The 144,179-nt window shown below is 38.7% G+C and overlaps 3 protein-coding genes across 16 annotated transcripts; 1 reads left to right on the top strand and 2 right to left on the bottom strand.

The window, feature by feature from the left end:
- Positions 1-6,483: 6,483 nt before the first annotated feature.
- Positions 6,484-88,376, bottom strand: CDC42SE2 (CDC42 small effector 2). 13 transcript variants are annotated; one of them, XR_014951043.1, is made up of 9 exons: positions 88,230-88,376; positions 87,399-87,455; positions 73,642-73,722; positions 39,892-40,215; positions 18,383-18,460; positions 13,531-13,632; positions 12,930-13,049; positions 8,932-9,049; positions 6,484-8,526 (listed from the first exon to the last, which is right to left on the bottom strand). XR_014951043.1 is itself a non-coding variant. In XM_085566052.1 (9 exons), exons 5-8 carry the CDS (start codon positions 39,943-39,945, stop codon positions 8,951-8,953), a joined length of 333 nt encoding a protein of 110 aa, XP_085422178.1. In that variant the 5' UTR covers positions 39,946-40,215; positions 47,795-47,875; positions 73,642-73,722; positions 87,399-87,455; positions 88,230-88,376; the 3' UTR covers positions 6,484-8,526; positions 8,932-8,950. The 13 variants fall into 13 exon arrangements, 12 of the variants coding, with proteins under 12 accessions (XP_085422178.1, XP_085422179.1, XP_085422175.1 ...); XM_085566052.1 differs by lacking the exon at positions 12,930-13,049 and adding an exon at positions 47,795-47,875; XM_085566053.1 differs by lacking the exon at positions 12,930-13,049 and adding an exon at positions 58,173-58,219.
- A 32,566-nt stretch (positions 88,377-120,942) lies between these two features.
- Positions 120,943-128,973, bottom strand: LYRM7 (LYR motif containing 7). 2 transcript variants are annotated; one of them, XM_085566048.1, is made up of 5 exons: positions 128,937-128,973; positions 127,010-127,082; positions 126,335-126,402; positions 123,855-123,936; positions 120,943-121,483 (listed from the first exon to the last, which is right to left on the bottom strand). In XM_085566048.1, exons 1-5 carry the CDS (start codon positions 128,952-128,954, stop codon positions 121,407-121,409), a joined length of 318 nt encoding a protein of 105 aa, XP_085422174.1. In that variant the 5' UTR covers positions 128,955-128,973; the 3' UTR covers positions 120,943-121,406. The 2 variants fall into 2 exon arrangements, with proteins under 2 accessions (XP_085422174.1, XP_021386068.1); XM_021530393.4 differs by having other exon boundaries at positions 126,335-126,405.
- Positions 128,974-133,378: 4,405 nt separating this feature from the next.
- On the top strand, positions 133,379-137,241 carry HINT1 (histidine triad nucleotide binding protein 1). Its single transcript, XM_021530392.4, has 3 exons — positions 133,379-133,528; positions 136,040-136,144; positions 136,904-137,241. Exons 1-3 carry the CDS (start codon positions 133,418-133,420, stop codon positions 137,066-137,068), a joined length of 381 nt encoding a protein of 126 aa, XP_021386067.2. The 5' UTR covers positions 133,379-133,417; the 3' UTR covers positions 137,069-137,241.
- Positions 137,242-144,179: the final 6,938 nt, after the last annotated feature.

The following is a 144,179-nucleotide window of genomic DNA, read 5'->3' on the forward strand; positions in this document are numbered from 1 at the left end:
CTAGGTCTGGCATCACTCCAAAGATTTTTCCCATTTTCCTCTATCTAGGCAGTTTTACCTGACCAAAGAAGGTGGAACCTGGAAGTACAATCGCTGCTGTATTTTCCTTTTTTCACTCTCAAAAACTGCTGCCAAGGTTGTATTTGTGGGCTTTTATTTTGAGATCTGTGCTCAGCCTCAAAGCAGCTGGACAGCTTCACTGTGGATCTGACTTTTTTGAGAACAGCTGATTCTGCCCACACACATCTTTTAGTATACTTTCACCTCCAGGCAGGCTGAGATTTTTCTGTTGCTTCCCATAACACATGAATGCAATCAAAACCACTCGCTGATTAAGGAATCTCAAACAATCAAAATCAATATTGAAGCATTTAGCTCTGAGGAGTGCATGGTGTTGTGTTCACAAAAGCATTTCTCAATTAATCACACTCTCTGTAAGGAGAAGAAGGTGGTATGTTTTTCACACCTCTGTTCTCAAAGATAAGAGCTGAAGATGGTATTACATCAGTGACAATGTTGTGTCTTTGGGGCTGACTAAGAGGATGTCTTAGTGTTGTTAACAACTTCTCTGATGATCATATGCAGGCATAGAGTCAGAAATACTTGTCAAAACCATGCAAAGTTGCACAGAGAGCTCTGACTCTTGCAAAGAGCTGGTGTTATACTGTGACACTGTGTTTGAGCAAAATGCCAGATGAACAGCCCCTGTAGACAGAGCTCTCAGTTGCAGCAGTCATGACTGTGACAGCCACCCTTCTGCTCTTCTTCCCTCTCTCGCTGGATGTATTGCTTATAGAAACCACAAGTTTCCAGTATAGGAAAAAGAAGTATCCCATCTACCTGTGTAAGTTCCTGAAACTTACTCCCCATGTTTTGGTGTTTCTTTCATTGTGTCAAGATGTCAGCAACAGAACTGTCTCTGCAGAAGCTTGTCAGAGGACAGATCTTGTTCCTGTGCCCCAACAAATGAGTAATTGAGATAGATGTCACTAAAAGCTGTATCTGAAGCTGTATTAGAAGTGGAAGGGTTTTTTTTCACCAGATGATTCTAAGTGTTCTTAATGACATAGATGAACAAAGTAAATTTAAATTGCAGTGACCTCTGGTAAGAAAAGTTGTCCTATTCTGGCTTAGTTCCTCCAGTCCTTGTTCAAATAAATCTTTTTATTACAACAAATGAGGCTTTTTGACAAGAATGCTGTGACCCTTTTTACTTTTCTCAAGAGGATCTATTTTTTCTTATGTCATGGTAATTGCTTGAAGCAGCAAAGAACTCTCTTTTACCCTGCTGCTTCTGTAGGGGTATTATCTTTCTGACTACAGAACACAGGCAAGGGAGAAGGCAATTAGTTTATGGGAAAAATTGGCTGGTTTAATATAATTATTACTAAAAAAATAGATGAGCTTTTCTTTTTCAAAGGGTCTATTATTCCCTGTGTGCTTGTGCACCTCACTAGGAAGCTCTGAAGTAACAAGTAACCTTACAATAAGTATTACTGATGAAGTGAGGGTAAGGCATGGGATGACAGTAATTTGATGCTACATTACAAAAGCAGTGCTGTTACCCTTTAGAAGGTTTTAACCCCCAAACAAATTTCAAACCATTGCTGATGCTACTAGTTTAGGAGCATTGTAGATATTTAGGGGCAGTGTTCCTATGTTTGCTGTTTCAGGTCTCACTTAAATTTATTAACTGGCTGCATATTCCTGACAATCCATTGAGATATGACTACGATGCCATTTATGGTGTGAGAATTAAGACATTATTACAATGGTGCAAAACAGAAGCAGCAGCACACAAAGTCTTTGGAAACAGTTCTCAGGAGCCCCAAAACCTTAAGCAGTACACAGTGAAGGAATAAAAATCAGATGTTGTGGTGTACCTGAAATTTGGGCAAAACATTGTTTAGAGGAAAAAGTAAAGCACTGAAATCCTGAACCATGGAAAAGTATTCTTAGTTCTGTAAAATCCTCTTAAACCCTTTGCAGCCCTCTGATTTTGGATTCTCTTGGTCTGATTAGAAAACGCCATTCTCATTTGCAGGTTCATTTATGGTCAGAGGACTGGACTGTAGATTTCTCACCGGGAAATAGTTCTGTGTGCTGTGAAACAGTTTTTACCCTGAGACAACAGGGAATCTAAAGCAGTTGCCCATCCAGAAAGGCCAGCGCCCACTTTCTAATTACCTAAATATTTATTACAACTTTTAAACATATTGCAATGTGAACATCAATATTGCAAATAATGGGGCAGAAAAGGTTATGGGCCCTGTGGCCCATGGTTTGTTGGAAAGGGCTGTGGAAAATTCTTACTTACAGAGCTTAAATTTAGAAGGCATGTCTGTTCCCTGGAGAACTTTTCACCATGGGTGTGGATAGCTTTCCTCAGTGACAAAGCTATTCAAATGAGCAGCTGCACATACTTGATCACAGTTTTCCAAGCAGTGACAGCTCTGATTATTGTATTGATAATAGCCAGCTCCAGTGGCCCTTCCATGAGCTGACTGCTATATGGGGGCAGGGAGCAGGAGGACCTGACTTTCTCCACAGCGTTAACTACGTGCCCTTTCTTAGAAAATGTGATTTGAAAAGAATTTTCTTAGTGCAATAATGTGCAAATTTGGAAAGACAGCAGTGTAGCCCAGGAATGTGATGTAAATGCCTCACTTAGTGTGTGGGGAGGCTGGAGGAGTCTGGGCTGCCTCAGCTGCCCCTTGAACAGGGCACATGTTGACTGACCCTGTAGGCCCACTGAGCTGGGGGCACAGTGCTTGCATCAGACTCTACCTGCTGCAAGCACTGACAAAAATATCTGCAAGTCCCTTGTGCCAAATGGCTTTGGCACTTTGGCCTGGGATACCATGTCCATCTTATCAGTGCTGCGCTGGCCTCCACATTGCTGTGGGATGGACTTGAAGAGCTGCTCCAAAAAGGAGGACTCTCAAACAAGAGACAAGAAGTGCCTTGTGTTCTCAGAAATTGCTAGGACCTCTTAGAGACAAAATATATCTCCTTACAGCACGTACATTGCAGACAGTATGGGCTATGCATCTATATAGATTAGAAAGTTTTAATTTTGCTCTACAAGACTATGCAAGTGTGCTGTAAGAGGCTGGAAATCCTACTTAAAATTGTTTTAGTAAGCAGTCATGTTCATATAACTTCACAGTTCAAGGTTTTATAAAGCTGTTGTTTTAGCCACAGGACTTCCTTCTGTCACCTATTTCCAGTGCTCTGGTTGTGATTCAGAGAATAAGCAAAAAGTCCTTAAATAATGGGATGGCAATTCAATTCCCTTCCATGGACTGGGCTGGGTGCATTTTGGCAGTCTCTGAGGAAAACAGCATCTGTGCAATTGCAGTTAGATGTAAGCAGATAGAAGTGGGTGGTTCTAATAAATAAAACTAAATAGTGGGTCTTGAATCTACAGCAGTAGGTCCAAGTATCATCTTGATTTTGTCCAGCTCCAGTACATGAATCTGGAAACAGACTTCTAAGTAAGTTTTTAGAGATGTGAAGCTACATGGTCATCTATTCACCATCCTATGTATGTTCACAGTAAGAAAAATAGTTTACATTTAATATGTAAAAAAAAAAAAGTTGTCAAAAAGAGTCTCATTTCCCAGCTCTGTTCCCCACACAGCCCTGTTGCCCTGGGCTGCTCTACTGCCCGTTCTGACAGATCCTGATTATGCCAGCTGGAAACTAATCATGCATTGCAACTTCCAGAAAGAGAACTGTCTTGGAACCTACTACCTAAAACAGTGAAAAATGAATAAACCTTGCTGCACTGGGCTCTGGTTTTTGTGGCTGTTGCCAATAGCTTCTTCTTGAAAAGGATGCCATAGGGAATACATACAGTACTTGGTCATCTATCAAAGTTTAGCCTTCTCCCATACTTCTTTCTTTTCACTCACTCATTTACATCTGCCCTCCCTGCTGTCCTCCATCCCTCCAAACCCAATACTGCTTACTGAAATGTGATTTTTTATTCCTTATTTCAACCCTTGGAAATGTTTCTCTCCATTATAAATGTGAAATAAAATGTCTGTGCAATGCATTACTCTACTGCTTAATGCATATATCACATATGAGATTATTTTTAACATACCAGAAGGTGGAATTTTGACAAGTGAAAAAATCTGTGGAGTGTGAGAATGTCCACTAGCATCAACCACTTTGAAACAGTACTCTTTTCCAAGGTGTATGGTTCTTTGAAAGCTTTATTGATAGTGTAAAGATGATGTCCCAAGGAAAACTGCTTCAGAATAGCCATTTCCCTAGAGATACCACATTTCAAGAAAGTGGAAGACTTCAAAATCAATTTCAAGCAGTACTCATTTTCCTCGAGGCAATGTTTTAAGAATTGGCCTTGCACAACAGCAGCCAACCACACACATTGGATGAGGAATCACGATGAGTGACAGCAGCTGCAAAAACTAAACCCAGGCTCCTCTGTAGTGCATTAGAATTTCTCACACCACTGTTCCATCAGCTGGAATCAACCTGGAACTTCCCCATCAGGAAAAGCACAAATTTGATATATGTTTATTTTGCCTGGCAGATTATTTCAAATTAATTAGGACCTACAAAGACTGATGAGAGATTTAAAAAACTGAAAACCAACAATCCCCTTCCTGAACTGAAAGCATAGTGTAGGTGAAACAAAGCATATCCCTGGGAAACAGGGATATGCTGAGGACTCAGACATGCAGGGCACTGGTAGAAGACTAGTATTTCTAGAATGCTGACATCAATATATAAAGCTTTCTTACTGCTTAGTGATGTTCACTTCACTTGAAAGAAGTGATAAACCAAACATAACACCCTACCGTTATTTTCTGTTGATAGGCTCTGTTACTATCATGTACATAAAAACACTATCAAATTTCTTGAGAAACATCCCCAACGAACCATGAACATATCTATAGCAATGAATGTTATAAACTCACACAAATCCTTAAATAGCTACAAATGAATGCAGCTATTGCATGACAACTTAGTTATTCATAAATGGACCATTCTGCATCATATTGAAGGAAGTAAGTTTGTTATTCAGCAATTTATTGCCAACTCAACCAGCACTTCAAGTTTTCCAGGCTTAATAGAAAACTTGCTTGAAATCTGAACTTACAATTTCTCTTGTCTTGTGTGAAGGTAGAAAGTGATTTCTTGTGCAGTGCTGATGGATGGAATTATCACAGAAAGCAGCACTGAATCATACTGCATGAGGATGGCTGACACTTGGTGATGATGTGGTTGTTCTTTTGGCAGCATGTTCAACGTGCTCGGTGCCCCCAAACCAAACAGAATACTCGGACAAAGTTGGAGAGCACAGTACATGGAAAAAGAGCTCAGAAAATGTGGAATTAAATCTTTCCAGTAGATGTATTCACCGCTGCAAAGCCTAAATGTTCTCATTTGGGTAGGTTTTCCTTTTGGTTTTGTTTGGGTTTTTTTGTTTGTGGATTTGTTTGGGCTGTTTGTGTTTGCTTTATTTTTTGGTTTGTTTCTTGTTGGTTTGCTGTTGTTTTTTGTGTTTGTTGTTTTGTGTGGTTTTTTTAATTTTTTAATTCACAAAAAGCTTGATGTTTTTGGAAAAACAGGTTAAATTATCAATGTTCCCTGTAACAGACTATCTCTGATCCCATGACACTTACTCCCATGTTCCCATGTTTACTCTGATTAAGCATTAGGAAACTGATCCAGGTTGAAACTAATCAAGGTAGTCATACAACCTTTCCTAGAGTTCAGTGTATGAGTTAACTGCCGAATCAGTGTCAGAGCTAGCATGGACTGTAAGGGTAAGCAAATGGAACCAGTCCAAATCAGTTTCACAGGTAAGCTTTTGAAGTAATTCTACTAATTACTAGCAGAATCTTTATTGTCAGCCACTGAACATGCACTTACAGTGGAACATCTGGTCTTCAAGATACACCTTTGTAAACAGTTTTAAGTGTCTATAACCTCAGCATTTGAAAAAAAAGAACCCTTTAGTTGATTGGTATCACATGGATTTATACATCTTTATTTCATTTAGAACTTATTTCCCTCTAGCTGCCTTTTCCCCCCTCAACTGGCAATTTAATGGACTTGGCATGAGCTAAAGAATTCATTATCAGTCTTCAGAATAATTTGGCATGAAATTTAAAGTAGTAAGTTAGTGCTTAAGGAATAAACTTTGGGAGTGTCAAATATAAAAATTGATTGAGCCAAATGTGCCTTGCAGGTACTTTTAATGCAGATGAGCATATTATGGTCACAAGTCTTTTACTGACCACCATAGTAATCTGCAGCATAATCAGGAAAGTTAACACACATATGACTTGCAGTCAAAAGGAAACTTTCCAAAGTATTTTTGAGATATTCTCCCTTCCTTGCAGAAGCCCTTGGCATACATGTTAAATCAATGCAACAATAATACTGATAAAACTACAGGTTAATCCATTTGGCAACAAAAGGGTCAAGTGCGACAAAAAAAACTCAAGCCTGCAATTTATTTATTCAGACTAATAGGTTACTCTTTCCACCACAAATCTGTCTGTAAGATTCAAGTGTTTTTCTAATGCAAATATAATTTATGGAAAGGAAAAAGGATAGGCCACCAGCTGAAAGAAAACATTTATTGATTCAAAGTCAATACTTTCCTTTTAATATCTACAAGCCAACACTGAACTGACTTTATTCAAGAATGAACACAATGTACAAAAAAAGTATGTCTGTTATAAAAATATGTCAATTTCTTTCCTGGCTATTGAGCTGAAAACATTTTGGCAAGTGCAAGATAGGTTTGGCAAGCAAATTTAAGCTGCTATTACCAATAACAAAGATCAAATAATTTTGTAATAGTTTTGTAGTAAATTTAAGAGTCATTGTTAAAGTGGCATTGGAAATGCTAACCCCTAAAAAATATATGTATCACTGCACTGCCATGTACTTATGCATCCACACAATTTAACATCTCATCAGGAATCAGTATCTTTATCAGTGAACACTACCCAACCTAATTTGAACTATTCAACCAGATAAGTGACATCTACCATTGAAATACAACCTAGGGAAGGCAAACTACCTCCATAGCTGTGTATTTTATGTGTTGTTTACAAACAGAGAGAGAAGATCAGGTAACCAGACAGCTGTCAACAAGACAGCTGCTGCAATGTGAAATCAGGGAAAGGACAGAAACAGAATAGAGAACATTAGTCCACATGCATATTTGCATATAGAAATGGACTTGATTAAAATCAGTTATGCCTTATTTGTTAAGATGGTTTGGGTCTTTTTCCCTCATAAAAATGTAATGTAACCAGGACTCAAATAATTGACTTCTCTAAAATCACCACCAAGAAGCAAGAAAAGGGACCATTTATAGAGATAATCTGAAAACAGTGCAATATTAAAATGCAGTTTCACATCATGTGAAAGAAACATGCTTTGGAACCTGAGCAAAAGGCATTTTACTGACTTAGTAAAAAGTCACCCTGTATGTTGTTTTCATTGGCACCTGTTCTGCCAGATTAGTATGTTGCTCTTAGCAACTTCCATGGCCCTAAATATTTAGTACACAGAAACTGCCAACTACATAGAAAGGTCTACTGAACTTTTCAGCCAATATTGCAGGCAGTGTGACATGCTGCTACTGGAAATAACTATACAGGTTGAAATTAAGGAAAATTGTAGACAGAAAAAGAAGCAGCCAAAGATGTTGCTCTTCTGTGTAAATAGACTAAAGCGATTCCACAACACTTAGATACGGTACTACACTGGTTTACAGTCTCAAGGTCAGCTCTTTCAAAATAAATATACTGAACATTTACAACAAATGCCTCATGAATGCAAGCTCTCTCTTTATTATTTCAAGACCAATTGGATAAAAACTAAAATAAAGACATGACTCTGAAGCAGCTAAGTTACAAGTCCTTTTTCAGAAACAGGCATGACTTGGTGCCACAGCAAAATTTTTCACATCTGCAGTAAGCAATTTTTTTTTTCTTTTAGCACCAAGCATCCCACCATAAAAAGCAACCTCACAAAGCATGCGGTCATCTACTCTGTTGATTTTGTATGAAATAATTATTTGTGCTTACAGGTCTCAGACCTTTCAAAAATTCAATGAACATTAGGTAATTGAAGACACTAGTGGAAACTCATTAATTTCTAAATTATTTGAGTGGAGAAAAGATTAGAAGACTAAAAAGCAACAGAATGTTGTGCATTAGTATTTCTGAGGAATGAGGAAAGCTAAGATCGGTACTTTAATTTGTCTTAGAACAACTAAAAAGTGACAACCAATCCCGAAAAGCTCTATGTCCATGATACTGGTAGAGGCCAATGTGTGCATGCCACTGAAAGGCACAGTTGGACCAATCTGGTAAGTGGCATCATCAGAGCAGAACAGCAACTTTTCACAGGACTAATCACGAAGGGTGAACAATGAGCCATCACTTCTCTTGTCATGAGCACAGAAAGCAGTCACCAAGGCAAAAGAGAGGACACAGGAAAGAAGATACAGGAACTCACATAAACCTAAAAGACAGAAAACATGCATTAAGCCAAGTTTTGAGCATTCTGATCATTTTCCAACAGCAATCCTGCTATACATTGACTTAACACCATACATCTTATGGAAGCACTGCAAAAGTCACATCACAAACTTCTTATGAGATTTGTTTTACAACTAACTTCACCTGCAAAGATCAGCCTACAAGATCACCCTTGGTTAATCACATGCTTAAGGTTAGGCTGATAAAGTCCGAACAATCTGCAGTCCATTCTGTGAAAAAGTAACATTCTTATTCTTCTTACTCAGAAATGGATTTAAAAATTGGTCATCATAAAGACCCAAGTTTTTACAGGGAGATAATTATGAAGCAGTATGATTGTTTTTCATACTGCTCTAACAGTGCCTAAGAAGTAGAATTAAATACTTACAGGAAAGTTATCCCCAAGGTTATCCTGCCTTTGTATCTACGAGCTGCATTTGAACATTTGCAGATATGCCACCTCCATAGCCTCCCTTGGATTGCATCTGATTCTGAATTGAGCTGACCTGGGGATAGAAGGGAAAAGAAGAACAACAATGAGCTGTAGCATCTTCTTGCTTTTAATTTTATTTTTTCTCTAGGTTTAGCTTCCAAGAGTTCCTTTGTTACCAGTAAAGCTATATTAATTTTGCACAAGAACACGTGCATCCAAGACTTGCTGAAATTTTAACTTCAGCACATAGATCAGCAGAAAAGATCAAAGAAATGGTGCTGAGGCAAAAGTTTTTCCTCTCTCCCAAAGAAAACTGGCTGATTCGTGGTTTCACTGACCCACTTGATTAATCAAATAATTAAAAAAAAAATCAAATATTTTACTGGCATTGACTCCATCTGACAAACTAAAATTTATCTTGTTATGTGGAAAATATTCTCTGGCAAGTATAATGAACCACAAGTTAATCACTAAATTAACATCATGTTAAGAGTATAATATCCAACTTGCAAATATCTGTATGGCTAATTTGGATCGCTAAAACAGGGCTAAACTAAGATTTTCTAATTCAAAAAGAACCTTTTGGTTTGTTGAACCTTTTTGATTTATCTACTTACATGCCAACATTCAATGCTTCCCTTAATTTATACTGTTCCTTTAAATGGAGGGCATTTATTTTTTAAAACACAGTCAATCTGAACTTTCCTGAACATAGGTGATTTGAAGGTATTTTTAGCCTGATGTATATAAATACATAGAGACACACTCTTTGTGCCCCCTGTTTCACGCCTCATGTTTCAAGACATGCACATCCTGCTATGACTTTACCTCAATCACCAAACAGAAAAGGAAACCCATTGTTCTTTCCTGCTTGTGTTGCATGACTCAAAATAATGATGTCCAAGTGCCTGCAGGAAGACAACTTGAATCTTAAAGCTTTGGCCCTTTTTTCTCTGCATCCCAGAGCATACATAACAACTACACAAAGAGTGGAAAATAACATTCATTCAAGGCTATGCCTGCAGGGCACCACTTGCAATTATTTAATCTATGCTCCTCCTCTACAGAGACCTAAAAACATCACTGGAACATCACTGTGCTGTATTAAAACAGCACAGGAGGAACATTTCCAAGTAGCTTGCACAACATTCCCTGTTTACAAAGACAAAATAAATATATTTTCTTTTCTACAGCAAGCAAAACACATGCACATGTACAGAGTGCATCAGTAAACGCATTCTTCCATGCAGTTTTCCAAGCCTATATGACAGAAGAGCCTGTTTTTTTGATCTGTATCTTCAACATTATATACATTATATCTTCAATATTGCAATGCTATGCAAAGGATTGTGGTTTTATGTATTTAAGCAGCACAATGTAAAACCATTTAACACTTCAGCCTTTTGCTGAAATAAGTGATAAAGCTGCAGCAAAGCAATATTACCATCTTATTTTTCTTGAGGGAAAAGTGTTCAGAGCGTATTTTCAAGTGCATCTGACATCAAAAACTATGAATGCAGTAAAAGAATGTGCTGAAGTGCATGGGGATATATTTAAGAACTTTCACATTTTACCAAGCCACTCATCTTTTTCACAAAGCATCTTTTGCTGCCATGGAAAAAAACAAAGTCTGAATTCAGTTTTTTTCCTCAGAAAAAAATTAATCTACACATAAATGTATTCACAAGAGTGAATATCGGATGCCAGTAATTTTATCTAAATGAACTCTGACTCCAGCAGAAGAAAGACCTACAAAAATCTCCAGGCCACATCACATTTCAACCTAAAAACTTGCTTACAAGACTTGAAAATTTTGGAGAACAGCAAATCAACACAAATTGCAAGGCTGAACTATAGGTTTTTGAGACTATTTCTAAAAGTTAGACTAACTTCTCCAGTTCATGAGTCACACATGAGTTACTGGATAAGGAAATATCAGTCTTAAATGCAGAGACTGCTGCCCTTAAAACAGAGAATGCAACAACTAGTCTGCATAAACAGTTCAGTAGCTATTTTGTATATGAAAACTTTTGTAGGAGACATACAACACTAAAATTGCTAAACAAAAAATGTCTAACATTTGTAGGCTTTTAAGGCAGCATTTTTTCTGAAGCATCCTTCTTTTAAGGCTGAGCAACAAGAACAAGCTCTGTGAAATGCAATTTTTGATTTTTTTCTTTCCCAAAGATGCCATTTCGCAAAGATTGCCTTTCTCTGATGATATGCAACAGCAATGTTCTTCTCTCTTACATCTAATTTAGATGGGACTTAAGAATTTTAAAGATTTTGGAAAGGAAAGAGAATTGTACCCATTAAGGATCATGCAAATTGTTGTGTTGCTTATGTATCTCATTAAATTTCTTTCTTTCCTTTTTATACCCTCCCTTTCAGAATTAGGAAACAGCACAGACAGACCTTGAGAAAAAAAGCAGTGGGCAACTACATGAAATCAAAGACTGAACTGAAGAATATGAAGCATCAGAAGAAAGAGATTTCACCATGGACTGTGAAAGCAAAACAGGGAGAAAAGGGATGGGGATTGAACAGAAACAATGCACAGAGGTCTCCTGCTGTTTAAGTACACCTCTAACAAAGGAGCAAGGCACTCTACAGAAAAAGTAAACAAAAAAGCAAAATATTTCAAAAATATTCTGAATAGTCAGAAAACTATTCAGTCAGAATTGTAAAGATGTATAATGAAGTAATGCTGATGAAAGAAGGCACAGGACAGAAAAGAAAGTCAATAAAGAACCAAATATAAATGGAAAAAACTTAAGTAAATTGCAGATTTTCACCTAAGTTATTTAAAAAGATAAAGCACAAAGAGGTTCCTGAAGGAATATAATGTCCATACTATAAAGAAAATTATGGAGTAGAAGAACATGTGAAGGTTAGCACTGTAATCTTGGAATTTACACTGCAAAGAAAGAATGTGGAGACCACCACCAGAAGAGGCAGAAAATAAGCAGCGTGAAAAAACAGAGATTTGAGCTTCTGAAGCAGGGGGATTGGGAATGATTATTTTTCACAGACAGATACTTTCTAGGATCAGAAAAATCTCACTGGTCATTGATGCAGCACATTATCCAAATTTAAAAGAAGGGGAAAAAAAAGAGAGAGAAAGAGCTACTTAGAAGCATTCCATTTATGTAGAGAGACAATAATGATTACCTGCTATCTGGAGATAAATTGGGTATTATGCAAGAAAAAGATGAGAGCAAACAGGCAGAAATGGGAAAAACTAAAGCTTCAGGCCACCTGTACAAATCTCAAAAAGGCAGCTGAGCTGTGAGAATAAGGAAGGTTCCCTCAGGAGAAACAACAATTACTGAAAAAGCAAATCTATGCTTTAAAAAAGTAATCAAACAACCCGGTCACATTATTATCAGTGTATTATTTCAATTTATAATGGCTTTAAATATTAATGTAATATATCACATTAAATAAAGAATCAGCTTTAACTAAATTTTATTAAGTGGAATCTGTGTTTGGTCATTTAACTTGCTTACAAAGGTTTTACTAAAAATAATTTACAGCCCACTGTGCTGTTTCCAAAAAAAAGTATTGCATTTTTTCATGATGAATTTTCTAGCTTTGCCCTTCCTCATTACGTGATGAGTTACGAAAATTTTTTTCTGAGGTCAATAACACCAACTTAATCTAGTCGAAACTACAAATTACCTTCCTAGCCTACATTTAAGCTTTTTTAGCTCTGCTTTCTATTTTGATACCTCTGACAGAGATTTTTCTTCTCTGTCACCAAGTCTTTGTCATCTCCAAATGTGTTTTCTGTTAAAGACTATTAGTAAATTCAAGAAGTATTTTTCATCTACATACAACTATTTTCTATATTTTATATTATTTACCTTAGAAACAGATTGACATTTCACAGAAATCTGAAGCTCTAAAAGATACACCTATTTCTGTAAGTTCATTTTCATCATTTATCTTACCTTCTGTTTTTTCACTTTCAGAGAGCTAAAAATATTTCTTGCGTCCGTCTTCTACAGGAAGCTACAAAATCTTACCTGTGACACTACTTGCTGTGGAAATAATTCACACTGCAAAGAGGGCTACAGAATATAGAAAAAGCTCAGCAAAAACATCCAAACATAAATTCATGTGCACCATAAACTGCGGTAAGCTAGAGTTCTAAATGAACTATATTCAAAACAGCTTGAGGCATTCAAAATAAAAAATCTAGCCAACTATAAGACACTTAGATTTTTCTATATAATACCTGAGTATACTTTCAAGCATACATCTCTTTTGGTTCATACATATAAAGAGAGTGAGTTTTTAGTTGAAAAAGTATTCTATATCATTTATACAGCATCTAAAATGCATTATCAATAAATATAGGAATTTTAACAATTATAATCTGTATTCTTGAATGCAAGTGTTTAGGACTTAGAATTAAAATGCTATCAGGTCATTCTTCAGTTTCATACAGATTCTTTCTTACAGCTGAAAGACTCGTTGCTTCAGCTACAACATACAAATACAGTGTTCTTGTATTCTAATATGAAATGATGTTCATCAACTCATGCTTACTGAATTCATTCCACTGAATACGTCTCCAGATCCTACATGAGCTGTGTGAACGAAGTTTGTCGGCTCCCCAATCATGCTTCGATCAATCCGCCGTCGTCTTTTCTGAAAGGAAGGCACAGAAAACATCAGAGTCACTGAAAAGGCAAAAACAGTATGTGTCATAAAGGTAGAAGTTAACCATCTATAGGAAGGATATTGCATACACTGTGAGGTATTTTAATAGAGTCAAAAAACAGAGACCAAAACACTAGTATTACTTCCCTTTTACTTGGATGATGTGTACCAGACAAGCATGGATACCACTCCCAGCATTTAGGCCAGCAAAACATTTGTAAATAACCTTAATAAATTCCACATTTATTAGCCAGTATTTGCAATGTTTCATGCAGTAATTTCTGCCTATAGTTGTATTTAAATCACAGTGGGACAGATTTGAGTCATTCAAAACAAGAATTAAGGCTCAAAGCTTGTTAGAATAATCTATGTAGCCATTAACTTTGAGAATTTCTTATTTGCATGCCCTTATGTCACTGTAATATACTTGATGGCAATGTCCAGAACAGTGCTTTAAGTTTGATCAGGGTTAGTCACAGACATATCTTTATGAATTCTGAACCCATACACTCAAGATTGCTTTCAGTCTGCATGATTCCCGACTGTGAGCTGAAGGGGTGCAGTGCAGTAGTAAGGCAAAATGCCAGCTCAGGGACTGTCCTGGTTCCTATACCATGGGACAGAAGGCAAGAATTACTTAACCTCTGCTTCCCAGTTTTCAGAGTCACAGCTTAATTTTTTAGTAATCTAATAACATGCAAATAAAAAAAAAAATTAGAGGCAGCAAAGAATTTCCCTAATTAAAGCTGCTTTGGTTGCCTGCCTCCAGCTAAGCATTACATCTAAAGGACAACAACAAGAAAACCCTATCCTCATTTCTTAGACCAGAGCCAGGAGCTTAAACAGAACAAATCATGCAGTGTGTAGTCACCATAGGACCATACTCTGAAAAATGTCTGCATTTGGAAAAAACCCCACAGTTCCAGTATCTCAGTTTAAGGTATGTTGTACAAAGTAGAGTTTAACAGTTAAAACTTACTTGAGATCATGTGAAACCTTCCCATTACCTTAAAGTTCACTCAGTCTTGTTTTTAATGATCTCTAACTGGCTATGTGATTTTAAGACCACACAGACTCAAGGCACAAAACCTCGAGTGGGCTAACTACTATTTCAATAGCTATAGATGAAATCTTTATGAATCAGAGCCCATAGCTATGAGAATACATCATAGGGTTTAGCCAGCAAGTACAAAACACCTTTAGTCCTGTCCTGCTCCTTTTTCCTATTAAAAAAAGGAGATTTCAGTAGATTTTAGTACCTTCTTGCGTGCTATGAATAGCTGGGATGAGGAACAACACATAAAATTCTGTGGGAACAGCTATATACAACGATCTGATCTTAGCTAAAATTAGTAGTGAAATCTCTAATTCCAAAGAATTTTGCAAAATCAATCAATTGATAAAATAAAATATTCCAGCTGTTAAAAATTTGTATTTACACCATCCTGTACCATAATATGCTGTAATGTTGACACAGAAAAATGATCTACACAGCTGTATGAAAATACACTGCTTTAATTAAAATACTTAAAATTATTTAATTCCTGCAGCAGTTGCCCCTCCCTCTTTAAAAAAAACAGCAACCAAATGTATGCATCTACACAATACACCCATAATTTCTTGATTTTAATAGTTTTGATGCAGAGAAGATATAGACAAACTCAAAGACTTTAGATTTTTCTTATCTTGTTTATGAGTTTTTAAGATAATTTAACTTTTTTCTGTTGTTCAAAGTCACTTATTTTAACTCTTTAACTTGTTAAGACCATGCCAGTAACAAAGTGCTGGATCTTGTAAATGATTCTCCACCAATCATCAGCTAGTCAAACAGTAACCACTAGTCAAACTGAACTGCCATCAAACCATGTCTCTTATCTTAAGTGAGTTCCTTATCAGTGGCCATCAGCCTGCTACCCCCTGACATGTGCCCATTGATGTGAGCTCCATGAAGCTTTGGAACAGTATTTAAATGCAGTGCCACAAAATAATTCACTGTGAAAGCAAATAAAAAATTGTTTTACTTTTCTTTTTTTTTTTTTTTTTTCCTGCAGGAGTAGCAGTCTTCATTTACATTACTGTTTCCGCTTGGATCCCGAGAATGCTTTTGAAACAACTTTACCAGTTCTCACTTATCATGATTCACTTGCAATTTCAGACTAATCTTGGAGTGCAAAAATTACACTTTTTTTTTTTAATGAAGCTGAACTGGAAGACTAAATTATACTCTCCCATTGCTAACAGATATTGAGGCCAATGAACCAGGTGAGCCAGGCTAGGGTAGATCACAAGACATCTAATACACATCATGACTCCCCAACAGCAACTGTTCTACTATCCTACACAGCTGATCCTACTAGAATGTGCTGTTCCTGTAGACACGGTCACAGCCAGAAGCAAAATGACCAATGAGAATGTCTAGGGAGACATGGGGAGCACTGTAAAAAATCACCTCTTTATGAAGAGTGTAACACAGGAAAAAGCAATAGGGGAACATGCCTGGAAAGGTTGCAAAGCTTTTACAGAGGACACCATAACTATTAGCTTTGCCAGGATTTAATTTTGAAATTGTATTTTTTGAGGCCTAGCAAGAATACATGCATAACAATGTTTTATACACAGTAAGAATTAAGATATGAGATTGCTTTTTTCAGCATACTGAATTTGAAAGAAGCTGATAAGCATCACATTCATCTCCTACTTAGGAAGAAATTAAATGTAGTAAATGCTCATTTCCCTCTCTACCATCTTTGGCTTTCCATGCTCTATCCTTGTGCAGCTCACAAGCCTTCTTTCATGACTTATTTGTTGCTGTGAAGAACTGATTTTGTGTTCTGGGAGTTAAAAGTGCAGTGGCTGGAAAGTGGCCCCTCTCTTCTCCAGGGCCACAGAAGCTGTGGCTGATCAGCTGAGATAATCACCATGACTTTCAGGAGGGGAACACAGATAAAATACTTCATGTTAAAAAGAAATAAAAAATGCTGACAGGGTTCAGCAAAATTTAATCCCACTAGGCTTCACTCATACCTCAAACTGCTTGACATCATACCATGAATAATTACCCTTAGAATATATTTACACACCACTAATCTAGTAATAAGTAGTAATGAAATGTGACTAAAGGTCATTTATAAAACAAATTAATGTTTATGACACTAGTGCAAAGAACTTCAACATACACACCCCTGAGCATTTGTACTATCTAAAGCTTTGTTTTCAAGATGCTTCTGACTAAAGAAATAAATGTCCCAACCATGCCAACTTAACTACAATGAGTCCTATGTCCTCTATTTGCATTCCCTGTGGATTTTTTTTCCTAGCAGGAGGGAAACAGAAAAAGGTCCACATTATGATTAGCTAACTTGACTGTTACCTTTCTTGACAGTATAGGTCAAGTTACTAAAATACTCAGTATCAGTAGACAAAGAAAGTTTAAAATCTGTATTAAAGTATTTGTTCCCTCTGCCTTGTGCCAAAGCACTTCTCCTTTTACTGGGAAGGCAAGGGAGCACAATGATGAGATGAGAGGAAGAGCCCTGTAAAAGGATCCTGGAAGTGGAACATGAAGTGCCATCATTTAATGGCTTTACTCATTTTGTTCCTTTGACAAAAAGCTGAGGAAGAATTAGACTGTGAAGTATGAAAAACTGATCTTGAAACTGAAGCAGAAGAGATGCAGGCTTGTGTGTTAAATGTCTTGAGAGGAATGGAAATAGTGTGAAGACCCACCTAAAAAGCCTTGTTCTGAATGTGTACTAGATGCAATAAAACAGGATCACATTTCAGTTGCCATAGAAATGAAGTAAAAATTGATATTTTCTATTCTTAACCTGTGAGTGACGCTTTGCACCCACACGTTAGCATTTCCTTCGAAATACCAAATTAGAAATCAGAAAGTCTCCAACAGTTGCATCACATAAAATATTTGAACCCTGCAAGTTTCTCGAAACTTTAAAGAATTTTAAACTTTTGCCCAAAAAGTTAAATTAATTATACTGTGTATTCAACCTGCCCTTCAGCAAAGCCACAAACATTTCACTGAAATGATGTTTTTCATAATTCAAAAGACTACTTGTTCCAAGAAATTCAAAACTGTAATTTGTTTATTTAAACATACTGATGGGTCCAGAAGTATGTAAAATTTCCTTTCTACTGCCCTGTATTTTTGGTTTTCAGGGAAGTTATCTTTTTTCACTATCTCTAGATTTTGTCCAGAGGTCAGGCTGCACTGCTTTAGCTCAAGCCCTTTCATAAGTGATGACAACACTTCTGAATTAGGCAAGCTCTCTGCCTGTATGAAAAAGACAAGTTTGGGAATTTTTTCTCCTTTCTGCAGTAATGCACCCCTCTCTGCTCTTCATGAGAGATCCTCTAAAAAAAAAAAAAAGTTAAGACATGGAGAGTTAACACCAAGGTCTCAAACATATGAAAAAGTATTAAGTGATATCTTTGAGATCTTGGGGGGCTGACAATTGCTTTCCTGCTAGAAGCTGAAGATGCAAATGAAGTCAATCTTTGTATTAAGTTTCATACAAAGATATTCTCAAGTCAAGTGCCAGCCTACATTTGCTGGGTATCAAAAGCAAAGGAATCTGTTAAGCTCCAGAAGAGCAAGTTCTGCTAATTCTACACCAGATATTTTGAGACGGCTGTGACAAACATATCAGAAATCCAAGTCTAAATGAAATGTAAGTGACAACAGCATTGAAAAGGACAACACAAAAGACTGTGTGTATTTTACCTGCAGCAGGCAGTCCTCAAATGAAAGGGGTAGTTGTAGGTGCAGATGAGGAATGCGCACTAAAGTACATGGTGGAAACTGAAGAAATTCAGGAGGAATTATATATTATTGCCATATTGTGAATACAGAATCTTCAAAAACAATGCTTCTTTATTAAAATTCACACATATGGCACCTTTCTCCTATTGCTTACCCATTTAATTTATCCCTTTAGTAAACAAGAAAAAGTGCCAACTCTTTTTTTCCACACAGAAATGTTTTTTATCCAGGACATCCAGTATGATGTCCTGGCTATTTATACCTTAAGGTCTCAGTAAAATAAACTATAAGAAACCAGGCAACAGAATACCCAGTGTCCCCAATGTCTACATGAGTAACAAATCAGTGGCGGGGACACAGGGCTGCATCTTTGCACCACACATTCAGAACAACAAAATTTGGTATTTAAGTCACAAGTATTAATCCTTGTTTTAATAATTCTTCTCTAAAACTAACACAGACACAGTTACGTTTGTATTGAGGAGATCTTTTAAAATATTTTAAATGAATTAATTAAACTTGTTAATATCATCAAGCTATCACAAGGGAAGGATAACTTTCCTACTGCCAACTTTCTAGCATTTACCCAAATGTTATGAGTGTAATTTTTAATAACTGTTTCATATATATAGTTCTTACTTATTTCATATGCAATAAAAATACATTGCACATACCATATTTATGGATTATGTAAGTTATATTAATATATCATGCATCTAGAGACATTTTTTCTGTCATTCCATATTTATCTTTGTCCCAAAAGTACAGGGAACAGTACAATACATTAGAAAGGAAATAACATGCTGATCTGATCTATCTAGTCTGATTTTGTGCAATGTGTTTCCAACCAGATCCAAATCTATATGAAGTATGCCATATGCAAAATGCCAAGTGATGCACCTTCCTTTTTTTGATCAAGATTGTCTAGTCTTTCATTTTAATTATCTGTAGAAGAGGAACTTTTGTTCAAATTTGTTACAATTTTTCCTATTCTTCAAGACATAATTATTTTTAATGACATATAATTTTGGCTTGATACATAATGAGGAAAAAAAAAAAACACCTCTGAACCATGCTTTGGCATCTCAACTGATAGAGTAAAAACATCAGCTTCCAAGATTAATTTTCCAGTCTTGTATTAATTTCTTCTCTAATTTCAGAGTATTAAAAAATAAAATTAAAAGGAGTGGGGATTGTGTATATCCAGGTATTAATACCACTCTACATTTGAGTGGGTTATGGCAGGAACATATGTGACTTCAGTGGGACCCATTCACCTGCTAGGCTTGCCTTCATGGAGTCAGAAATGCTTACTGTTGGCTAGCAGGCTCAGCAACCTTGCCAAGCCAAAAGAGAGTTTTTCCCTTTTCTTAAATGAATACTGTCATAAAACAGGTTTATGTCTCTTGGCAAATGCTATCTAAAGAATATTCAATGCCTCTCCAAAGCCTTATTTGAGATTTAATAAATTTACTTGCTAGCTCCTTACACAGAAACTCTCCCTGGTGAGCAGAGAACTGAATGATCCATGTGCATGCTAAAGAGTTGCTTTGCAGAATGGGATTCTGTGGTCAGAGAATAATCACTTAACATGTATTGCCTCCAAAAAGTTTTCTTTTTTAAAATCAAAAATATGACTGGGCATTCATAAACACTAGAAAGTTACACAGCTTTTAATACTTGTCTCCACAACATGAGGGTGAATTTTAACTGCTAGCTCAGTCACTGCAGTGGCAATTCACTCTCTCATACTTCTTTCCAAGCTTGACTTTTAAGTAACAGTACTATGGTAGTTAGAACATAATGAAATATAATAACTTTTAACATCATCTCACCCTTTGTAACATTAGGGATCAAGTCCTAATATATCTTTCCATTCTAAACCAATCCAAATCACAAACCCTCCTAAAGCAAAATAAATCCCAATAACGCCACCACAACTGCTATTTTTATGATAGACAGGGCAAATGCAAAGAAGGAATATGCTCCTGGTTTTCCTCTGTATCTACCTGCTATATTTGTTTTCACTATATATTGTTTTCACACTATATGGGTACACTATCAAGACAGTGATAATACAGATACAATATGGATTTAAAAAAAATTAAATAAGAGCTATCAAACTATAGGGTCTCATATCTATTGTGTTGGATGTTTCAGAAACAACTCTCAAACGGCAAGCCTTTTTTGGAGAACTTCTGCTACCACTTAGTCTAGTGACAATTTCATGATTACCCAATGTAAAAAGCAAACTCTTAATCTGCAAATTCACTTTGGGTTCTTTTTACCAATCAAGATAAGTGTCCCTGAGGACACTTCAATGATACAACTGTTGAAACGGAGCCATTTGCTAGCTTTCTATTCAAAAACACAACTGAAACTTCAAAAGCAGTTGCAGACCAAAGATTTAAAAAAATCCCAAGACAGAAATCTAAGGGAAAGATTTAATCAAAGTCAAGATAGTCAACCATTTCAAGTTGGAGGATTTGGATGATTAGGAGAAACTGAAACCCTTCCCTTTATTTTCCTTCTTTGACCTTTCATGCATTTTGTATCTGCTCTGAAAAAAATACCAGCAGCAAGATTCTTTGTGCTGTAGCACCCATCTGATCCTCCAGACATTAAGACACAGGAAGGGCTTGGCACTTCCTCAGAATAGGAAGTATCAGGTCACCCTGTAGAGGTAGTTTTCTGTCCTCCCACACACATGCTGTTCTGCTTCCAAAATAGTCTCATACACAGAATGTCTGAATGTGTCTCAAGACAAGATGTTGTCTGAGTAATGTGTCTCAGTTCCCAGTAGTGACCCACCAAAATTGCCTACAAGGGTTGTAGCATCTTGCATCAAACTCTACATAAGGAGCTGTAGGGGCAAAGGTATCCCTTGCATTTCTTTTTGTGCATTGCTTGTTTAAGACGTATTTCTCCACACTTTCCACCCTAATTAGGTAGATTCGTGTTAAAACCAACAAAAAAGCATGTATACTTGTGAAGATGGAAAGCTAACACACATCTCTACCAACAAGACCATTAGGTAGCAATCAAACCCTGTGAAACCAATGGCTGGGTGTTCATGTTCATCATTAAGTCAGTGTGATATTTTTGAAGAAGAAAGGTTGCACGTTCCCTAAACATTTCCCTGAATATTGTGGTAGTCTCATTTTTCAGCTGTTTTAAATCTGAGGTTACACTGCAGTCCATCATTTATACAGTCTCCAAGTGCTATATAAAAGTTGATGAAAGAGACATCATACAGAGTAATATTAAAATTCCAGTCAGCACTAGCATATGTTTAACATTTCAGTGTTTAATTCAATTTTTTGAACCATAAAGTGACAATGACCATTGGAAGTGTAGCCCACATACTCCATCAGTGAGCCAGAGTAGATCTATGAGTTTCAAATGCCTCACGTCAAAACATCTCCCACACAGAAGAAACACAGAGATGCACAACTAAGGTAATGTGCAAGATAAATTGAAATGCTAGACACTGCCTCCAAACCACTGAATTTCATGACAGATTTATTCTAAAACAGTAAAATCTGATATCTAAGCCCAGCATAACAGTGTTCTAACCACTGCTGTGATCTCTGTCAACAGTGCTCTATCAAAGGTGCTGCCCTCACTAAAACACATTTTTCTCAGTCTCCTACTTGGGCAGTTTTCAGCAGAACGTTTAAAGACTCCTGACTGATTAAGGATCTGGTTTCATCAGAACAGAAGCAGGAGGAAACTGGCACAGGCTTTCAAGCCACTCTTAAGCAACAGAGTTAAGTAGCAGGTCTCCAGCACACTCAGCTTTCATTAAGTTTCCAAAAGCTCATGATTTCTCATGATTCCTCTAGCTAAAGTAGTTAGGAAATTGAGATCAGTGATTGAAAAGAGCTAAGTTTTTTTAATAATGTGAGCATTATTAAAAACACCTAGCATCTAACAAACCAATTATCAAGTGTACACTGGATTTAGCTTTTACAGCAAAATCACCTGGCATGTATTGACTGATTCAAGTGGAAAAAAAAAAATTATGAAATCTGATTGTCTAAGCACCTCAGCAAAACAACTAACAGTTCAATTCATGTATATAAAAAAATCAAAATTAAAGGAAAAATAAAATAATCTAAAATGTCAGCAAAGATGGCATCATCAAATCTTCCAGATTTATTTTAAGTTTCAACTTTTCATCAAATTAATTTATTTCATAACTTTATACATCAAACAGGATTGCATATTACCTCAAACAACTCCTTTTTTTTTTTTTTAGCAAATTCACCACCTTCTTGCATTTTTTGAAGTATAAGCTTTTTGGTTTGTTTACACAACATTCCATTATATTATGATGATGTTAGTCATCATATGATAAAACTGGCAATTGTAGCCTATGTTTTCTAAATAAACAGGAAAAAATTGCCAGATGAGGTCAAATGACTCTGAAAGACAATTGGTCTTTTAAGCAATGTGTTTAGCTCACACATCACAGGGAAATTGCTCCATTGCAGATTCTTAAACCACCTTTAAGTTACACAGTAAATCCAAATCTATTCTTTGAGCATTAGCTAGAAAAGCACTGTCCTTTTCAAACAACACATTAGTAAAAATTTAAGATGCAAATTTTAACATTTGCAACTTTCAACTTGGATGACATTTTATCCACAAATTTACTCATCCTTCTAATAATTTTATTTTTATTACTTTGTGTGGTTTAATGTCTCTTTAACATAATTTTTTAAAAAGGTATTAAAGAATTCCAGCAATCTAAAAGAATCACACTGATTTTCTACTACAGTAACAACACTGCTTTAATGTCTTTTAGACTGTCAAGTCTGAGTGAAGATGAATAGGTAACCAATTAAAGGACAGAGCATGATGAAAGCCACAAATCATAGACTCAGAGAACATTCTGGATTGGAAGAGACCTTAAAGACCATCCTCTGCCCCCAAGTTCCAACCCCCTCTCCTGACACCATCCACCAGAACACACTGCTCCAAGTCAGGGATGTGGCTGCAGTAACTTCCCTGTGCAACTTGTTGCAGCGCATCACTATCCTCACAGTAAGTAATTTCTTCCTGATATCTGATCTAATTCTACCTTCTTTTATTTAAAAGCCATTCTCCCTTGTCCTACCACTAGCTGCCCTTGCAAAACATCCCTTTCCAGCCTTTGTAGGCATCACTTGTCTGTGATACCAGCTTTAGTTTCTCAGCAAAAATCAGAACATATTAACTCTGCCCTTACAGCTGAATAACTTCCAATAGTTTAGCCATTGCTTGGATCAAGTGCTCATTATCAGCCTGCACAGATGAAAATAAAGTTAATCACTGAAACTTCAGTCAATCCAGATCTACAACATGGACAAGGGACAAAAACTCTCCTGTACAAGACATGGAAGAGAGACTGAAATACTGGATTTGTTCATCTATAGGAAAAGAGACATCTCCTTGTGGTCTTAATGGTCTTCCATTACCTATACAGCAGGGAAGAGAAGACAGACAGCCTTGAAGATGCACAGTGGCAGTTTGAGAAGCCACAGCCCAAAGTTACAACATAGAAAACACCAATTAAACATATAAATAAATGAATAGTTATGTAGGTGGTCAAACACTTGACCAAAAACCCAGTGAATATGCATGTCCATCCTTTGAGATCCCCACAACATAACTGGTCCTGATCCTGCAAAAGTCAAATCTAGCTGGTTCTGCTTTGAGCAGCTGCATTGCACCACATGGCATCCAGAGGTGTCTTGTCATCTAGACTACTTTACAAGCCTCTAGCTTCAGATGGTGATGAAGAGCAGACTGCAACTGACTTTCCTGTATATTCTCCCCTGTAATGCAAAATGCTAACAACATAAAAGAGAGGTTAAACAAATTATTAAAGGACTCAGCACAGCACAAACTTTCTGGAAACTTCTAATAGCTTCTTATAAAAATCAAATCCCAAGGTCTTGGTGAGAGCATGCCATAACCTGTATCATGTTGAGCTTTCTTTCCATTTGCTTATTGACATTTCCCAACAAAAACACAGGAAATAACTGAAAGGTCATCTGGCATGATGAGAACTGTAGTTTTCTAAAGGATGCAGCCAGGACTACAACATGTAGCCCCTCCTGCTCAGTCAAATGTATGTCTCCCCCCCACAGATACAACACAAACAAAAGTCTTGGGTGTGCTAAGCATTGAAACTGTTTTAAGAAATTATCTTCCATGCTGTAATAAGACTTCCTAGACTTAGCTGACTCATTTAAAGAGGTTTGTAATGTCCTGTGTGTCCAAGTGTCTGAACACATTTGCATCTCAATGGAAGCACACATGTTGCGTATAGTACATTACATGCAAGTCTTCTCTACTCCTCTGCACACTCTACATAATCTTCTGCAATGCAGTAATATGCATATACAAAATTCCACTGCAGAAAACCAAAAGAACAAAAAATAAACTGAAATATGACCTCCAAACAGGTAACAGCCACTGTGAGACATAGGATCCTCACACTCATCATTACAAAACCAATCCCTCAGTAAGCCTAACACTTTCTCTGGACCAGCTAAAGCATCCACTGCACTGAAGGTAATACCCCTAAAGGCACTGCCATATGTTCTCACACGCCTGCACACTGTGATTCACCTTTAACTATAGCAATAAATCAGTGGTACTTTCAGAAAATCTCTTTATGCAACTCACTGCAATTGCCTTACTGGGAAACAATGGATTTTCATATGTTATGGCACAATTTAATTTTTAGCAGTAGGATTAATGAGTGGAAGATCTAGAACTTTTGCTCTAGGTAAAGACAGACCCACAATATTTAGTATCAAAATTCTCAGGAATCAACAAACACAGAGATAGTCATTTCATGAGTTTTTAATCACCTCCCTGAGTATTATCTTAGAAACTTGGCATTAGTTTTCCCACATAGCAGCAACTTCTTCTGGTATATATATGTGTATATGCAAAAAAATACCTGAATATTTTCCTGGTTTTCTAATGACATACTGTACTAATTCTCTAATTCTCAGTGAAGTTTTATAAAAATGTGCTTGCTCTAAATGTAGATACTTTTTTTTTTTTTTTTGGTATAAATCCCTTTTTAAGGGAAGCAATCCCATTACAGCTTTCTGTGTCTCACTCTGACACACACAAGGACTGACCTTTCTGGAGATCCCCCCATTGGCATTTCCTTGCTAAGTTATTTGTTACCTGAGTGACCTCAGCATTGTCTCGGGGCTGTCCCTCCCCTCCTATTCTAAAGACAAACTGATCAGTTACATCCTCAGCATGAGTGCTACCACATGGCCTTGGATACCCTCATCTGTAGTAGGGCAGAATATCTAAGCATAGAATCACAAATTTCCTTCAGCAGCAATCCCATTTCTTGCTCTTGTGAGGACTTTTGCAAAGGTCCCAAATTTGACAGTCAGTTTGTTCATCCAGCTCATTTTAGGCAAATAATTTTGTAAAAAAATGCATCCCAAAATACATTATAACAGTCTGTCTTTGCTTGTCCTTGAGGCATCAAAGCAAAAAGGAGTTAGAACCTACACAAGGGAAGCACGAACAGCCTTCCATGTTCTTCCCATACTATGGGAAACAGTCACGCATTTGAAAGGTGATCTCACCAGTTGATGTAGAAATGGTGACATTATACAGAAAATTATTAAAATAAAATTCAGCAAGCAGCCAAGACAATTTAGCAAGGGATGGCCTAATAGGTATTTTAGAGATGCTTACACATCAAACCCACACACAGTATGGCTAGAAGCATCTATGTAAGAGTAGTCTACCACAAAGTCTTAAGGAATGTTCAAATCAGCAACTGTGCTTAGACTTAGATTAGCTTTCTGCTCAGCTTTTTACATATTCACAATAGTAACTAACACAAACGCCTATACTCGACATGTGGCAAATATCCCCAAATGACAAAAGGGAAACTGTTCAGGAACTAATTACCAAGTTCCAACAGAAGCAAGGGAGCAAAGGAGGAGCAACACGGTGTGCCACTGAAAATCTGTAAGCTCAAAAGACAGACAATAAAGACAAAAGGACATTGTGTAGGAAAACAAGTCAAGCACTGTAAGCCTACATATTTTATTACAACAAGGAACATAAAAAGGAAGCCCTTTCAAGAAGTGTCCTGCTTTCCTTGGCAAAACAAAGGAATTTGTCCAGTGTCCCATAAAAAGAAAAACACCAGTTCCAAACATATACAGACCCTTTTGTGTAGTCTTGCTGAGACATGCCACAATTCCACAGGTCTTGAGTATAAACAATCACTACTACTATTTCAATTTCATCAAGTAAGGAAGAACCCTGTATTTCTAACTTACTTGTCCCATTCAGTGTTGCTGAAAAGTTGTATTCAGGAGCAGTAGCAGAAAGAGCTTCTTACTCTTAATTCAGCTGCACTGCAGAAATTTTGTAAAGTCAGGTACATCCACTAGTCATAATTTACTGCTACACTCACAAGCAGTATCAACAACATCACACCATCATTTCTAGAGGTATTGTTGTCTGTTCATACTATTCCGAAGAACCTTCCTACTTACTAGTCCATTTCTGTGGCAGCCTATCCTTCCTTATCTTGCAGGTTTTCTGCACCAAGTCATCCATGGATAAATCTATTCCTGCAAAAGCACATTTTCTATTATTGTCTATGTCTCCTACTTGCATAATTTTTGATAGCATTACGTACAATTCTTTCAGCCTAATACTGGCAATTCTGAAGTTGAATTCACTGTAGAAATCCAGGAAATTTACAGTGTGATTTTCTGAGCGTGTCAAGTCTGGTGACCTTACCAGAGTAAAACCAAATATTGGAGCTTCTTATGACAGGAAAGCATGGTTTTTTGACAGCTGAACAGGAAGCTTTGGTATTGCAACACTGAACATGGAGATATTTAAGATTCTTCCAGGTTCATGCATTATTGGCAACTTCAGGGACACTGCTTCAGAGTTCCACAAATGTAGTCAGCTTCTACCAAAACCAAGATACACTCAACATCAGTTTTTGGCTATAAATGTGCAGTGACTGGCAGTCAAAGTCAGAATGAAGAGTAAAAAGAACAATGAATATACAGAGTAAAATCAGGTCTTCTGAAGAGCAGCTGGCTGAGAATTTTAAACAGGCTGCATAACAGTACATTATTTATAGCAAATATTTTTCATTTTTTTTTCATTTTACTCTTCAGCAAATGGAACAATGTGATATTTAAAAAGACAGAACATAACTCCATCTTCCTAACAACTAGAACTATGAATACAGAAATGAATAGTAATTTTTGGTAGGAAGATAGATATTGTTCCTATGTTAAAGAAAAATGCCAATGACCAAGATAAAATATTACCACCACTCTGTTTCATAACCTGAATAGGTACAGGATAGGTAACAGGATAGGTACCCTTTACTAACACCCAGGTTTTCAGTGGACTATGGTACCTATGCTAATTAAAAAAAGTTTTGAACCCACTGGTTTGGCAGCATGACAGCTGCCAAATCTTGACCATTTTCTATTATTTTAAGAGTTCCCTATGCCATACTGTCATCAGGCTACACCACCCAGAAGCACGCTTCCATGATCAAGGCACAGAATTTGCAAGAATTGAATTTTCTTTCTGGATTTCCTGCATGGTTTCTATGCCTAAACCTTGCTTCACTATCTCAACAGGTTTCCATTTCCTGTCAATGTCCTTGAACAGAGGCCTTAGAGTAGCCACCTACAACTGCTGTAATGTACAGACATGGACATATGCTTCTTAATTGTGTTAGTTTTAGACTAAAAAGAGATGTATACTACATCAAAATAATTTAGGACAAGAAGTGACTGGTTTTCTCTGTAATATCATTACAGACAATTTCTTAAGTTTTGAAGTTCATTTTAGCACATACTAATAGTGCAAATACATTTTCAGTACCATTTATTAATCCAGTATTTGTCAAAACGCAAGCAAAAAAATTCTCCACTAAAACCACCACAAAGATGTTTACTTTCCAGCTGCAAAGCTAAAAAAAATTAGGGTTCAGCATTATAATGATATTCAACACAACCCCTAAGGGACTACTACATAAAAGTATTGAGAAATTCAAACCTTTCTGCCCTTCTCAAATGTTTCCCAGCAAGGTTTACTTTCAGACCACACTTCTGTGTTAAAAAATTGTATAGTTACAGTTCATTTTCCTTTTAAGAAATGAAACCACATTAACTTGCTTGTGGCTGTTTATCTGGGGTAACAGTCAAAGCACAGTCCACATATCCTACTATATTCTTGTCTTAGGCATTACAAAAATAAGTGGCCACTACGTTTGGTCATAAAAAATACTTTGTTAGTAATACTCACCCCTGCAATGCCTGCAGAGCCAACATTGCTAAGAACCTAAGCTGAATTCATTCCCTTCTTGGGCATGACCAAATTATTTACTAAATTCCAGGGAGCTGAAGCTGGGGGATTGTTCACAGTAAGCTTACTGTACCAGTGTGAGAAAAAGATTCAGCTTGACTCTCTGAACACAGTGGGAGCTTGTAGAGATGGCAACTTCAAATTCAAAAGTGATTCCTTGTCAGAGTCAACCACTTCATGTACATTTTATTGATCAAAAACAACTCTATGGTAAAACAGGTTTGACAGCCTGACCAGTCTCAGAGCATCACTCAAAGGGAAAATTTTGCTGGTCATTTAGACAAAAGTTACAAACACACCAATACCAAATAAAATCTCACTCCCTTTATCATTTTTCTTTCCTTTTCACTGGAAAATAATGTGACCTGACTAATTCTAGAACACTCAATTATGTAAAGCGTCATGTAATGTAAGGTATTGCAGGGTACATGGTCATTTCTCCTATCATAATGATAGAGCAGAGTGGTGTAAGCTCTTCTGTTTTCTCTTACTAAACAAAGTGAACATTATTCACACAGGTGTCTAGTTTAGAGGCAGTGAAAACCAGACAAAGATATTGTAAAACATGTTACTAGTATACAAGAAGAATAATTTCACTGACTCAGGGGATGAGATGTTACAGCATTTGTTTTGCAGCAGTTATGTCAGGTGACTACTGGTCCCTTCAGAAACCCTTCTTGTTTTATAATCTCAGTAGGTACAAAAAAGCAGTTTACAATGAACATCTAATAAGTTAAAACAAACAAACAAATCCGAACCAAAATCTTGTAATCCAGTATTAGCATAATCCATTTTAAAATCTAGCTAGAATAAATTTTTGCCCTAGCATCCAAGATGAGCTGCCTTCAAAGAAAACCATGATGCCATAGAAAAGACATGCCCCATAGAAACTACTAATAAGCATCCAAGAGTATCTTGGCAGTCAGCAGGATCCCAGGGAAGCACCAGGGAAAATACTCTGGCAGTCACGTTTTTCTGCAGCAGATTATCCCAAAAAACACAAAAAGGAACCCAAAGCAAACAAAAAAAAAACCCGCCAACTAAGCAACAACAACAAGAAAACCCCAACAACAGAAAGAAAGGAAAAAAACCCACCATCACCAACAAAACCCCAGCCAAACCCCCCCCCAAAACCAATAAAAAACCCCAACCAACCAACACTGACCAAAAACCAAAAATCAACTAAACAGCAAAATCCCACCCATAAAACAACAAATATTTTCACAAATCAGAAAAAAACATCTTTGCTATGTAGAAGAACCTGAAATTTACAGACTGCAGAAATTCCCACAGTGTTCAGCTCTTTAACCACCAAGTCAGCTAACATACATCTATCTTCATGCCTCAATCAATTTTTTGTCAGGTTTTAATCTAGGTGTGAATGTATGAAAAGTTGTGAACTTCCTTTTCATTGTGTTCTCTATGCAGGAGCATTAATCATCTTTAATAATGGAAAGGCTGGCATTTTGTTCCTGAATTTAAAAGAGGAGCTGAATCTCACTGATGAGAAGCATGGCACATATTTTGTTTCTTTAGGGGCGGGACCATGCAAAGAGGCTTCAACTATATAATTTCTAGGTTTCCATCAGTTTAATCCATGCTTTCATCATGACCACGTCTTTTAAAGGTTTTAAAATAGTTTTAAAAAGCAATAATTAGGTAACTCACACACAAATCTTATTTCTTTATTCCCTGAACTACACACATTGAAGCTTTCTTCCTTCCTCCCCCAAATCTTCCTTTCTTTGCATTATGAAACTCCAAAGTAATTTCATTTTCAAAGTTTAGTTCTAATGTTAAAAAGAGAAGACATTCACTTGATATTCGTCCATGGAGAGTAAAAGGCCTGTAATCTCTTTTGCCTGCTACCCTGTGGATCAGCGTGCCTGTTCTTGTATTGGCATTTTTCCACTCTTCTCAAGTTCAGTAATGCCAAGCTGCTGCCACAAATGCAAGCAATCCGGTATGTTGCATACGTGCACGTGCATGTATGTGCATGTGTGTTTACATATCCCAGCAGATTTCTTTGGAATTGTGCCTGGCAGGATTTATTCTCCCATTTTAAAAGTAATGCTTTATTTGGCCACCATCTGAGAGCCTAAGAATTAAATGGGGCTTTAGTAACTGCAGTACAACAAGTTGTATTTAAAGTAACGTGTTCCAAACAGAGTTAAACAGGACATGTCCTTTGTAGGTTTTACTCTCTCTTCTTTCAAGAAATATGCTTGAAGTGGATTTTAGCTTGTAAGCCACCTACATTTAGAATATACATCATAAGAGTAATTTTCTTCCATAAGGAATATACTCTGTTGATACAGAGCTCTAATTCCCAGATGAACATAGGCATGTGTGCTTTTTTTAGGCAATTTATTCCCTGAAAGCATCAGCTTTTCAGTTTGCAAAATTAAAAAAAGTACCTCAAAATACAAGTTTTATGCAAATATACATAATGAGAAAAAGATTAATAACTCATTTCATGCAACTGTTTTTCTTAAATTGATTTCCCCCCTCTAAAAGGGGAAAATATGCTTTAAGTTTTAGCTTTCATAGTTTTTAGATTTTGTGCTGTCCAGATGTGTAGCTCTGAGCTATGTATTAACAGAGTACGTAGACAAAACAATCCTTTTCCAGCTTGAGACCAAGGACAACTGTTAAAAGTTTCAGTTCCAAAAAGCACAAGAGTGGACTGAGGAGAAAAAAGAAGGATGGGACTTCATAACCTGCAGGTGTAATTGGACAACTAATTCCAACAAGCAAATGGACCAAAACTTACAAAAGTCTGAGACCTCATGACTAGTTGTCTTATTTGTGACCATTTTGGGTCCATCTTGGGTGTAGCTCTGGCTGGGCTCTTGTGCTGCCCGAGGTATCTCCATTAAGGCCTTTCAATAAATACAGACTTTATTCCTTTAGCTCTGTCTAGTCTCTGTTCCAGGTCAGCCTCCCAGGACATCAGTTCCACCTCCAAAATTCTATAATTATGGTATAATCTGCAAATAATATCTATTCATAAATCCTGTTGGGAGTATTTTCTTCCATTTTATACAAATTAGATTAATTTTCCACTATGTTATCCTGTACGTCCAAATTTTTCCATTCCTTCCTAATTTAAGGTCACAGGTTTTGAAGCAACTGATGGACCACCACACAGCTCTCCAAATAACTTGCCTGACATTTTCCAGCTGTAAAACAAGAATTGCAATGTTGAACCTTCAAATGAGTCAAGCCTGAACTGCAAGAAAACAGAACTCAGCACCAGTGACAGAACTGGAGGGTTTGGGCGAAGGTGAGACTTGAACCTACTTGGAGCTGTCTGAAGCCAGAATAAAAGAATGCTGAATTTCCAGAGCATTTACCTACACTCAGCGGTCATGACACACTGTCCATGGGAAATGTTTTTACTCTTTAAGTAAGTACAATATTTAAAAGGTCACAACTTCTTTTAACAAACTTGAAGTACAAGGATTTGTGTTACACCATTTCCCAGAGAGGTGGATGTAAACCAGAGGGAATGCAGACGCTGATAAGCAACAAGCAACAACTATTTCCTCCTGTGCACTGTGATGAGGTGAGCTCTGTATGTCTGGCCCAGAGATGGAAAACTCCAGGTGGCTGAACAGTAGAGCATGAAATGCCATCCTATGTCAGCAAAGAAAGGCTGGTCTGGGCAAACTTAAAAAGACAAATCACAGTTTGGGCTCAGTTAAATTTATCATTCTCTGGAGATATGGCAGCCACATACCAACTTGAAACCATCCTGAGCAGATGAGAATCACATAAATCACAACAGTCTGATTTGAGAACATCCCAGTACCAAAACTTATGAACTGTGAACTAGGTAGTCCTTTACCATACACTATCAAGCAGACCATCAGGGGTGGTTATGTTCACCCTGAAAAAGTTATACCACAAGCCAGAGAAAAGAAATTAAGACCCTGTCCATGCTAATGACAACATATTATAAACCCAGACTACTTTCTAAGCCTGAACGAGCTGAATATTCAATTGCAATAAGAGAGATAAAGTAGTTTAAACTATTTAAAAAATTTCATGTGAACCTCATCCCTTTTAATGTCAAGTCACTTTCAGAGCATGACATATTAAAAAAAATCACTCAGTGTTACACATTCATTTGAGAGAGTAAACACAAAGAGAGATGGTTATCTTTCCTTGGCTAAAGTTAACTACAGCTGTCTTGAGGATACACCCAAGTAACTAAAAAAACTCTCTAAAATTATTTGACAAACAAAAAATACCCAATGGGTTCAGAGAGTCATTACTTCCCTGAATCTGCATCTGAGTGCAGTTGACAGCTTCAGCTTTTCTGCCTTGCCTCCACTAATCTATTTTCCCCACTCTGCCTCCTGTGGCAGGATATTCACCCAGAATTACAGCAGTCAGCATTTTAGAGTGATCAGCTAAGCCACTCTGAAGAAAAAGGCAAGAAAATAATTACAAGCAATTATCTAGTAAAGTCTCTGACTTAATGGATACCTTATAAATTCACAATCTTTGAGAACAGTGAAGAATATCATTATTGAAATTAAATCAGAACTTTGGTATCATGCACATCTCCTGTGTAAGTAAGTATCATCACAAGAGCTGCAGAACCAGATGTTTGAGGAACAGTCTGAAAAAGGAAAACTTTCAGCATTGTGAAATGCTAATGTTGGGAATTGAAAATGCAAGCGCAGGCAAAGATCTCTAAAACAGCAATTTAAAAAGACATATTTTTTCAAATTCCATATTGGTCTTAAGAATTATCACCAACAGAATATCTGAGATCCATTCCAGAAAAGTTACAATAAAAATACAGTAAGATATCAAGCAGAGGAAGCTCCTAATCTCAATGCTCCCTTTCAAATCAAAAGCAGCCAAAGCCAAAAGGCTGAACATGTAGCTCCAGGGCAACGACTGACTTCTCTGTGTACTAACACAAAGCATACTTTCAAATACTGTCAGTGAAAGTGCACATCTCTCAGGCTATGTCCAGATTACCGCTGCCTCTAGCTGTTGGCAAGTAGAAATGCCCCTAAATCTTCGTGCTTCTCCATCTCCCCTGCTCTGACATGAAACGCAGAATGGGATAAAAGAGCTGAACTGACAAACATTAGAACTAAGGCACACCAGAAACACCAGGGTTTCACAGCTTCAAGTTCCATTAGAAAAATTATTTAAAATTGCACTGGAAATGCTTCAGCATAGTCTACAAAGGTGCTTGCAAAACTATCAACCTTTGCTCTGAAGCATCAATAGTGGGGCTTGTGGAAGCTCCTTTTGTCAGTGACTCATACCAGGGTTTTGCCCTTGAAAAGGTCTTCTCGCTTTGGAGTTTTAAGAGAAATAAGAAACAAGAAATTCAAGCGCTCTGGCACTGGTGGCTGATCAACAAATAGCACAATCTACTTCCTGCCCATGTTTAAGTGGAAAGCCTGAGCTCCGTGGAGCCTGCAGATATTAAAAGCATATTACAGCCTTCTCCAAGTATGTTGATAATGGCAACACACATTATCATCAACAGAAAGCTGGCATAATTCTTGTTTCCAAACTCCTTCAAAGAGTTATTTTCCATGTCATCAACTAGTATCATATTAAGTAAATAGCATCAGGAATGAAAGGCTAAAAATTTCACAGCCATAATAAAAGAACATAAAATATTAAGTTAATTTTCATTCAGGTATTTATACATAATCACAAAACACTTCCTTTGTTTTCTCTGTAAACAGTTTAATACTTGAACATCTCCAAAAATATTTTAAGATGTGTGGTGGCTAATTTAAAGGTAAAAGAAACATCCAGAGCAGCTCTATCAGGTGAAAGTCATACAAGCAGTTCAGGTTTGATAAATAAAAGCCAAGCATTTTGCTGCTTTTTTTGATTCTCCCCCTGTGATAAGGTGTTCCCTCAAGCTACTTCTAACAATAGCTCTAAATAGGAAAAATAAATAATTTCAAGCCTCTAAACTGGAAGCTCAAAACATAACTCAGAAGGATAACTCTGAAATCTAAGGGCTCTCTAAGGTCGTCATCTTTTACATGAGTCTGTCCTAGGATTACTGAATGCAGTAGAATGATTGAATTTACTGAAAAAAAGAGCTTGAGTTCAGGTATTTTAAACTGGAAGCTGCACTTGCACAGAGCAGTAGTACTGAACACAGAGCCTGAACCAGTACTTCAAGTAGCAAGGTGGTATGTGTGCCTGCTGGGGGGTTGATTCATTCTGCAGTTATAAAGCACATAAAGGTGCCTTATGAATGTTTAATGAATGAATGTTTAATTCTCCTTTTTAAGAGTTGCATAAATTACAGTGTTAAGATGTATCCTCAGCTGTATCTATGACTCCTCCAGAAAGGAAGCTAGGGCTGACAACATCCATCTGTGGATAATTTCCTTAGTAACCTGTTAAGATAACTTATGTCTTCTGAACTATCCAGCATTCAGTTACACAGCAGAATGTGCAGGGTTTTTTCCTGCTTCTCTTTTAAGACTGGCCTCCCCACTCTAAATACCTACCTGTCAATCTTCTTTCATACATCAAAAGAGGCACTAAACAAACTTCACTTTCCAAACCACCTTAAACAGTTATGGCATAGCATGCAACAAAACTCTAACAACTCCTTGACAAAACACAGAGTGGAAATAATCTAAACAAGAGACAAGCAACAAAACATCAACAAATTAACTAGGGAAGGAAGCCTGGAGCCAGAAGTAAGAGAGCATAGTTTATTTTTTTGTAGAGCAATAATTTTACTGCAAGGTCAAAGCAAACTGAAAAGCTCAGCTGTACTGAGCTTTGGCCCAAGTCAGGTGGGAGTGCACCAGATCATAACCAAAGGCTTCTCAGACCAAAAATTAACTTTGCAAGTTAAAAATGGACAGACCAGGAAGAAAGCAGGATAGGAAAATAACAGATTCCTGGTGTAGGCAACAAGCTTAGCCTAAGAAAGAAAGTGTGGACACATCCTCTAAAAACCTGCAAGATTTCTAAGCTTCTGTTATCAAGCAATGCATCTGGTAGTGGGAATTTGGCAGAGTTTAGTGAAACATAGCAGTGGATGAGATGATAGCACAGAGGAAGCATGTGAAAAATTACTGATCTTGGACTAGGAAATAAAATCAGCTTACAGAACCTAGAAAGGATATCAGTGGGAAGTGTAAGAAAACGTACAATCACAGAAAGTGCTACTTTTCCCAAAACAAAGGTCAGATCATAAGAAACTGAATTCAGGCTACCTAAACCATCCAGAAAATAGGGACATAGTTATTAATAGATTAATATCTCATCCTTGGTATCACGAAAACAGATTATGAAAGCAACTATTTGTCTGAAGTCTTCATTGTGGTAATATATAGTATGAATAAAAAAAACCCCAAAAAACTTAGATGGTGATACAAGAACACTCTCCCTTGGCTTTTGTTTGGATTCTACTGTGCTAAGAACCTCAGGCTATTAAGAAGCCACCACAAGGAACATGCTTTCTTCAGCTGCATCCCTAATTAGTTCTGTTACTTTGAATAATACCTGCTTTCTTCATTTTATCACTCTATTACAGAGAATTTTAGAGATCCAGCTTCCAACATGTGCCTTTGGTGATGGTGGGTACTGCCGTTTTGGATATACCAAGTGAAATATTTAACAACCAAAGTAATGTTTAGGGGAGAGAGAGTAGAACACTGCTTTCCAAGACAGGTGTTTTATTTCACAGTAGCACAGTGCATCCTGTTAGCACTGACAAAAGACTAAAAGCTGTACCAAGATACAATTCACTAAAAGATGATGGTAATACTTGAACACTATCTTTGATTTAAGGACCCACAAAGAACACTAGTAAATAACTGCAACACTGTTGCTGTTCTGCTCTGGGGTATGCTGTGAAATTCACAAAGTAATGTGTTCTTAGTGTCCTTCCATAAAAATGACTGAAAGGACTCATGCATGTACAGTTCTCATGTTAAGTGCACTATGGCTGAAAAGAATACAGATGCTGTATTTGACCATTTCAAATGCAGTGTGCTAGAATTTTGCCAGCAGAAAGCGAGGACAATTATGGCATCCTGGATTTCAAGACAGAAGGTAACACCTTAGCTCAATGAATGCTAAAAATACCACATAAATCTGCAACTATTAAGATTTTTTTTTTTTATTTCCCCCTCTAGCAAGGAGGGTTAACATTTATGTCATTACCCATGACATTAAAGGTGCCTCAGATATCAGCATCTGCCAAAGATATTTAGAAAAAAAAAATTTCAGAACACGTCCCCTGGCAGAATAACGGGACCTAGGAGACACAGGGGAGAATAGAAGCAGGTTACTACTGCTTGCAGTGACAGGCAAGTTCCCTCCCAGGCTGCCTCACCTTCCCAAGTGCCCTTACACAACAGCCATGAGGCCCTGGAACAGGATGGACAGGCAACTGATCATGTGGATAAAATTTTCCTGCTGTGTTGATCCTCATTTCTCTGCTGAACAGTGACAAGGGAACACATGAAGAAGCGTCAGGGAAAGTTTGGGCTGGATATAGGAAAAGATTCTTTACCAGAGGGTGACTGGGTACTGGAACAGGCTCCCCAGGGAAGTGGTCACACCAGCACCAGCCTGACAGAGTTCAAGAAGCACTTGGACACGCTGCTGAGCACACAGAGTGAATTCTGGGGCTGTCCTGCACAGGGACAGGAGCTGGACTCCATGATTGTTTTGGGTCACTTCTGACTCACAATATTCCATAATAAATATAAGTTTAAAAATAGAAGGAACATTTTAAACATTGATCAGAACAACAAGCAAATTAACCTCCCACTTCCAAGGTCTATTTTGAGAGGCTGGTGGATGTTGGTGCTGCAACAAGACTATATTAGTCCTTCCACAGAAGAAGGCCACTCAACATGTATTGGCTGAACATGAAATGGCTGGGACACATAGGCGAGCCATGATGCAGGAGTTAAAATGAAAGAAGGCACATGAAAGGAATGAGACTGGGCAGATTAGGCATTTTTCCTTAGAAACTGAGCTCAACAGACAAGTTGAATGCACACCAGGGGTCAGACACATAACTTTTATCCAAGTTTGCATGTTTCACTCAGTGAATATGGGGAAATATGTAACAGTATTTTGAGACTAAAAACTAGCATGTTTTTCAGCAAGTCTCTTGAACATGCAAGCACACATCTGCAGAAACAGGGAAAACTGCTTGTTTATCACTTGTCTCATTTATCAGACTCATTTGCCTCAGAGTTACAGTACATGCTTTGCTATTTGTCAGAAATGGAAAACATTCCTGTACTTACTCAAAGTAAAAACATTCCTGTACTTACTTTAAGTGTCTGATTAAATACTCCACTTAGTGCAACGGAGCATGGCAGAACAAGTGCTGTACAATACGACACAGCAAAATGAGATGAGTAACTGCAGGGCAAGGACAACTAAGTTCCTTTCATCAAGCATGCCAAGAAGGGCACACATCTCTTTTTTTGAGACATATCCTGAAGGATTTTGGCACTTCACAACAAGCAAGTCTCCTACAAGACTTGAAAGGCACATTTCAGAAACTAGGTTAGTGCTCAACAAAATGCTATTACTATCTTAAACACAAGGAAGGTTTTGATTAGCAAGCCAATGCACAGTATCAGCAGAAACACAGTGGGTTGCCTCCCTTTCCTCCGCTTTCCATATACAATCTCCACCTGCTTCAAGAGATCATAGAACTCAAGATGTTGTAAGGACTGAGCCTTGGGATTCTCAAAAACTAGCAGAATATGCCATTTTGCTATCTGAAATACTTTGAACTGTCACATCGTATTCAAATATATGTTCAAAAACAGAGACAAATAACTTTGGCTCTATATAAGTACAGATTAGCATTCTAAAGGATTGCATGGTATTCAAGCAAGAGAGGAGGATCACAGCTTCCCATGCTGATATCTCAGAGTTCATTTCCCACAACTCTGCTTGACTGAGACTGAAATAAAGTTGCACTCATTAGTTCAAAATGTTAATGGTCATACTTTAATATTTGTATGCCATTGGTCTGGCTTTCAGGCTTTGTGCAATGACAATGCCTAACGTGAGGTGCTTTTATTCAATCCTTTAGTTTCCCTAAAGCAAAGTATTAGCAGCTGAGTATATGTAAGGTTTCTTTATTCACTCTGGGTTTCTCTTACTTACTGTAATACTACCAGCAGTAACTGTTTTTTTTTTAACATATTTATAAAGCTCTTGTATGACCACTGTCACTTCTATATAGAATACATAGATATATTTCTATTAGAAATGACAGTGCTTTTAGCTTGATCTGGATATCACATCATACAATGATCTTACTCACAGTCCTAACCACATTCCTGGTTAATTTGGCCTTCATACAGGAAGAATTTCTTCCAACAGCACTGGACTCGGAAACATACTCTAAAGGTACTTAAAAATATATGAAAACAAAGAATATTTCTGTATTTTCTGTTTTCCTAACATATGCTTTGAAATTTTCTTTTATCTAATAATTTGCTGTGTACTTTTTCACACAACAATCATTTTAAATTTTATTTTTAAGAAAGTATTTATAATATGAATGCATCCCTTCACTCTTCAAAGATTTAATATAAAAACTAACCTAAGAGTCAAAGATTAAATACTTTTTTAAATGAAGGTGTTGAAGGACTCGATTTGACTTTGGATTTTTTAATGTAATCATTTTCTTCTACTACCATTGTCTAACCACACCCAAAAGCAGGCCTTAAATCACACAGAAGTGAGGACATTTGCACATCTCCACTAAAAAGGTATTACTCTAGGAAGACAGTTTACATATTCACCACCCTTTTCCCTTTCCCTCCTTTTCAATTCCAACAAATATAGGCTCTTTCCAAAGACTTTGGATAGATTTGATGTCAAGGACAGGAAAGTGACAGTAGTTCAGAATGGACTTTTTTTGATCCCTACTAAGGCAGGTTATCAGTTAACTGCTTAATTCTCACCAGGCCAAACAGACTTACTTAAAAAATAAAATAAATGTAACATAAGAAAACTAAAAAATGTGAACAATTTAGTTAATTATATAAAAACAAGGCAGTACTGATACTTATACTTACAGGCTGAGGCTGTTCTGCAATGCAGCAGTTGAAACACAACCAAAACTCACTCATCGTTTACAGTCTGAAGTGGGAACACAGATGAAAAGCAGGACTCAACCTTTGTAAGTCTGTGTGCAGGTAGTAAGTTCTTTGAACAGGTTTAATTTTAATGGCTCCAATGTGAAAATCTTCTTTTCTGATGAGCTCTTCTCCAAAGACAAGTCAGTCCCAGGACAAAGAACTTGAAGGCAAAAAGTTATTGTAGAGTCTTCTTCCAGAAGGTTGATCCCAGCACCAGAGAAATATTACGTGTGCTTCTTTGGTCCCTAGCGTTACATGAACCTGAAAACAGAAGTACATTAATCAAAAAGAGAGAATACAAAGAATCTTAAGGTCCAAGCCAGCCACCCACACCACTGATTTCTTGGTAATACCCCGAATCACAGATTGAAAGACATCAGTAAACAAGTAATACACTTTTTTCTACAGTGACTCCCAGAAATGGCATATACCATAAATCCATTTACATTCCAGCTTTGGTTTGGTGAAGTGATACCAAGAACTGGCATTCAAACTTTTGGCAGTCATCTTGGTTTGTTTCTAACTTTCAAATGTCATTTCAGAAAGTGATAATTACCCATACACACCTTTATCTTCTTAGAGAATTGTGCCTGTTAACACATTATACTTCCCAAAGCACACATACTTCTCATCATACACTCACAATGTGAGATTTAAATGGTATTTAACCTCAACCCGGTTAGACAATTGTCAATCAATGGTATGGTCTCGTAAATGTTCAGGAAACACATACAGTTCTGTTTATAGAATACTTGCAAAATGGCTGGATCTGGTCAACACAATGTATTTTCTTTCCTTCCACCCCCTTCTATCCTATGCTACAGTTGACTTCAAAATAGGGTATTAGTTGTAGACCTTGAAATTATTTCCTTAAACCTCTATAACTCCTCAAGTGGAACAAATGAGGCTTCAGATTCCAACCATTCCTTTGCTCAAATTATGCTTGTTGGTAAACCTCCATTCTGGTTTGTTTCAGTAGGAGTGCAATAAAAATTCCTGTGAGACTTCAGTTATCTTGCCGCACATCATAAACTTTACTTGCAAAGTGAGATAATGAATATTCAGAAGTTTTTACAGGCATATTCCTTAATAATTCTTTATAAAACCGCATCTTCACTCACACAAACATTTGCACAACTATGCAATTTCTATTTCTATGCAATTCCTCGCAGTGTGAAGTTCTTTGGAGGCTCCATGCATGTAGCAGTACACACATTCTGTGGCAGAGCATCTCCACTTTGCTTTCACCTTCATTAGCTCTGTCCCTCATTTATTACATACGTGCCAAGTCACTGCACTACGTGGCCATGACTAGCCATGTACTTTCCACAAATGCTGTCTAAACATGCACAAAAAGAATACAGCAGAACCTTTTCTATCTCCAAAGCTTTTGGGAAGCTCTCACACTTCTTGGCTTTTAAGACACTATCTGAAGCTCTTTGAGAAAAAAAATCCATGCTGCAGGAACAACATCTAAATAGCAAAATCACATCTAAAGTACTCCTGTCTCCTAGCTTTGAAAAATCAACTGATACTGTCAAAATTAGGTTTATCAGCCTGTTTCTGACATTCCTTGCTTAAAGATCAGAACAGGAAGTGGGGTGTGGGGGGGGGGAATATGATTTGCTAGCTTACCCTATTGCTAATACCATATAAAACAAAGCAATTTTTTTAAACAGGAGACCTTGAGGGCAAGAAGGAAACCTAGAAAAGGAAACCGAAACCCTGGTCTGACAAATATACTTCTATAGAACCTTTTGCTTGTTAGGCACTTAAAAAAAGGTCTTGGAACAGTGCTAACATGACACATTTTAACTACTTAAAAGATGGTTTTCCTCCTTTAAAGATCACCATCTAAATCTCATGAATGAATCAAGAAATTGTAATAAAACTCAGGTTTCAACAATCAGTAGTGTGAAGCCCAAGAATGAAAATAGAAGTCTCTACAGAAGTTCTCACTCCACACTTAGGTGGCTTCACAGCCATTTTCATAGTTATTCTGGTGACTGAAAATTTCATTAACATTAAATAGCAAGAGTAACAAAGACCACCTTGACAGAAAAATACTCTGCTGTTCTCTACAGGCTCAGAATTTGCATGCCACAAAATTCTTCTCTAAATTTGATTTGTATGTTAACTCCTGCTAAGCATGTAACATTTGACAATTCTAGTCCCATGTTTGTACAGCTTATGTCTCCTTAAGAGCTGGTTGATTTACTTCTAAGATAGATATGAAGTTGTTCTGAAACACAGCAATGCTTCCTCAGTGCTAGCTGTTCAGATTATGAGGAACTGAGAAATCAAACACTCAAAGTTAGTATTTTGAAGTTTGATATATTCTAAGCTGCTAGAGCAAGGAATGGATATTGTACAGTCAGCTTTTCTTGCTCTGCAAGTACCCCAATACTCTGATTTGTGACTTCTAAAATTATGATACTTGTTGCTTCCTTACAATCTCTTTCTGACTAAGTCCAGAACTAACACACCAAATTCTTGTTCTTACAGAGGGTTAACTTGGATCCTCCTGTTACACCCAAGTACAGAAAACATACTCTGAAGGGCTGGGAGATTCCTTTTGTTGATCTGCCTCTGTGTTTGTTCACTGACAGCTGGCACACTCCTCCAGCTCACTGCAGCCCCTAGCACTGTGCAGAGCTGAAGCCCTGGGAGCAAACCTGAAGGGCTTGTGTGGGCACCTGTGAGCCTGGAAAGCTCTTCCTGGTCACAGAATACCCAAGGGCACAGAAGCCTTGCTCTACACAGCTGCTCTCTGCATGCAGGACTTGTGACCTTCAGGACAGTCAAAACTAACTCCCTGTCTTAGATCTAAAGGTTTCAAATGACAAATCCAAGCTAATGATTGTAAAGAATAATCTCTGATTACATGTTAATTCTTGAAAAGGCATTTTTAGTTCTATAGCCTGTAAAGTGCTGCATTCGCCTTTAATTTGGTAGTTCTGCAACCACTAACACTTCTTCAATCTTTTGACTTTTTATTAAAACACACAGCTAACATATCAGTATGTCTGGAGAAAACTGACATTAACTGCACCTCTTAAAAGGCAAACATGTCCTTAGCAATATTTTTTACAGCTCTGGAATTTCATACATCTTCCCAGTCCACTAAAAAAATTATTTTTACAGGAATCAAGTTCATATGAATATCAAGTATAAATCTGTTGCACCAATATGGAAAAAAAAAGCGATTAAGCTGAAAGCAAAAAGGTGCATTGGTGCTGTGATGTTAATGACAACACACTAAAACTTCTCTTACACTGTTAGTTGCTTGTTTAAAGAACAAGTTGAAGCAGGAAAATTCTACTGTTCTTTTCCAAATTATTGGTTATATAAAGAAAGAAAGAAAAATCATAGTGGCCTACAGCTTCTAGTCAGGTAATTATGTAATATTAGCACACTAGCAATCTCATGGGAAATTGCTCCTGCAAAACTTGCAGGTAGGAATTGCATCCCAAGCCTAGCTGCAATTAATGAGGTCTCAAAATACAAGCAGTATTTCCCTCCTTTTTCATAGGATTAAGATTTGAGTCACAGAACCATATAATGGTCTGGATTAAAATGGACTTTACAGATCATCTTGTTCCAGCCTCCCTTCCACAGGAACACCTTACACCAGCCCAGGTTTCTCAGGGCCCCATCCAACCTGGCCTTGAACACTGTCAGGGATGAGGCATTCACAACTTCTCTGGGCACCCTGTGCCAGTGTCTCATCACCCTAACATGGCATTGTTTGCAGTATTGCTGCATTTGTCTGTGCAGACCTGCCAGATGAAGAGCACAACAGAGGCTGAAGAACACACTTCACAGGAATAGCTCTGCCACCCTTTGAGCACCATAAACTGAGCAAAGAGCAAAACCAGAGTGGCAGAACACTGTAGAGCTCACATTAAAAAGACAAGACAACTATTCTGTCTGAACCAGAAATTTATCAGAGCAATGACTGGTGAAAGCCCAATCTGTTTTTCCCATGTAAACTTTCTGAACTCTGAATGCAACTTATTTTAGAGTGTATGATTCACATTACAAAAACACACAGGATTATCATGCTGAACAACTTTGTTGCATCTTAATGCTTTTATACCTTAGTTATGATACCAATTTCATAATGTTTATAGAAATTCTAAATATAAAGAAATCAAGATTTTAAAAATAATACATTGTTTAAAATTTAAAGTGAAACACCAATAAGGCAATTTTCTTCACCCTAAGGTTTATTCCACAGTGGCTGGTCTAAGGCAGAAACCAAAACTACTGCTTATTCTTAAATATCAGTCATAAAGTCAAGAAGTGCAAGCACTGCATTAATGATTTGTGGGCAAAGCGTATTTTATTACATTATCACCCATTTTTCTTACTAAAGTAGTATTAGGTTTTCAGTGAGAAAAGTACAGAGCAGGAAAGGAGGAAATGTGTTGTGATGCACTAAATAGCTTACTTAGTTGTTGTTTTGCAATGGGTGATTGGGAATTTGTAAAAATAAATAAATTAATTAACCTGAGTAGTTTTTATATTGCACTATGGAGTTATGTCACATTGGTCTATTCCACACACCTTTCCCCTCCTCCCTAAGTCTCAGGTGTGATGGGCTCTCCCTGACCTGCTCCCCCCTCTCCTCACCTGTGTCCCATTGGATGTGGCTTCCTGGTTCCGCCCCACCCCTTCCCAGAGGGGAACAGGAGATTCCTACAGAAAGGTAAACTAAGATATCTATTTTCCCTCTGAGCTTTTCACATTTATTGATATAGAACAGGTTAGACAGCATTTACCTAAACTGATACAAGCAGGAATATACAATATACTGTGGAGAGTCAGTTAGAATAAAACTATTTATTAAATATACAGCTTGAGAACAGTCTGGCCTTTTTAAAAAGGCATCCTTTTAAGGGTGAATTTTCTATATCCTTTGACTGTGTACCGTTCACTGTGGCTTTACACAGGAAATGTGGTAACAACGCTCTTTGACAATCACTTGAAACAAATACAACCACAGGAAGAAGAAAATAAAAATTATAGAAAAAAAAAAATCTGAATTTAACTAGGCTTGCTCCAAAGCCCAAAGTACTATTTAAGAAGAATGGGGGGGAAAAGGGTTAAAAAAAAAAAAAAAAAAAAAGCAAATCATGAACAAAAATCATGCCATGCCATGGTATGTCATATCACAACATGATGTGCCGTAAGAAGCACATGTAGGCACAAAGTCACGACCAAGACCCCTACTAGAATTTTAGTCTCAAGTACTTAAGAAAGAAACCTTCCAGTTAGTCTTCCTATAGGAGATTTATCCTATGATAAATACATTAATCCTATGGGTATTTTGATTTAGTTGGTTTTTTTGGCCTTAAAGGATTTGAAAAACTATAATTTCTTTCCATCCTGCAAGCTGAAAGTAGAAAATTGTCATCTCTGAGTGTATTTTTAAGACTTCTTTCACATTTTGCACCTTAAATTTCTATTGTAGCCACACTATTTCCTCTTGATGATGACTAAATAAAGTCATGTGGCAACTACAAATGAAGGGAGGACTAAGGTGTATTAATTTAAATACACTTACAGCTCAGCTGTAGCAACCAGAGGAGACTCTCCAGGTCTCAAAGGAAGTGAGAGGTGTTTATTCATTTGCTAGTCTAATTTTTTGAAATAAAACAATCTACAAGAAGCAAGAGGTTTTAAACAAAGACAACCTACAGAGAAAGTTCCCTCCATTCATGAATTTTATATCAAAAACTTTATCTCATCAGGGCACTGAACTTACAGAAGCACTCCTCCTCCATTTCCTACTAGAACAGACACTTCTGGGCACTTTGACACTGATTTTTAAGCAGCAATTATGCTCTGCACTTCCAAACCCTGAGATACTTGAGCTGCAAATAACTCTTGCCACATAAAAGACAACATTCACCATCAACATAGCCTGAATAAGGCTGAAATCCTTTTTTAACTTCCTCGTAATTTTCTCATATTGATTCTGCCTTAGTGCTTCCCAAGTCCCTTAGGGTTTAGTTTCAAGACATTTAACAATCTTCTTCAAAGTCTGAGTTAGACTTTCTTGTGCATTTTTAAAACCTGAATTTATATGTCCTGACTCTGTAAAAAGGTTATTTTATTCATGTCTTTGTAACAGTTTTTCACAAAATTACTAAAGTGGTAAGACTGTAGGGCTTTGCTTTGGTATTATCAGTCATTTGGAATCAGTTCTTATTTTTTCACCCCTATTAATACTGAAATTATTTTCATTAGTATATTTCCTTAAGCAACTTAGAAATAGGTTGTACTTCAAATGAAGCTCAACACAAACTAATAGCCATAAACAATTACTATTATAAGAGTTATCAGCTTCTGAGTTAAAGTATTGAAAGACTATTGAAAACAGGGGAATGGTATAGAGTTACTATTTACACTTTAGTTAAAGGAGATAGGTTGATTTTTTAACTGTTGTTGTAGCTAATAGTACAGAGTCTAGCTTTAGGAACAATCACATCTTTCTCTGAACACCTCCAGCTTTTGTGCTTTCAGTTTGTAGGAAGCCATCACAAGGTCCCCTGCAATAAATGTACCCACCCACCTGGAATAATACATGGGAGAGCAGCAAAAGATACAGAAAGGAAACCACAGAAGTGTCTAAGGAGAAATAATAGGTTTTCCTTATCAGGTTCCTGATAGCCTGAGAGGGAGCTGTAAAGAAGGGGATAGCAGGAAAGCACACAATTCTTTCAAGGAAAGAACAGCTTATGAAGGTGACAGTAAACACATTTGCAAGTGCCAGCTGTGACCTTAAAGCAGAAAGATTTTAAATATTTTTACTTCTTCTTTTTTTTTTTTCACTCCCATCTGCAACTGCTTGAATTTTACTCTGTAGCCCTTCACTTACATTTATTTATTTCAGTTGAGGGATCCAGCCCTTGAAAGGTACTTACTATTTTGGGCACAGAACCAACAAATGAGACAGTACCACCTAGTCATATTAAAATTCTTCTTGTCCAGCTCTTTTCAAAGCTTCTTCCTGTCTTTAATTAATAACTACATTTGATATATATGGATTCAGTGCATCTTTCTGAACCAGCCAATTCATAGCTCATACTATTCCCCACACTTATATGCCCACAGCAACCTACTTCTCTTGAAACCACAGCACTAATAGTTCTGCACTATGAAAACTTAGAAAGACTAATAGAAAACTAATAATCCAAATTTTTTTACTAAATAACAGGAAGGCAAACCACAGACTTAATAAATACATTCTGTGTCCTACCTAAGACATAGTCTAGGCATATTTTGCCCCACCTCCAAAAACAGCCAGCTAAGAACAAGTGAGAAGCCTTTGAGAATTCACTCCTATGGTTTAGAAAATATTATTTCATACCAACTTCCCATTTGCATTTAAAAAAATGGCTGTTAGACAAGGTTTTAAGTGGTCAATAACATTTTCTTCTTAAGTAGCAAGTTCTATAGAAGGAAAAACAATGCTTTTCTCAGCTAGCCTCCTTGTTCCTTCTTACAGGTAATACCAGGGAGGAAAAAAGTGAACAGGGGAAAGTAATGGTTCAAGGCAAACTGTCAATAAAGTACCATTTCTGTCAAGAATGGAAAGAAACCCCCAAGCAAACTAACCTTCCTGAAGAATGCCCAATTGTTATTATTATTATTGCCTTGATTTACAGTAATTGGCATTGGCATCCAGGGAGACCATAATTTTAAAAACACTGCAGCATTAGAGAGAATGGAACAGTCTATGCTCACAACATGCTACATGGCAGACCATACAAGATACTGAAGGGACCCTCACCTGTTCTTAGTATGACAGTAGATTAAAAGCATTACTCACAGCATTTAAAATGTTCTTTTTTCCACAGGAAGCTAACACATCAAAGCAATATTCAAGTTTAGTTTGGGACAGAGGAAGGAACTGTGAACAAGAGAAGAAAGGCCATTAAAAGTGCAAGAGTTCACAGAGGCAAACTCTCAATAGTAGAGTGTTTCACATCAAAAAATGTATCACTGTGGAACACCACTATTTCAGCTTTTAACCAGCCACTGTAAAACAGCAGTGCAACACAAGTGTAACATTATTTCTAAAGACCTTTTAATGCATTTCAGTAAATTGTTGCTGTACTTCTGTTGTCCCTGGTGTGCAGTGACAATTTACACACTGAGACAAGGGATCCCTATCTTTTTATTCTAGTTTGTGCAAAGCATGAGCTTTGGCCACTAAAGGCTGGCTCCCCAATCATCAAAATTTTACACCATTTATACATTTCAGCAAACACAGAAAGCACAGTTCATTTGCTGTAAGTTACACAGGTATCTTTAATTAGTATTACATCTTTTATTGGTTAAATGATTCTCATGCTAAGTAGCTCACATGCTCAGATTTTCTCCTGAATCGGTAAGTTTCTTTAGTTCATGGGCTGTGAGTCAGTGGTCCCTGTCTCCCTCTTCCAGGATTACTTTTTACCCAGTTGGAGCTGGTCTCAGCACAGTTGCTGTGTTTGCTTTATTAGTTTCTTCCTTATCATAGGAGTTGTGCCAAAAGTCCTCGTGGCACATAAACTGTGCTTTGTTTTTGTCCACTATCAGCAGTACATTCTTCTCCCCAGGCTTTGTCAACCTCCCTTTGGGTCTGAGATCACAGAAGAATGTCAAAGCCTAAATCTTAACAAGGCAATTCTACTTAAAAGTAATTTATCTAACACCTGGACATCACTTCTTCACCTCCCACTCAAGTGCAAAACAATTATGAGACCAAGAGCAGCAAGCAAAAGCAGTCTTACATTTTGTGGGGCTGGATAAGTCAATTTCACTGCTACCCCATGAAACTACCCAGGATTCACATGGAGCCATCTGAAAAGCCAGATGAATTATTCTGTTAAAGTCCTCCTCTGCATGTGACAATGCATGCTGCAAATGGCAAGAATGTGTCAGCAGGATGTCTCTGCTTTAACTTTCAGTTCCACAGCTTGCAAAAAACAAAACAGAAATAGGTTTTTGTTTGAAGCGCAACAGAACTGGGTATTTTTAACCTGCTATCATTTAAGGCCTTACCAGTCATTAATAATTGTTCTCTAGCCCTTTTATAATTTCTCTATTATTAGCTTGTTTAGATGACTTGAACTCTGTATATGCATGCATATGTAAGCACATGGGAGATGGCTTAAAGAAACCTAGAAGTGAAGACAAATCACATTTTCCAAGATACTTTGGGTCACTCCAGAGTAGAAGTGCAATGTAGGACTTCTGGAGTGGGTACTCACAGAAGTTGTAGGCAGAGGCCTGTGAGTTCATGCAGTCCATTTTTTCAAGTGTACCAATTCCCAAGAAGCAGTACATTCTCTTGTTACTGCTCAGTGTACTGTACGCTCAGAGCTCACTTAAATGACCGCTCTGCACTTAATACAGGCTTCAAAGCCTACCGCTGTTACTGTTCATTTGAAGAGCACTCACACAAGAACCACACATACATGAGTCTAAATTAGGCTTTGACTGGTCTGAAGTGGTATCAAATTTTCCTGACTAGACACTTGAGAACAGTATATTGAACACTTGGTTTATTTTACATGCAGTCCATCTTCAGACAGAAAATGGTGCAGAAATATCACCCAAGTTCGGCAGAAAAAGCAGGATGTAACTGGGGCATATAGCAGAGCCAGAAGGCAAAGACATTTTAGAACTTATGAGAGATGGAAAGTCCTAACTGGGCCTGTTTAGATTTCACTCTAAAGATAAGCATGGGGAACACTCACAAAGCAAGTTTCATAAAGAATGCTCTAGTCAGAAACCTGGATTCAAGTAATCCTTACCATAGCATTATGTGTGTTTGCAGACCAGACCATGTGAAGAAGAAGAAAATTGGTAAAATGTTTGGCTTTTTCCTATTCTCCATCAATAGCCAGAGATTAGCTAGTACATTAATGTGTAACACACAGCACAAAGTGATAAATAGACAGAAGATCAAGTTTCATCTTCTTCTAGCAGTGTAGAGCAGTAAATGCTTTTTTCTCCTGCCTCCAGACATTTCTTAAAGTCACTTTAGGGAAAGGAAAATCGAGACATACCCACAGCAACAAAGAAATCTGGTCCAAGTACCATAATTTAAGTATGCCATAATGCAAGTAAGAGTGTCCTAATTCTGTAACACTTTAACAAGTGGAAAGAGAACAATGAACTGGCATACAGCTTCTGAGAAGCACACAAGGAGAGCTCCTATGCTTCCCCAGCACAAAAAACCACTTTCAGTCACTTCTACACACAAGAAACCTGCTAATTACTGCGACTGCACGTGCATGCACATGTCCATGTAAAGCCACATACACCACCTAGAATTACTAATTGCAGCAATCATAAAGTATTTAATTCCTATGGCTAAGGCTCTCATGCTGTATCCAGCAAGTAGGAAAACCACCAACCAAAAAGCTAACAAGCCTCTACAAACATCAGATAGGCAGCCTGTACTAAGGAGAACAACTACAAATTGAAAAAAGTTCCTAGGGATACCTGGTTAAAAAAACCCAGGTATTAGATAATACATATATTAGAGTCGTAGTTAGTATGAAATAACATTTTTCATGTCAACAGTACTTTTTTTTTTTTTTCTGGAAGGATCACTTATTTTTCAAAAGAGATTGAAACATAGAAAAGGGAAAAAATTCAGAAACTCTGAGATTTTTTTTTATACACACAGCTGCTCTCAGTAAGGCATTACACATGCACAGCACTTTATCTCCTTACCAGCAATAACACCAGTACAGGGTTGTTTATCATAGAAAAAATACTGTAATTTCCAAAATATCTTACTTTGTGACTATCTTCAAATTTCAGATTCAGATTCAGATAAAGCACGTTAATAAAATGCACCTTAATTAAAAGGAATTACTGTTCTTTGCTTCTCCCTTTCCCAAATTGAAATTCAAAGCAAATGATCCTTAATATCGAGTTGAATTTGAGTATTTACTTTAGTCTTTAAAGTAAGTACTTGACCACAGAGAGCTCTTGCTGCTTACAGTGATAAAAATGCTTACCTCCACGGAGTATGATAAAAATGTAACTACCAACATTGAAAATGTTGAAAATCCTCACTGACTTTAATTTTGTGATAGGTAGATAGATGTTTACTAATTTTTTTTTGTTAGAGATCTTCCTGTTTGGCAAGTCAGTGATGGATGAACCCATTCTGAGTGGAGAGTGCTTTGATCCAGACATCATCAAGAAGGTCTGACTGAAGTCTGTCCTCCTTTGCAGAACTCTGCTAGGCCAGGTCTTCACAGGAACTAAGGAATCTGGGCTATGCCCTACCATGAGCTCACAGAACCAGCCTGAGCTGACTGTGATGGGTCATTCCCTCAGCCTTATCTTCTCCAAGCTGAACAAACCAAGTCACCTTAACCACTCTTCAGAAGCCTTGCCCTCGAGACCTACCACCATCTTGGTCACCCTCCCCCTCTAATAGCTTTAGATAAAAAGATATTTAGATATTTAAATTGTGTATCCCAAAACTGCCCCCAGCACTCAAGGTAAGGCTGTCCCAGTGCAGAGCAGAGTGGGACAATCTCCTCCCTTGCCTGGCTGGTGATGCCGTGCCTGATGCACCCCAGGACAGGACTGGCCCTCCTGGCTGCCAGGGCACTGCTGGCTCATGTTCATCTTCAACTTGCCAGAAAAACCAAGCCCCAAGATCTCTTTCTGGATGTCTGCTTTTCAGACTCTTGCTCCCCACTTTGTATATTCAAGCAGCATTACTTTAGATCAGACAGAAGCTGGCATTTTCTCATTTTACATTCCATATGGCTGGTGATTGCCCAGCTCTCTAGTCTATCCTGATCTCTCTGCAAGGCCTCTCTACTCTCAAGGGAGTCCACAGCTTCTCTTAATTTAGCATAATCGGTGAAGTTAATTCATGTAGGACAACTTATTTAATATCTACATTCAGAGGCCATTTTTGAAAACTCTAAAGAGCACTGTCCCTAAGATGGAACCCCACAAGTGCCAGATCACCAGTCTGAAGTCACTCCATTCACTGTGACCTTCTGTGCCCAACCCAGGAGCCAGCTGCTCACCCACCATATGATGTGTTTATCCAGCTGTGGGCTGCACATTTCCTCCAGAAGGGTCCTGAGAGAAACAGTATCAAAAGCTTTAGAGAAATCCAAAAAAGATTACATCAACTGGCTTTGCTTGGTCAACTACGTAGGTTACATTGTAAAAGAAAATTAAGTTTGGTAAACAGATTTTTCCCCTTATGAACTCATGCTGGCTGGGACCAATGACTGAGTTGTGACCAATGACTGAGTTGCCCTTATGATGTTTTTCAATAACCCCCATACCAAGTACTGAACAGAGACTGACAGGCCTGTAGTCCTTCCCACCTTTCTTGAAAATTTGATTACAATACTGCTTCATTTGTATTCAATTACTGCTTAATTTATTAACATTTAATTTCCATTCAATCACTGATTAATAGTAATTTGATCACCATGTAATGACTAATAAAAGCCTTTTAGTTAATGTTATAACCATGACTTCTTAGTTCACCTGCCACTTGGCATTTTATATTGGGCAATATGAGCAGCTTTACCAAATTAAGTTCAATAATAACTTATTAAAATTCAGAAAAGTAAAATAGGTAATGATGTCTAGCTTTAAGCCCAAAATACAATATGACATCTTTCCTACATATGTAGAAAAATAACTAAGTACATAGAGTCAGCTTGAAATAAAAACAAAGTGCATGAATTTTCAACACTTCAATGCAATTTCATTGAAGATACCAGAATTATTGACCTAGTTAAGAAACAAAGTGCTATACAAAAAAGGGAATTTTGAATTGTTCCAGAAACATTTTAACAAAGTACATCTTCTCACCAGAACAGTTACTGCTGTTCTGTAATCAGAACCCAAAGGAAACTAGATGGTCTCCTCAGAAATGAGCTTCCTATCTTGCCAAGGAACACTGACTTGTGCTCCCTGTGTACCCACAAAAAGGTCATTGTTGTTAAAAATGTCCATTTGGGAAATGTCCTGTGGGTAATATCTCAGTAGCAGAGTAGAACTCACCTGGAGTTCTTCAGCTGGTGAAAAACCACTGCAAACCTCAAACAGTTTGACTTCCACAGGAAACACCCACATACACAGTGGAGTATGGCTTACCTACATTGACAGGTATCCAGGGAAAGGAAAACCTAGAATAAATCTGTCAAGGCTACAAGCCATTTTCCCTACAAGCTTTAAATTAGCTTGTTCATACCAGTAAATCTTAAACAGATTCATTTCAGCTCCCAAAACCGAAAGCTGCTGACAAAGCCACATACAGCTTGCAGCACTTGTTCACTAAATATGGAAGAAATGTTATGTCTCTTCATTCTCAGCATCTCACTATATGGAAGTAAATAGGTAAAGTGAAAAGCATACTCTGACACCAAATAACCACAGGATGACACTACTTGAACTCTACGTTATAGTAACAACTCCAAATTGTACTGTCATATGGTAGACAGAAAATATAAGCAATATCCTCTTACATCATATTATATCCTCACAGATAGGATCTAATTTGATAGATGTAATTTCAGTCTAATAAATTGCAGTCTAATAAATTGCAGATTATCCCATGTCACAAACTCTCCTATCTTATCCAAGAGCCGAATGTATTTAAACATGCTTAAAACATGCTTCATAGCATAAAAGACTGCTCCTCTTTTACATTCTGAGTTTTACAGGTTTTTTAATAAAAATAAAAAAAATCAACCAAACCTCAATTTCTTAAACTGTCAAAACCACATTCCTGTTAAATAAATTGTGAAAAATATAATTTATCAACTGAAAGACCCTCTGTTCTCTGTGATGCGAAGTATTTCTGTAAGTTACATTAATAAGCATGAGAGGACTAAGACATTATACCTGGACACTTCTTCTTTTGTGTCTCAGAACACAGATAAACTTTCCAGATACATCTGGATTCAGCACATGGTCTTATGCCTACCCTCAAAATAACTTTGTTGGTTGTGTCTATTTCACCATTAGCTTGAACGTTTTCTGTGAAACAGAAGCATTGGTTTGCTTAAGATCTGGGCTGTGTGACAACAGGGGACAATAAGCAGATCAGCAGGTACACTGGCAAGATCTGGAGCAGGTTCTTGGCCAAGGGTGCAGCCACTGGGCATCCAGCTGGCTCCAGACTTCATCCCAGGAGGAAAGCCCTGGGTCAGGGACCTCACACAGCCCTCCAACCCCCATGTACAGCCCCGTGGATATTATCTACCTCTGCAAGCACCCTCAGTGCAGGTAGCTGATGTTTTTAAAAGCTGAAGGCGAAAACAGATGGGTATGCAGATTATTAAGGTTTTATTTTTCTTCCCACAAACAAACATCTGATTCACCTGAATTACCTTTACGCATTCATTCTGACTGCAGAAGTACTTCAGCCAGTTGGCTCTGATGCAGTCATGTATCTGCTGTTAATTCTCTTCCTTAAAAACGAATTTTTTTTTAACTCTTAAGCATATTTTTGCACCCTATTATTTTCTTCCCAATACATTCCAGATTAAGCTCACATCACACAATATAAATTGTATTCACTGGAAGCAAACATGACATTTGCAAAGCTGAGCCATACCAGATACTTTAATACAACCTCTTTTAAAGAGGATTTAAATAACACATATTTTCTAATCAATTAATCCAGGGACTGTGAAGGTAAACTGTTAACATTATTGTTGGTAGAAGATGTTTTCTGCATGTTAAAACTTAACTCACAACAAAGTTACCTGCTTCTCAATTAAATTCAATTAGAAAAATTCTACTTCATATATCCTGCTACCCAGTGTTCAGAAACAGATCTTCTGAATGCAGAGTCAAACACAGTGCTTGTGCTACCTGGAGTCCTAATCAGATCCCAATTTCATTAAATAAAAAATAACAAGGTGGCCAGCTCTTCTTATCATGTTCATGTTCCATGTTCTTGCACTGATCATAGAGTTCTATTCTGAATAAGTAAGCAGCTATTACAACAACAAAAGATGTTCCCAAAAAATCTTAACCACACAAAAGAGCCCATAAAGAACCACATCACAATCCTCTCTTCCCCCAAATAAGGGTACTTAATTATTTAGGTCAAGGCCAGACAGCATTTGCTGCTGAATTCCTTTTAGCTTTCAGTTACTCATGTTTCCACACAAAAACTTCTGCCTTTGAATGTCTGTTCTGAACATAATTCACAGAATAGAGACAAATTTATTAACCAAGAAATCAGAAAACATTCTGGAAAGGAGGCAAAAAGAAGGCACAGAAGAACACACTGGATATTAGACTAGATCTGCCCACGGTTAGACATACAGAAGAGGTAGGTGTTTAGCTGTCTGAGATGCGATTTCACACAAAATCATTGTGCTACACTGCATCCACATCCCATGATGGCGCCTCTGGAGATGCCAAGTGTGGCTGCATGGGAGGAGCTGACTTGCACAAGCAGAGCAGTGTTAGCTACACCAAGCAGAATTCTGGAGTAGAAGGTGAGTCTGGCCCACAGACAGACGTGCCTGGCCAAGCCTCAGAGCATGGCCCCTCCCAAAATGCCTCCCTGCCCCCCACACATTCTTGTACTTCAACCCCTTCATGGCCATCCCTCTAGGGTTGACAGCTGGGCATCCAGAGCTAAATCTAACTCTTGTTTTTAAGATGTAATAATTGCAAAGCAGAGTCATGCCATATGGCCTAGCTAAAACTTACTTCAGATAAGTCGTTTTTCTCCTGAAAAATGCAGTGTATTGTTATCCAGCACAAAGAAATCAGAGCTGCATCATGTGAAAACTAAAATAACTACTTCTACATAATTGTAACAACAACAAAAATAGGTACTTAAGACATTTTGAGTCCAGCCTAAGTAAATGCTTTACAATAGCACTATGCTCATAAATGGCTTCGATTGTAAAATATTGAATTACTTGTCAATAGCTACTACATAGCACAAACAAGGCTCAGAGCATGTTGCCAAGTCAGACACCTTGTACAACACTCCTCTGTCAATTTCACAGAAAGACACTGTTGCTCTGAAGGGAAACAGAGGTGCCTAAGCTGAGCATAGATGTGGACTACTCATTTAGTTGATGCCAGCTAGAAAGTCATCTGTTAACAGAGTATTTTTAATGACTGAGAACAATGAAGAGACCAGTACAGTGTTTTCAACAATAAATAAAAACTCAGACTTAACTTACAAAGGATAAACATGAGATCAAGTTATCTAGCTTATTTATCAAACATAGAAGGTTTTTATTTGCATGATCATGCTTTCAGATGAAAGATGAAAGCATAAGCCACAACTTTAATTACAAAACCAATTATTATGTCCAAAATACAAAGGACATCGCTGATATAACTGGGTTATTACTTTCTAAGGTAAGTTTGCAAAATAGCACTTCTGTACTCTGACACACAGACTCCAGGCCACTGTTACTACTCTAACACAGACTTAATCAATTTATCCATTAAAAGAAGCTAAATGGTATAGGGGGAAAAACCAGAAAGCTATTACCAAAATACAATTCCTGGAGTTTTTTTCTAAATTGTACAACACTCTCAGGAGGCAAGTAGAGGAAGTTTCAGCCCATTACTCAGTGGGAGAAGAAATGAAACATTTCTTGATGTATGCTAAAAAGCTCCATTACAAAAGAAAAAAATAATAATTGGATTCATTAATGATTCAAAGATTTCACCAATACTTTGTAAAATAGTACCAAGCAGGTAACCAGCCCATAGCTTTCTCACTGAACAGTCATGATTCATCATCTTAGATCCAGTGACTTCTTTGCCATAATTTGTGGTATCAATTTTGAGATAGGATTTTCACAGCAAAGGCTAGTAGTTACTGTAAAAAAATATCATCCATTTATATAAGGATCTTTGAGTATAATCAATTATCATGAATTATATTTCTAGTATTTAACAGGAATTAGTATAATTGTTAAAACTACACAAACAAATAAAGAGGAGGCTCATGGCAGGTATAAGCTTTAAGGAATCCTCCTGACCTCTCCCTCTTTATACGTGTGGGAAACTAAGGCATGCAACAATTGTATTTTAAGACAGCCAAGAACATTTGTAGTCAGCTTTGTTCTAAGTACATACATTTCCACTGTTTCAAGGATTTCCATGTGTATAGTCCCACAGAGGTAAGGCATTGGAACTGCTCACAGATGCTAAAGACAGAGGTCCTTTCAACAGGCCACAATATCTAGGTTTTGATATTATTTTATGAACAGACATAACAACAGTAAAATATACCTTTTCCTAGAAAGCAGCAGATATAGCCTCAGCAGAAGTTGTTCTATACTCTGCTCACAGAACTCTGCAGTTCATTCAATAGTATGCCTTCAAAAAAGTCCCACCAAATATGCACTGCTGATTACTTTAATCTGTGATATATTTAAAAAGAACTCTACACATCTGCTTTGGTATCTGTTTTCATTGTGTTCTACAATACAACTATAAAGACATATTCAGATAATTTAATGACATAATCACATTATTTTAAAGGGAATCTTTTCAGTTATACTGCTCAGAACAAACATAACAAGTGGTCCTTTGCATGTCTGTTAGTAACACACATTACTCCTCAATTAACATATATTAAGAAAAGACCAGGTTTAATCCTTATTTAAGTGGAAAGACTGACTAAAGTAAGGATATATAATATGAATATACTGCAGTGGCTGCAGTGTCCATGGAAACTACTTCTCTACTAGACAGGCAAAATTGCTGTATGCAGATGGCAAGTTAAGATATATACTTATACTTATCAAGTTTTATGTACTCTTAGTAGTGCCATTCCCCTTCTGTCAATCTTGTGTATTTATAAAAGCTCTGCAGTATCCTCAGCAGCTCTTTGACAAACCATCTAACAAACCCCTAATGGATACAGCGAGTCTGTTCTTTAGGTAACACTAATAAAACACATACACAGTTATTAGAGTTATCAACGCTTACTTGCCAGATACACACCAAACAAAATGTGAAAGAAGACTTGTTGTCTTTGCTACAAATAGGCAACAATACAGGACTGTAACTGTGCCAGATAACACTTCATTTCTCACTGTTGATTATTACAAGGGTTTGTGCAACTCACTAGAATTTTGTATTCTACTTTGAAAGGATTCTCATGACATAACAGGATTTTAAAATGCCTCATTCTTTTCTCAAGATGCAGACTTTATACTTACAGCTTGAGATTATGTATAAGAGTCAAAAGCCTTTTAAGTGAGACAACCTGCACAAGAAAAACAGGTTAAAAAAAAATAAAACAAAACAAAAAAACACAGTTTGGAAAGAAAGCTTACTTACTAATGCTGACCTATCAAAGTTACCAAATCTCTCTTGCATTATTTCAGTTAGTTACCTGCTTGCCAACAGGTAAGGAAGGTAAGTTAAATACACAACATACTTCCCTCTGGTTTCCAACCTTCTGACCTAAGTAGAAACCCTAAGTGAAGCCTAAAAAATAAACAAAGTTTTTGACCATAGTATTTCTCATGCCAAGACAATCACAAGGCATGGAGTACTTCTGATAACTTGAAAGTCCTAAGCCCTACACAAATGTGAAGTATAATACTTGTGCTGCCTCACTATGAAAAGAATGCTGCTTCCACACAGAGGAAGAATCTCAATAAATATAAGCACGAAGACTCAAGCATTTCTCACATCATTCAAAACCATTTACCCACTTGAAACAGGGAAATAGAAGTTCCTTTACTGACGATCACGTACAGATTTTTCAGACAGCCAACCCAACAGGCAGTTTTTTGTAATATACATCACAAAGATGTAAGGAAAATGGTAGTGACAACTAGTGCAACTCTGTATCAGGAAAGATTACCAGGCTCCTTCAAGACCCAAACTAGCCACAGACAGCACAGTAAATTACAAGGCTTAGCTCCTGACGGACTTCACGTCAGATGCTTTCAAGGTTAAACCCAGCAAATAAATACTTTTCCAGAACCTTCTATACTACGCTCACCATCTGGTGTCTTTTCTACTCTTCTAACAGGTAAACTTAGTTAATAAGTTATTTCTCATGGTGGCTACTTAGCTCCTTATTCAGACGCATTATCCAGGCTCCAATTGCTATTATGGAGAAACAAGACATACCATAAAAATTTCATAATATACAAATCTACTACTTTTAATGGTACTGCCATGGTCAACACATGCTTCCCTTTCAAAACAAAGGCGTAGTCTCATTTAACACAGCAGAACTTGTCCCATGCCCTCATTGCAGCAGTGCAGAGATAGAATCCACTGACTAGTACAACAGCTTCATTTTCTCTCAAGAACTACTATGGCAAATGATCACAAAACAGGCATTACACAAGTTTTGAAAAGACAAAAATAGCCCAAACTAGCACACTGCCTTTTACAGAAGAGGTACAATGAGAGATTTTTTGACTTTAAGAGAAGATGCACTATTTTCTTTAGTTCTGTGGAGACACTTTCCCCGATTTCCAGTTACCTTGAACTCCTAAGAAGCTTTGCAGACACTTCTGAAAAAGACATTGTAGTATCTCTGAAATATATAACTGGTATTTATAACTGGCAAATATCTTCATACTGACATTCACAAACTGCAATTTGCTTTAGTGCTCTTTCTGCATACTACAGAACTGCTGAGAACTCCATTAGCATGACAAGTTAAGCTGTAAAATTCAGTGGAAGCCTCTCTATCACCAAAAAAAAGAAAGGTGTTTCCTGCCTTCACACTCATCTTAATTGTTTGTTTGTTTTATTTACTAGCATAATAGTATTTCATTTATATAATTTTTCCCAATGAAAGATCTGTTGCTGAGTCATTAGAGTTTTGCTAGAGGGTACGATCGAATCTGCATGTGTAATTGACTTAAGTAAATAAACTCAAATGAAAGAAGCAACTACTTTGACTAAATAAATTGTCAAATAGCTGCATGGTGAGAATTCAATTTACCATAAAAGTTCCTCTGGTTTGAACAAGGTCCTATTTCCCCTAGTGTCACAAAACTGTTAATTTTTCCTTCTCTGTGGGTCGGGTGGGAGATATTCTCCTTGTATCTGCTGACGAAGCTTCACTCTGTATATATGGAAACAAAAACCCAAAAAACCACACAGCAGTTCCTTTGCCTGGGATAACAGTTTTTATCTAAAAGTTTAGATTAAAGTGTAAGAAGTATGCACTCAGATAAAAGTTGCAGTTGTTACTGAACGTGTTCTTCCTTCTCAAATAAAGGAAGAGGACTTTTAAAGATGGTGTCAAACTTTAATTCTGTAGCTTTAATTTCACTAGCAACTTCTGAAAAGAACAAAGATATAATTACTCAATTAAGTATTTAAGTACAGTCTCAAGTCCTCTCCCAAACCAAAACGTTTCCCCCATTTCTCCTACCCCTCACAAATAAAATTACAGAGAATTCTACAACTTGAGTATCCAAGTGCCTCCAAATATTTTAACACTTGATCTTTCTCTCTGCACTTTACAGCAAGTCAACAAATATACCTAGTAAAAGGAACATATTCTCCTTAGCATTCACCTTCAGTGCTCAGGTTGAGAGGCAACAAAAAAGGGAAGCCAAGAAATTAGAAACTCATTCATTCTACCATCAAGCTTCATTCAATCTTGCTTGAATAGTTTAGTGGGATGATAGCTCTTCACCCAGCTCCTGTGCAGGACAATTGTGCCTGCATAGCACAGTCAGTGGAAGTGAACTGGTCCTGGACTTGCAATTGCCTCAGGTCAGCATTTTGGCCTGATCAAAAAACATCCAGGAATCACCACATCTGCTGCTCCATTTGCTCTGGGCTGTGACTTACAATCAGCTTGTAGGACAAATATTACAGACTGCATCTAGGAGGTATGAAAATGTAAGGGAGAACAAAGAAAGATCTGTACATAACTTGTTAAAAAAATATCTACTGCATTTGACAAAAGGCTAGAAAAGAGAACTAAAATAACCAAAATTTCCTCATTACAGTAACTAGATGAGCATCATGCAGTTAGTAACAGCACCTTCACCAGCAAGGTGCACTTCCTTCCTAAGCAGATTTGATTTCCCCTTTTTCTCTGGAGAAGTAAGTAGTGAGGGCTCACATGTGAGATTCAGTATGCAAGCCAGATATGGTTGTGGTCCTTTCACACAGAATAATCAGTCACTGCCCCAAAGCCCTCTTTGTCTGCCACTCAGACACAGATCATTTGGTTTAAGGTATTCATTATTCAGTCTCTCCCTCAAACAAATGACCCCTCTCTCCCAGACATGCAGCCCAAACTGTGGCTTGTGAATCCCTATCCACAGCAAGGTAATTAATGGAGCCTATCGTATTCTCATTAGTAGAGTTATCCTCAACTCATTCATGGAACTTCCCATGAAAATATAGCAGATTGCTGCACCTAAAAAATGAAGTATTTAACATCAGTTTCTCTAGAAATCATCTGTCACAATAAGCACAATCACTTTAGAAGTACCAATGCAAATAACCCTTTGAATTAGTACACTTTTAAAAATAAATTCCTTTCTTAAACCATTGCATCTTTAAAGGTTTTGTGCACCTACACTACATAACTGAAAAATGAAATTGAACTGTTTGCACTGTACCAGACAACACTGTGAATTCTCCAGAATATGCACTATCAAGACTCCTAAAAACAACAAAGACATTGCTGAGTCTTTAGTCATTGTACTAAATGTCAATGTACTAAAAGACACATGGATATATTTCAGTCTAAGCGTCAAAATAAAAGCAAACAAAAAAAAAATCCCAAGGAAGACTAACAGGCAGACAGGTTCATCTAAATACTGTGCTCATTCTTAACCCTCTGGCCACCCTGTGCTGGGAAGCTGCCCTCATTCTTTTCTCCAGGCCCTTGTTGCTAGGGTGGCAGCTGCACAGCTCATTGCTGTGGAAGCACATGTCTCCGGAGGGGGACACAAAGGGTTTCATTATCTGCTCCTCCCAGTGCCAGATAAGAGCATCCCCCCCTGTACCCACACCAGAAGCAGGCAGGCAAGCCTTTGCCAGACGTGGCCACGGACATGAAGAGCTGCAGAAAGTACAGCCCTGGCTGAGCTCCCTGCCACCACCAGCCTGCTCTTTTCCAGTCTTGACTCGTGACTTGATGGAGAGCTCACACTGCAGTTCAATTTAAGAACTACTGAGATGAGACCTGTATTTTTAAAACTAGTGAGAAGAGTCTCCTGATAAACTCAGCCTTCCACAAGGAGCTCTGCTCAAGAGATGTGGTCTTCTCTGGGGCATACAGATTGAGGACAGAAAACAAAAGGATTCAATGACCAAATCAGCATACTGTGGTCTCAAGCACGTTCATTTGCACTGAACAACCTTCCCAAGGTTTACTTTAAATCTTTACTGGGATTAAGAGCTAGATTAATTCTGTACACTTGTGAAGGAGAGGGCTATAAGCAGTGTTTCCAGTCAGGAAATGTAGCTAAATAAATAAAATTAGAAGTATTTAAAAATTCATTATTTCTTGGATGGGTTTTGGTATCCTGTTAATTGCAAATGCCAGAATATTGTCAGCAATTTCTCAAAAGTAAGTTGTTTAGCATTTCTAGTGTCAGAAGAAAGGAAACAAAATTAATTGTTTTAATTTTGGATTTCCTTTTCTCAGGGCAGAAATTCACTGCTGAAGAGCAAAAAATTATTAGAGAAAAGAAAGACATTAACTCTTCATGAAAACCCTGAGTATCAACACACAATCCATTAAATATGTTTTTTGGCCATGTACAAGTAATTTACAATGGAAATAGAATATTTATTTCATGTACATCTCACACATACACTTTAATGATTATCAGTTCCACATTAATAGCAGATGCAGAGATTCAATAGAAAACAAAAGTACTCCCACACAGGGTGCCAGACTATCACACAGTAAAAGGCAGAAAGGAAATCACAGTTTATATAGGTCTTTACTAAAGGCCAGACTATTTTTTCACTTAATGTCATCAAGTGAGCAGTCCTGTCCCTGAAGGTCTGTCTCTTTACAACACTGGACAGTGGAGGAAACATCCAGGATCTGTGCCAGCCCCGAAGAAACCAAGTCTCCATAGAAGGCAATATGAATTCCATTGTTTCCTGCCTGTAAGATTACCAGAGCACGCTGGCAGGGCTGTGCACTTGCTGTACTCCTGAATAGTCAGGGGTGGTGACTTCCAGACAGTCTGAAACCAAAAGGCTGGTACCTGTCCCCAGACCTGACAACTCAACCTGGGACTGGAAGGGCCACAGGCAGGAGCATGCTGATTTAACTCTGTGTTAACAAAGGACAGCCCAGCCTTGTTCATGGAAACTTTCTGAGAAATGGGTTAGATCTTCCCTCATGGGTTTCCCCTTGGTGGATCTACTGAGGTCTTCTAGCCTAGAACTGTTAATTCTGAGAGCACAAAGAAAGCAGAGCTGAGCAAACCACACTTTCAACGAAATAGAAGTTCACATTTTGAAAAAAGCAGCACATTTACAATTACCTCTCTCAGTTTTGAAAAAAGCAGCACATTTACAATTACCTGTCTCAGAATACAATCAGTATTCAAGGACCCTGAGTGAAATACTTCTAGTACAACAAAAACTTTTTGTCTTAACCTACAATTGTGGGCTTTCTTGCAACATGAGAATATATTATAAATATTTAAAGCAGAAACAAAATCAGATCAAGAAATGGTACCGGTACAATTGTTTACTTGTAATACTAAGTATTGCAGTATTTGATTCCACCTGCTCTTTCATCTAGCCTTATCTCATATCTCCCCCTCCTGCTGCATAGCTCTGTAACTGGGATGAGAGAACAACTAGTGGAGAGAACTTCAATTTCCATGTTAAAGACATACATCAGCTACAGTCCACGAAAAACACCACAAACAACACATGTATTTCACATTAGGCAGCCAAAAAGGCAGAAATAAGTAGAAAAATAAAGAAGGATAAGAGAGGAGAAGTAGAGTAACACAGTGATGCTGAAATAACTGCAGTTCTTTAACATGCAATGTAGTGAATAATGCTGGCACCTGTCAAAAGAGAGTGAATTTTCTTTTTATGTCACTAATACATCCATTACTGAACATCTGAAAATAACTAGCAGGTGTGTATATTTTTACAGAGCTAGATAGATACCTCAAGCACTTCAACTGCTCTAATGAGACGTGCACAAACCTATCACTCTCAAAAAAAAAAAAAAAAAGCTGATTTACCTTGCTTTGTAATATACTGATATCCCAGACAGCTGCAAAGTTTATCCAGCACTGGTAACACCAGCAATAAGAGTCAGTGCATGGTGGTCGTCACCTTTGACTAATACAGTACCAGTATTTTGATGGAAAATGCACAGTTTTTAGGATTTTTGCAAAAATTATGAAAACAATAGTTTAAAATACAGTATTTCGCTTCTTGACGAATATCCTGTGTTACTGTAATATTGAAAATGCAGTTTATCAAAAATTAAATACTCTTTAAGTGTACCAATACTAACAGCACAACAATGAGATACTGAAAAGTCTTTTAAAAGCTCTTGTGAATAGTTACTGCTCTTAATTTGTCAGGTGATGGAATTTTGTAATACACCCTCAGAACAGCATTCCACAAAACAAGCTATTATTTCTGGACATATGTGCATCTTGCTTCTAGAGGATTCTCAGCTATATGAAGGAAAAAAAAAAAAAAAGGCAGCGAAACAAACAAAAAACCACTTCCACACTTGAGCTCAACTTGAACTACCAAATTAGCAATAGCTGCAGTGCAACTCTATTGTAAAGCTTCCGGTGAATAAATGCTACGTGACTTCTTTAAACCCATATGGAAATGAAAGTGTATCAGGCTCTAGAGACTGGTACAAACATGTGTTTTTGTAACAGTTTGTTATGGGACATAGAGATTTTTCTGCTACAAAACTTCACACTGGGGAATTAGACATCTGCACCTATTTACAAAGGGTTATTAGTCACAGAAAACCAACAGGTAGGACCAATACATAGGTTAACAGAGTAGCCATTAGTTTCCAATACTACCTTAAAGATCCCTTTTAGTACAAACCATTCTGTAATTTGTAACACATATCAACATCCCTCTCTACAAATGGCACGACAGTCAGTATTTGCAAAGCTATCAACTTTTTACTGGGCTTTAAAAACAGAAATAGTTACCAGGCTTTCTCCTGTAGCACCCACCACACAGGATTTCATAATGTGATGCTATCCATCAGGCTTTAAATTCTAGGTCAAACTAACAGAGTCACCACAGAGGTACCAACCACTACAGCTAATCTGAGACAAAAGCAGCTGAAAGGAAGAGGTGGAAAGGCAGCAGGAAGGGTTAGTGCTATATTGGAGGTAACAGGAAAGGCTGGTGTTCTAATGGGGGAAAGAGACAAAGAGGAGAAGCAAGGCAGAACGTAACAGAGTGGGAGAAATTACACTTATGAAACAGGTCTGAAGTTTACTTATGATACGACATAATTGGATTGATTTGTTTGGTTTTAAACAAAAAATCTGAAGAATGGAAAGTAAAAGCACAATAGATAACCTACTACATTAAAAAGCTTTGCTGAAATATATATTAATATTTACAGGCAAAGATAGTTGCAGGAGATATGGAGGAGCTAGATGGAGAACAAAAGAAAGGGTACAGAAACAAAAGAACCATTGTATTTATGAGAGAGCACTTGCTGGCAAAATCATTCCTTCTATGGACTGGGTTATCTGAAGGTAAATACAATTTTGACAGTTAAGTTGCGTTTTTCTTCCATAGCAATTCTGTTAACAATGAGAAATTTCAGCAAGCCTCCATGAATTTGTTTTCATTACAACAAATAAATCAATTAGTAACAGCTATATACAAACTACTCTGAGGATCTGCACTTTAAACCAATGGGGACCAGAGCTTTATGTCACTGTATGGCTTTTCATTTACTTGTTAAGTCACAGTCCATTAAAAGACATTCAATATCACAGTCTCTTGTGGCTTCTCAAGTTAGGGCCCTTATGTCAGAAGCACCTCAAAACTCAGATGGAAAGTTAGGTTGTGAGACTGTCAGAAGTGTCACGTACCCAGCAGTTTCCACTCAGTGCCTGACAGATTCTTTGAGATGTAGATTCAAATAATTCATCTACAGATTCAGCTTGCTACTTTATAAATCAAACAATTCCTCTGGTGCTCCTGCCTCCCAGTAATTAATTACAGTGCTTTTCTGTGCCTCCCATCCCTCTTCTGCCTAAGGTAATTTATGTATACATAAATACATATACAAAGATATGCTGTTAACAAGTAACTATCACCCATGTAGTCTTCTTTAAGAGAAGGTATTCCACACATCCTCCTCACCACAGTAAAAACATCTTTCCCACAATACTAGCACTAACTTGAACAAACTACTCTTAAAAAGGGAGCTAGGGTAGCCTTACTATCCTCATTTTTTAATTCACTCATATTAACTAAAAAGCAAACAAAAACCCACTGAAGCTACAGAAACTCCCCACTATTTTCCTGCCTGAGACAATTCGAAAGCAGCATTGCTTTTCCACCTGTTAATGGGGTTTAAAGAAATTACACTTTGATGCCATCCACTCTCAGAGGTCTTCCAACTGTGCACCAAGAAGTCAATGTGCCCAGGATGTATAAATGCAGCCTCTGAACATGATTCATAATTAAGGCCCAGCGTGACTGACAAAGTAACTGTTGACAAATACTTGAAACAAAGTTTAATAAACCAGCCCCAAATGGAAGGTCAGTCATGCATAATACAGTCAGCGAGAGGCCGATCAATTATGCAACAGGAATAATGGAAATACTGGCCTACTTACCCTTCCTCTCCAATTTACTCACTAACAGAAAACATTCCTGGTAGGATTAATAACTAGGAATGAAGAATGACTAGAAGGTTTAAAGACTGATTTCAGTGCAATTGAAATTTCATTTCAAAGCAGAGAAAGACTTAAGACATGTTTCTTTTGAATTGCAAGATATTTCTTCACTCATTGTATTTTAAAAAGAAAACTACATAACTAAGTGATGCCTCATGGTAAGCCTAGTATGATATGAATGAAGCATATTCCAAGAAACTAGATCAGTGTTTCCTGGACATAAGACAGCACACAAACATTCTGGTCCAATAATTCTGGACATGAGTAGACATGCAAATTAGGTCTCTGTGAAATGACAGAAAGGAAGCAAGAAGTCTGTAAAATCTGCACCTCCAAAGCAAAATGTTACTAAAATTTTCAAGACAGATTCTGAAACTGTGCGAAACTCTGAACACGTGTATATTGGAACACACCAGTCCATAAAGGGACACAGGTCAAAGTGCTTTTCCTAATAAGGACATAGACAGTAAGCTACACATAATATTAATAACAAAGCTAGAATACAATCCATTCCACACCCCTCAGTGGGCTGTACCAACTGCTGGTCTGAAAGACAGACTGCAAGACTATTTTGTGAGGCAAAGATGAACTTGAAAATTAATTTCTGCCATTAGCACAAGTGCTTACGCTTTCCTTCTTTATACTGGATCATTCACATGGGAGAGAATAGGATCCTTTCCTTTCAAGAAAATGGATAGCTGCATGATTAGAAGCTCCACCCAGAATTCAAGAACATTTAGACATGTTAATGGAACAAACAGATCTCCCCTGCTTGTGCTCACTTTCAGCCAGTTCTTTGATTTCACAGGGGCTTTTCTCTGTCTCTGACCTACCTAACTTACTAGGTTTTGAGTATTTCAAGTAACTTCATGCTGCAGAATAGGAGTGTTTAATTATTTCATAGCTATAGCAATCTAATCTGACTGTGTAACGCCAGGGCATCATCTGGCAGCTTCAGTGAGTGGATGGTATCGCAGATACAAACCTGACACACAGCAGACAAACAGTAAGCACTGAACATAGCAAGGACTATTAACACTCAGCCCGGGCTGTCCCAAGAAACAGGATGTCAATGTTCAAGTACAGGACATCCAGGACATTTGTCCTTGTTATTCACTCTGCAGAGAGCACTTTGTCCCAAACATTAAGTATTGAATGGACTTCAGGGCATTTTCCATGGCAATGTGATCATTCAAGGTGGAAAAAGACAGAATTATACTCTTATGCCTCTTGGGCTTTGTGCCATAACTACAAAATGACTGATTTTTTTTTTTCCCAGTATAAAATCAAATATTAAAAAAACCCAAAAAACTGGTTGCAAAGTACAGTGTAAGAGGGCAGGACATAGGTTTTTCAGGAAGTCTAATTTCCCACTGTACATAAGATTAGCCAATTTAAGAAAAAGCTTTAGCATACAACTTCCAGAAAGGAAAGAAAGTCTTACAGTAGAGAACTACTCCATCTGTAATACAAAGTGGATTCTATAGCAAATTAGAAGTCCAATTATAAAACTCCAAAAATGAAAAATCTCTCAGATTTCAGCATTTCAAATTACAGACACTGGACATCATGCAGGTGTATTTCCCAGCATAATTCCTTTGTGGTTCTTGTGCTGTCCTTCTCTTCCCCATTACAGCACAAAGAGACAAAACCAGTTTAAGTATCTAATTTAGACATCAACCAATATTCCCTACACACTTTTCTATCCTCCTTTTTGTTTACTATTCTCTGCATACAGACAGGTATAATGAAATTTGGTTTCCATTACTTACTGAAGTAATTTGAAGTACTTATAGAAGTAAATTAAGTCATATCCATGACTCATTGCAATTCTCTAATTGACAGACTTTGATTCCTAGCTTTCCTCTGTTTTCTGGTTTCCAATGCCAGAAAGCTGCAGAGAATTTGTGCTTCGTGTTTCACATACTGTGAAAAATGAGAGCAAAAGGACTGTGGACTTTCACATTAATATAGCTCAGCTGGATAAGCTATGTTCTACCTTGAAATGGAAATAAAATGTTTCAGGGAAATAAACTAAACCATTTCTGAACACTTATGTGAGAAGCTGGATCAGTCACATAATTCAGCTGCATCCCAGTGATTTGACCCAAGCTTAACAATGGAGGAAGTGGAGGACAGTCAGATACAAATACAGATGGTACAAGAGTCAGCAGTAATGAAATGTGTTGTACAAATGGGCATCTGAAATGGAGTAACAGAAGAACAGTTTTCTACTTGTATTACTTCAATTACTCTACAGGATTAATATGATGATATGAATTTAGAAGTTAAAGGTAGTTAAGCTACAGTGGAAAACAAAATCCTTCATGACATAAAATATTGAGATCCAACATCTTATGTGGGTTTCTTCCCTTTGCCCTTAAAATAAAAGCACTGAATTAAATTTCAATTATGTAAATGAACTAAAATTTCTCTTTATGGCATTGCTCCAAATTAATGAATCAATTATTAAACTGAAAGTTAGACTCTAAGAGAATTAATGTGTGGTGGATGAAACCTAAACATTTCCTTACACAGGAAACTAAAATCTTAAACAGAAAAGCCAGCCCATGGACCCAACTTGAAAATCACATAGTAGAAAAGCAATGAAACATGAAAGACATAATTGAGATTTTGATGAGTGTTTTTTCTAAGGTGGCATCAAGATGTACACACAACATATGAACAGTCCACCAGCATTTTAGGGTAATGACTTCTGGATGCAAAGAGTAATGCAGGAATGTTGCACCAGCTTTTACTGCTAGAAATGGATGGAACAAAGGCTTCCTCACCAAACTTAAGAAATTTACAGATTTGACACTACCTTCACAAGACAGAGGTTTTTTCCCATCTTCTCCCTCACCCCAGTACTCTAGATCTCTAGTGAATTAGCAATATGAGAATGGAAAAATTGAGAAAAACACTTTTTTTTTTAATTTCCTTCCAGATTTTTCTGAGCTTTCTTTTAGCAGTTGGAAAGTGTATGTTTAAAAGCATCGTGAGGCCAGATGAGGAATATACTAACTATGAAGAAGAGACACAAGCCTAAATACTTCTACTTCACATGACTGGAAGTACATCCACAAAGCACATGGTCAGAGTCATGCGACAAAAGCCCTGGCACATGAACAAAGTCCACCACACAACTGCAGTGAAGCAGGGGAAGGAAAAGTTGCTGGGTTCTAGTCAAGCAGGCAGCAGGAAATGGCATTAGAGCACTGTCCATCACTATCTTACACACTTTCAGTTTCAGAACCTCAAAAATGCAAGAAAAATGAAGAAAAATATTAGGCTATAAGGAATTTTTTTTTTTTTTAATCTGGAATAGGCCACATTATAAGGTTTTTATGCAGATTTTACCATCACCAGCTTCATAGCTGCCAGCAAGGCAAGTCAGGAAGGCTGTACTTCCTGATCTATGATTGAAGCTTCCTGCAGACACTCCTGGAGCTTGTACAGAAAGGCCAGCCAACAGGTTGGGAACACCCACTGCACTTCACTTGTTTCTGGCACAAGAATGAAACACACATATTTTTGCACTGCGGAGTTCTCTTTGCTTCCTGTCTGCTCCTGCTCCAGTGGGGATCACCACTCACTGAGCACTGCTCCAGAAGTTCTGCTTCTTCCCCACTTGCCTTCCTGCACCAATTGTCATCCATCCCTGTGCCCTCCTGCTGCTGCTTACAGTACAGCCCTTACTTCAATCTGGTTTTAAATAGTTCTCTTCTTTTCCTCCAAGTCATCTTCTTTCAAACAGACATCATCATCATCATCATCACCTTTTACCTATTCTTATTACTCCTATATATGCTACCCCAACTGCCTGGTTCCTTCTTCCATCTACCCTCACAGGGCAGTATTTTTCTGGTTGTGAATTTTTATGGGGTTGGCAGTTTATAAAGCTACTTAAAAATTACCTCAGCGTTGGGCTAGTTACTACGATTGGGCTACTGTTCCTTTCTCTCTCCCCTTTCCTGACAGAGTTGAAAGGATGGATTCCCCATCTGCAAAGCCAATTCTCACTGTGCGGTGAAACATTTTTTCACATGGGGGCACACAAAACATCTGGGGATGCCCCTGGGTCCCAGCAGCAAGCAGCAGGCCAGAGGAGGAGATGCAGGGTCAGCAACAGAGACTGCAGCTCCTGCTCCCAGTCTGGGATGCCGTTTATACTTCAGTTTCTCATGCTAATAATACAATCACCTTTTTGTCACATGCCTCTCTAGGGTAAATTCCTGTGCATACTTTCTTCTTCAGACTCCCTGGCAGAAACATTTTACAAGTAATAGTGAAATCAGAGCTAAAAAGATCAGGTGATAATGGAAAGGAAGTGCACAACATGAAGGATAAGCCCGAACACGTCTGGTATCGTCAGTCATACTGAAAACACTGAACTGACTGTTCAAAGGAACATGGGGGAAGGGAGACAATGAAACAGAAAATGTAACACTGACCAGTATCTTAAAATGTAAAATGTAATTTTACTAATACTTAAACAAAATTCAACATACTAGAGTATTTTTAGGGTAAAGCATAAATTTTTTACCGGTACTTGAATTACATACTACATGAATGGTGATTAGAAGCAGAGAGTAAGGTACAATAGAAAGACACTTAATTCCTGAAAAAAAAATTGAAAGCAAAGCCTGGAAAACACTATATGGAGAATTTTTGCAATATGTTCCACAAACTGCATCTCTTTCTGAGGAAACCACATGTTTAAGAGATTTTTATGTACATTTCCTAAGTACATTTTAGACTCAGTTCATTTGGATTTTTAGACAGTAAAATACGAAAACAGTAAAGAAAAATATTAAAGGATCCAGGAGCCATTGGCCTTCTTGGCCCCCAGGGCACACTGCTGGCTCATGCTCATCTGGCTGGCAGCCACTGCCCCAGGTCCCTTTCTGCCTGGGCACTGTCCAGCCACAGTGTACCCAGCCTACAGCAATGCAGGGTTATTGTGGCCAAAATGCAGGACTCGGCACTTAGACCTATTAAACTTCATCTTGTTAGACTCTGCCCATCCATCCAACTGTTCCAGGTGTCTCTGCAGAGCCCTCCTACCCTCCACAACAGATCGACACAGCTTAGTGTCATCTGCAAATTTACAATGAAATACTCAACACCCTTATCCATGTTGTCAGTAAAAATACTGAACAGAGCTGGCCCAACACAGAGCCCTGAGGGACACCACTGGTGCCTGGCCCCAGCTGGATGCAGCACTGCTCACCAGCACTCTCTGGCCCGGCCATGCAGCCAGTTCTGAACCCAGCACTGAGTGCTCCTGTCCCAGCCGTGGGCTGCAGCTTTTCCAGCAGTGTGCTGTGGGAGACAGTGCCAAAGGCCTTGCTGGAGTCCAGGTACACAACATCCACAGCCCTTCCTGCACCCACCAGGCCGGTCACCTGGTCATAAAAGGAGACCAGGTTGGTCAAACATGACCTACCCCTCCTAAACCCCTGCTGGCTGGGTCTGATTCCCTGGCCATCCTGTAAGGGCTGCGTCATGACACCCAATATAAACTGCTCCATTACCTTGCCAGGTACTGAGGTCAGGCTGTCCGGCCTATAATTACCAGGATCCTCCTTCCCACCCTTTTTGTGAATGAGTGTCACAGCTTCCAGCCACCTGGAACCTTTCCATTGAGCCAGGGCAGTTGGTAAATTATGGAGAGAGGCTTTGCAGCTCATCTGCCAGCTCTCTCTTCACCCTGGTGTGGACCCCATCTGGTCCCATGGATTTATGAAAATCCAAGCAGCTCAGCAGTTCTCTGACTGGCTCCTCTTGGACAACGAGGACAATTCTGCTGCCTGACATCATCAACCAACCCAGAAGGACAGCTGTCCTGGGGACAATCCATCTTCCCACTAAAGACTGAAGCAAAGAAGGCATTAAGCACTTCTGCCTTCTCCTCACCTGCAGTTGCTGAGTTCCCTCCCTCATCAAGTAAAGAGCAAATGTTAGTCTTACCCATCCTTTTACCATTAATATATTTGTAAAAGCATTTTTTATTATCCTTTACAGAAGTCGCCTGAGCTTTGGCCTCCCTAATTTTTTTCCTACATGCTCTAGCATCCCCCTTAAATATTTCCTGAGAGACCTGACCCTCCTTCCAAAGATGATTCATCCTCCTTTTATTCTTAAGTTCCTTCAAAACCTCCTTGCCCATCCAAGCTGGATGTTTACCTTGTCGACTCGTCTTTCAGCACACAGGGACAGCCTGTTCCTGTGCCATTATTAAAGCCATGAAAGTTATTACACAAAGAAAACCAAAAGAATTTTGTCATCTTATATAAGAATTAAGCATCAGAGATCTATTTAGAAGCCTTAGTTGAAACAAAGGAAGTGAAATGTGAAATACATGTAATTAGCAAATCCATCAGGAATTTTCCTTGATATGAAAATTGGGAAAAGACGTAGAAGTGTATGTGGCTGCACATACCATGAATACCATGGTATGTTGGGGCAACAAGACAACAGTTTGTCAAAAATAGTTTGTTAAATTAATTTCAAAGTACCTGGACCTCCTATCATATTCGATATGAACATTAATATATTTTTATTATGAGCACAAAGAACAACTGAATATCATAAGTCTGTTGGAATTCTTATCAGGGGCTTATCAGGGCCTGCTTAGAGCTCACAAAAGGTGCCATGAAGCCACATTAAATATTATTAAGGTTAAAAATCTATATCATGCTTTGATGGTTTTAGTATCACAATGAATATTTATAGATCTGTCATACATATTTGCATCAACATTTAAAGTGAATAGTAAACTGAAAGTATTGCCTACCTGAATTTCCCAACTTCTGTTACTTTCTTTAAGCAGCAAGTTTCAATGAAGATATCCCCAATTCTAAAGAGTGATGCAAATCTGAAAAAACAGAATTAGGTTACTATCTGTTATAGCACCTATTCCAAACTATTCACAGTGAAGAGCAATGTAACTTCATAGTTCCAGGAAAAAACAGCTACCAAGAGGGAGAGTCAGGAGTTCCTCCAAAGCTTCTCCTTTGCAAAGCACCACAAGTGTCAGAATGACTGAGCTACTTCCACTTGTGAATGATTTCAAGGATTATAACTATCTTGCTTACAGCACTGCTGAAAGAAACTTTCACTGACTTGTGCACTCTCAGATACTCCTAATTCTTACATTCCAGTATGATTACACACTGTTTAAAATACATAAATAATTTATATATATATATATGTGTGTGTGTGTGTGTGTTTGATATAGTTAAATGAAGTAAATAAGGAGCATGGGTACAACAGCAGTACCTACTTAGTCTTGGCTGCATCCTTTGCTAGGATGAGACTTTTATAACAGCAGAGGTGTGGAAACTGTATGCATGTTCCAATGTTATTTTTGCAAGATTATAGCTAGGTACCTTTCTTAGTGATCAGATTTCAAATTTCTGGTAACACCAGGTAGTTCAGGGAATAATTGTTTTGTACCAGTTCCAAATAATAAAGCAGTTAAATGACACAAAGTGTGTGAGGTTTAGCAAACAAATTTGTTACTGAATCACGTCCATGACATCTGCTACAGAGTTCAGCAGTTCTTAGTTAAAGGAAGGATGGATTACAAGTACTGCAGGCAATAACAGAAAAGAAAGACATTCATGAGAGCTGGCTTTGAGTGACAAGAAGAATCACTGCTACTTGAAGTAGTACAAGAATATTTAATGCTGTTAAAACTCTATTCAAAAAAATCTCAACCCAAACAAACCAAAACACCATGGTATCCACAGAACATCTACCTGCAATCATAGTCATAACGGCACAGATATACCAGAAATGGGTTCCAAAACAGACAGAAGATGCCATGAGGGAAGCTGAAAATACCAAACAATCTAGTTCATACTTCAAATGTACATATAAAAATAAGATAAATGCAGTAGCAAATTAAATTTCGTACATTTCCTGTGTTGCATATGGCAGTGTTTTGCAGATTTTATTAAAATAACCAAAACAAACCAAAACAGAGCAAAACAATTCCCCAAACAAAAAGTTCCACCTCCCTACCACACTTGAGATCCCCAGTGTTTAACTTTCCTGCTATATGATGAGGCATTTGCTGGCTGACTTCTAGTGGGGGCTTTTTTATCATATCTCAGCCCTTCCTTGCTCACACACTAGGGAACCAAGACTTCTCTTTCTTCTCAGACTGACATAATACAGATTTAGAAAGTAAAATTAAGGGGTTTTTATCTTTACCCATGTTGTTTTCAGAAAATATTGTCGAGAAATTATGGACTAGAAATGAAGAGCTAAGGCAGACAAGAGCAGGTATAACAGACTATAAACGCAGAAAAATGGTTAATGAAAAGAAAAATGTTGTGAAGGAAAAGGGGTAAACTTGTCTGCACAGCATTGCATGTCAAGAGCTGTGAAAGTCCAATATAAGCAAATAAAATCCTTAAAGCTAGAAAGGCAATCGTGTCTTTTTAGAGTAGATGTCAACCTTATGACAGAAGTACCTTTGAAATTTAGCTACCTTCTAGTTTAAGATTCCATGGACAATATCTGATACACAGGAGAAACAACTCATTTAGCTGAAGTTAAATACAGACCTCCTCACTCACATGCAATGCAGCTAAGTGAAAGCAAAGTGGAGAAAGGTTCATATTAGTAAATTCCACTGAGAGAAAACTGCATTATGAGAAATTAGCAAAGAAAACACATTAATAGCACACATAACATCCTAAGCATGTAGAGACCAATCTGTATAAAAATTTTAAATATGTAATAACATTTATACAAATGAGGTAACAGTAGGTATAAGAATATCTGTATTTACAATCTCTAAGCTAAATGTCTTCCTCCACCCCTCTCCTTAAAGAAAAGACTTCAAGACTTTCACTAAACTTCAGCATTAGAAACGTGGGGCCATGCTGTAAGAGCAGCAGGACAGAACAATGAAAGCCATCCTTGTACAGTAACATCTTAACAAGTCAGAAATGAGATGATCTGAACCAGTGGTTGCAAGTCATCATGTCACAGCTATTTAGAATCCCAGATGTATGAATCCTGGAGACTAAACATACATCCTAATGGACAATTTAATTAACAAAATCATTTCTATAAATGGTAGAATTTTGGCTTGAAAGGCTATTAAATAACAGCAGAGTGGAAAAAGCAGTTGTTTGCAGGTACTGCCAAGGCACACTACTTATGCAGCTGTGCCAACTTTCTATTAACTCTCGACAGTTTACTGCAGACTTGCCCATATCACATTCATTTAAAAAGCCAGTTATAACAAGCATTTGTCTAAGTGGTATTATTTGTGTGAGAATCTGAAGCTTTCTGCTTCTCTGAAGCCTTGTTTTCAAGTCTGTATTTCTAAATAGTAATCACATTACTATATACATTACTGATTTGATTAGTTACAAGAAATCATTAATGTTGCATTAGTGATTAACAGGTCACATTAATAGGTGATTTCACTGTCATCCTGATATTATCTGCTTAGATGATTTCTTATTTTACTTAGTCCTTCCCAGCTTACAAGTCACATTAGCTTTTTATGAGTTCACTATAAAATTTGTGTATGAAACAAAGATAAAAAAATGAAATCAACACGGTAAATGAGATATGGGTGCCAGTAGGAAAGTGAAACACATCTATCAGTGTAGTCCTTCCACTGAAAAGAGACATTATTTTAGAGAACCTCAATGCCAAAGCAGTATATTTTAATTAAACAGCTACAAAAGCATCATAAGCATCAACAGAATTGAGAAAATTAGTATTTAAGTATTATGGATTTAAGTATCAAATCCAGAGAGCAGAAGCATTACTGTAGTTCCACAACATTTTCTAAGTTGTTTTCTAATTACACAAAACAGGTTGAAATTTGATACAGAACTTGAAAACACAACACACGTACACTGTAAACTTTAAAAATGTATTCATGCCATAAAGAAGGATATTTTCTAAGCTAAAGAGCCCATGAATTTACAGTTCATGAACAGTTAAATAGCCTGCAAACATTCGGTCCTGTCCACTGGAAGGAAAAAAACAGTGAACTTCAGTAGTTTCACTGTTTTCCATTAGAAGATAAAAATCTAAAGTTTGCATTGGGTTTCACTGTCTTCATTTGAAACTTTTTCATCATTTTGAGAGTTATTAAAAACAGAAATGGAAAAAATGCCAATGATTTATCTTGCACCTAAGTAATTTTTATCTCCATAGACATATACCATATATACACACAGATTTACAATCATCATTCTATTCTAGTCAAAGGCAAAGTCAGATACATACAGAAAATAACAAGACAGCCCATAGAGCATATTTTATAATTTCACTATGAAGCCTGTAACTGGTACAGCAATTAATTACACAGAGCCACAATGAATGGAGTCAGTGAAATGTCAATGAGTTTAGAGCTGTGAATATTTGGCACCAAAATAGACATACAGTATATAACATTAAAGATACGTTGAAGAAAATCATGGAGGTTCATTTTAGTTTCTCCCATTACTATTACAGGGTTATAAATTTCAAATTCAGAGTTCCTTAAGAGGACAAACTAGAGATGGAGTTTACACTTAAGGTATGTTTTTAGCAGAAGGACACTGTTTCTTAAGGAGAAAGATACTTCTTTTCACCAATTTAGCCCTACAAGAGAATTTGGGACAGCAGCTTACTTAAACATACCTCAGAATGCCTTTTCCTCATCGCAAACACTGTTCTCAAGAGATCCTCAGAAGATAGCAACACCAAGACATTTCAATACTTTGTAATGCTTGCATTATCTTGGTTAGCCTACAGAAATTCCCCCAAGACAGAAAAAAAGGCAAATAATTCTCCCAGAATTAGGAGAAGGAAGGAATTGTCAGACACCCAGAAGATGGGTGTCCAGGTCATGTTTATCTGTACTGGCATCAGGCTTTCTATTTCTCCTCTTTCTAATGAAATTCCTTGGCTCATCAGAGACACACATGCCCGCTTTAGAAAATTAACACATAACACTGCATGAACACACTAGGGAGAATACTGAAAAGTACTTTGGGGTTAGAAGCAGAAAGGGCAGAAATTCAGCTACATAAAAGGGTGAAACCTTGTATTTCACTTTAATTAGACACACTGAATTTTGAGTATGGAGAAACTCAGTATGTGTTACAAAGTTTGAGAAGCTAAATCTTTCTAAAGTGGAAGAAGAAGTATTTGTAGATTAGTATTTCTATTATTTTACGACCCTAAATGCTTTTCTTTTTTAATATGCAGCAGAAGGAAGTGCATTTAGTAGCATGCTTTTAAGAGCAGGTACTCTGTTTCCACACCTGCCAATACAGACTTTGAAAACCTGACATGAGTAACTTCACTGATTCATCAGATAAAGGATGTAGTCTACTCGAATTTTTTCTTCAAAATCTAGTATGAGAAATCTGTCTGCTTTAGATCATCCAGGTGACAATCAATCTGTGTGGTACTACAGATCCTGCACCTAACAGAAGCAGACAGGTCAAGGAAATGATGGAATGAAAAAAAAATACCACCCGAAACTACAACAGTTCACTGTCTGAAATCCTACTGACCCTCAAGTTTTTTATTTTAAAGAGCTTTCAAGAGAGATAGTCTAGTGGATGGTAAGTATCCTTCTCCTCAAAAAGCAAAAATGGACCTAGCAAGTCACTAGATATACAAACGACAACACTGCATGTTCAGCCCTTGCAAAAAGAGCCCTGAAAAAGCAGCTTGCTTTCCTAAGGCAAAGATTGTCAAAGCCATCACTGCCCACACTTGCACTCTCAAAAGGAGGCCTGGCATTTTGAAGGAAATATATCACAGTAATAAGCATTATTACTATGACAGATTGTGTACAACAAGTGAATAGCATTGTAAAAACAAAATGCACCAAGTAATGTGAATGCGCACACAGATGGCTCAGATCTCCAGATGACCTCCCAAGTTAAGAACAGTCTGAATGTTCATGTCACTCCAGGCTAATTGCTCTGCTGGTGGCAAAGGCAGCTCTGGTGAACCAACACCCCATCCTTCTTGGTTGTTTTGCTCTAAAGTTTACCTATGCAATGAAAGAGCCAAGAAGCCCATTCTCTCAGGCAGTCTTACAAAAGTCATAATGACTTGGTCTGCATTTTGAACCCATATCAATGCCTGTAATTCTCAATACCAGTGGGTCAGTATTTTTAAGCCAGTAAGTTATTGCCAGTAATTAAAACTTCATAGAATCATATAATGTCCTGAACTGAAAGGGAACCACAAGGATCATCATCCCACTCCTGGTCCTGCACAGGACAGCCTAGAGAGTCACACCATGTGCCCAAGAGCATTATCCAAACACTTCTGGACTCTGCCAGGATTGGTGCTGTGACCACTTCCTAAGGGAGCCTTTTCCAGGGACAAACACACTATGGGTAAAAATTCTTTTCCTAATATCCAACTTAAACCTCTCCTAGCATAGCAGCTTCATGCCATTCCCTCAGGTCCTGCCACTGGCCGTCATAGAGATCAGTGCCACTCCTCTTGCCCTCACAAGGAAGTTGTAGACTGCAATGAGGTCTGCCTCTCCTCAGTCTCCTCCAGGCTCAGCAAACTGAGTGACCTCAGCTACTCTTTGTATGGCTTCCCCTCTACATCCTTCACAGACTTCATTGTTCTCCTACTTTGAGGCTTGAGACAATCAATACAGCAATGGGGAAAATAAATCATTCTTCATCCAAGTCTCCGATTTTTCCAAGTTTATTTAGACTACAGTAATAGAGAGACAAGAAAAGTCAGCTTTAACTTTTCTCTTGTCCACTTTTCCTACAAATTCATAGGCATTTATAAGTTTATCTGTAATCAGCACTAAGGGCAATTAAGAATCAGATTCAGAGCAGAACACAGTTCTTTATTTAAAAAAACCTAAGCTAGTATTGTGATATTTCAGAACTAATTCCATATCTGAGAAAACAACTGCAAGTACAAAAGAATCCAAATATGCTTACCCAAAATCAAACACCTTAAACATTCACAGTGCTTTGAGAGAAATCACTATCAGTAGCAAGTTCTCTTGGCAGATATCTCTAGCTGTAACACAATGACTTTTAAGTCTATCTGTAAGCTCTCAGAGAGAGATCAAAGAAATTGTGGAGCTTCTTTTCTAGTTTAAAAGATCATCATATGCCATTTTCTGAACATAAATAAGATTCCATAATTACCCATATTTTAGTATTTCAGTAGATTTGTTTCAGAAACACACATACGCACACAAAAAAATTAAAAATTAGACAATAGGGGCTTTTAATTCCATTATATTACTTTGTTTTTAATTAAGCAAAGAACATGCAGTCAAAGAACACGCATGTCAAAGAACAAGCAGTGCTAGTGCCACTGAGCATATGTAATATTAACAGATTCTGTTAATGCAGATTCCAACTTTAGCGTTCCTCCCACATGCGCACACTCACATTACCATGGTGATCTGCAAAATTTGCTGCCTGGGACTTCAGAACAGTACAGCATTTGACCTCAGCATCTTTGAATAGATACTAGCACAAATTAAATTACATTTTAAAAGACATTAAGTCACAAATAGTTTGATAAAATTGTCTGTACAGAAGAACACTGACAAAAATATTTGAATATGATCTCAACCAGTAGAAACAAAGCAACAAAGCTTTCAGATCACACTTTCTGAAAGAAAAGACCTTGAAAGAAAAAGTTTAAGACTTTTAAAAGCGAATTAGCATATATACAGCATTAAAAGCATAATCTAGAAACACCCATTACCTCCGTGAATATTTGAGTACCTATCTAATCTGTGGAAGCATCACTTTCAGAACAACGTATTTTCTTTAATGGAATTCCTAATTTACATACTATTTCACTAAAATGCACACTTCTTTGGACTATCAGAGGTCTGTGCCTGCTGTGAGTTTCTCCCAAGTGGGATCACTCTTGATGCAGTCTCCTTTTATCTATCACAATTTTTAATTGAACTAAATAATAATAAAATAATCCTAAGAAATAAGGATCATCTAACTATGAATACATATATATCCTGACAACAGAGAGGACAAAGGACTGGGAGCAAAGGTGCCCCAACCAAATAATAAATACGTTAAAAATTAAATCCACCACAACCTCCAGCATCTGTATTTTTCTGTATATAAACCGATAATGCTCACACTTTGGTCTGTAAGCACCTCTGGATACAATTACCTGCAATTCTACTGAAGAAATGTAAGAATTAAGACTCCACCATAACTGTTAACTGCTGGTTGATGGCCAGTATCACTCTTGCAAATGCATTCTTGCAGAGATGCAGCTAACTTCCTCTGCAGACTTTAAATTGCAATGAATTCAGGATCTCAGGGAAAGCTTCACCACTAATTTAATCATAGCTTGGGTTTGACCTGCAATGCTTTAGAGCTGAAAGGAGTCACCACTCCTGCTGACTTTCCAGGAAAGGCTTCTGCTAAGTGTAAGTGCCACTTAACAATCATTCATGGAAAGTCAAGGCGCCAGTGCGGGGATTTAGAGGTTCTTCTACAGGAAAAGCTTAGAGGAAGCTTGGATACAGTAGACTCTAGAGGATGATCCACATGTGAAACTGTCTGTACTGACATACTGCCTCTTCAAATTCACCTCATTGCAGTCTCAAGTTGAACCAAGATTTTTAAAGAGTACCCAAGAATTGGCCATTTAGAAGGCAGCTTAGGAAAACAAGGTGTAATTATAAGAAATAGCAGAGCTGAACACACCTAGATTTATCCTTTAAAAAAAGTCCCTATTTCAACACTGAAGGACAGACTTGATTACAAGCAAGGGTAGCAAACCCTGACTGTAACCAGTGACATGCTCCTACTGCGAGCACATCATCTAAACATTTGTGCAAGATGAATTTTTGATAGGACAAAACCATCAACCAGCCAAAAAGAAATAAAATAACAGAATGCATCAAAGCTTAGTTTTCTATTACCTCTGAAAAGGTAATTCCTCACATATGCTTGAAGACAAAACCAAAAAAATCAGATGAGCGAGGAGTGCATGAAATACCAAAAATAACACTTTGGTGTTATTTGGTGAAGACTACTCCCTGCTCTATTTTTCCTCCCCTTAAAAACTAGATGTTACTTAAAATACACATTTTAAGCCTTTCTTCCAGTCCACTGTACACTGACTTTTTGAACATGTCTACACCAAATAAAATAGGTAAAGTCCTATTTCTGAAATATTTATATTTAATTTTGGCTGAAGGAAACAGCTTCTACTGTATCTCAAAATCTGTTTACGCAGTTCAAGTGAACAGAACTACTTAACTTGAAACTACATTCTCACATCAATTTTAGGTTTTTTTAACTGTATCAAGGCAGAACAAAGCTTATAAAACTCAGCTTACTAGAAAAGAACTTCAGTGCAAATATACAAAGATACCATTCACTTGAAGGGTTAAAAGAAGAAATAGGTAGTTGAGCTCAAGTGAAAAATTGTTCTCAGGAAGCTTTAAAGGAGTAGGTGGAATTCCTCTAGCGACTGGTGTTTGCTGCTAATAGCTGCATCACATGGGGCCAATTAAAAGAAGTGTTATCAGACAGTACAAGACTTATTGAATATGAGCTGTAAGATAAAAGCAACCAATAAATGTAACAAGACACTTTCTGCATATAATATTTCAGTACTAAGCAGCATGACTGTTTTGACAAGGAAGCCAGCTGCAAATTAGAAAAGCCCTATTTTTGCAAGAGATTTAAACAGTTAGTCTCCAAATTCAGTGAATGAGTACAAAAAAGATTATTTAAGGTCCCATTCCAAAAATTAAGCATGGGAAAAGTATATCAAGCCCATACAAAGATAAGCTAGAACTTTAAGACAAAAAAGGTACTAAATTTAAGACAGAATTCATAAACCTCAGTCTGAAGGTACACATTTATTTTTTCTATGAGGACAATTGGGATTTTAACTGGGGAGGTTTTGGTGGCAATGGACGTTCTATTCTGTGAAAAGGAAGTTTTTGTAAGGAAACATTTTTGAACTCTTCGTAATAACTGATAAAGTTCAAGGCCCATACAGTTAGAAAAAAAGAGGTTGAGTTGTACAGCGATTTATAAAAAAGTACAAGATACCAAAATACCCAGCAAACCATGCAGTCTGTAATCAGTTACTTGGCTCATGCAGAGTTTTGCCCTTGTACTGCTCATATACTGATAAAAAAAAAAGCTCTCTCTTTTGGCCTAAATTGATAGAGATACTTAAAATATTTTATCCCTGCTTGCCTAAAGTGCAACTCAAAGCATTTTAACTGTTTAGCTGTGAAAAGTTACCAGATCAGAGAGGTCATCTCCATGTGCACTTCTCTCCCAGCATTACTGTTTAGACCAAAGTTTCTCTTTTTCTATAAAGATGAACTGTAATTTCTCCTCCAGTACCTCTTCCCCAACACAGAGGCACTGTTTTATACAATGCAAACAAACCTCATCACAGGCCAGCACACTTCTGTTACAATTTATGGATGGTGGGGAAAGGATTCAAATTCTGTCCAGTGAAGAACTGAGGTAACTTTCATAGTAACTATGGTATCAGATCAAGGGCACAGGCAACTGCAATTCAATAGGCCTTTGACATGACTAGATGCCAGCCTATAAGAGGATCCCTACTTTCAACATCAGCAAAATAAGTAAACTATTGGACGCAACTCACATTGCACGAGATCCATTTCAGTTGTTTGTTGAATATAGTTTAGCCATAACACAGAAGCAAGCTGTGTAGCAGTTCCTAGCTCTTCAGGCAGTGCAATTATCAGCACTTAGCTTTCTCCCATGCACCACTCATGCACTAATACACATGCAGACAGAAGGTACCACAGAATCACAGAATATGCTGAGTTGGAAGGGACCCCCAAGGATAATCAAGTCCTACTCCTAGCCCTGCACAAGACATCCCTGAGAGTCACACCAGCAACTCTCCCTCTGACATCTGACAAAAAAAATTGCAAATCTGACTGGACAGAAAACTAAATAAATTAGAAGAGAAGATTAATATATTTCAGTTATGTTTCAGGAAGAAGCCTGCTAAACCTGCTAAGAATTTCATTTACACCTTACATCTTCCTCTTACACCTCCTTCCTAAGCCATTCTGTTATGTGACACTGACAAAGAGCATGTAAGACTGCTCTGAAGCAGGTCTGCACTCCCTTACCTTTGCCTTCTATATAGACAAGGCAACCCCTCTCTTCCCCTTGTTGTTGAGGTGAAGCAGTCAACAGAAACTACTGCTCCTTTCTGAGCACACACAAAAATTCCATTTGAGAAAGACCACACGAGTCCTCAGGCAGAGTTACCCATCTATGTAACAGGCATTGAGCCAAGACCCTCTCATAGGACACTCACCAGCCTAATTTTCCTACATTCACTTTGCTACTCTTAGGCAGCTTTCTCGCTGCTGAGCTTCCTGCTCAATCTGCCCTTTATGTGAAGCCTCCACTTAAACACGTTCACTGCAGCTGTTTGATTGCTCTTTTACCCACGTTAAATTGCTTCAGGATGCCTCTCCCTCGAATTTGTCATCATGAGACACTCATCATGCAAGACAGACTTGCTTCATCAAAATAACATGAAACCTTTAAGTGACTGTGAATACTCAAAAGCCTCTCTTCAGATAAACTGATTTTCTTTAAAGAAAAATTAATCCAATCCACCCATCTCAAGATCAGCATCCTTCAGAGCAGCATTCCTCCTCCCCCTCTCTCCTTCATTTTCCTCCTAGGCTTGGTAACAGAAAAGAACACCATGTGCCTGCTTTTCTAGTGCATCTGCATCTAGTCTATTCAAAAAATAAAATAATTTGTTTGTGTAGTGATATACACTTTGCTTCAGTACTTTTTAACACAAAAGTAATACAGCAGCTATAATAGAAAAATAACTCCTTCATGTCAACCCAGCTAAATATACTTTGAGCACTGATAAAACTGGGTTGGGAGACAGGCATTCATGTTTCAGCAGTCAATTGTCTACAGTCCTTCAGAAAGCATTTTTAAAGCATGAAAACAGTGATGAACACTTTCACAACACCCTAAGTTCCTCTAAAACTCTTTTTAATCACTACACAATACAAGGCCAGTATTAAAACTAGGAGGCACAGGATGGCTAATATTAAAGTTACGGTAGCAACAAACACATTTTAATGAATATGGCACAAGAAACAGGGGCCACACTGGCCTTCATCCACTTTCTCTATCTACACGCACACAGAGGCGTAGAACGAGAAACACACACCCAGGGGTAAGGCGGTGACCAAAGATAAGTGTTTACATGTATTTACGTAAGGCAAGTCTATAACGCTTGCTAGAATCATAGCTAGGAAATACAAATATTGCACTAATGAATTATATGATAAACTGCTATTCACTACCTGGATCCAGGCTGTCAAGAGCTGCAACTGAGTTGCTGAAAACTGATTTGAAAAGACAAATTATATCACTCAAAAGTGAAAATTAGTCTCATTTGAATTCTATCCAAGCACTCACTGACACTGACCAGAACCCAGTGGGTTTCTGTCCAGAGCTAAAACGAAACACGACAGAGCATGCAAAACAGACTGGCACAAGATTTTCCTTAGCAGTATGGTATGCTAAGTTTACATTTAATTTGTCAAGCTAAATTCAATGAAAATAAAGTAACAATAATAAAAAAATTTCAACAGAAGCAGTATCTCAAGGGAGTACTTCAACACCAGGGTTCTTTTTTTCTTTACTGAATAATTTAATTCCACATTATGCTTCATGCCTAAAAGGTAGGTCTATAAATCACATTAAGCAGAGCAAGTATCTCAGTGCTATTCCTAATAGTTAAAAAAAATAATCCTGAACTTCATTAAACTGCCACCTCAAAGATGTATCACAGGATGAAGTATGCTCCCCCTGTCAGTGGTGTAAAGGAAAAAATGCACTATTTTTCTAGTAGTGCACTTTATAATTCTAGTGACGAGAAACTCAAGAGGCAAAAAAAGAAGCCCCTTCACCCCCAACTCAGGGTCAAAAGGTCTGGCACAAATATCTTAAGGGTTTGCTCAAGTTAATGGGTGTTACATGGACTCCTCTGCAGTGGACAATCAATTACAGCAACAACTGTTGATCAGCACCATTTCACCACCAACAACCATTACTCCTAGAAAAGCTCCAGTTCCCCTACTGTTGGGCAAGGAGACAAAATTAGACATTTAATCCTTCTTGTTTACTGTAACAACTCTATGGCACATAATCTGATTTTTTTAAAACCATTTTAGAGTTAATATTTTATCACTGCAATGAAACCTCTGATATACAGGTTAAAAAAGGTACGGTAAAATATACAGAAAGTTGGAACACATACTCAATTTCTCATCTTCTTTTCCTGTTTCTAAATCAACTCAGATTTTTTTTTTTTTTACTTGATGGGATATTTGAAATCTTTCTGTCTTTTCTCTATTGTGATCAGCCACCATGTCCTCAATACTTCCCATAGACCACCAGACTGCACAGCAAACCACCAAAACACTCACAGCATCAGAATTACTAGCAGGCTTCAAAAGAAATTTATTTTGTATGGTTATACGACAGTACAAGTAAATTGACAATTATTTTTTTGCAAAACAGAACAAAAGATATTTTAACTGTAATATTTCTGTACAACCTACATATAACAGCTTCTGAATTCTTTGTTCCTCTGGTGCACAAGTGCCATATAACACTATATGGACCGTGTGATGTAATTTGTAAGCTATACAACTCCAGCCCAGATATAGAGAAAATTCATCAGGAAGTGTCTTGAACATTGAAATCCTTGCTAGCAAAATCACTTTAGATGCCCTGACAGCTATATCCAGGTTACAGCTTCTCACTCAAGGTAATGGGAGAGCCCAAATTTAAAAGAGCAGTGATACAGCTATTGACATACAATGAAGTTTATGTATATACTAAATTTGTACAGTGAATTATCTCATTGCTTATTTGATCTGCTACTAATTTCATTAGTGGTTGTAGTTATTTGCTTGATCACTACAATTTCATCTACAATAGTCCTTTTCACCCTTCAAAAAATCCCATTATTACAGTAGAAATTTAATATTTAATTACATCTTCCAAAAATGCATCTGTATTTTAACACTGTAAAAAACAATTCAGAAATATATATATATACCTTCAATGAGCTGCTATTAATCAGATCACCTAAGTAAAATACTTGACAAAATATGCCTTATGAGTGAGGAGAAAGCAGCATCTAACCTCATTTATTTCAATCAAATGTAGGGAAACACACTAGTATTACACTTAGCAGTATTTCCTATACACTGATTTAAGTCTAAAAGGTGACTGTCAGCCCTGGAGGATTAAATAAGATCCATCACACTAACACTTAAAGCAAGCACTTAAGGCATCACTTTCTCCCAGATTTTCTTTTTTATTTTTTAACCCGTTATTGCAGTCTAGGAGAGACATATCTACGCAAAAGGCATGGGAAAATTCTGCCTAAGGTCTCACTTAAATTACTTCTCAAGTTTTTATCTCGCGGACATGAAATAATAATTTACCAATCCAAGTTCGGAAACAAAACTGGAAAACTTACAGTTTAATGCATATCCAGCTTCAGAGTTAAATGTCAGAGGGCCTCTGGAACGTTCTCCTATGGAAGAGTTACAATTCTGGTAAGCGCACAGGGTCCCACGCACGCAGCAACTGACCGAAACCCGCACGCTCAGCCCAGCAGACAAGCGCCACATTTCAAACAACAGCTGTTAAGCGCTACCTCTCTAGATGCGCACCAGAGCCATTGCTGCTGCACCCCGGCCGGGAGGGCCTTTTCTCCTCCCGCGGGCTCCGCACGCCGCTCGGGGACGCGGATGGGAGGGACGGAGGCGTCGCGGCATCCCCGCCGCGGCACCGCGCCCTGTGCGGGCACAGCCGGCCCCGGGCCCGCGCCGCACCTGCCCTGCCCCCGCACGCTCGGGGGCGCATGGCATTACGAAGAACCCAAAAAGTCCACCCCCCAAAACAAACCAAATCATCAAAAGAAACCCGACAAAACCCAGGGAGCCCAAACCCTCTTCTTTTTTTTTTTTTTTTTAATCGCCCACCACAAAATTAGTTGGTCGCTCCTCTTTGTCCGAGCGTCAAGCGGGGGATCAGGGCTGAGCATCACCCGCCGCGCCCGCGGCACTGCCCGCTCCCGAGGCGGCACGGCCGGAGCCTCCCCCGCACCGCCCCGCCCAGCACCGGCCCTCGCTCGCAGCTGCCCGGCCGTGGGGCCGGCGGTGCGGGAAACACCGGCGGCGCAGCACCACCCCCGCCGCTCCCAGCGGGGCCCCGGGAAAGGGAGTGGCCGCAGCCCGGCCCGGCGGCAGGTACGGGGCAGGGTGTGCCGAGCGCGGGGACCGCGCAGCCCTGCCCCGCCACTCACCGCTGCCCACGGCGGCGCCCGCTCCTTTGTGTGCCCGCCGCGCCCCGGCACCTCCGTCTCCCGCCGCCGGGCGCCCCGCGCTGGGGGCGGAGGAGGACGCAGCCGAGATCCGCGGAGGAGGAGGAGGAGGACGCAGCCGAGATCCGCGGAGGAGGAGGAGGAGGACGCAGCCGAGGTCCGCGGAGGAGGCCGCTGCCGCCCGCCGGTCACATGCAGCGGGCGGGCGCGGCGCAGGCTCCCGGCGGCTCCCCGGGCGCCCGGCCGGCGGCGTCCGGGGCGAGCTCGGGGGTGAAGATGGCGACCTCGGCGGCGCGGGGAGGGAATCCCCGGGCCGGCCCGCTCCCCTCCGCGCTGCCGGCGGGGCTGGGCGCGCCGGGGAGGGGAGGGGACAAAGAGCGGCTGCCGCTGCCCGTCAGCGCTATCGCGGTGCCGCCCGCTCCTCCTCCGCCGCCTCCGCCAGTGCCGCAGCGCTCCCTGCCCGGCCCGCTCCCACCGCAGCGCTGACTGCTCTAGCCGGAATGTGCTGGCATCGCCGCGGCCTTAAGGAGTAGCGGAAAGCAGGTCACGAAAGCTGTCGTGCTTGCGGTCGGACAGGAAAATGAGAAGGGGTTCTTTCTTCTGACCCCCCAGCTGTCGACAGCAGCAAGCCCGCTCTGCGTGTCGGTAAAATTTCAGCGTCCTACATCCCCCCTTCCCCCGGCAGCCGCTTCAGTTGCCGACAGAGAGGTGGCGAGTCAGGGGTGCTCCACACCTGTAGCTGGTTTGGTGGTTCAAAATAGGTATGGTCACAAGAGCTATCTCCGCTCCGTTTCAACAGATCATACGTTGTGTTTTAAAAGTAAAAAATAAGGGGAAAATGCTGAAGGTGGCAAGCATGACTCGAAATGGAAACACGATGAACATGCAATATCAGATATTCCTTGCTAGGTGCAGAAGTATGGCTGGAAGCTGTACCCCGTGTTGGTTCTTTACAGAGAGACTTAGGTTGCCATCTCTCCTGTGCACGACTTTTCCTGGTTTTGCACATCATCTGTGGTTCGGTGGCATGAGCTGAACGGAAAAATGTGCCAGATAATTTTTTTTTTTTAATTGTCTGCATGTTTATGGTTTATTATTTCTCCAGGCTGTGTTTTTACCATTTTGGATATTTTTCTGAGAGGGCTTTGTGCCCACCAGTATACTTATGTCTAATTTGCCTTCAGAAGGACATAGTGTGAGCAGTGCCTCCATCAGGCATGCCCTGACACTGATCTTCCATTCAAGAGCCAGTCACTGAAAACCACTTTCAGCTCAGGGCCCTGCAGATGGTGTTTTTGCTGTGTGTGTTTAGTAGAGGAACACTCTTAGAACACCCTTATTTAGAACCCTAGAATCATAAAGGTTGGAAGAGACCTCCAGGATTGCCAAGTACAACCATCAGCCCAGCACTAACATCATAACCCTTGAAGCACTAACCAGCATCATCCAGCACTGAATCCAGATACCTCTTAAACACCTCCAGAGATGGTGACTCTACCATCTCCCAGGATAAACTATTCCAATGCCTGACATGCCCTAACAGTGAAAAAAAATTCTAATATCTAATCTGATTTTCCTGCCTCAGCTGAAAGCCATTTCCTCTGATTCTCTCACTGCAGTCACAGTAGAACAGACCAACCCCCACCTCACTACAGCCTCCTTTCAGGGAGTTGTGGAGAGCAATGAGGTCTCCCTTGAGCCTTCCCTTCTTGTGACTAAACAAACCCAGCTACCTCAGCAACTCCTCATAAGACATGTTCTCTAGACTTTCATGAGCCTTGTTGCCCTTTCCTCCAGCACCTCAACGTCCTTTTTAAAGTGAGTGCGTTAGAATCAGACTTGAGCTGCAGCCTCAGCAACCCCAAGTACAGGAGGATGATCACGCCCCTCGTCCTGCTGGCCACACTGTTCTTGGTTCAGGCCGAGATGCCAGTGGCCTTTTTGGCCACCTGGGCACACAGTGGCTCACACTGAGCCCGCCTGCAATGAGCACCCCCAAGCCCTTTTTTGCCAAGCATCTGTCTCCCCCAGCCTGTAGTGCTGCAGGGGTTTGCTGAGACCCAAATGCAGGACATGGCACTTGGCCTCATTTTATACCTGCAAAGAACAGCTGCAACTGTTATTTCTATTCTGCTGAAGATTATCGTTACTGTTCATGGATTTTACTTCACAAGAATCCTGTTATGTAGAGAAACTATTATTATCCCTGCTTTCAAGATGAGAAATAAGGAGACAGTATACCTTGCCTCAGGTCATATATATATAGTATGTGGTAAAACCAGAAATTTAATCCAGAATTTTGGTGCAGATCCAGTTAGTTTAAAACCACAAGTTCATTTTCTTTCCCAAGCTCTGTTTCTCAGGACTCCACTCATGAAAAATATTGTAAGAAGGAGCAAAGCAATGTTGAAAAATACATGCTAAAATAAATTTTGTTGAATTTGTGCAGAAAATAATGTGTACTTACATGGAAGTGTTGAGAATAAGCATATATCAGCAGGACTATCTGATTTCGTAAGCATATGAACCAATAAGTGGAACACCATGCAATGTGTTGTTTCAATATTGTACATTTGAGGTATGTGATGTAAGAACTTCCAGTTTTCATTGGTTACATTCCATGCAGGAGCAGGTGAATTGCAGAAACATCATGAAAATCTTTGGCCAAAACTGCTATCACAGTAATGATATCCTGAAAGACTGCCGACATTAGTAGTACCATTATATTCTAAAGAGTTGTGACATTTTCATCAAGCACTTTGATAACACACAGTTTGAGCTGTTCCCCACAGCAATTCCTCTCTAAGGAACAGAGGTATGTCAAGTGCATCCACATCTGTGTTAGGTGCTTCTGGTACCAGTTCAGAGTTTCAGGCCTCTCCACTGTCATGTGTCTCAGCAGACACAGACCCACACTGGTGTGCCCAAAGTGACACTTTTTGTGTAACCAGCAGCATAAACCTGTAAGTTGCCAGCCCCTTCAGGCCAGGTCTAGCAGCAGAGTCAGAATATTCACATGCCTTGTGAAAGCATATGCCAAGTGTCAGGCTTTTTCTGGCAGCAGTGGTATGTATTCAGGTGCCATTGTTGCTAACAAAGTACTAATCATGGTGTGTGTGAGAATGAACTGTGTACAGAGCCAGCCATGCTTGCAAGTGAATGCAAGCCTTCAGAAGACTGAACTGTGTTGGACAAATGTGCTCTGGCCAATAGTTTTTGTTCTGCTTTATTATGGTTAGCTCCTCAGAAGTGCAGTCATGGTGCCTTTACAATTTACAATGTCTCTCTAGTGTCCTTCTGACTAAATGCTGACAATTCTCCTGATTTCTTTCTTCAGAGACAGTCTTGCCTGTATACTGACTACTTTTACTAATTCTCCCATATCCAAAGACAGGCAAGAACTTTATCTTTCAGAACCCTCTTCCTCTCCTGCTGTCCTCAGGGGCTCATGCCAAAACCTGAAAGAAATGGTCAGGCAGAAATAATTCAGCATTTATATGAACCTTTTATGGTAAATTACATTCTTCCTACTCTGTGGTCCAGAATGTTTACTAGTTAACATACCAAAAAACCAGATAGAAACATCTATCATTACTGGGATTTATAGTATCTGTGACAAAAGAAAAGATTGATTTTAAAAGGGGGAAATTAGCTTATAATTCCAAATTTTAAAATGCGTTGTCTGCTTTTTTGAATGAGCAATAAAATGCACACATTAATTGTAACTAAATAGCAGTGTGTGGGTATAACACTCATGACTGCAACAGGATTCCTCCATTCCTCACGTAGCCATATACATGTCAGTGAAGGTATGTAACTGCAATTAAAGGTCATAAAGACAGCTGCTCACTGAGCTGCATTAGCTGGCCATAGGTGCATTTCTCACCTGTGGCAACTGGCTACCCTCATAAGGAATTTTCATAAGGAAAAATTCATAAGGAACTTTTTCAGGGAAAGGATTGTTAAACATTGGAATATCCTGCTCGGGAAGGTAGTGGAGTCACCACTGGTGGAGATGTTCAGGGAGTGGCACTCAGTGCTATGGTCTAGTTGGCAAGGTGGTGATCAGTCAAAGGCTGCACTCAGTGATGCTGGAGGTCTTTTCCAAACTAAATGATTGCTGATTCTGTGATTCATGATGGCAGCCTAGGCAAACTCACATTATTTTGCAGCTGCCAGAGGCGAGTGACCAGAAGTGTGGTCTGTTCATGTAGCTCAAGAGGTAATGTGTTATGCTCTGATTGTTTGGTCGGTTGTAAGGGTCTCTTTGTGGCCAGTGCAGAAAGAGACTCCAATCACAGCTGCCAGTTTTAAGCTCAGCCCAATAAATGAACGTGGTAGGGCTGGAGCAGAAAAGCTAACTCCTTGCTTGTCTTCTTTTAGGGTAAAAGAGGAAGCTGCTGAGGATATTCACTTCCCACTGATTCCTTCAATTAGTTCTTCTCTATGAACAAGCCAGGGTAAAGAAAAAACTTGTGATTTTTTTTCCAGAAGAGGCAGAAGTTTCATCTGGAAGCTCCAACAAACTCTCTTAATCTGTATGTGTTTTGCATCCAAGTCCCTGTATGTGGCTTGATAACTACCCATGTGGAAGCTGATGCACCATGTGTGCTCCCTTAAGGCTTTATAGCTAGTATATGTACATTTCTGAATTAGATCCAGACAACTGAAACACAAGCTGAGGTTCTCTTTCACCAAGTAGTGTGAGGCAAATTTACCACTCAAAAAAATTGTGGGGAGAAAGGAAAAGAATGTGTGTCTTCTCGACTCAGTAACTTCTCACTCAACATGTAAAGACCTGAACTTGGCAAAGTGGCTCAAAGCTTTTCTGCATAATAAAATGAAGATTTTTAAACAAAAGAAATTCACCAAATGGAAATCCAATGGGATTTTCTCAGATAATAGTACAGTTTCTATCAGAAAGGAGCTTTGCTAAGTAGCTGCAGTGATACAGTTGCTTCATTGTGAGCCTGCAATGAAATATGTGCATACCTTCATTCATTGTCCTTTTTTTTCTGACAGAAGTGAAACTCCAAGAACAATAGCATTTTTTACACTTGCAAGAACCCTGATGGTAATTAGGTTTCTAATATAGTTTCTGTAATTTCTTTCAGTTTTTATTCTGGCTTTGGAAATTCTTAATTATTTAGCATGCATCTTTGTTTCCTCTCTTACCCTCTGGCTGTCTGGTCTGTTTAGGTTGCATATTTCTGTGGTGTTTGTGCTATGTTTGCACATTGTCCAGTATTAAGCAATGCACAATTTGTTTGGCTCCTCTACTTGCTATTGTGATACAAATTATAAATATTTCCACACTTTTAAAAATCATTATTATTTCTGAAGCTCTAGGGATTAACTTTGGTTTCCTGTTTATGAAAATACAGTTTTGCTGGGTTAACCAGAGCTTTGGGGAATTCCATTAGCCACAGTAAAAAGCAGGCTTTGCATTTTACAGGCTATACAACATGCTACTATAAAAACAGGTAGGATGGTCTGGGAATGGGAGGAAACACTCTGAAATCCTTTGTGACATCTAATTTTTCTTGCTGTTAATATTCCTATACCTTGCTAATGGCACAGAGAGTTTTACAGACTTATCTCATTAGTGCTGCTCCCTAGGTCCAAGTATTTTCCATGGAAACTTATTTGTCTGGGAAAAAAGTCTCTGACATTTAACATCCAGTCAGCACTTCTTGAAAGCTGACATGAGTTTAGTTCTTAGAGTTCATTTTCCTGCTACATTTTTTTTTAATTTTTAATTGTCATTTTCACTAAAGGTTTATACTAATTTTTCTTTTTCAATGCAACTGCATCAGCCCTTTTCTGAACTGAAAAACAGGTGTACTCACATTCTAACTGCTATTAGGCCACCTGTCTCTGCAATAAACCAACTCAGTGTAACTGAAGATTAAGGATAAGTTGTTATGCCTTCATTTAAAACAATATCAACCTCTATTGCTTTTTCTTACTTCAAGCTGTTTGAACCCATCTTGCTCCATCACCAAAATGAAAGGAACATTGAAAGGAAACCAGCATTCCCTGTGCATTCAGAATAATTCTATTTCTGACTTCTAAAAAATAAAATAGGATGGTGTATCCAGTGTCAGGGGTATATAAGGTAAACTCTGTCATATCCATTAAATGTTCCCTAAAACTTAAACACAGGGAATTACCTCAGTCTAATCCTGACCTTAAAACTTGAATGACTTAGTGGAAGACATACTACTCTCTTCAGTGAGACCATTTTTTTCACCTTGTAAAAAATATCAGATCTTAACAGAGGGCTGTGTATGTTTGAGTACTTTTTTTTTGTACCAGGGGCTTTCATGTTCAGTCCCACCTTACAAAATACAGTGTATCTTTGATTTTTGTTTTTCTTCTACACTTTTTATTGCAGCTAGTTAAATTTAATTATTTCAATTAGACAACTGAACGGAATCTTACACAGCTGATGGAAAAGTAACCTAAATGATGGGTTAACTCTAAAAGCCTCTTGTAGTAGTATTTGCTGTGCCATCAATCACTCTATTAAGATGCCTTCCTGGTTTATGTAACTTGCAATAAGTTACATCAGCTCATACGCTGATGGTATTTTTGATCTCTTGACAACCTGCTAGATTAATTTGACATTGTTTTCAGTCCTAGGCCGCCACAGATTGCCAACATTTATTTTGAACAGGATATTCATATTCATGAGAAGAAAACAACCACCCTCAGCATCTGAACAGTGACTGTAAGCCTGAAGCATATGCTTTGAACTTGCAACTGGGATGTCAGACAGTGATGAGTAGAGGTGTTTATTTTATGTCCACAGTACTGGTCAAAAGAGGTGGGGCTCACAACAGAACTAGTTGATGTGCTTGGAAAACCATGCTGAGTTTTTCCTATAACAAGAATCCCACTAGCTGCTACAAGAGTTTTGAGTCTTTCAGAACAGTCTCAGGTCAAGCCAGAATATGTAAGAAGTCACCTCAAAAATTAAATTCAGCTGCTATTCTTGTCCCAGAAAATGTGTGTGTGAGGTTACAGAGGTTTTTTATCATTTTGCCATCAGCATACCTGATTCATTCTTGGGGAAGGTGCAGTTCTGCACGTCCAGCTGCACTCAGACAGACAGAATTTGCCACAACAGGGCACGGGTGTCTGCACAGGCCTGTGCCCAAACACCTGCCTTTTCATTCCTAAACCAAACAAGCACACTGATAGCAAATAACATTGACAGTCGTGTAGGAAAATGTTTTCCTGAAGTTGAAATGGATGTTAGGATCCATTCTGAGCACTAGTCTCAAGTTTGCAAAGGGAAGAGATATTTCAGACTGTGCCAAAACTATAAAAGAACACAAAAGTATTAATATAGGTTGAAATACGACTAAGATGGACCATCAATAAGAGAACAGTATAAAGTTCCATGAGTTCTGTAACCCATGTATTCTAGTTTCTTACACTTTCTATCCTGTGATTGATTCCCCACTGTGTGGTAAAAAGTCAAATGACTAAAGTATTTCTTGCAGAGGAGACATTCAGTAAGTCCCTACTGTGTAATTTCTGCACAGTATAATAAAGGGAAACAAAATTGTGTTGGTTTCCATCTCTAGGACAGTATTTCTCTTATCTTTTGGGCCATCTCTTTAGCCCAAACTTGTAGAATCTACAAATCTGGGACTTTACCTTTTTATGATAAATGAAGAGATAGGTACAGCATGTACAATTTGAACTAAGATGGTAAGAGCCTTACTCATGCAAATTAAAAAAAAAAAAAAGAGAAAAAAAAAAGAAAATAAGAATTCTAGCACAAAACTGAGAAAGAGAACAAATAGAATAAGAGGAAAATAGCCTTAGAGAAATCTCTATTTTCACATTTATGCATTTGGGAGAATTGGCCTAGAAAATGAGTATATCCAATTACCCAACTGATATGATGAAAATCACACCTACTATAGACAGCCACAATACATTTTTTCCAGCTTTATGCCTGTAGCAATATATAGTGGCAATAAAATCTGCCATCTAATCACACTGTAATACACATATTCTGTTAAACTCTATTTCCTCTGAGTGTTGAATGTCTGCCTTTTCTCCCCTATGGCACAAAGTTAAGAAGGCATCATTTAATCAACTGTTTTCTTTCCTGTTACTATATAGTTAATCTTATTTCCTTTTGTCAGAAAACCATGCAAAGTGTGGGAGGCTTTCCTCAGATGTACCTGCTGAGTTCTCAGTAGCAACATGTCTGTCTAACATATCAGAGCATCATTATATTTCACCTGAATTAAGTACAATCTTACTATTTTGAAAAACAAAAGAAAATAGAAACATATTTCTAAACCAAGGGGATTTAATGCCTTGGAAATTGTGCTGGAAGAAAAAAAGTTCAGTTGTTTGAGTTAATTGGTACATTGCAAACTAAAAGATAATCAATTATGCATTCCTGAGAAGTGTCAAAAGAAGTGGGTTTCAGAAGTACGAGCACTCAGTGGGGGCAGTTTGCTGCTGTGCCTTCAGGGCTCTCCTTGGCAGCCAACAGCAGGAGCAGTGCAGTAGACTGGTACTGGTATAATGAGAGCGAGATGACCAAAGCTTCCTTCCTACTGCAGTGGCATTTCTATCCAGTGTTCATCTGAAACAATACATTTAATTATAATTTAAATACATTTAATTATGATAACTAATGCTTCCAGTGGCACAAAAATTGTTTTAACTGACATTTACTGCTCTCTGTTCTATTGCAAGTGTTCCAGGAACCTCCTTTTTTTGTGGCATATCAACAGTAGCACAGCAGAAGATGATTGCAGTGCTAAGAAACATCTTCCATTTGGTCAGAGAAATCCTAGAACATTCAGACTTCACAACTTGTCTCACAGAAGTCTTCCCTCCAACTTGTTATGGAACTGTTTAAATATTTGAGGTGAAAGTAATGAAACAACCACACTAACTCATACAATTAAGTTTTTGGAAAAAAAAATGTGAAGGAATGCATTTTCCCCTTTATATGGAAGCATTCAGCTCCTGCTAATTAACAATTTGAGTAGAGCTTGGTGGACTCTGAGTAACTGCAAAGGAAAAACAGGCACTGCATGATAAGATTGAGTGAACAAACTTAAAAACAATCTATGCTTTAAATGAATAGTAAATATAATTCAGGTTCCAAATTAGATCTGAATGTGCTCCAGATATTGAACTTCCATTGAAATTTACAGCAACTTCAGGAACATCTCATATTAAAAAGCAATAGAATTTTCATTGTGTCTGAGTAGATTTGAGCTATTCAATCCTGTATGGTTCATTTTGTAAGCATAGCACAGTAGTGTATGAATACCAGTTAGGTATTCTATCAGGCCAGGTTCAACAGTTTAACAGGCTACGCTTTGCTAAACAGTACAAATGATACTTTTTTTAAATGTCAAAAAAACAATGTGAGAAAATTGATTAATTCTTTTCCAGTTTAAAAATCCCTGACTAAGTGACTGATTACAATGTACATAAGAAACCAAATCCAAACAAAAATAAAGTTAAATAAGAAGAATTATAATGAAAATGTGGAGGGCAGCAGCAGGGAACAACTACATAAAATATCCCACTCATTGATATATTTAGGAAAGTATTCCAAGGATTTCTATGCTGAATACCTGACTGAAAAACTGTAAAAGGTATTTTCCTCAAACAGCCCACAGCTGAGATGCATACGATCTCAGCTGCATGATCTATGCACTAAATTATATCTAAATAGGACTGTGTCCTGGAGGATATAAGGATGTGCAATTTTGGCAAGTCACTGTGTACTCTGCTGCTTTGTCTCTGCCATGTGATTGCTTCCCTTGCAGTTTCTGTATCTCTAGCCCTGCTGTCTCAAATACACACTTGGAAACAAATTGACCACCCTTGTTTCACCACAGGTATTGCAGCCCACCTGTGGGACAAAACCAGAGCCAGCTGTGACATCCTCATTCATAACACACTGTCCAGGAGCAAGGAATTCGAAACATCAGAGAGTATCACACAGGCTGTTATGGACCTTATTGGGTAGAAGAGAATGTGTAGGACACCAAAAGCAAGGGAGTTGTGGGAGTAAGACTGGGAATGATGCTCTGCTTCGTAACTGCCACCCCCAGTGTTCACAGCTTTGTCAGCATCTGGTTATATATTGTAGCTAGATTTTGTGGCCCTGTCCCCATGTCACTTCAAGTGCAGATAGCCACATCTCTGTTTAAACCACAGTCTTGCTGGAAAATAGCCCAATTTACCCATGCCAAGTGGGGTCATGTTTTAAAACTATTTAAATCATCTCAGGCACTGAACTTTTGTTTAAAGATATTTTTTAACCTGAATGCTGTCAGTGCTAGAGCAACTTCAGTAGTGTGGAAAACAAGTGGGAGCAACAGCAAAGACATGTTGCTGGCAACCAATGCTGCTCAAACCTGTTCCACATAGTGCCAGAGCTTTCCATGTAGTGTTACACCACCACATCCACACCAATCAGAAAAAGTTGGAATTTTTTGACAAAAAAAATTTCTAGCCTCTAGCAAAAGGTTACAGATTGGTATTACAGGATACTTTATAAGATATTTGCAGAGGCAAATTACATTTAATATTTAGGCATATGCTAATTGGTGTTTAAACAAAAACAAAGACTAACTAATTTGGGTTACAGGACAGATTTGGAAGGCTTCTCCAAGTTTTTTCCCCCCCAACTCATTCTAGATTTGGAAAATAATGTGACTTTTCCTGGGAAATGAAATTCCTTATCTTCCATGCCACTTCCTCAAGAATGCAGATATACTTATGATGACATAATGTGATGAAATAAAAGGAAATAAGTAGCAATGGAAGGATGTATTCCTGAAGGCTTATTTCAGTTCACAGTTTAACAATTCCCATTTACTTCAGTGGGACCTGGGTTCAGCGTTGGTAGTATTAAATGAACTTTAATAGCAGAATAGTTGTCTAACTTAGGCAAAAAGAGAGTGTGGGACTTTCAAAGTATCAAATTAAAGACATGGGGTTGTATTCCATTTATTATGCTCAGACGATCTGGTGCAGGAAGAGAATAGCTAAATATGCCCTGGTCTTTATTTACATATTTCCTCCTACCAATTCTCTCAAATGAGACTTAAAAAAAATACAAACACATACACACACACACACAACCCCAGACCCTCCTCTTGAAGTGAAAAAATTCCTCCCTCCCTTCTCAAAACTACCTCTGCGTTAAACATGCAAATTTATAATTCAGGAATGAGACAGATTCGGTTTCAGAAAATGTTTGAAAAAGAGAACTAGTGTTGGATCCTCATTTGTCAGTACAAAAATAAACCTCTTTTATATATACTTGTTTAAGATTCAGATAAACCTATTATGACATAGAGATCTCAAAATATAGTAGAGTGCCCTAAAAACTGATTTAGGCCACCCGAATTCACTGATGTACAATAAAAGATGTAAACTGAACAGCTATGCATAGAATATTTCACTTCAATATTGCTCAGAAATGTTAGACTGTCAGACTCTGGCCATACAAGGACTATTTGATTGTTGTATTTATATTCTCTACAGAGAATTAATAAATATTTAGATCAAATCCACGTGCATGCATGCATGGTTGACAGAGAAAAAGAACCATTTCCATGAGGCTTCAACAACTCCGTACTGCTGTGAGGATATAAAAAAGTAGAGAAGTGCCTTTCAAACTGAGTCAGTGGTATGTACTAGCAGAAGCATATTTGCAATTAACAGTGTATAAATACAAAGTAATCATAAAAATAACCTTTTAAAACTGCCTGTAAAAGAGCAAGTCGTTGATTAAAAACATCCCCATTGTTCTTGTTTATTCTCTTTGGTTCTGCTGCAATTCATATTCTATTTTTGAGTCACTGCCAATGCTCAATTCTCTCTGCTATCTGTAGAGAAACTACTGAAGCAACTTTAGTGATTGCTGTCTTTATATAGTCACAATATGCCAATACTGCAAGGCTGCTAATTCTGTACGCTGAGTTTTTATCATTTTGTGCTTCTATTATCCCAGATAAAATAGCTACTGCAGAAAATGTTGTGAATAGCTCTGTAATGTCTCCTCAGGCTGGCAACGGGGAGCTATAGAAAGCTCTCTTCTTAGCTGCTGTTAGCTGCTGCTTCTCCTTCTCCATCTTTCCCAGTTGTCACTTCTCTCTGCTGTCTTTAGTGAAGTGGGTTTGCACTTGCCAACACTTATAAACCTCTTGCAGCAATGCAGAAATGCAAGAAAGAGAGCTACTGGCAGGGAGGAATGAAAGTACCTGTGGAAAAACAGCCCTCTCCTCAGTATCCTCTTCAGCAAGGGAATAATCTCCTTGGCTTGTGATTTTTATTGGGTTAGACTGAATGAACATCCATTCTTTGATGATGCAAAGTGTCCTCCTATCTGTTAGCCAGGGAACAAGAATAAAAACCAAATTCCCTAACTTGCTTGAAACACACATTGTAAACAGACAAAATGCAATGCAAACAATCCTCTGTGATTCAGGCCTGCAAACAAACTCAGAAAGATGGTGTGGTATGTTGCTTATGTTTGGGTCTCAGGGGATATTTGTAGGATTTAGCTTTCACTTCTAGTTTTTCCCTGAAAATGTAATTGCAATAACTCGAGTACATTGCTAAGGCCTTAGCCCTTCACACGTCCATGTCAAACTTCATACAGACAAGTTGTCTCGTTCATTTAACAAGTCCTAAAGCACTAAGCCACTCGTGTCTGACTCTGCCTGTCCCCGTGCTCTGGCTTTGTGCTGCTTGCACTCACCACGTGCCTGTTCTGAAGGGAGTGCAGGTAGCCCAGCAGTTAAATGCTGCCAACATGACCTGGTAGTCCACCTCCAGAAGCTGCAATTTTGCCTAAGAGATTGCCTGTGGATAACTCCAGAATGGCGATCTGCCTCACAAACTAAAAATGCCTGTTTTTCTTCTTTATTCCCTAGTATGGGAATAGTTACATTGCCTTCAGTAAGACTGTTCACAAATTTGAATGCAGATTAATGTCCTGCTGTGCATGAAGAAGAAAATACAAAACACTGATACTGCTCTGTGTTTTTTCACTTCTCTGTCTGATAGAACAATTCAGATTAAGAGTTTAGGGGTTTATTATTGTTTTAAAATTCAGTACGAGGACAAAATAAATTGTAGAGAGAAGTAGCATTCATTACATTCAGAGTTGAACTGGTGAACAAGAGAAGAGGCTCAGATATAGCAATGTTTTAAGTCTTAAAATGCTTTGTTACTAGCTAGAAGCTTTTATTATGCAAAGAAATATTTTTCCTGCCTCATGTAAGCTGACGTACATTATTAAAAGTCTAAGTTTAACAAAGCTATTTTTATTTTCAGGAAGTCATAGTTTATATGATTTAAAACATGAATACATGGAGGACAGCCCTTGGGAAACTAAGCCCATATCTGGAAATGCAGCAAAAGATCACTGGTGCAAGTTTTTAATTTAACAGATTCTATTTGCAGAAGCCAGAACTAGTAGTATTCATGCTCCCAGTTTACTCAACATAGCTGTCTCTCAGCACTAAATGTCCTCCTCTGTTTTATTAATGATTTTAGCCTTGTTCTCATAATTTACTATTTCTAATAGTTCTCCTTTCCTGTAATTATACCAAAAAAAAACAGGTGTGAATAATGAGATGCTTTCCAAAGAGTGTCACTTAGATCAAGGTCATGAGAATTGGTCTTCTTGAAATACTCTCAGCTCTGCCACCAACCTTATCTGAGACCTTCATTAACCACTTAACCTCTCCACATCTGTTACTCCACCTGTCAGAGGAGAATGGCAATACTGTCCAAGCTTACCAGCTACATTTTACTATGAAAGTATTTTTACAGCTCATGAGTTCAGAACTACTCTCAAGAGCCAGGTGTTACTGCCCAGGCCTTGGGGGACTTGGCACATTATGAAGGACAGACATGACCCTGGTCTGAGCTGGGGGTTTGTGCAGCTGGCTAACCATGGCTACTTTGCAGGTCGATACTATAGTGAAGACCTACAATCACTTTATTGCAGAACCTACCTCACAGGTTTGTAGGTCTAGGAGTTATTTTGCAGGTAAATTTTTTAGCAGATGTCCTACACTAATCTGGCAGAGAATAGTTTAGAAACACCAAAGTAAAAATATTAGTAATTTAATTTTTTTCCCAAGGGTTTTAATCTATTAAAGTAGTCTGGTTTTGTTTGTGGGTTTTTTTTTTTTTTTTGGTGCATCTTGAATATGAATATAATTTTTACTATATATACAATTTGACTCTTGAGTTGAAGTTTTTCTGAAGTTGAGAAATATATGGAGCATTTGGGAAAAGTGGAAAATGATCTTGAGAAGGTGTGATTATCACTCTGCCAATCTGCCCTGTTCTCCTGACTCACTGTTTTCTTTTCTTCTCTTCCCCTTTCCCTCCCAAGGCTCTTTCTCAAGAGCCATCATTTAACTGATGGTACAGTTCCCTTTTGCTAAAACACTGCCAGTCTTCTGACACTAGCAATTAGTTTCAGCTATGTGAGCTGTATTATACCACTATGCAATAACACTAGAGGGGTCACAGCTGGTTAAATAAAGGATACATCTAAATTTCACCAATTTTTTAAACCAAAAAACCAATGGTTTACACAAGGGCTGTTTTATGGAAAGGAGATAGGAGAGATAGATAGTTCCTTGGAGATCAAAAGAGAGAAAGTCACTTAGCTGAAAGGAACAGGCTAACTTTGGCACTTGATTTCTCATTATGCAATTCTGTACTGAGAACTTCCTAATGATGGCTTTTATGAGCCTCACTTCTTAGCACATAGTTTATCTAAAGCAGTCATGAGAAAGCCAAGGGTGCCAACTCCATTCCACCACTAAATTAGACACCAAAAACATAAGGGATACACAATTCAGAAGTGCAAAGGCTTTGTCCTTCTGTCTAGATGCCTCTAGAATTTTTTCACAAGTGGCAATAGCTGGAATATCTCCATAATGCAATATAGGTCTTATTTGGGTACCTTATGGTAGGGAAGGGAGAAGAATAAGCAGGAAAAAAGAATCATGTATCAGTCATCAGAGTAATAAATTTCATATTTATAATTGATCTAAATTTCATATTATTGGTATTTATTACCAGCAACTTCTATATATGGAGGCAGCTGTTATTTCCTTTAATGTACTTATTTTACTCCTCTGCCCACATACTTCCTTTGCCTCAAGCATGCCTTCCTGGCAACATTGATTATGAATCAGTTTACTTCTGACAACTGTTCTGAGTACAGCTTTTAGAAAGCCATTAAATCCTTCATTTCCCAAGGTGTTTTAGGTATCAAAAAAGTGCTAATAACATAAAACTTAATGTTTTTTAACAAGCTTTTGTACAGTGAAAAAAGAGGAACTGGTTCATATTGTTACCGAGGCAAAGTTATTTTTGTTCAATGCTGTTCACCACAAGGTAAATGAATAAATTTTATGTGATAGATATCCATAATAACCCTCTGGGACCAGGCAGGCAGAGGTCATAAAGCGAGACTCCACAAAAATATATGCTCAGATAATTTTAAATGGGAGTGTCAGCTGTGGCAGCTGCTGGGAGGGCCTAGATCTAATTTTCTTTTACTTTCCCTCCTTTATTTTCCTTCAATAACAAGCATGCAGCAATACCAGTCAGTGAAAATTTCAACAAAGACTAATACTACCTTAGAGGGCTTGAAGCCAATCTGCAAATGTCCCCAGCTATAACTGAAAGAAAAAACAATCCAAACCGAAAACTCTTGAATTAATGACAGTCATGTCCAATTCCTCAAGGAAATGCAGAGGCATAAATTGTCTGTGGTTACTTTTAGACCTTTTTCAACCCAAAATAGAGTTTCCTTATGAAACAGGCCAGTAGCTGCTTTTTTTTTCCCAGGTGCTCCATTACCTCCGGGAGTCAGGAGCAGCATTGAGTTGATCCTGAGCGAGGGTGTGGTTTCAGACCCACCCTGAGTTGATCTTAGACCCTGTTGCTGTTAAAAGAAGCAGTTCAGCTTCTCCTGTGCTATCCAGCTGCTCAAGCTTGCTATATATTTGCAAGTCTGTAGGGGTCCTTCAGCCAGGAGACATCAACTCTCTGATCTTACTGAAGGCCAATATTTCTTTCTTGAAGGCACAGTTTTTAACCAGATCCACAAGCTTATCTCACTTACCAAAAAATTTCTAATTTTGACAGGAAAGAGAACACATTCCTGAGACCAAGACATAATCCCCTTTTCAGTGGTAATTCCATCAGAAGCTTAACCCAAGCTAAAAAAGTGTCTTGAACACATTTTGCATGACCAGAAACAATTGGTTTTATGTCTTCAGTGCTTCCTTATGTAACTTCCTTTAGCACTAGGGGTGTTGAAGTACAGTTTTGTCAAACACAGCTTGCCAGTGTCAGCAGCTGGTTAAGCTGACTTCAAACACAACCATTGCAGTTGCATGAGAAACCTGGATGTTGCAGCAGGAAGTGTTTGTGCCCCTGCAAGAGCTCTAGCTCTACACTTAGGCAATGTCCAGTTTGTGCTGTGCAGCAAGAAACCCACAGACAGAGTTCAGACCTTGAGCTGAGCTCAGCACTGACAAGGGCAGCTACCCAGTGAGAGCCCCACGATCTAAGTCTCACCTGATGGCTCAAGACATTCAAGCATTACCTATATATAAACATGCAAGCACCCCAGATCATGAACCATAATCTAGGCATTTTGTTAATCACATAATTACTTTTCAGAACTTCTTCTAGGACAAGCTAAAGGCAATCGGGCTGTATTTTTTCTTTATGTTGTAGGAGTGTGTGACATCAAGCACAAGCACACACAACAATTATTACACAGTGATTATTATAACAATTATAACAATTATAACAATTTTGATTTGTAAACTTCCAGCAATTTTCTATCATCTTTCCTACCTTGTTGTGGGCACCAGCAGATTCTCCCCAACTTTATGCTGGATAATGTATATCTGACAGATAATTTTTGCTCAGAAAATACATTCCATGTGAAATATTTTGTAGCACAGTGATGCTGTATGTAATTCATCAGAGAACTGTAGCATTGCACCATATCTCCTGGGACTGACTTTAAAGAGTGATTTCTAATGAAAATTCCTGCTGTGAGAAGCAGAAAAATTGGAGCAGTATTGGTCCCCTGCAGATGTATTCTTCAGATCCCAGATTTCCTATTGCAGATACAAAGCCTAAAAAGTATTACTATTTCACTGTACAAACCAGTAGAAAGTAACCTCTCAGCCTTACCAAGCCTTATCTATGACAAGATGACAATAAGAGCTATCAACACTTTTCATGTATGTGTTTGTGAGTGCATACACAAACATTAAAATCATATGCATGGGTATCAGGCTCCTCATATAACAGAGGAGGATTCTAAAACTAGGCACTACAAGATGAATAAGAAGACAAGGTACAGTTATTTGTACAAGAAGTAGACTAAAGTAACACAGACATGACCTCTATGAGTGGGACCTTTCTCCCCCAACAGTATTGTTACAGTCATCTTGGACACACATAAAAAAATTACTTGACCTCCCCAACATTACCCAAAGCCCAGGCCTTTGCCTGGGCCTTTATATACTGGTTTTAGGTCTGCAGACATGTAATGGAAAACCAGGTTAAAGAGATAAAGGCAAGTGTTTTCTTCTTACCAAACTAGTGAAACCCCATCATATTATTTCACACAGCTTCCTCTTTGTGGGCAAATGAATTTAAAGGTGAGAAATGAGAGCTGCCTCTGCTGATACATCTTCTCAAAGCTGTGCAGGGATGGCTACCCAGGTGCATGAGCAGGTCCTGGATTGCACAATGAAAAACAGCACTTTCAAACAGATAGCCTTATTCCTGTGCCCTGAAGAACCAAGCTCTTGATTCAATGAATATGGAGGAGACAGTTCCCCCTAAGGAAACTCTTCAATGCCACTATAATCTTTCTCTTTTTCCTAGCCCCCTTTCACAAGTCTGCTTGTGGCCAGCTGCAAGGTTGTGCTATTCATGTTGCATATTCTGTTCCAATTTAAGAAGTGTCCTCTGTGTTGTGATTATGTGCCTGGATGACTATAACTCATACTCAGTTTTCCCAGGACTATCACTCAATCCCACCCATGTGTCCTGACATTGTACAGGGTATTTGGGGGAAAAATAAAGCAATTTCTGGTTATTCTGTACAGTCACTGTGGTGCACACTCATCACCCTCTGCTTCTGTGCTTTGCATGCAAACACACACCCAACACTGCTGGATTTTGCAATGGTTCTGTTCCTACAGCTAAATGTAGAAGACAAAAGAGAGACAGAGGCACTATGAAAAGCAAGTCTGTGCAGACAGCACAACCTGACTGTGGCTCTCTACTTTTCTCTGCCTTTGAGAGCTATAACCTGCTCTAGTCCTTTCTGCTGACAGCATCTATTTTTTTTACCCTCAGCTGCCTTTAATGCATGGGCCATTAATGCACTGTGGATACACAGCCAGCATTCATCCGCTCACTCAGCCAGACATCTGGAGCTCAGTGGCATTTGACCTCTTCTTCACTCTGGACCAGGCAGCGTGGGCAGGTTTCATTACACTCCCTGGTGCCTTCATGTTGCCACACAGATGGATACTCCAGACCCTGACGTGGATACCTCACTCCTGTCTTGGCTCCAGATGTTTTCTTCAGACATGATATGTAAGTAAAGGAATCAACAGCTAATTTCATGAAGGGAGGAAAGGAGGGGAGTTACTACTATGAAAACAATTTTGTGCTTGCAGGGAAAATACTTTGGACATAGAAACTTCAAAGTAGGACAAGAGTGATAAGAAACAGATCTCAATCAGAGCTTAATTTCCTGTTTTCTGTTCAAAACAGTCCTATATTACAACCAGTGCAGTATTTCTATCCTTGCTAGGTCAGGCAGATTTTATCCTAAACACTACTGATTGCTATGATCAGAATATGAAGAAATAACAACACACAAAGTATTTTTTCTACAAAAGATTTTGACCTGCTCTCTTTCTGCTGTTCTGGTAACCCAGCTGTGAATATGGATTCCCACAACCTACTACCATGATTGCTAAAACTTCTTTCCCTTCTGCTCCCCACTGTCATTTAATCTATAAAGCAGATCTTAGAACTGTCTATCAACCTGGCCTCGTCAACCCTCTTCATTACCTTTAGCTCAGGGCTGCTGTTCTGATCTCCCAGTCAAGTGAGAACCAGCTCCCCCCTAGGAATTCAGCTTCTAATGTATCTCACCCTCTATACTACCAGGCTGCTACCCTCACATAATGGTTTTCTTTCTCTGGAGGTGCCCACAGTCTCTTTCTGGCATCTTTGGATTTGTTTCTTCATGAAAATCATGGAATCACACAAAATCACAGAGTATATGGAGCTGCAAGGGACCCACAAGGATCATCATGTCCAACTGCTTGTTTTGCACAGGATGTTCCCAAGAATCATATCATGTGCCCAAGAGCATTATTCAAATACCTCCTGAACTCTGCCAGGCTAGTGCTGTGACCACTTCCCTGGGGAGCCTGATCCAGTGCCACCCTCTGGGTGAAGAATCTTTTTCTAATATCCAACCTAAATCTCCAGTTACACAACTTTAGGCTCTTTCCTTGAGACCTGTCCCTGGGTACCAGAGAGAAGAGGAAGGGAAGGGAAGGGAAGGGAAGGGAAGGGAAGGGAAGGGAAGGGAAGGGAAGGGAAGGGAAGGGAAGGGAAGGGAAGGGAAGGGAAGGGAAGGGAAGGGAAGGGAAGGGAAGGGAAGGGAAGGGAAGGGAAGGGAAGGGAAGGGAAGGGAAGGGAAGGGAAGGGAAGGGAAGGGAAGGGAAGGGAAGGGAAGGGAAAATAGTGTCTGTCCTAGAGTACTGTCCCTAGCAAGAAGGAAGAATGAAGAAATTTTCAGTATTTTAGAGGTGCAACTAGTCCTCAGCCTCTATACTGGCATCAAAATGCAAATGTAATCTGCATAGTTATAAAGTATTTGCAACAGGACAAATCTGGGCTTCCTAAGCTGATTATGGCTTGCAAACAGTCCAGATACATGCAGAACCTGCTGCTGACAGATTATTCATTGAGAGAAGGCTCGGTAGGCCCAGAAGCTGTTGGATCACCTCAAATTCTTTGGCTAAAGGTAGAAAAATTTTAGCCAAAGAGAAGATTTTCTGTGATCAATAAAAATCACTTTTTCTAGCTCTTCCTCTGGTTGTTGCACTCACCTGGCTTAGCTGATAAAGAAATTCCAGGCAGGAAGCTGTTATGCTACTGAAGGGAACTAAAAAACCCCTGTAGATTTCCAGGGGTCTGGAGACAGACACTGCAGAGCATTATGATCTTGCCAGAAATCCTCTTTAAGGCTGTCTTACCCAGCTCTTCATGCTGGGGCGATGTCCCTCTCCCACAAAACACCAGTCACCTCCCATGCCTCCCCCAGCAGCTCCTCTCTCTCCTCATGCTCTGACACCAGGAATGGGCAGTGACTCTGAGGCTGGTCACTGCCAGCCACTCCTGTCTAACAGAGCTAGGGGCCAGCTACTGACCAAGGTGCCACATGATGCTGGCAGGATCCCATCCTGCCTTTTACACTATGGGAGAGGCTATCATGGCAGCAGGATTGTTTGGGATATTGAAAGTCTGGGGATGATTGTGCAAGGAGGTTAGGACCCTGGAAAGTGCAGCACTTCTGAGTCTGCACAACCCACTCCCAAGTGCCAGTAACAGCATCTCTGGGCTGAGTGTGGGTACAATTATCCCTCCCTGCTCTCATGCCATGCTCTTCCCTGTGCAGTGCCCTAGGGACTGCCTCAAATATCCCTCACCCAGTTTTGTTCACTGGGCCCCTTAGGGTCAGCTGGAGATAGGCCAGAGTACTGTCTGCCATTTGGAGCTCTGCGAAGGCACTTCTCATGGAATCAGGCTTTTACTTAGAATGCCAATGATCAGTTCTCCATTCACATCTCTAGCTTTCCTATTTTTCCTGCAAGGACACATTATTACATATAATAAAGGAGCTAAGAGCACAGCTGAAAGCCATAAGACAACTGTGTTAGTGTTTGTGTCCATCTAAGGTTATCTAAGGCTGCTCAGGTACAAAGATGGGCAGAAGACTAGAATACTTTATTGTTTCAAATGCACAGTTCATAAAATCAAACACATAGTTCAAAATACCCTTTAAGTCATGTGCTACCTTAATATGCCATATGTAAAGGCATAAAGATGAGCATAACAAATGAGGGAACTTATATGACAGTGTCTAACTTGGCTTTGAAGCAGCATGTCCACAGCTGCACAGCTGTGGAGGCATTCTGTAGTGTGAAGCTTTGTTGAGTTTCCTGGACAATTTTGTTGCTCCATAGAATAATGCCATGTGCAAGCACAGGTTAGAAGGTCTGAAAAAGGCTTTGTTGGTGCTCTCTGCAGTTGGTTCTAGGACTGTCTTTTTGGAATGATACGTTACACACACATATGTATATATTTAACTGCACTAGATATACTTCTTAGATAACAGCCACATTGTCAGTAGAGATAAAACACACAAGACATGAAGCACATAGCTACTTTCTCTGAAAGTAAATCAATCACCATGTTGAAGATCAATATAGATATTTTCCAGTGTAAAATTTAAAATGGCTCCAAAAATAAAACGAGTGGTTATGCATTCTTCCTATTGATTTCTGTATTGCTTTTAGACTACTGCATACCCAAAGGCATGCAGTGCACACAGGAGCCCGGCATGCTTTGAAGATTATGCCAAATTCTGCTTGCTTTATGCAAGATGGTGAAATCAATGATATTGCTCCTGTACACAAGATTGAAAAAATTTAGTCCCCAGTTCCTCATTTTCTTGGCAAACTATCCTTATAAAGCATGTTGCCAGTTCTGCAAGCTTTTAAGCAGTGGAATTAATTAGGCTGTTTATATAAGCAGAAGCATGTATTTGTTCAAATGCTACTCAGTTCTAATTCTATGCCACAGCTGAAATTTCCATATGAAGTCATGCTTCAAGGAAGGAAGACACTCCTTTCTGAAAGCCCTCTCCCACTGCTGCAGCAGTAATGGTGTGTGTGAGGGCCCCACAACTAGGGGCTTTAAAATAGTATTTCCATACAGCATCTTTCTTCTTCCTTGTGAGATTGATGAGCAAAGATAAGGCAACAAGAAGCACCAGTGTTTCTGGTTTTAATGGACTCAGGATATCCACAGTGATTTACATCCTGCATATACAACTATCTGGCATGGAGTTAACTCTTCTCATAACTCAGTAGGGGTAGCAGAAACCATTAATCACTCAAAAAGAATCATCTGAGGTATTTGGTACATGGTTATCATCAGTCCCTATATACTGATAAAAAGGAGAATTTTGGTTATCAGCAAAAAAATTATAAAAATCATGATGGAAGAAAGACAAGAGAGATAGTGGCTGAAAGACAGGAAAGATAGACAAAAAAATACTCTTTTCTGTACGTAGTTTAAATCTGTTCTGGCTCTTGTACCCAAGTCAGAGTCTGCTGTGGGCCAACATTACATAGGTAAGCAGAACTAGAAATTCATACTTAGAAGAAACCCTCTCACATTCCTGAATAGCTTTTGAATGAACATGAAATGTGGAGTGAGAACAGTGGAATCCCACTGATATGTGGGGTTGAGTTTTCTCATGTTTAACTTTCTGGAAATACCGGGAAATTATTTTTAGCCATTATCATTTCAGGAGTAGTATGCTCAGAATCCATCTGCTGGGTGAAGATTAAATAACCTGTGCTAATACAGTGTTAGTAGTTAGTTGTAAAGTTACAACATCTGTGAAACTGGCTCTGCATGGAGTTCATAAAGAGTGCGCTGCATTGGTTTAGCATGACAAGGTTTTGGTGGCTGAGGGGCTTCTGTGAAAAGAAGATCCAATGCCAGCTGGCTCCAAGATGGTCCAACCAGTGGCCGAGGTCAAGCCCATCGGTGATGGTGGCAGTGCCTTTGGAGCAATGTACTTACAAAGGGGGAAAAAACCTGTGCAGCAGCAATCACAGGCAGAGAATGGGGGAGAGAATGAGTACGCATGACAGCAAGAGCCCTGCAGACACCAAGGTCAGTGCAGAAGGAGGGGCAGGAGGTGCTCCAGGGGCTGGAGCAGACGTTTCCCTGCAGCCCCTGGCGCAGACCATGGTGAAGCAGCTCTGCCCCTGCAGCCTGCGTGGTTCCACAGCAGAGGAGAGATCCTCCTGCAGCCCATGGAGGACCCACTCTGGAGAAGGTAAATGTGCCTGAAGGAGACCCTGACCCCGTGGGAAAGCTCTGCTAGGCTCTTGGCAGGTCCTGTGGAGAGAGGAGCCCAGCTGGAGCAGGTTTGCTGGCAGGACTTGTGACCCCACAGGAGACCCACTACGGAGCAGCCTGATCCTGAAGGATGGTACACTGTGGAAGGGATTCATGCTGGAGTAATTAGTGAGGTCTATGATAAAAACTAATGTTGGAGAAATTTGTGGAGGGCTGTGTCCCATAGGAGGGATCCCACACTGGAGCAAAGGAAGAGTGTGAGGAGTAAAGCAGGACCTTTTCCCGATCCCTTTTCACCAGGGGGAAGGGGCAGAGAAAACCAAGAGACAAGTCTGGAAAGAAGGGAATGGGATGGGGAAGGTATTTTAAGACTTGGTTTTATTTTCCCATTATCGTAATCTGAGTTTATTTTTAATAAATTCAACTATGCACATGGATCCTGTTTTACCCATTATGGTAACAGGTGAGTGGTCCCTCATGTCCTTATCCTACAAGCCTTTTGTTATATTTTCTCTCCCCTGTCCATCTGAGGATGGGATGGATAAAGCAGCTTTGGTATGTACCTGGCATCCAACCAGTGTCAACACACCACACACAGGTAGACGTCCAATGTGCAATGCTCATACAAAAACCATTAAGACAAAAAAAAATAAGACCAGCATCTCATTGGATTTTCATCTTTTGTCACCTGGCAGGAATACTTCTTACTGTAGAGATCATGGACTACAGAGGGGTATAGGAATACTCCCTCCAGTGCAGTATAACATCTCCTTTTGTTCTCTCTTTCTCCTAATTTTCTTGTAAGCAATGGTGGAGATGTAGGAATCTCCTTCCCTTTCAGCTTCTGCTGCCTTCAGTGTGATTGAGCACATAGCTTCTAAATTACTTTAACAAATATATATCTGGCATAACACATTATTTTCTAAGCCTCCAGCTGAATCCTCATTCCTACTCATTCTAATATTTCTATTGAACATGCCCTGATACTGTGGGTGTTAAGACTTCAAACATCCTAGCAAAAAGGGTGACTGCTTTACAAGAGACAATAATTCACTATGAGAAGTCACTGATCACAGTCTGACATCAGTGAGAACTGCACTTCTTGATATTCTGTATTTTCCTCTTAGCTCTGGTTATAGCTGTTAAATTGTCCCAGCCTTACTTTACCTTCTGAGAGCATGTATTTGCATAGTAATCACAGCACACAACTGTGCTATTTTACACCAGCCAGCACTGCAGCTCATTCTTCTTTATTTCCTTATATATATGGATACTGCCGTGGAGATTTAAATAAACGGCTTAGTTTATCTTAGTTTATTCCTAAATTCAGATTGTAATAAATATAAAACATTGGTTCTTCACCTGTTTAATAACTTTTAAGATAGCTTTTGCATCTCTATTTAGAGGCTTTAGCAATTTCTACATATGAAACAGTCCTTTAAATAAAACAAAAATAAATACATAAATAAATTAAACACAAAAATTCTTATTATTTTCTTGTTTCTAAAATTTGCAGAGCCCCATTACTTCCAAAAAGATGGAATTTTTTAGGATTCAAAGGGATTTTAGTTTCAAATCTGTTCCAGATATTGTATCTGGTCCAAAGATATCCAGTTGAAATGCTATTGGAGGTGCTATTGGAGGTTTTTGTTGCTTATTTCTTTAAAATTTTGTCTTTCCCTGATTATTTTCTTTCTTTGACATAGAGTAGGAGAAATAGCACTTGGAAAAATCCCTGAGAGACCACATGACCTAACTTTCGTGGTTTTAGTTACGGTATGTTTGATAAAATACTTCACCTGTTAGAAAAGTGAGTTTTAAGTTAATGGAATTATACAAGAACAATTATGAAATATGCAACAACCTTTACTGGATATCTTGATTGCAGACACAGTGTTGTTTACCCTTTTCCCAGCTTTTGGGCACTTTTATTGCACTCCTTTTCTGCATATTTGAGGTGTTATGCCCTGAAATGGAGAAAAAACGTGGCAGCATTTGCATGTTTCTTCTCTATTTTGTTTGCAGTTCGAAATACTCACTGAAATATGGTTATGAAAAATAGTGAAAGAAATTGCAACATGCATCTTAAAACAGAATTTCAAACAACTCTCTCTTAGGGCAATGGGAAATACATCAAACAGCATGCTTTAAAGTATGATTCATCATTTGGTGTAGCTGATGCATCATAACATTTTTCCCATCTGACAAAGGCGGGTAATAATGCACCCTTTACAGCTATGTGTCAAGTGTTTTGTCACTGGAGCCACAAATTCCCTAAATTTTACCTTTTGCACAGCAGCTAAAGCACAGCAGTAGTGAGAAGCATACCTGTCACAGTTCTGCCCACCTGAGGCCTTTCTACATGGCTTCTTCTCTGAACACACATTAAAGGCATTGCAAAAGGAGCCTCACAATTTCTAGTCCTTTTTTTTTTGTTTGTATTGTTAGTCTGACATAAGTTGACATTTTATTTTCTCATACCTAACAAGCTTATAATGATTTAATTCCACATTTTGATGAAATTGTGAGAAGCTGAGGGCTTCCTACCTAATGTGCGCACATCTACAATATTATCAGAAAGTAATATGGGTAAAGTTTTGATATGATCTTCCTCATTGTAACATATAAGAGGTTTATAGTCCTCTTATAGGGGAAATTTTCTTCCTTCATTCTCCATAAGTAATAAAATATACAGCCAGAAATCTCCACAAGTCTTTACAACTAAGTAATTATTTATCTAAGTCCCATTGAATGCACCTGAAATAAAGGAGAAACAGGCAAAATTACACAGAAAAATGACTGCAAAACAGGTACTTGACCCTAAACCTTTCTGCTCAAAGAAATTATTTTCTGGACATGCTGCAGTTCTAATTATAACTGCAATGGATCCAGACCAAGCACAAATTAATATACTCTTTGCCTTTACTATTTCCATATTCAGTCCTCTGTTCCTCTTTAGTCTGAACATAATCAGTCTTCTTTTTACCTCCAGCCTGCACTATAGCCTATAATTAAACAATGAAAATCTATAAAGGGATTTATCTATAGAGGGAAATTGTTTAAAAAACCACTTGGTACATAGAAATTTTTGTTTCACTTGTGCAGAGTTTGTTTTTAATATTCCTTTATTCCATTTACTCTCCCTTCTATGCATTTTATTGCTCTTGCTCTCATTCCCATGATCACTCATTCTGGACTTTATTTATTGGTTTGACAGAAGCCAGACTTACCCCAGCTGCTAGTGGACAATACTGCAATATCAAGTGACACGACTGCTTGTATTTCCACAAAGCATGTTTGGAGGAAAATTACTGAGGAAACCACATGCATAATTAACTAAACAGAGAAAAAAAAAATTAAATCTAGCATATTCTTAATATTAAAGAGAAATTTCTTCAGTGGGCATTTTCAGGTAGGTGAGAATTCTTTCTTGGTCCCTTGTCAGTACAATATCCGAGATCTCTTTTGCTGATGCAGTGTGATATCTTACAGAATAACAAGGCAAACTTCTACAAGGGTTACTATATATATTATGTCGCCTTTGAAATGTTATCCTGGGGCATTACAGGTGGAAAGCCATGCTCTTCCCCTTGTGACACCGATAGACACAGCTCTGTGTGAAAAATGCAGGTTTGTCCCTCCCTTGTCCTTAAAAGCACTTTATTTTCATGGGTAGTTTGTGCTGAGTCACCAAAAATCCTCTCAGGAATTGACTTCAGACTTTAAGCATCAGGAGAAAATCTGAAGCAGAGGATAGCAGCCTTGCCAAGTACAAAACACATGAATGGATGGATAAAAGGGCCACACAGCAACATCAGTGCTGGCTCATGTGCAGGTGGAGAACAACAGACCACTTAATAAATCACACTTGGAACAGTAAGGAAGCATTGCAATGACCTTTTTGTCTTTTCCCTTTACAAACTGACAGGGGGGAGCGCAGAGTATTGTAGAGGTCACTGCTTGTTTTGACTACCACAGTTCTGGTGCACAGTGAGCAGGGACAAGATTCCCACGCTCAGCTACGGAGATGACTTTCAGCTGCAAAGGGTGGTTCAGGGCAGCGGAGCCAACCTTCACCCACAGTCACTGACCTCAGAGAACAGGGCTGCCACTGCTACAGCTGCAGGTATGACAGCAGAACTCCTCCCACTTTCATGGCCTCAAGTGTGTCAAAGAACGCCATCCTCTCCCCCAGGTTCAAGAGGCCACCATTTCATCAGCTGTTGATTTAATCTGACTAATCCTGAATTCAAGCCACAGCTTTCTGTGTAGATAAAATGAATACCTGAAGGACATACCACAAGAAAAAGGAAAGCATAATTTGAAAAGTAGGTGTTTTTACTCCACTATCTTGAGGCAAACCAGGTTTCTGAAGCTCTAACTAAATAGAAATACTTGTTTCTAAAAAGAGCAAATTATTTAAACTTACTGCTATTTTTCAAAGTGTAAAGACATAACCTTCCTCTGTTTTCTGCTTGGTAGACTTATTCTTGCTGGCAGAAAAAAAAATCATGACACACATGCTTCACTAGTGAAGTCTCTCAACAGAATTAGGTATTTGGATATCTATGCCACAGATTTACCCTCAAAGAAGCTAAATATACTTTGTCCTCAAAGATGACTGGATTTTAACTATTAAAATATCAAACCTGTAATAACTGTAAAATCATGTAATCATCAAGGTTGGAAGAGACCTCCAGGATTGCCAAGTCCAACCATCAACCCAGCACTACCACCATAACCCCTAAAGCACTAATCAACATTATCCAGCACCAAATCCAGATGCCTCCTAAACACCTCCAGAGATGGTGACTCCACCACCTCCCAGGGCAACCTATTCCAATGCCTGACATGCCCTAACAGTGAAATTTTTGTTTTCTAATATCTAATCTGATTCCCTGCCTCAGCTGAAAGCCATTTCCTCTGATTCTCTCACTGCAGTCACAGTAGAACAGACCAACCCCCACCTCACTACAGCCTCCTTTCAGGGAGTTGTGGAGAGCAATGAGGTCTCCCCTGGGCCTCCTCATGACTAAACAAACCCAGCTACCTCAGCAACTCCTCATAAGGCAAGTTTCCTGGACCCTTCACAAGCCTTGTTGCCCTGCACTGGAAACACTCCAGCACCTCAATATCCTTAATACCAAACACCAACCTTAATATTCAATTGTGTTCCTACTTTTGCTTTGTTTTAAATAATTATCTTCCCATAAAACTAAAGACCAAAGATTTAACAGCCTACCAAACTTCAAACTTAAGGGTTGGATTTTGCAAGTAGTTTTAAAACAGTTTTCTGAAGCTGGGAAGTATTAGGTCTCAGCTCTTCCTGTAAGCTGGTCAGTCTTTATTTTTAGTTTTCAATTGTCAACATGTCTTTTCCTTTTGTAGAGGAAGTTTAAAGAACTGCTGGTACTTGAAGCTGTATTTACAAGTCCAGTGTGATACAAACAGGGCTAATAATGCAGCATTCAGACTACTTCTGCTCCTTCAGCTGGCAGGATCTCTAAGAAAAAGACTAAATGATTATGTCACTGAAGTTCCCACAGGTTTGCTGATCTCATGTTACCTGAAAAACTAAGAATTCAGCTCCTTAGAGAAGGTACAAGCCACCTTTCCATATTAAACTTTTAATACTACTTCCAGATCAAATCTTTGTAAAATCAGTTTGTGATTTAAAAGCACTCCCTGTAAAATTAGCAACTAAATGCTTCCTTTACCAAGATGCACAGGAATAGAGAAGGGGATTAATTTTCCCCTGCTACATTAGAACAAATACCTTGTTTCACCTGAAACCCTTAAGGGTTCAACACAAATCCTACCCACACAAATCAAATCAATTCATAGATTAAATCTATCACCTGTATTTTATGAACATCAGGCTATACAAAGCATATTAACAGCATGATTGATCCCTAGCCTAATCTTGCAGTAAAAAAACAACTGGAGAAACCTTTTATTTTGTTTGTAAATAGGTGGTTAGAAGGAAAGGTGGTTAGCACAAGACCAGAACTTAGTATTTAAACCAGAAATACGCTTTGGATGTACTTCATGGTCTCAATAAAGCAACAGTGTATATGAAGTCAGCACTTCATGAAAGAGAATAATACAAAGGGAGAAGGCTCTAACATTTCTGGTAGACAAAGACAAAAGCTGAAGCACAAAAGAATTGTGCTGCTTGGAATCACTGAGGTGGCATCTGTTCTGCCAAACTCTGCACACACGCGAGTACCTTGAGCAGACCTGAAACTCGCCTGTACAACCCCAGGTCTTGCTGAGCATCACTGCTGGTGTCTCTGCACTGGTCATGGACACACCCCTGCACAGCAATGTGTGCTGGTCAGACCACACTGACCAGCCCTGGCTGTGGCAGCCGGGCTGTAGCAGAGCTGAACAAGCACCAAGGCTTTTCCAAGAGCACCTCCTGTCTGCCTGCAGAAGACCTCTATTTTGTTTTGTTTTGTTTTGTTTTTTTTAATACAGACCTAATAAAACTAGTTTAAAGAACCATTTAAGGCGTATCTTTTATGATTGATGATATATACTCTAGAAGGAAAGGCACATGCATTTGCTTTAAAAATTCTGCTGTTCCAGTAAACCTAAAAAACTTAAATGTGATTGAATTGTGTTATTGTGAGCCTATCCAACTACAGTTTCTGTTGTAAACAGAGAACCCTTTTCCCTTCCCAAGCCATTAAGTGAAAACTCCTGTAATGATTTGAAAAGTTTCAGTTGACTTCAACCTTTGCAAAGAGAGATTGCAACAGTTCCTTTTTAATTTTGATAATTTGTATTAATTAAAAAAAAAGTATGAGCACAATCCTAGCAATATCAAGAACAAATTCATACCCAGAGTGAAATTAAAATGGGAAATGGAAACTGGGGTGATGGCTGGATTCTGGAATGCAAACCAGGTAACCATGAAGTAAGGGGAAGAGGAATAGTCACTATGACCAACTAGCACAAAGAAGCCTTTGATTATCTTAATAAGCAGCTGCTCATTAAGCAGGTTTGTGAGATTCTTTCAGACTGAAAAGTTAAATTTGAAGAAAGCGAACACTTAGTGGGCCCAGACAGCAACCAAGTCTGAGATACTTTTAGGCTCAGTAACATATTTGGATTCCCATTTACCCTGGCCTAGATACCCCCTGGATTCCTATTTAAGATCACATTGAATAAGAGCAAGGAATAGGCCTGTCAGTCTCTTATGTCAATAGCCTTTTTTGTATCATCTTGATTTTCATAATCTCATCACTGCAGTTTGGTTTGTCTTTACTGCCAGGAATGCACAAGGAATATTAATGCACATGAAATATTAATGCACATACCATAAAGATACTGCACAGGAGTGTAAGAACAATCATTCTGAAGACCAACAAACTGTACCAACTATTTTTACAAGGTACTTTATTTTCACCAGTTGTGTATGTTATTCAAGTGACTCATTCTGTACTTTTATTATAAGTATTCAAGATATATGTAAGATGAAGTACACAAATGCCCATTGAATTGCAAGCCTGATCCTGTAAGTTGACACTTCCCTACTGTATTTCTTATGATGTATTCTTACTAAAAAATAAAACCCTGGAACACATGACAGCAGAAGGATACCAAAGCAGTAGTCCCATGACAAATTTCTCCACTTGTGGCTTCCTCAAAGAGCATATAGAAGACCACCATCTACCACTGACATCACTGAAGTCATAGTACCTATTTTGCATGGTAATGGGCAATACTGTCTTACATCAGTACTGAAAACTTACCAGGCATCAGTCTAAAAAAATCAATCTGTGTTTTATCTATTCGAGGCAGGTCTTATAAGTTCTCGTAGACAAACATCATACCCTTGATAGCTTAGCTACCTCAGGTGGCATAAAAGTAATAGGATGGCTCCTGTGACAGTGTTGGAAACAAAAAGGTTTTAATAAAAGGCAAAGTAAAAAAGCTCTACAGAGAAAAACCAAGGTGGGGCAAGAGTTTCTTGTTCCTGCTAAAACACTTCACAAAAGCGATTATCTTCTTTTGTTCTCTTCTTTTTTGAGGGAATTGCTTAGGCAGGACTTTTTGGCTCCTGTCCAATTAGCTATCCTTAAGTTTGAGTTGAAGTCTCTAAGGTCCTATGAGGTGTCTTAACTAAATCGAGAAGAGAAACCTCTGGACTTTTGTCCTTTTTAAGGAGACAAAGGGTGACTTGTTTACTCTGTCAACAGGGGGCACATTCCTTTAAATCTGAAGGATAAAATCTCTAAAGCTACACCCAGAGCCTAAGGCAGTAGCTATGAGAGGTGAATTCCCCCCAATTCCAACATGCCATGGGATGTACACCTTAATGGTTATATAATTTTGCAGTTTTGCCAGACCCCTGTTTAATTACTTCTGCTTAAAAGTTAGTCATTTCACCTGTGGCAATGCTCTGCTTTCTTTTTACAGTTGCCACTACCTTGTATTTTCTCTCTCTGGCATATGACTTTCTTATGCCCCTTATGGAGGGAAAAAAAGGTCAATACAGGCAGGCTGCAGAAGGATGGGAAGCCAGACATAGAATATAGCTAGTCCTTAGGAAAGTAAAAAATACCAGGGGCCTAGAACAGGACATTGCCTACAAACAGAGACATTTGTTTTGCAGTGGAGCCACTAGAATACAATAAATGGCAAGAACTGAGTAATTTAATTGTCTCTCCCATCGTGTGCCTGGTGCCTTTTAGCTACAGTGCAGGGAATATGAGTGCAATTCAAAGAGGGTTACTGACAGCTCTATTTGCTGCTGGCTGCCCTGGCCATTGCAGCCAGTGGCAAGTTTTAAAGAAAGGAGTACTTGTCACACTGACATGTTTTGTGAGAAAGAGACTGGATGAAGGCACTAGTTTTCTGGTTTATTCAGCCAGTCAAGCCAAGTACACACACAGGCAATTCTGACATCGTGGAGACTTGAGATAACAGATACAGCAGGATTCATGAGGTGACACATTGCTGGACTGCCTCATCCTTGAATACTTGGTGAGTTACTTAGATCCTAGGGTGGTGCCTGCTACCAGTTTCATGAAGAAATATATGTATCACTGCAGTTGTACCTCCTTCAAATTAAAATGGAAGTGAACAGATCTTTGCAATGAACTCCACAAGAACCAAGGAAGTATCCTTTAAAAACATGCAAATTACTAGGCCTTACTAATCACACTTTTCATATATTCACTCTAGGCAAGTTCACTTGCAACTAAACAGCAAGTTTAGTTTTCTTTGGAAAATGTCTCAGTCACTCAATGATTGCAAGTTAAAACACAAACCACAAATTCATAAACCATATGATCTAAACCAACATGCTTAGGTTATGTTGTGTCTGTGTTCTCTTGTGCTGTCATCTGAGAACTCAAACCCTACTATTCCTGCTCATTCCAGAGTGTGTAGGAGAAGAAAACACTAGACATGCTCTCCCATCTGTAAAACACAAATAATTTATTCAGATAAACCTTTAAGAACTCTCTCAAGCATCACAGCATACTAGTGTACAATTAATGACAACTTCAGAAATCATGCTTTTGGTGCAAAGCATAAATTCAACATTAAATGCCACAAGATGGTTTTTCATTACTTCAAAAAAGCTTATGATTGACAATAAATATTATCAGTATTAAGGACTCTAATTTTTATAATTTTTAGTTCTGAAAAACTCGACATTGTTAGGAAACAATCTCTGTCTGAGAGCTGTCATAATCAGAAAAATTCCTGGCTGAAGTAACACAATTAGTAAGTGTACTTTTAAGTAAATGTACTTTTTCACACTTTTAAGTAAGTGTGAAAGTATTAACCATCTTCCACTGAATAAGTGCATGATGATACTCCAGCACTCAATAAAATCAGTGAATTGATTTCAGTCTCTTTTTTCGTGGTAGCAGTATTTACTCAGGATTCTTGCTTTTTTGTTGGTTTATCTAAGTAAGGAACGTTGTCCTGTAGCAGATCTTTCCTGGGTACAAGTACTGAAATAGAAAAGAAAAAAAAACAAAAAAAAAAGAAAAAGTAAGAATATAATCTTATGGAAAATACTATTTCAAATTCTAAAGGTGTTTTTACATTTACAAACAAAATATCTGGTTATTAAAATGAGGATCTGAACTTGTGGTAAGTAGCATCATAGATCTAAGACAAAATCATACTAGGATTTTACTTTCAGCTGGCTATAATAATGTTTTCCTGTCTCATTTTATAAGCATTGAAAATTTTGCTATTAAGAAGCCATAAAGTTTTGCAGTAACTTTTAGCAGGAGGGTGAATGATTTTTTTCAAGCCTGAGTCATATTATGCTTCAGAAGTTTCAAAAATGAACACTGGATTTAACTTAGCTCTCTCACCCAAGTCATGGACTCTAATCTGTAATATTTATCTTGTCACACCTATTTTAAAGGCCAAGAGGAAAAGAAATCACCTAGTGAAAGTTACTGCCACTGTATTGTCACTGTCACTGTATTTTGTGTCCTTCATTACTGAGTCCCCTGTCCTATTCAGCTGCAGGCTCAGGTTTTCTCTCCTCCTCCTCCTGTTGCTGATACACCTGGCTGTCCTAACCCCATTCCTACATACTTGCAAAGGATCAAGCCAGTATTTGAACATGATTCCACTTGGCTTTTGCAAAGGCAGCTCTGCCTTACAGTCTCTGCTGGAGTTCTCTGAATGGTGCTTCAGAGGTTACCACAACATGTCTGAATAAAACAGCCTTATTATGACAGAAGTCTTGCAGAGATAAGTCACTGGTTAAACTGTAAGATGTGAACAATAAATGATCAGGTCATCCACTGGAGTGATGTCAAATGTGTTCTACAGGTATTTTTGCTGACATGTTCAACATATTTGTAAGTACCCTGTGAAGAAAAGGTTTTTCATTATACCATCCTGAAGAATTTCATTAAGAAAATCTCTTACTGTGAAAAATAACAAGACCCTATTAAGACCTGACTGAGTAAACTGACGGACAAAATTATACCTGGAGACATGCGATGCACACAAGTCAAGAAAAATACTAACCTCACAAAGTAAGTATTAAGTTCAAAACCGATTATGACCACTCTTTTGAGTTTAATGAGTACAATTTTGTAAGAATAAATACATAACATGTATGCTTGGCAGCCAAAAATTAAACTTAGAATTAACAGTGACTATTAGCAGGAATCCAGTTGAAAATGAAAGAGAAAACATTATTGTGCCATCACTGTGTGTAAAATGCCTCCTTGCCCACAGTGTGCAGTGCAAGAATAATCATAGGCATTCACCTGTTGTTTCTGAGAGCTGTTTCATGGGGAAGTGAACAAAAAGGAAGCAATAAAGAACTTAAAAACTCATTAACAGCTTGGTGAAAATGAAAAGTAAATGAAGAGAAGTCCATTGAAGATAATTAAACCGGAAAAAATCCCTGACTCAGAAGTGCTGCCAGGTGTGAACAGCTGAAAGAGGTGCAGATTCACTTTGTTCTTATTCTTCAACTGTTATCTGCCTGGAATCACTGTGGAAGATCTGACACTGGTCCAGACTTATCTTTGGCTTTGATCATAACTGCTGTTTTAAAGTTAAATGTTTTACCAAACCTAAAACTGAAAATTGGTACACAACTTTACAGCCAATACTAAACGGAAGTAAAAGGAAACAATCAAAGTAATACATAGTATTACAATCGAAGTAAAACATAGATGAAGATTTCCTGTATTCTCTTACCATACAGTTGTACGCTGAGCCTACCTACTACTTCTCTTTTTGGCTGCAAGATAAAAGAACTTCTAAACCAGGAACCAGGATTTCAGAATAGGATAGACTTTGCATTGAGGTAATCACTGTGTCACAAATCTTACACAGCATAACCTGTGAAACTGAAATTGTTGGAAAAAATTTTTGAAATGAACACTCAAGCCTCAAAGAAAAAGCTGTTTTATAGTCAGTGTACATACTGCACTTGCTAATACTCCTCAGGCAGCTGCTCCCAATTTGGTAGAGCAAGCACCTACAGATAGGTACAGTGGCTACTGCCTTTAGACATACTGACTGACTAGCCTGTACGTGCTGACCAGCTATCTAATTGCTGACCTTCCTAATAATTATAGCTAGTTAAAGGCATTCAAAGTAGTCACTACCTCTTTTCTACTAGCCTCCATACTTCAAAACATTTGTATGGAAACTTTGTGCCTTTGAAACCTCCATCCATCCTAGGCAGTAACATTAATGAATAGCTTACATTACGAATTTTACCAGAGAATAACAGACAGGCTATTTGCCTCACTATTTCTTTCATATTTCACATTCTATATTTATTTACTAAACTGTAACATAAATATAAGTATCTTTCTAGCATGCAGGCTTACTCACCTATTTTGTCAGAATCTGTGTGAACCGCCTGAATAACAGAAGTTCTGAGAATCACTTCAACATCTGAAGCTATTTTAAGAAGCTAGTAAAAGAGTAAGAAGAGAGAAACAAGAGTAATTTAAATTCCATGTGACTATTTCTGAAGCTATTTTCCATACTAGACAACTATTCAAATAATAAAGTCATTCTGTTATACTACTCAGTTACTTATGTACTATGTATGCATTGCTTTTGCCTTGGGGATCGTGGAATAACTTACAGATTGACATGTAAGTGACCTTGACATGGAGCACATAGTGAGGGAAACACTGGCTCAGTAACATACACGAGTACATACATCTATGTACCAAATTAAAACTGCAAATGAGTAAGTTGAAATGCAACTATAAAACTAATTAACTAGTTTTCGATGATCAAAGACACCCACTCACACCTCAATAACCTTTGACTTCTCATAGTGAAATTGCAATCTCATTCTTTCAACACTACTGCTCCTGAAATAAGGAGACAAAAACAAGAGCAAAATAAGACAAGAATTAAGAATACTGAGGTTTCACAGTAGAACTGTGCAGAAAAACAAGGCACTACCTACAGACTACCCAAAGTATTAGTATTTGGCAAAAGGCCTGGAATTCCTTCTCTCACTAAGAGGATAAGCTGCAGCACCCTTGCTAGCTTTGCTAAGCCATTAAGAGAAGTCTAATACTTGTTTGCATGATTCCTGTATCAGAAATAAATAGAATTGCTCAAGTGAGATGTTTCAGGAGACACGCTCACACTAGGAAGTGGCACATATCAACAGAAGTGGATCTTTGCAAAGTCTAGAGCTCAGTGCTTGCCATCTACACTGCACTTCTCATGCTCCTCCCTTTTAAGAGCTTCGAGCAGGTACCCTCCAGTTCCTCCTGCTGAAGGCACCCAGGCTGCATGCTCCTGAAGCACAGCTTCCTCTTCAGGTTGACCTTAAGAGAATTCTGCTTGTTTTTCTGACATTTTACATAGCAAGACAAATCACAGGTGCATTAGATTCAGCTATCATATTTCTCATTCTCATACCTGATCTCCTTATGTCACCAAGCTTGACATGTACAAGTACATACAGATATAAGTACTTGTTGTCATGTTAGAATGCACTCGTAGTTTTCTATTCTGGCTGGTCAATACTCCATTTTTAGTTGCTGTCCAAAGCAGAACACTAACAGCACCACATTAATGCAAGCAAGTGCTCAAACTTCCTCAAGTCCTATATAAAACTTCATTCAGTTCCTCTGCAACCAAGTCCAATCAGTGTGTACATGTAATAAACATCTGTGATGTCCTAGGAGTGTGTAGCTGGAATGGAAGTCTAGTATTCCTTTCACCAACACAGTTAATCAAATATCAACTAATCCATATTAAAAAGTCACATATGTGAAATTTGCAGGTTGCCTAGAAAACAAATAGAGATTTCAGAATTGCATCAAATATTTTTCCTGTACATCTATTAAAAAAACAACCCTGAACTCATAATTTAGCTGATCAGACAGTGGTAACACAATCAATGAGTATTATTACAGGAGACTGATAACAAGCTGAAATTAGGAACTCCCAACTAAATTGTCAGAATTATTTACATTACTGTTCAGTGGCTGATATCAGGAAATGTTTTAATTTTATTTCTTCAAGGGACAGACATAGGCACTTTCTTCCAACCAGTGCCCAGTGACAATGTAAATACACTCTGATAAAAGGCTGATGACAAGGACTAAATTGATCACTCTGTAGCGATGTTAATAACTAAAATTATCTAAATACAGAAGTTCTGTTTCAGTTTACAGTAACTTTTAGAAAAAAATTACTCAGCAAGAAGTGTTGAGGCAACAATTATGCAAAGGTAATGAACTTAGTGAATTAACAGAATGCTTTACTTTTAATGCATGATGAGGAAAGAAGAAGCAAAAAATCCCTGTATTATAATTAATATATACTACAGCTATACTATACTACAATTAATCCTAATAATGTTGCTGTTTTTTGCCTTCCACAAAGATGCTGAGTCATTTGTGATCTGTTAGTAACTGAGCAGAGTAATTTCTCTGTTTGTTTCTGTTTACCTAAACAACAGTGAGCAGGTAAATTTAAGTGACCACACTGCAGATAGGTAGTATGAGCAAAGCATAGAATATTTACATAACAACTGCAACTTTAAATATTTTCTCATATAATTTTATTATAAACTTCAAAAAAATCACACTGAACTATCAGAACACACTTTCTACTTATGTATTTTTGTATGTACAAAATTCTGTAAGACAGTATCAATACCATTGTAAAGACAGTATTAATACATTATATGTTTATGAACAAAGATCCATGTAGAAGTCTTTCTAAACCAATCCAGCTTTTATGATGTCTCAATGTGTGTACAGTGGTTTAGAGATCCTTTAAGTAAAAAACAAATTTCTAAATATTCTTACAAGCAAGAGAAAGCAATAAAATACCTCATTAATCTTCTCTTCAGATGCCTCGTCTCGGTTATTTCTGAATTCTTCATTTATCTTTTGTCTTGCTGCTAAATAAAGTAAACAAAAAACCAAAGTATGAACAAAAATTTTATTTTGAATTTGTCACTGCCCCAAAGTTAAGAATCTTAAGCTCTTTATGGCACATTCCTGGGGCACTCTGATCAAAGTATTTCAATGTAAGATCTCCATGTAATTCACATGATGTCACATTTTAAGTTGACTGATATACAAATGAAATAAGATTCCAAATTTAGCATTCTGTACTGCATACACAAGGTCTAAAAAAAGCAGGATTCATTCCGTGAGGAAAAACCATACATAGAGAATTAATTAGTACAGCTAACCATGCTGTGGCTGGACTGAAGAGAAGTTAAAAACACAAAAGACATCTATCTCCCAGGAAGATCAGGAACATTTGAAAAAGATATGTTACTCTTCCAAAATATGTGGGTGCTTGAATTTAAGAACCATTTTTCTGTTTCAAATTAAAGAATATCTGGTTAGGGACACACAAATTTTCCTAATTATTACTTGAAAATTATGGGAGTAACTTGAAGAAAGATTATGTTAAGAATTATCCTTCTCTGTACTCCAAGAAGAAAGCTCCACAAAATATAGGTATGCACACACCCCACAAAACAAGTATCTCACCTTCGAGGGCTTTGTTATCATTTTTAAAAACTTCTTGCCGTGTTCTGTGTAACAACTTAAAAAGCTTCAAAACCTGCCAATACAACATCAATATAATTAACTTATTTGCTAGCAGGAGTGTTAGTTAAAATGAAAATATTTCGGTTGAAATTTCTTGTTACTTCCATTCAGTACAGAATTTGATACAGAATCAATATCTAAGAGGCTTTACCTAAATTTCTCATTGAAACACTTGCAGCCAAAGCAGATGTGATGTCATCAAAATCTTAGACAGGTCTAGGTATTTCAAATTGCCCTAAGATGCTGGCACCACAATCCTAAGTAATTATTTGGCAGGATGGGAATACAATCCTGAAATTACATGGACACGAGCATTATTTATTGTGCCAATGTCAAATACACCCAGAAGAACTGGAATAACTCTAAAAGCCAAGTTACCTGAAGGAATTATCAAGGTTACAACAGTGCATATTCTCTAGCTATTGAAAGAAGACAGAAAAAGAAACAACTGAATATGCTCACATAAAAATCTTCTGCAAGTGGTGCAGCAGAACCAATGCAAAGTCCTTTTCTTAAATGCAACTGCCAGGTCAGGAAATGAACACTTCAGTAAAAGCAAACACCCAAAGTTAGGATTTACAGTGTACAGAAGACACCCCTGAACACGTATGAAAAGCAAACCCCCGGAGAATCACAGCTCACAGTCTTGTGGTTTTGATCATTCATACAGACTGCAATGAATCACAGAAATGCTCAAACCCTTATGAGACCTTTTTGGTGTTTGCCAGACTGAAAAGTCTCTGACAAACACCAGAGAAACATAATCTTGATAACAACATGCCTTTTGAAGCTCCTTCTAGTACTTCCTACCATTTTGGCATCTCTAGAGGGCACAATTCTAGGCACTTCATAATAATCTCAAATTGTTCTCTCACAATTAGTATTCCAAATATTTTTCAGAAGGACATAGAGGAAACACAGGGCTGTAACCCAGCAAATGAACAGAGCCATGTTGCTTTAACTGCACCATTCCCTAGATGGATGAACCTGTGGAAAGTAAACTCACAGAATTAAAACACAACCAAGGTTTTACAGGTATTTTAATATCCTAAAATTTTGCTGCCCCACAGTGTATTTGGCATCTTTGTAAATAGCCAAGTAATATTACAAGTGGTTTTATGTTAAACACACGTGTATGTTAAAACTTTAAGTTTTTTTATTGCTATTTTGAACAATCTGATGAGCCATTTCCAGGCATCCTCCTACCCTTACAGCAGCCTACAGCTTCCTCACAAGGGGAGGAGGAGGAGCAAGCACCAATTTTACCTCTGGTATGCAGTGACAGGATCCAAGCAAATGGCATCAAGTTTTGTCAAGGGACACTGATGCCACTCAGGGGAAGGTTCTTCACCCTGAGGGTGACCAGGGAAGTGGCCACAGCCTGGCAGAGCTCAGGAAACTTTTCACCACACCGGCCACAGTGGTGAAAAGCTGTATGAGATGGTTTTGATCAAGACGCATTAATGCAGACACCTCTGACCTGTACAGCCACTTGCTTTCACAGAGGGCCCCACCAACACCTGCTGACTGTACACCAAAACCAGGGAAATTACACCCTAGCAATGGAAGGCCTTATTAATTCTTAGCTCCTTGTTCTTCCCTATCTTACCCTCACGAGACGTGCTCTTGATGCATTTTAATCTGCCTATCGCATCTTCTCGCTTGCTTTTCCCGCAACGGCCTTTGCGTGCAAACCGCTACTTTCTTTTACCTAGTTTTTTATCCTTCTTATCCTGAAAGTCTGTGTCTTATGGCTCTACAAAAGCTACAAAGCTGCGACCCCCCCCCCCCCCCCCCCCAAGCACAGAATACGTGTGTATGAGTGTGTGTATGTGTTTATGTGTGTTTATGTGTGAGTGTCACTCGCCTGCCCGCGGCTCCCCATGGCTCCCGCCGCCGGAAGTGTCGCACCGGAAGTGCCCCTCAGGGACGAGCCGCACCCTCCCGCGCTGCTGCCGGTGCCTCCGCCAATGCTGTCCCCCCCCGGGGGCCGCCCGCCGCCGCTGTTCCGGGCAGCCTGAGTTCCGCCGCCCCGCCGCCGCGGGGCTGGCGCGGCTTTCACGGGCTCACGGCACGGAATTCCAGCTCTGCCTGGAACGGACCACAGTGGCGCATCGGGTCCAGCGTCCCTGCCCAAAGCCAAAGCACATGGCACACGACTGTATCCAGGCGGTTCCATCCCCACTGGGGAAGACTTCGCCACTTTCCTGGACAATCTGCTGCTGTGCCCGCTCGCCCGCACAGTGAACAAGTTCAGAATTTCTTCCTCGTGTTCACAGAAACTTCCTGTGCATCGCTTGCTGCCCACTGCCCCTCGTCCTGTTGCTGGGCATCACTGAGAAGAGCCTGGATCCCTCCTCTGACGCCTTTCCTTCAGATTTCTGAAGATAGAGTGATGAGGTTCCCCAAAGGCGATAAATAAAGGGTCATTTACTCTAACATAGCCCACTAACAGATTAACGTATTTTGCATTTTGTCCCATTTTCCACACGTGGCTTTAACTATTCTTTAGAGGCCCAGCTCCCACAACCTCTCCTCGAAAGAGAGATGCTCCAGTCCCATCTCCGCTGCCTCCACTGGATCTGCTCCAGGAGCTCCATGTCTCTCTCCTTGTCCTGAGGAGCCCAGAACTGGACACAGAACTCCAGATGTGCCTCACCAGGGCTGAGCAGAGGGTCAGGATCACCTCCCTCATCCTGCTGGCAGTGATCCTCCTAATGCATCCCAGGATCCCATTGGCCTTCTTGGCTGTAGTGAAAAGTGCCAATCACTTGGTTTTTAAAATTTCTAAAAGTTTAATAATAATAAAATGATTATAAAATAATAATACAATTAGCGTAATAAAATTTAGAGTTAGGACAATTACAAGACAATAAAAAGCAAAGAATTAGGGATGTCCGGGTGTTCTCAGACACTAAGTCACGAAAAGCATGACTTGTGAACAAAGGAATAGCCTTAAAAGCAATAGCCTGTTGCATATGCATATATCTCATACATGATACATCAATTCCTTGCAAATTTTCTGGTTTTTGTCAACTTCTTCTCCTTAATCCTGGTGGTTCCAAAAAGTTGGAGAGTAGGTGGAAGAATGTTTGTCTTTTCTGATAAGAAGGCAGTAACTTTTCATGGGCCCCCTTCACTGCCATCTCTGTGTGAAGAGTTTCTTGATTATCTCATCTTCCTGCTTGAGCTTGTAACAAATTCTATATCACAGAATTTCTATTTTAACAGTATGATGTAATCTAAAACTACATTTAACACACTACTTTAGAGAATTAACACAGCATAACTTTCTAACATTAAACATATAATATTCATTGTAACATTTGCAAAAAGCCAATCATAAAATATGAATTTTTCACACATCAGTTTCTGTGAGATATCTAGAATGGCCAATAAATGATGATATTTGCTGCTTCTTCAAATCAGTTTTTATTTTGCCAGACTGTTTCCTTGCTCTTGCACTTAGATCAGTCAACGGCAGTTTGGAATCCTTCCTTATCTGGGATGCCACCTTCTTTCCCAGACTATTTTTTCACCACTTCAGAAGAAAAGTTGTGGTTACAATTCCTTGTTTCTGTGCTTATCAGTAGTATCTCAGGACCTCTCCAGTCTCTAGGTATTAAACTGCACTTAGAAAAGGCTGCGCTTTTCAAGGACATTTTTGGTTCCCAGGATCACAGCTGCCAAGCTGGCAGGCTTTTTTTCTGCTGGTGTTATCCAACAGGCTTTTTTTTTTTTTTTTTTTTTTTTTTTTGTTCAGTCATTTCTCCTCTCTAGTCAGGTCACTTTCTTGGCTGCTCACACCAAGTTCCCCACAGCCCTGGCTTGCCTTACTCACACCCTGACCAACCCAGCCTTGGCCTGGCCACATCATGGCCACATCTATAAACCTGAATTGCCATTCTCTTGAAAACCAAACAAGCTTCTAGTTCACTAACACATCGTTCAGCATTAGCTAAAGGCAGCATAAGGATTTTCTGTGTAAGCAGCTTTACTGGTCACTACACCTCTAGCTTCAATACAGCCCATTTAATTGTTTAACTGCAATTACATTGTAAGCTAATTGAACTATGAGAACACTAAACTTTTACTCAATAATTTAAATATTTTTATTATTAATACTTACTTGTAAGCATCTATTAAATACTTATTTTTACTATGTAACTCCTAAAGAAATTTGATCTGTTAGCAGAAGTGATGCTTATTTATAATTTAGTTGCACAAATAATTATTGCAGATGTGAATGAATGAGACCCTTTGAAAAGAGGATCTAATTAATAAATTGTTTTATTCAAAATAATATAAAAGTTGCTGTTTACATGGTGAGACAAAAATATATGCTGAAGTTAACTATATGAAAAAAGATGTTTTTGCTTTTTAGAGAAACTTCTAAACTTGTCTCTTTATGTCTTCTCTTAACATGGAAATATACTTTCTAACTAACTCCACAGCAGCGTTTGCCCAAATTAATAATATATTTGCTGGATAACCTTGGTTAGACAACAATATAATTCAAAGAAATTTGTCCCTGAAGTACTTCTTTTAATTGTTATAAAGCTCCACTATCATCTATAGGACATATACATGTCAAAATATCTTAATCCAGAACATCATTAAGGAAGAGAATAAAAATTCATTGTCTAATGTGCTTTACCAGAGGTTTTTTTTTCAGGGTATTTAATGATAAACTATTTCAGAGTTACAGAAACATATGACAAATTCTGCTCTTTTTCTAACATGTTCAGGTAATCAGCTGAGGAAACCATATTAGGTTAATGCACTCTAGCAGTACTGGTTTCCTGACTCTCTCCAAAATGCTTTCCTGTAACATTTTAGTCTAGAGACAAATATATAAAAATGTCTCTATTAATATCCTCCTAGATAAATCCTCAGGAAAATCAATGTATTTTATTTGTAAAGCTTAGAAAATCATAGAATCTGGAATGGTCTGGGTTGGAAAGGACATTAAAGGTTATCTAGTTCCAATGCCCCTATGATGGGCAGGGACACCTTTCACTAGACCAGGTTGCTCAGAACTCCATCCTGCCTGGCCTTGAACAATTCCAGGGACTGAGCACCCACAACTTCTCTGGGCAGCCTGTTCAGTGTTTCACCATGCTCACAGTAAATAATTTCTTTCTCACATCCAATTTAAACCTCCAATCTTGCAGTTTCAAGCCATTCCTCCATGTTCTGTCACTACATACCCTTGTAAAAAAACCTTCCTCCATTTTTCTTGTAGGGTGCTTCAGGTACTGCAAAGCTGCAATTAGGTCATCCTGAAATCTTTTCAAGGGTGAGCAATTCCAATTCTCTCAACTGTTCTCATAGAAAAGGTGCTCTGTCACTCTGATCATTTTTGTGGCCTCCTCTGGACTCACTCCAGCAGTTCCATGTCCTCCCTGTGCTGGGACCCCAGGGCTGATGCAGGGTTCCAGGTGGGCTCTCAGCAGAGCAGAGCAGAGGGGCAGAATCCCCTCCCTCCCCTGCTGCCCACGCTGCTCTGGATGCAGCCCAGGACACGTTTGGCTTTCTGGGCTGGGAGTGCCCATGGCTGGGTCATGTCCAGCCTCCCACCCATGAACATCTCCAAAGCCTCCCAAGGTCTGTTCTCAATCTCCCAGCCTGCGCTGACAGCAGGGGTGACCCCGGTGCAGGACCTCGTACTTGGCCTTGTTAAACTGCATGAAAATGAAGCTTCCTTGTTACTCTTAAAGCTTTGTGTTGGTTTTTAACCCCTGCTTTTTAATTTCTTCTATTTAATGACTGATGTCATAGATATATTAAAAAAGCATTTACAACTAGATGTATAGCCGTGTAACTTCGTGCTGCCCTCTGTGAATTATTGCTTGGCCATATTGATTGGTTTGTTTAATGCTTACGAAATCACTTATGTGCAGAAGGGCTGGCAGGTCAAACTGCCCCTCTGCAGGACCGCGATTCCAGGGGCACCAAACACCTGCAAACTCTGGTGGAAAAGCTAACGCAGCCCAGCCTGGTGCAGTCTGCAGGAGCTCGTCCCAAGAAATCACACAGATATTTCATTTGGATTTGATAAGCAGTAATTCTGCCCACAACAGCCTCTCCCGGGACTACGCTGCCACTGCAGATCACCTTTCCTTGATCCCTGCGCGCAGCCGGCCATGGCTCCTCCCCATGGATCCCTCCGCGGTTCCCGGGTCAGCGAGGGCGCGCCAGCGCGGTGGGCGGGACCAGCGGGACAATGACAGGCGAAACCGCCAATCAGACGGGCGGGCACGGCCAGCCGCCGGCGCTGGCCCAATGAGCGCCGGGGGGCGTGGCCGCGGGGGAAGGCGGGGCTGAGCGCCGGCGGGAGCCGCCGCCATGGCTGACGAGATCAGCAAGGCGCAGGCGGCGCGGCCCGGCGGGGACACCATCTTCGGGAAGATCATCCGCAAGGAGATCCCCGCCAACATCATCTTCGAGGACGAGCAGGTGCGGGCTGTGCGGGGGCCGGGGGCGCCGCGGAGGCGCTCGGGAGCGCGGCGGGGCGGGCGGTGCGGTTTCCCTGCACCGTCCCTGGAGCTGCATCCGGCTCCTTGCCAAGGGTCGCGGGTTCTCGCAGCTGCTGTGGGAGGGTACTCGTGAAACCTTTACCACTTCCAGGCAGCCTTCTTGCGGCTTCCGAGCAGAGCACCCCGGCTTGTGCAAGTCCCGATGTGCCTCTTTTACAAAGATGATGCAGCTCTGCCTGCTGGGCTTTGGCAGTGAACCTCGAGAGCGATTGCTGATGCATCACTGCATGTTCGGGCCGAAACTAAATCATTTAGATGAAATGCAGTGGTCATTCCCAAAATGTAAACTAACTCGTACTTCGTATAAGATCTCCTGCACTTTCCCCCCCCCCGTATTTACTGGGGCCTTTGCTTTTGAAATAAGGGATTATTCTCAGTGTACAATACAGACTCTAGGATGCAGTTTGTCAGATTTATGTGCTTAAAAATCATGCATAGCTTGAAACTGTTTCCTTAATAGATGGCAAATTGTTACAGTTGCCATATGCTCTGAAGAATATTGAAAATGTTGCCTGCTTTCCTAAAGTAATGCCTTTGTTACTGCTCTGTGTTTATGTGAGGGTGTGTGATCTTTCTTTACGGGAGTCAAACATCTGTGAGTTTTTCCTCAGCTGCGGTGGTTGCAGCAGAGTAAGCTGGGTACTGTTTGATTTAGGAATCAGGCCATTGACTTCGCTGAGCCCACTTTGGCAGCTATTTGTGTAGCTGGTGTATTTCTGGAAAAGTCATTACCTACAGTACATCACTTGGTTTTTACTTCAAAGTGCACAGAAATGTAGAATTTCTAGGTTTCAGTTGATTGGTGGGCGATCTTGAATTAACATTGTTGACTTTATGGAGGTCTTTTTAGAGGTGGCTGGAAGTGCTAAAAGGAGAAGGGTAAGGAAGGCCTTTAATCAATAATTGACCTTCAGAGAAACGGAAATACTGAAAAGTGCAAAGTCTCTGTAGAATTATGCCTTATCACCATCTAAACTTCCTGAAATGAGGTTTGGTTTCCCATGCACTCATGAATTTCTGTGATTGTGCTTTTCCCTTATTGCTACTTCTGCTTTCTGTACCATTGAAAACTATTTACTTCCAATCTTTTGCTCTTTAAATTCTTGGATGCAGTTTGGCCATTTGCATTCTTCCTCTCTGGGACTATATATAATAGGAAAGCTGCTTGTAAAATGGCCAGCTCTAAGTATGATTTATTTAAAGGGGTGCAATTAGTTTTATTCATCAGTTATACACTTATAGCCCTTCCCTGTTTGGAAGAAATGATCAGTTCATCAGAAATTCAAAAGTGGGCATTACCTTCTTAAAGATACTTTAAAATCAGATAGATTTGATATATAAAATATAAGCTGCATAAAAGATTGATGCACGTTGAGTTTGGGCTTTTCACCAACTTTACTGTTGACAAAACCACATTTCTTCTCATATTAAAAAAAGCAGTATTGTTGCAAAGATTAACTTCATTGATTCACAAAGAAAAGTATCTAGGAAATAAGCATTTTGAAGAATCTAGGTGTGTGTTTTTAAGTATCCACTGTCTGTGACAAAACCAGTCACTACCAGCTGTTACTCTGTTGAACGTGATGGGTAAGTCAGATTGCTGCAGAGTGCCTCCTGTGCACATTTGTGAAGGTTCCAGTTGCAAATCCCAGTCCTGTGGTTGGCCATTTGTACAAAGAGACACAGCTTCATTTTCCCTGATTTGATATTTAGGTGATGCATGCAGTGTAAGGTTGGTTGTAATTTTGGTATTTAGTCAAGATTCAGCTAGTCACTACAGACAGATATTTGTATTTCAAAAGTGATACCTTTCTCTCAATTTGAGAATGTCTGAAGCAAAGCTGGTGTTAATGCATTACTCTGAAATACTTTGTGCTTTTGAGAACAGATGTTTAATATGGCCTCAATCACATAACATCAGGATCTACTATCTAATAGATTGCTAATACAAAGATCAGCAAGTATTGCCTTGCTGTCTTTGACCAAGGAAATATTCAGACGTAACCAGAAGATGATTAGTAACTCTTTGCCATTTATTTTATTAAACATGGTGTTAATAAAAAAAAAAGTAAATATAAATGTACCTTTTATAGGCATGCATGCCAACAACCCTACTAGTTGTTATGCATGTGTTGCATTAATATATCTTGAACCTGATTGCATATTGCTTTGCTGAGAAGTCTGTAGCTTTTAAACAGTGCTTTAGAAAACAGTGATTTTTTTTTTCAGCAGATCTTGGTAAGTAGTGTTTTGTGTTTAGAAATTAAAGGATTTAAAATAATCTATAATTCAAGAAAATTTAACATCTCTGCTTATGTTTGGGATATCTGGTAATCTGCTGAAGTAAGTAGTTAGTGGGACATATTGATTTACTGAAACTCTTACCTTTCTCCAAAGCAAATTATATTTTATCTGTTTCCTGTTCCTCCAGTGCCTCGCGTTCCATGATATTTCACCCCAAGCTCCAACACATTTCTTAGTGATTCCTAAGAAGCCAATTGTCAGATTGTCTGAAGCAGAAGATTCTGATGAATCTGTAAGTACTCTAAAGGTTTTCTGTACACGTAACTGTGCTTCTCATTACTTCATAATATACTAGGCTGTCTCCCTTTTCTTTTTGACGTTTCAAAGAGGCAGAGTAGTTTTCTGATACTCTTAATGCTTGTCCTCTAGCTTAAAAGATAATGGAGTTAAGGTTTTCCAGTAAAATTAGCCAGAGAAAGCAAAATATATCCGTGCATGTATTTTCCATGCAAAATGAATTGGTATTTGTTATCTAATAATCCTGATGTCTGTTTTCATTGTTTGCATGCAATAGTACTACTCTAATATGGGCTTGGGGTTTTTAGCTGATCAGAGGTGAAGAAAAGGAAGCTTAGCTGAGAGGTGGTGAATATTTCATTTTATTATTAAAAACATCAAGATCAGAGATTTTATAAACTTTACATGGTAAAGTTCACCAGAATGAATATGTTGTCAGAAGAAGTAGTGGGGGCTTTAACCATGAAGTAGATTTAGCTTCTATGGCACTTTTGCAGTCTGTTACAGCCTGGCTTGAAAAATAGTTCTATTTTCCCCATATATTAAGCCTAGTCAGTCTTTATGGTTTTTCTTGGAAAGTGACAGTTGCAGGCAGGCAGCAATTTGAAGAGCAGTGGCTGAATTTCTGAGACTTAACTTACTGGCCTATTGGTTCTCTGCTCTCATTCCTTCCCTTCCCGCCCTTTCCCCTTCTTTGTGTGTTTTCTGTTGGTTGTTTTTTTCTCTTTTTTTTTTTTTTCTTTTCTTTCTCCAGCTTCTCGGGCATTTAATGATTGTTGGCAAGAAGTGTGCTGCTGAGCTGGGCCTGACCAATGGATTCCGGATGGTTGTGAATGAAGGGCCTGAGGGTGGGCAGTCTGTCTATCATGTACATCTCCATGTGCTGGGTGGTCGCCAGTTGGGCTGGCCTCCTGGCTAAGATTTCTACACCACAGGAGTTAACTGCATGCATACAAGTTACCACCAAATAGGTTTAATATGTTGTCCATCAATCTAGCCACTGTTAGTGTATTTTTTTTTTAAATGTGTGTCTACACAGGGTAATAAATGCTCTGAACAAAATTCGCACAATAAAGATTAAGCATGTGGGAATCATCTCTGTCTGGTGTGCTTTACTGATGGAAACACTTTAGAAGTTGAAATTATGTTCTCTGGAGTTTAAAGCACAAAACATGTTTCAGTTTGTTTACAAGTCTGTGGGTACTGATTTGCCAAGGCATTCAAAATTTAAAGGTACAAACACTTGTCAGACTTTTATGTCTTCTGGGAAGAAATCTAAGCTTTTAGTGGTATGTAAATATTTGTCAAGTCAGCATAGGCTGCTGCTGAAACTTCTAACATGTGAAATTCCAAACATGCTGTTCAAGGACTGTGTCAGTGCAGTATGTTGGGAACAGACATTCTAAGGCTCCATTTTTCCACTGAGAATGGGTAAAATGGTAGTCTTAATGGCACTTTGCTATAGTTCAGTAGCACATGGGTGATTTTTATCAAATTGAGGACTTGAAATTAAAATACTGAATTGTTCTAAGATATTCAAGGCCATTTCTTGGCATGTAAGCAGCATGATGTCATATGCATATATATATATCTTTTAGATTCCAGATTTTAGTGAGCAAATCTTTCAGTTAATAGTACTTTCTCTGTTACTGCATTTTGTTGAAGTTAGGTGTACAGATGTGTCTCCTAGTGTAAATACAGAACAACTGTTCTTTCTGATAAAATCAAGTCACAACTAACTAGTTTATATGATCAAGATAGGTAAAAGCCTCAGATGCCTTGATAAAAGCTGGTTTCTTGTGAGCATTGAAAGTGTTAAATGTGGGAGTGTGTTTACAGAGTGTACAGGTAAAAGCAGTGAATTTTATTTTCTTTTCAGATAAAACCTGCAAGTTTGGTAAAGCCTTTTGAGTTCATTCTGCCAGCAAATACTCTGTAAGTGCTTCAGAATGTTCTGAGCTTTCAGAGTTTTACCCTAAGATGTGACTTATACAGGAAAATCAGCTAGTGCTTCTGCAGGAGGTCGGTCTGTAGTTGAGTTAGGAATAAACATGTGGCTCTGTAGTGGTAGCATAATGGCTCTTCTGTTTAACTTGCATAGAAGTAAAGAAGAAAACCACCCAATCCCCAGACATCCCCAACATCGCTGAGTAGAAGCTGAATGCATATCACAAGAGTGAAGTATTACTAGCAGACACAGTGGGGCTGCAGTAAAGGTTTGTGGCTGGGAAACTGACACACGTGATGTACTGCTTTGACTTCCCTAATTTCTTTTGTACCAACACTGTACATGTCCTTTTTACCAACACTGGCATATGTGATTTGAAGCATGACTGGTGAAGTTTTTACTGCTGAACCCTGTATAAAAGCAACACAGTTGCTTTACTTGGAATCTTGGAGATGGATGTGCCTCTATATGCAGGTATATGCTTTGGGAAGGTAAGAAGACTTCCAAGTGAGGGCAGAACCATGAGTCTTGCAAAGGTAGCCGTGAGGCCAGCTTGCTAACCAATTTAATCATGCTTAGGTTTCAGATGAGTACCTTCTGGATTGATGCTCCAATGATCAGTAGTTCTGAGTTTAGACAATGGTATACTCGTGGGAAAAATAAAATTGAAGGAAAACTTCTCCCTAATTTGTGCATGTAGGAAGTGGGAAAACTGGGCATTAGTTGACATCTTCTGCCTCAAAATCACTTGCCATTTTGTTGCTGAAATGCAGACCAGCCTCCTTGTCATCAGTTTTCTTCTGCTTGAATTGCTTTTTTTGTGGTGAGGCAATGACTCTAGTACTGCTGTTTTGTGATTTCTAGGGGCACTTAACAAAGTGACATGTGTTAACTGTATCACAGGGAGGCAACAAACTTCATCTTAGGAAAAACCAGGGCAATGGACATAAAAAAAGTAGTTAAACTACATGTTCTTATACTCTTCTACATTAGTGATAGATCTGAAACACCCAGTGGAAGATCTTGATCTCTCAATTAGTCAAATGTAGTTGAATGACAAAAGCCTGTGAGCAATCCAAGGATTTCACGTCTATATTATCGTCATGGGCTGAAGGTAGAAACAGTTTCCCTGACTTAAGTACAGGCTAATGTACAATCTGTGTCCACTTAATGAAATTATTGAGCTAGGCAACATCTATCATTAATCTCTGTAAACTCCCTGATGCATCAGGAAGTTGTTCCAGTTTATCAGAGATAGGAATGCATTAGAGAGTTTGTTTGGAAGCAACAGGGAGTTTTAATATGGCTTGTCGTTTCAGGAAGACTGTATTATTACTGTAAACTGTAGTGGTCTCTGGTGGAATTTGTGTCTAGTCTTCCAGATAATACCACTGTTACATCACTCTTAATCAGAGACAACCTGACTGTCAAAGCTACACTGCATGTGTGAAATTCATGTCAGTTTTTAAAATGTCAGTTACTGAGTTTGAAGTAACACTTCCTAGGTATGAAAATTTGCATTCTTTTGGGTATTGAACTGTCCAGTCTTGTTGTGCCAAGCTCTCCACATGGACCCATGGAGTTCTTGAAAATCCCATGGCAGTAATAATTGCAGGTTTGGACAAATCATCTTGACTGAGGCTGCAATTGTCTTATTTTTACTTTTCTGTTTGCTGTTTTCTTGTGTGTTAGAACTCATTTTTGTGGACCACAGTCAATTTTTGTGGCATTTCTCTCAGGAGCAGTGTGTTGATATTTTATTTGTGCTTGTGTTTGATATGGATTTAAATAAAAAGTTCTGTCTTGATTTATTTTCTGCTTCAGGTACTTGCCGGGGAAAACCACCATTGCAACAATTCCTTTTACTTTTTAACCAATAGGAAATGTCTGGTAAATGGGCAAAATTTTATCTTGTTTTATTGTCATTTCCAGTTAACAGTTTCTTTCCTTTTGAGAAACTATAGGTACTCCAGCTAGTTCACAGATGAGCTTGAGAGAACTGGGGGAAAATCAAAACCTAGGCTGATGGTGTAGTGCAGAGCTGTTTGCCAGTTTTGGCCATTTGGTATGTATCCTATACCTATCTGTCATCTTGGATTTGAAGAGGAAATGTGGTTTTTCATTGGACTGTGATGTGGTTACACACGACACTTAGGTAATTACACAGCTGACAGATGGGAGAAAAAAGTTTAGTCTGAGTCTAAAATTAAGTCTTTTAGGTAGAAGCTGAAGAGGAACTGATGATTTAAGAAGTCACTGCTTTAGTAACTGGGTCAGGAGCATGACTGGTGATAGGAAAGTTGGAAAATACTCCTCTTGAGTGGGAAGCTTCAAGAGAGCAAATTGTCCTGAGAAACAGAAGATCTTGAGAGAAAAAATATATAGAGATTCCAGAAGAAATAGACTGCCTCTTCTCTACATGTCATAAAAGGGAAAAAGAACTGGCAATTCTGCGTGCAAAGAATCAAAACTGTAAGTATTGGCCAGTGGGGGTGTTCTGTATGTTGGAAACCTAGCAACACCTATGAAGAGTGTTGTACATGATAGTCTTGGAGGTAATTTCCAATCTTGATGATTCTGTGATTCTGACATGTTACAGAGTAGATGTGAACATGGTTAATTTGGTCTTGCTAAGCTTGCTCAAAACACAATCTCACTGGAGAGACTGCTCTTAGGCTGTGAAGGGTAAAGGGGCAAAAGCTTTGGCTGGAGCTGTAGTTGCTGACCCCTTTTTTATGAAGAATTTGTAGTGTTGGTTTGGCTGAAGGTCAAGGACAGGTCAGTCCCTTACAATAGACTTCAGTATCAGAGAAGACAGTTGAGAATAATTGTATTCCGAAACAATAAAGTATTTTTATTTTGTTGTCATGATAGCTGTACTTCTGTCAGATTTTCATAGAGCAGAATCATAGAATATCCTGAGTTTGAAGGGACCCGTTAGGATCATGGGCTCATGGTGTTGTGCAGAACATCCCAAGAATCACCCCATATGCCTGAGACAGCCTTGGTACTGGGACTATTTTTCCAGTGCTGAGCCACCCTCTTGGTGAAGGACCTTTTCCTGATATCCAACCTAAATCTTTCCTGACTTAGCTTCATGCCATATCCTCAGGACCAGTCACTGGTCATGAGAGTGAAGAGCTTGGTTCCTGCCCCTCTCTTTCGCCCTGTGCTGATGTTGAAGACTTCAGTGAGGTTTCCCCTCAGTCTCCTCCAGGCTGTACAGACTAATTTACCTCAGCTGCTCCTCATATGACTTTGCTTCCAGACCCTTCACCATCCTTGTGGCCCTGCTTTGGATGCTCTCCAATGGCTTCATGTCTTTTTCATATTGTGGCACTTAAAACTGCCCCCAGCACTCAAGGTGAGGCTGCCCCAGTGCAGAGCAGGGTGAGACAATTCCCTCTCTTGCCTGGCTGCTGATGCTGTGCACAGTTGGCCCTCCTGGCTGCTAGGGCACTGCTGGCTTGTGTTCAACTCACCCTCGACCAGGACAGCCAGGACCTTTTGTGCAGCAGTGTGCTCCAGCTTCTTGTTCCAAGGTCTGTCCATATACCCAGGGTAGGCCCAGAATACAGAACTTGCCCTTGTAAAACTTCATACAGCTGCTCGTTGCCCAGACCTCTGATTTGTCAAGGTCTCTGCAGACCCTTCCTCTGTACTTGAGGGAGTTGAAAGCTCCTCCCAATTCAGTGCTGTTAGAAAACTTACTTAATATTCATTTGAGTCCTATGTCCAAGACATGTATGAAGATATTGAAAAGCAGTGGGCCTATTGAATTTTGTCAGTGTAAAAATTCTGTTACTGTAAAGAAGATAATAAATTTTCAAGAAACTTAGTAAAACATCATATTAATGTTTGAAAGATGGAAACTATATGTGGAAAATCCCCATCCTTCTGGGTCATAGATGAGGAGGAGAGCATTCTGCCTTGCTTGTGGCTTGTATTTTGTAGAAAGCTCTAAAGGGCTGCAGAGTTGTATCCTCTTGCAAAACAGAAACAGGTCTGTCAGTTGATTAATAAAATATGCATCTGCTTCAGGTACTTTATTTTTTTTCTCTGAGACTGCCAGTCTTTAAGTGCTGTTTATGTAAGGAGGTATGATCAGTATTTTAGACAATGTCAGCTAGCGCTTTCTGAGGCATCTGGTTAGACCTACAGGCTTTAGTTTCTTACAAGGCCATTTATCCTTGCAGAGTGGAGATACTGCTTTATATCCCTATGCTTCTGTTTTATTCTTACAGTAAGATCTAAACTACAGTGTGTAGCATGTATAGAACAGCAGCTCCAGAAGCACAATTTCAGGAAGAAAATATCTGTAGGGAAAAGTATATTTTTGGTTTTTCTGTCTGGGTAGTTTGCTAAGTGCAAAGCTGTAGGAATCTGGAAGTGAAGCTCCTGAAAATGGTTGCTCCTTCATGGTATAGCTCCATTCTAGGTAGGGTCTCCCCCTGTCAAATAACTTGTAGGCAAGCCAAGGAAGCTCAGTGATTTGATTTGCATCAGAGCTTATCCACCTGTCCATAACATTTCTGTACTCTTGCACAGGGCTGGTGTTCCAATGAACTATGGTGACAAACCTAACATCACAATACTTGGAATGCTTTCAATGATTAAGTTGCAGGTTGTACTGTTACTTATTAATAATATTACTTCTTTTATCTTCATAATATTTTCTGGAAAAGGATTTAACTTGATTTAATTTTTAGTCCAAAAAAAGATATATCCTGTAAATTGTGTCTGGATCTTAGTTTAGTAAGAACAGTTTGGTTTATGCTTGATGGAATTAATCAGCTCATTACTGCCTTTTTGTAGTTAGAAAAACTTCATATGATTCTTAATATTGTAGGGTTTTCTGTCATTTAACAGCACAGCAACACCCACAAAATTACTTCTGCTTTTATTCACAGTAGAGAAAAAAACATGCATTTGCTTTTCCAGCTGTAACATGATAACATTTAAGTTTTGAATCAGAGGATGTGATGTAAGTGAGAATCATGGTACAGTTCACTTTCCGCTCTGAGGCACCTTGTTGATTTCATTTTGGTCTCCCTGGAGACTCCACTTATCTTTAAGTCATAAGCTAGCCTTGGGCCTTCTTCTGTTATTTCTGCACAAACAGAATGGAATTTCAGCTTCATGGCCAAACAAGATCTATTGGACTATATCCAGTGGTTAGAATGCTTATTTATAGTCAGCTTGGAGAAATGTGAAAAATACTTTCACTCTGGTCCAGATGTGTTGAACACTAACATGAGAATCAGGCTACTGTTTTGCAAAGGAAAATGGGAACAACAAGAGGGTAAAATTGTATTCCTGTATTGAAGCTCAAGTCACCTATCTCATAGTAACCGCATTTGGGATAGAATATAGTGACTGCTTTAAGTGCTAAACATAGGATGCAGAGGTAGACATTTTTTAATAATTAGTGTTTTCCTTCAGACAATTTTTTCAATTAAAAGAAGAAAAAGTTCTGACTCTGTGACATGTGTCCTGATATTGCTGAGGCAATAGTATATGATGTCTGACTTTGTGTGTGAGTTATATTGTAATGCCCTCTTTGAAAAAATATAGGTAAACACAGACCTTTCTGGAGATAACCAGGACAAACAAATTTGTTCCTTGGACATTAAGGCACTTGTGTGTCAAGGATGGTGTTGTCTGAGGTTTTTGGACTTGAGTGAGCTACACATCTCTGTCATCTTTACTATCATCTTCAGACTTGAAAGAGAGGCCAGGCATGTTACAGAAACCATCTGCATAAGTAGAAGAGTGTCCTTTTTATTTGAGAGAAATATTAAATTCTTCCAGACCTTTACAGCAGCACATTTATCTTTATAAGAGGTTTCAGCTTAGACTAGTTATGATTATTGGTACTCCTTCTTCATCAGTATGTTAAGAAGGTGGTTTCCTGAGTTTATCCATGTATTATTGCTGGAAAAGAGGAAATGTAGCAGAATAAGGATCCTTGTGTTTAAAAAAACAGACTTAAACTTCTTGAGTCAGCTTGTAGATGAGATCCCATGTAGCTGTGGAGAAGTCCAAGACAACTTTTTGATTGTCAAGAATATCCTCCTTTGGT

The sequence above is a fragment of the Lonchura striata genome, chromosome Z, assembly GCF_050655825.1.
Source record: "Lonchura striata isolate lonStrDom1 chromosome Z, ASM5065582v1, whole genome shotgun sequence".
Classification (NCBI taxonomy): Eukaryota; Metazoa; Chordata; class Aves; order Passeriformes; family Estrildidae; genus Lonchura; species Lonchura striata.

What these genes read in the sequence shown, in the direction of transcription:
- HINT1 (XM_021530392.4), top strand. Translation starts at nt 133,418, where the DNA reads ATGGCTGACGAGATCAGCAAGGCGCAGGCGGCGCGGCCCGGCGGGGAC. An exon ending in TCATCTTCGAGGACGAGCAG is followed by an intron (nt 133,529 to 136,039) that starts GTGCGGGCTGTG and finishes CTGTTCCTCCAG; the next exon opens with TGCCTCGCGTTCCATGATAT. An exon ending in CAGAAGATTCTGATGAATCT is followed by an intron (nt 136,145 to 136,903) that starts GTAAGTACTCTA and finishes TTCTTTCTCCAG; the next exon opens with CTTCTCGGGCATTTAATGAT.
- LYRM7 (XM_021530393.4), bottom strand. An exon ending in TGATAACAAAGCCCTCGAAG is followed by an intron (nt 126,406 to 127,009) that starts GTGAGATACTTG and finishes TACTTTATTTAG; the next exon opens with CAGCAAGACAAAAGATAAAT. An exon ending in CACAGATTCTGACAAAATAG is followed by an intron (nt 121,484 to 123,854) that starts GTGAGTAAGCCT and finishes TTTCTATTTCAG; the next exon opens with TACTTGTACCCAGGAAAGAT.
- CDC42SE2 (XM_085566054.1), bottom strand. Translation starts at nt 39,945, where the DNA reads ATGAGTGAGTTTTGGTTGTGTTTCAACTGCTGCATTGCAGAACAGCCT. An exon ending in TTGAGGACTGCCTGCTGCAG is followed by an intron (nt 13,633 to 18,382) that starts GTAAAATACACA and finishes CCTTCCTTTCAG; the next exon opens with AAAAGACGACGGCGGATTGA. An exon ending in TATTCAGTGGAATGAATTCA is followed by an intron (nt 9,050 to 13,530) that starts GTAAGCATGAGT and finishes TTCTATCCCCAG; the next exon opens with GTCAGCTCAATTCAGAATCA.